The 144179-nt window shown below is 42.5% G+C and overlaps 7 protein-coding genes across 12 annotated transcripts in view; 4 read left to right on the top strand and 3 right to left on the bottom strand.

Annotated features, from left to right (window-relative positions):
• The window catches only part of LOC149280927 (solute carrier family 35 member B1), a 7716-nt gene extending 5948 nt beyond the window's left edge, over positions 1 to 1768 (bottom strand). The window contains exons 1-2 of the mRNA XM_089499958.1: positions 1608 to 1768; positions 499 to 602 (exon numbers count right to left, since the gene is read on the bottom strand). Coding sequence (XP_089356084.1) covers positions 499 to 602; positions 1608 to 1768 — 265 coding nt within the window. The remainder of the gene's footprint in view (positions 1 to 498; positions 603 to 1607) is intronic.
• Positions 1769 to 7097: 5329 nt separating this feature from the next.
• Positions 7098 to 19451, top strand: LOC149280926 (histone acetyltransferase KAT7-like). 6 transcript variants are annotated; one of them, XM_089499865.1, is made up of 15 exons: positions 7098 to 7112; positions 10313 to 10460; positions 12466 to 12642; positions 12822 to 13058; positions 13469 to 13551; positions 13680 to 13769; positions 13996 to 14094; positions 14847 to 14957; positions 16795 to 16986; positions 17320 to 17409; positions 17527 to 17667; positions 18089 to 18182; positions 18544 to 18690; positions 18983 to 19089; positions 19350 to 19451. In XM_089499865.1, the coding sequence occupies exons 1-15, from the start codon at positions 7098 to 7100 to the stop codon at positions 19449 to 19451; spliced, it is 1833 nt and encodes a 610-aa protein (XP_089355991.1). The 6 variants fall into 6 exon arrangements, with proteins under 6 accessions (XP_089355991.1, XP_089355993.1, XP_089355992.1 ...); XM_089499867.1 differs by lacking the exon at positions 12822 to 13058; XM_089499866.1 differs by lacking the exon at positions 13680 to 13769.
• A 43814-nt stretch (positions 19452 to 63265) lies between these two features.
• Positions 63266 to 70870, top strand: LOC149280925 (homeobox protein DLX-6-like). Its single transcript, XM_089499903.1, has 3 exons — positions 63266 to 63593; positions 67494 to 67687; positions 70628 to 70870. Exons 1-3 carry the CDS (start codon positions 63266 to 63268, stop codon positions 70868 to 70870), a joined length of 765 nt encoding a protein of 254 aa, XP_089356029.1.
• A 13207-nt stretch (positions 70871 to 84077) lies between these two features.
• LOC149280924 (homeobox protein DLL-2-like) lies at positions 84078 to 90954 on the bottom strand. Its single transcript, XM_089499963.1, has 3 exons — positions 90621 to 90954; positions 87138 to 87328; positions 84078 to 84377 (listed from the first exon to the last, which is right to left on the bottom strand). The coding sequence occupies exons 1-3, from the start codon at positions 90952 to 90954 to the stop codon at positions 84078 to 84080; spliced, it is 825 nt and encodes a 274-aa protein (XP_089356089.1).
• A 14131-nt stretch (positions 90955 to 105085) lies between these two features.
• On the top strand, positions 105086 to 129432 carry LOC149280923 (integrin alpha-3-like). Its single transcript, XM_089499902.1, has 24 exons — positions 105086 to 105216; positions 117476 to 117603; positions 117897 to 117976; positions 119906 to 120155; positions 120316 to 120402; positions 120853 to 121057; positions 121182 to 121375; positions 121862 to 121950; positions 122119 to 122249; positions 122376 to 122459; positions 122637 to 122704; positions 123117 to 123253; positions 125003 to 125149; positions 125511 to 125608; positions 125747 to 125912; positions 126003 to 126071; positions 126182 to 126261; positions 126554 to 126631; positions 126749 to 126868; positions 126945 to 127107; positions 128022 to 128132; positions 128242 to 128340; positions 128762 to 128887; positions 129316 to 129432. The coding sequence occupies exons 1-24, from the start codon at positions 105086 to 105088 to the stop codon at positions 129430 to 129432; spliced, it is 2958 nt and encodes a 985-aa protein (XP_089356028.1).
• A 4188-nt stretch (positions 129433 to 133620) lies between these two features.
• On the top strand, positions 133621 to 135978 carry LOC149280922 (transmembrane protein 101-like). The gene is made up of 4 exons (XM_089499901.1): positions 133621 to 133901; positions 134827 to 135007; positions 135417 to 135563; positions 135670 to 135978. Exons 1-4 carry the CDS (start codon positions 133621 to 133623, stop codon positions 135976 to 135978), a joined length of 918 nt encoding a protein of 305 aa, XP_089356027.1.
• A 1627-nt stretch (positions 135979 to 137605) lies between these two features.
• Positions 137606 to 142003, bottom strand: NAGS (N-acetylglutamate synthase). Its single transcript, XM_089499900.1, has 7 exons — positions 141680 to 142003; positions 140636 to 140898; positions 139670 to 139883; positions 139248 to 139428; positions 138972 to 139143; positions 138115 to 138297; positions 137606 to 137750 (listed from the first exon to the last, which is right to left on the bottom strand). Exons 1-7 carry the CDS (start codon positions 142001 to 142003, stop codon positions 137606 to 137608), a joined length of 1482 nt encoding a protein of 493 aa, XP_089356026.1.
• Between the last annotated feature and the right edge of the window lie 2176 nt (positions 142004 to 144179).

Here is a 144179-nt window from a genome sequence, read left to right as displayed (position 1 = left end):
TATATTTGATTTTTTTTGTCCAATTTTGGTACGTTATTAATGTTTTTTATTTATATAATTTCTTTTAAAGGTGGGGGGTCATTTTTGGTTTCGGCCAAGTGAATGCTGAATTTTCGGTTTCGGTGCATCCCTAGTTCCAATGTGTCCATCATCTAAATAACTTGACTCCATGGGCACAAGTAACAGCTTACAATGTCAGCACAGCTTAACGGCAACATGAATTGTGGCCAAACGACACAAATCCATAATTACCGAAATCCATTTAAATGCAACATCTTTACGACGCAAAAGGACAGGAAATACAGTGATGTGGCTAATACACCACAGCCACGGGGAAAAAAACAAAGTGATTTAATAAAGCTGATAACGCAGCATATTTAACAGGCGAAAGTGTTTAGTAGAACAGGTGAACAGAATCCTACATACACAGCAGACCAATAATAAATTAAAATAAAAAAAAGTTATATTTCTTGCTAAGTGGCTTTAAAACACACTTACAAAATTTGGCAAATAAAGCATTTACAACGCACTGAACAAACACAAGCGACAGAGCAAAACGGAACTTCTCCTGCTTCTCCCCCTCTCCGTACGTCCCGCGTGTTCTGAAAGATAAAGACAGCGTGTCACGTTAGCACTGGGGTAAACATGCGTATAGATGCCTTTCTGCATAGATCATGTAACAGGCTATTTGCTTCTTGGGTTTCTACACCATGGGATCTAAACGCCGAGGGCTGCAATAATGACGATGGAATAGTATACCGCCTTTGACATTATAGAGTTACTGCGCTAGTACAAGACGCCATAAGCTAAAATTAGAAGGGTATGTGGTAGAGAAGTGGGTGAGAGATATTGGCAGGGCGTTAAGGAGAGAAATAGAACCGGGACCAAGTAAGGCTGGAGAGCTTGTATGAGAAAATATGTGAGGTCTCCATGGTAACGTGCAAATAAAATCCTTGACAGTTTAGCTTCGGTTATTAGATGTGTTCAGATTATTGATTTGATGTGAATATACATTTAAACACACATTATTTTTCTTGTAATAACTTAAAGTGCATCCCCAATACTAGAAGAAACAGAACTAATAGGATTAGCAGGTTAACTGCTCCCATGGATCATCTCGAGCAGCCTACATACAGCATACTATATAACGCGTCTATAATCTATTCTCTGCACAATGGGCTTTATTTACTAAAGGGAAAGTTATCGGGAGCTCCTTCACTTCACTATACATGGTGCCCATTAAACGTCTGCCGCAGTGATCGCTTGCTTGGCCCTGTATTATGTATAGTTAAATAAACTTTCTGCTGGGAAACTTGCAATCGTTGGCCCTTCATAATGAGTAGTGAAGTGAGAGTTAAAGTTCTGCCTTAGTGAATAAACCCCAATGATTGCATGGGGAGGAAAAGCTAATTGTGCATGTGCTTCAATAAAGAAAGATTGTTATCTACGGGTGCCTCAATAAGCCAAACTCCACTGATTCGCAATCTCAATAAGAATGTGCAAAGAGCTATCCGGTGTACCGAAAAGGTGTGTGTAGGTGTCCATATGCCTGTGCGGTCTCCGTATTACTGTGTTTAGGGGTACATGCCGCGTATACGGTCACTCACATGGTCTCCTGTAAGATGCCGTAGTAGAAGTAACAGACAAACACCCCCAGGAAGCAGGCCAAGAGCCGGAGCCCCCCGGAGCTCAGCACCCTGCCTGTCTCCATCTCTCCTCCTGTCACCGGCACCTCCAGCCGCACATCTCGCTCCGCCGGGGACCTCATACACTCAAATCGCGACGACACCGCGAAAGGACCCCGGGCTGGGCTGCCCATGGCGCTGCCGGAAAGTAATAGACGTTAAACCCTTTCATCGGAGGCGATACCTTTGTGCTTATCGCTACCTGTACAGAGTTAGCCAATAGCTTGCATGGGGGATAGTATATGTTGCAATCATCGGTCCATGTCGCTCCTCTCTATGCACGCAGTGAGCCCGTGGTAGACATCTTGGTACACCCGTTTCTGATAGACAGACACACGGCTACCCGGTTAGTGGAGAGGAGCTGTTTTACTGGTTTTATAATTTATTCTATCTGATCGCTTTAACTGTATTTGGTGTTTTCTCCCATCTAATGCTGATCCGGGCTTCATAAATATGCCGCTTGTAAATCTTTAATATATACGAATTCTTAATTCATTATTTTGTTCTTTATGTTTACTGGCAGATCTATAACACTAGTGGGTTTGCAACATTTTTCTGTCACTTTCTTATTAATGTTCTGTGTTTTCCAAGATACTTTTCAACAATAATAATAAAAATGTTTATTTTTTGCATCAGGCACTCCATGGCCACCTATATCTCAGCGTTCGGGATCTGGCCGCCGGCTGTCACCCGGTGTAGTGATGTAGCCTCATGTGGAGGCTGCTGATTGGCTGGTTGCAGGACGCGCATACACGTGGAATAAATCGCAGGGAGATCTGTTACAGTCTCAGTGATTCATCCTTGTGGAAAAGGAGACTTTGTATTTAACGCCTGAGATGTGATTGTGGAACCTCATTCACCACGAGATACCTAAATGAACTATTAATTATTATTGTAATATTTCATTTATATAGCGCCAACTATTTATGCAGCGGGCTGACTATAGACTCGATTATCTTTACAGAATATCGTTCTTACAATAATATTGCCTGTATTATTATTATTATTATTATCTTTTATTTATGTAGTGCAAACAATGTACGTAGCGCTCCCGTGCGGGAGATTTTTTAACCACTGATACCCCTTTACCCCTCTGATGGCACTTATGTTTGTTTTTTAATATGCCTATTGCCTAATAGGAATGGTTAATAATGTCTTACCCGGTTAACCTGCTGATGGCCATTAAGTAGATGTTATTTATTGTATAAATTCTCTTCTTTTGATAGCTTATGCAGGGATTACGTAGACAGGATCCTCGGGCCGGGGCAGAACAGGCAGGTCTCCAGCAGCGGTTAAATGACTCAGGTTCACCTTTGGCTCCCATTATGTTCTGCCAGCCAAACTGCAAAAGCTGCTGTGCCCGAGGTCAGCTCTTTCAGTCCTGCGAATAGTCTACTCATTGCTTTTAATTCAGGTTATTTTGTTGTTGCATGAATATTATGTTAAGGGGGTGAGATGCTATCGTACCCGATGTATCAGATTCGTTCAACATCAGGTATTACTCTTCAGATATTTCTGCTCCCCATTATAAGTTTGATATTTTCAGTTGCTGGCAGGTTCATGGACCGTGCCATGCTTGGGAGGAGCGCTTAGGGGATAAGATGAAGCGTGCAGGAGGATGGAGAGATTTGCTTGGGGAGTTGACCCCAAACTTCTGAACGGTATGCAACAGAGGAAAGAATATCATAGAATGGGAGAGGAGAATGGTGGAAATGGTGCCATGGAGGAGAGGGTTTGGGTTGTCTGAGAGTGTAAATGGAGAAGGTGGTACTTGGGGCAGGAAGGACCTAGTGGGTTCTATAAGAGGAAGGATGCTGTGAGAGGAGGGAAGGAGGGTTTGGGTTGTGTAGAAGATATGGAGGATGAGATAAATTTGGAAAACAGCAAGTTGTTTTGTGTGCCAAAGTGCCTGAAACCGTTCCGAACGTCTGCATGAATATAGCGGCCCCAGTAATGCCTCTCAACATGATCAGTCACAAGAGAATTAAGGTTCTAGTAAAACTAGGAGCCTCTGCTTGCTGGACCACCCACCTTGGAGCCGTAGGGTCATTGCAAACGTTGGGGTTTGGAAACACAGGCATACCGCTCCTGTCTTTCTCCGCCGTCCCTTCCATGGCGGCTCTGCTGTCCCTGGTAGGATCTTCAAAACCGCTGCCTGCAAACAGACCGTAATTTGCGAAAACATCTTAATTACGGGGGCCTGCATTTCCGTACGAGCCGACCACGCGTCTGCCAGACCAAGAACAGAAAAGTAACCGTCTGTTAATTGTATCCAAAGAATAGCAGATCCCAATCCCTTCCGCGGGTTAAGAAGGCGTTTCAATGTCTGCGATTGGGAAACAAAGTTACAGAATACACAGCGTCCCGGGGGGTCACGGTTTTACGGACAAATTAACTGGTGGAAGTTTTGAGAGGACATTTACTCACCGCGCGCAGCCTGTCACAGGGGGTGATGTCGCTTTGCTCTAGCTGTACGGATTCGCTTCGATGTTAAGCCTTTCCGGCTCGCTGCATTCCCGAATTCCGTATCCACATAGTTCCAGGATTCAGCCGGGGGTTACCTGCGCGAGAATATTAACTGCACCTCCACCCCCCCGCAGGCAGAGGACACGATGACATGAGAGATAAGAGGTGGAACGAGCCAAGATCAATTCACTTTGAAAACATGGAACTATTGATACCCAGACATGCGCCGTTTTCAATGTTTTAGTCCCGTTTATTCGTTTACTTTATCGTCAGCTTTTAAGGAAAGCCACTAACCTCCCGGGATCCTTTTGTGACAATCAGGAAGTCCACGAGCACACGGATCGCGCATTTTCCAGTAAATCCCATTGGCAAACAGTCCAGCACCGGCCCTGGTTGCCATGGCAACGGCAGCCTGTCAGACAAAGTAGGGAGTTAACATCAGTAAGCGCGATCAGTTTGGGCTTTTTGCATTGCATACCTCCTGACGTCTACCCCGGTGAATTGAGACGCTGAGGGGGAGGAGCTTGGGAGGTGGCCTGTCACTCAAACTGGCAGCGCTACTGGGCATGTGCACAATTCTGCGCATGTGCGGTATACATTCCATGACGTCCCAGACACCGGCGAATGAAATCAGCTCCCGAATCCCGCGGAGCTCTACCTTCTGTCCCCTGAGGAGGAGATGTAGAGCTCGGTGGTGCAGCTGGATAGAGTGGCAACATCGGGACTGTCCTGTGCAAAAGAGGGACAGTTGGAAGGCATGTTGCGTTTCTCAGAATTACTATGCGGATACATACAAAAGCTACGGCGGGGTAAATAAAACAGACGCACGCCTTAGACGCTCAGGCTTTAATCAAGCGAACATAAGATGCATAACCACTAATTCATAAAGCGAGTCCCAACCTACTTCATTGTTATCTTCCCTTCAAGCTGGAGCCGGCGGCTTTTTAAAACGCGTGAATGCAGGGTAGATAACGCAGCACGCTATTGGCTGGATTCCAGCTGTCAGCCCCCAGAGTCCTCTCTATAAACCAATAGCTAATTCCGTATTCAAAACAGATTCCCCGTCCACGCAAGTCGAGGCGGCTGACGCTCTGGGGCATTCAACGCCCGTTCCAGGCTAATTAAGACAAAACCGGATATTAAAAAAAACAGCTAAAACAAAAGCTTATCTATCCCCCTCATAAATATCTCATCAGACTGCCGCTTACTCATTTTCACAAGACAAAAGTCTGCGTTGATTACGGCAAACAATGTAATTCTCTTCTGGAAGGGTGGTGTATATTAAATAAGGGACTGAAGTTCATGTGACATTACACGTTATATGGTCATCTCTGCTAACGTGATCCAAGACATATACATTTGACATGTTGCTGACATGATACTTTGGCAGTATGTATAGATAAGGAAGCGATCGGCTTGGGAGGTTATACCTCACACATATTGCAGGGGGCTCCCGCGAACATTCTGTCACAGCTTTTAGAGATAGTGAAGAATTTAATTCCCTCATTCAGATACTCATTCATTCCCTCATTCACAGATACTCATTCATTCCCTCAATCACACATACTCGTACCAGGTACTACAAAAGGATGATGCATGCTGGAGCTGAAGTGCCTAACATGCCTTCTCCGTTCTAGGAGAAGCACCGCCGGGAAACTTTGGGTCATGGGAGCGGTGTTCTAAAACGCCCAACTCCTCGCCCACTTCCCCCTTAAGCAGCGGCGAGTCTCGCAACATTAGCGGGACTGGCCGCAACGTCAGCAGGATACCTGGGAACTACTTGGCTCGCAGGACTGCCCTCTGACATCAGTAGGCGTTCCCATTGACATTGCAGGACGGGGAGGAATGGACAGGGAGGGGGGGGCGTGTCAGGACCCCGCTACGGCAAGATTTGGGTTTCGGCTTAGAGAACGGACGCCTCCCCGGGAGTCTCGGGGCAAAACCCAGAGTTCCCAGGTACGGTGAGCGGGACCCGCGTAAGGGCTCCGGAAGCTCCCAGGTATAGCTACTATGTCGACACCCCCCCCCGGGCGTATCCAAAGTTTACATGCTGATGACCATCAGATCTAGAGACTCTTGAAATATTAACCCTTTAATAGCCCATGATAAAGATTAAAGATACACTTGAGTCACCTGCATTCAAGCAGGGATAACAACCATAACATATATATATAAAACCTATTTATACTAACTCCAGTGCAGATGCGTGATGTGGCAGAAAATATTTAGTGCCTACAAGGCATTTATGATAACGGCTACTGCAGGCCAGGGATAATAAGGTATCTGAGCAGCCATGATTCTTACGGGGCATTTAGCGAAGCCATGACAATTACTGCACTACAGACTATGGTGGGAATTTTTATTATTATTATTTTAAGTAAATAAAGTTCCACAACAGGAACCCCATACAGCAGAGAAGACAGAAGGCAACCTGTTACTCGTCAACTCTGGTCGAACTACATTTCCCATGATGCTCGGGTGGCCACAGGGTCACCGGCAGGACGCCTCGCAGCGTTATAGGGAGTTGTAGTTTGATACAAGCTACAGGGCGGATGCCGCTAGACCAGTTCTGAAGAAACCGATCTAAAGTCGTTTCTGCTGCAGATGCTTATAGAAAAGAACCATTCAACGCAGTACGAGTCCGTTCCTCTGGAGCATAAGCGCATTTCGTGACCTCAACCAATGGTACGTATCACTGCGCATGCGCACCCAGTTAGTCCATTCTACAATAGCTGCCGTAAGGTAAGCGGAGGCGCGCGAAGCGGAGCACTGTGGCCCGGCGCGAAAAGGGCGTGTCCAGGCGCGAGCTAGTCAGGCAGGCAGGGTCGCGCCTGCGCGCGAGGCTCCCGTTACCCGGAGACGGTGCCGGACGGAGCCCGCGCTGCGAAAATAGCGGAACTGGGCCCCCAAGAAGGGAGCAGCGAGGGTGGGCCGGAGCACCAAGCGATGCACCGGAGGAAGGTGAGAAGCGCGGGGAAACGTGGGAAGAAGGGGTAGCGGGGGGTAACCAAGCGGGCTACGGGTGTTCGCTTCGTATCACAGCGCTGTGCGCACACGGAGATGGTGGCGGAGACCTTTGCACGCGGCAGGGTGAAGCAAAGTTTGTTTTCTGCAATAAAACTCCAAATGTCAGAAACGCAATCAAAACAAGGCCTGCTGTCGGTGAGCCCATGGTGCCTCGTAATTGGGTGAATTCTGATCAATCTGAAAGCTGATTGGCTGGTGAGCACCAAATGTCGCTACTGATAGGATGCTTGCTTTGTCGCTCAGAGCTCGCGCCTTCAGCTTGTTGTGCCCCTCATTGATACACTGTGGCGCCAATAACTTCGTGCTCCCGCCCATTGGGCGTCAGTGATTGGCTACCGGGGTTATATATCGAATTATTAGCCTATTATACTGTGGTGTTCATCGTGGTGGCCCCGCCCACGAGTTTAGCGATTGGCTGAAACGTCAGTCCGCATGCATGTTTGACTGTGTTATTCGCTATGTCTTGTGTGGGCGTGGTGAAAACAAGCGTGGAGATAACCTGTCCAGAGTGTGGTGCTGTTATGGCTTCCTATGCTTTTCCTCGTATAGTAAACTTTATTAGTGTATTCGCTTCTTTTTCTTTCTGCCTTCCATTTCCTTCTAGCTCCCCTTATCTTACGTCACCTGCGGACCAGCAGCCTCACCCAAGTCTCTCTGTTTAGTAGAGGCAGTCCCTCTTTTGGACTTAGATGCTTGGCCCTCTTTTCTACAGCCCAAAAAGTCACTAAATGTACAAAAAACACGTGGAAACAGGTTTATAAATCAACATCATGTAAACAATAATGTTCTACAAAAATAGCCAGCGGTAGGTTACACAGTGGCATGAATATCAGTAACGCATCAGCTCTCTGATGCCCCAAAACAGTTATCTGTGGTCAGGAACTTCAAATGTTGGTGGACTGGGGTAACAGCATCCATCCGTAAAATGGGTTTCAAGGGTGCATGATTTTTTTTAAAATGATTACATTGATGACACGCTGTGTTTGATTTGTATTCTCTACTCTATATTATAGCCAACAGCTTACGTGTAAATGCGGTATTTTGCGTCACGGAAAGGCGCTAAAGTTCTTTAAAGACATGTAGCTATAATGTAAAAGAGGTTTTACTTAACTGGCATGGTGGTAGAAGAGTGAGACCTCCCAGCAGAAGTGGTAGAGGGAATATAAAGGTGTGTGGGGTTGGCATATGGCTCCTGTATCTAAGACTCAAGGACTGATTAAACCCTAAAATGCTCTGATCACACCATTGACACGATCTTGGGATTGAGGGGTAGTGCTGCAGGATCGCTCTTATGGAGTGGAGGGTCAGGGCTGGTCTCTACGCTCGTGTCGGTAACCAAATAAACTGTCAACCCTCTTCCTTGAAGCTGCCTATAGGAGCCATCAAAGGCTGGGGTCTGTGTTGCTGGTTTCCCAGGACTTCCAGGCAGCTGTGCCCCCGGGATTGCCACAATTGTAGGGGCATTTTCTTTGCACATGACGTACCAGCTATGTCACTGGTCCTATCTGGTCGCAAATGGGGCTTAGGTTTGAGTCTTTGCCGCAGGAAAAACGGGCAGATTAGTTGCACCGAATGGGTCTGATCTCCGAGCGGATTCTGTGTTTCTATGACATTTGACTGAATGGCCCCATAAGCAACAATGGCTTCCGCAAGACTTGTGACGGGCCTGGGCTCTTCGTCTACCCCTGCTTCGCATATGCTTTGGCTTGTTTTTAATCGGTGCTTACGGTGTGAATTTAGAAAGAAAAAGCGGCTGGAACGGCAAAAATGCTAGTATAGAGATAACGGAAGGGGATTAAAATGTCTTTTCACCTATACAAATTCTAGCCAATAGGCTGGCGCAGTGCGCAGGTGGAAGTCATATTGGTCATTTCTGATTGACAGGTGCGCTTTAAATTGCCGAGTGCCCCCCCCCCCTTAGGGATGCAAGGGATTCTGCAAAAGCTGTTGGCTTTCTCTTTTGCGAGCAGGCAACGTGTGGCTGTCGCCCGACGCACCGATGTGAGATGTGGATGAATCTCTCGGAAAGGACACATTGTCCCTCTTTCTGTCGTTGTGCGCAGGGTACCTGCTCTGGGAATGAGGCAGCCCGGGAATGAGACTTGGTTATGAAAAAACCAAAACCGTTTCTGACATTTCATCCAGCAGTAAGATGAAAAGCGGAGCGGGGAACGCCGAGGGTCTTAGAAGCTAGAACGCGTGCGTTTGAAACCTTCGTTTTTGGGTATTAAGAAGTCTCCGAAAGGCAGGACCGTATTCTGCGGATCCAGAGGAACTGTTTGCTGTGTTAGAAATTTGGAAGCGTTAAACGTATTTGTATGAAAGACATCGGTGCCTCTGTCAACGTTATTTCCTGAATAAAAATTTCCAGGAAAAAAAATAATGCAAATAATAATAAATATATATATATATATATATATATATATATATATATATATATATATATTTGTGTTTTAAATGCTAGTTTTGGGTACTTGAGAAAGTACATTTTCATATATAATTTAAAGTGCACTAGTCTGGGTGGGGGGGTCAAGTTATACATGACCACAAAGATAATAGTTCAGGCATCTAAACGCTCCATTGGTTACCATGGTGATATGGCCACTTTTTGCATAACTTCCCCCATAGACTGAATAGTTTTACCCGTACGTTGTGCTAGCGAGTGTATAGGTGGGAGTCTAGCTAACGGGTAACTGTATGCAACAGCGCAGGATTACAATTGCATGCGCCTCCACTAGTGCACAAGGAGCGCGCTCAGAACACTGGGGTAGCTGCAGGTGCATATACTGCACTAATTAAACCGCATGTGTAAAATATATATATATATATAACGTGCTCTTTTTATGGATTTACACATTTGATTTGTGGTCCTCCTGAGCCCTCTGGGTATATATATGATCTCGGTGCTGTGTGAAGCCGTCATGCCCAGTTCCGTTCATGTACACTGACAACGGTCACCCGGCCCTGCATCGAGCAATGGAGAAGACACAATTAAAGTCCCTACGTAATATTTCACTTTGACACAACGTAGGGGGCTACAGTTCTAAATGACAGCTCCTTACAGTGTATCTATCAAAGAGTTGGGTTTTCCGAGGCGCCCGCCGCTCTATTAACGCGTGTTTGTTGCACCGCAGAGGAATGCAGGAAGCAGTTCGGATGGGACGGAAGATTCTGATTTCTCTACAGACATGGAACACACAGACAGCTCAGAGAGTGACGGTAACTCCCGCGGTCCAGCGCGCATCACCCGCTCCACGGCCAGACTCAGCCAGAGCTCGCAGGGTGAGTGCCTTTCCACATAATGCATGCCGGGGTTCACGCTCTGATCCAGATGCCCGGAACATGTGTATTTGCCTCAAAGTGAAACGTCACAATAACCAGTAATTTTAAGTGTTAACACAAAATAAACATCGCAGCTGTTTCGTGGTTTTAATGCTTGTGATAGAGAGGAAAGCGTTCTACTAGTCACGTGTACCTAATCTTGCATTTGTAATAAGTGGTCTAAACATTTAAAAAAAAAAATAGAAACCCGTAACTTCCTTTGTCTCATCTGTGAGTTTTCAGTGGTTTTTAACATTGGCTCCCTGACTTTGCTGTTTAAGGGCCATCCACAGTAAGCATCTCTGATAGTGTAGAGACCGCTCACCCCTTCATTAAGAACCATGAAATCCCGCAGACTCTAGGCTTGGTGAATAGACCTCTTAGCAGGTATCCGCAAATCCTAGGAGCGAGGCAGCCATGGCTTGTGTGCTGTATTATTGCTATTGATTTCTGCATCTCCGAAATGAATGAAGTGGATTCCGTTACGTTGGTCATCGAATATCGCCATGGCTTCCTTGACCGTTCTAGAGCCGCGTGTAGTGCAAAGCTCTGGAACCGTGTCTGCAACTTGGTGGCTCCGGAAACTACCGTGTCTCTTAAGCTTTTAGGCTGGACTCTTTCTTGGTGTCTTCTTTTGCAGGTATAAATGATTCTCTAATTTTAGAGAGCCCACAGAACACCCTGCCGGTCCCGTTGTCCCAGCTCTGCGCTGGTTGATGGGTTTTTATGCATGCGCCTGGACAGTATCAAGCCCGGCGCCGTATAGGCAATCGACACCTGTGCCTTGGAAATGAATGGTCACGAGTCGCTGAGCTTTGATCCTCCCGTAGGAGATGTTTGTGTGAATCCATCCAATAAACATCATCCGTATGTGGATATTTGTTCGAGGGACTGAGAGAAGATCTTTATAATAGATCAGCTGTTTGGGATGGCCGGGTGTGCGGCTGTCTCATGGCGGAGGTGGGATTTTTCTGATGTGAGAGGGGCTTAAATTTTAAGTTACATTTCAACTGAATCGCTGGTATCTGTCTGGCGGTCTTTGGGGTGCTGACTTGTTCTCCGGTGCGTTCGATATCACATCAACCATTCATACGCTAAAGTGATGTGAGTGCCGGGTATTTGAGGCGATTGCCGATGCTCTGTATTTATTGAGGGCTGCCTTTTTCTGGAGATAAATGTGCAGCAGTTTGTATAAAAAGCCTTTTTTTTTCCCCAGTCTAAGACATTATAGATTTTCTGGTTCTCCAGAAGGCCGGTTCTCTGCTTATCGCTATCGCAGACTGCTTGTGTTTATTGTGTAGATAACGGGTATATTCTTGAGTGGTTTGGACCGTTTGGAACAGCCTCGGTTATTCGTTTGTAGGATGTCGGGTGAAACCTCCGCACTCCGCCAATCGCCCGCAGGGTTTATTATACCTTTTTAAGAGTCATTATAATGCGCAGAACGACTTCTTTGTGTGGAATAGATGGTTATCGGTGCTATAAAGTAATGTTCCAAGCTGTCCGGCGGTATAAATCACATACATAAAATATAACCAATTACCGGATAAGATACACGGAGGAGTAAATGTTACGGCGTTCGCATGTGATGCTATCCAGATTACGGAGAGTAACGTTGGGTGTTATGTACAGCGGATATCATCGGTTTCAGAGAAGTAACGTGCGTGTAAAATAACCCAATTAACTCTCATGCACTGTTTTTTGGAACGAGCGTAGTTTAATCACAAGCGTTAACTCTGAAGTCTGAAAATGTTATCCTATTAACGCCAAGAACCCCCTTACCCTTATCACCGCTGGTAAAGGTGCCGTACGCTAACCCGTATATACGTTCTCCTGCATGGCTGTCGCTTCAGAGAATGCTAGAACGACGCTTTCGCCCTGACTTGTGGCCGCGGAGCGCTGCTACTGCTTTGACGGCAGGCCACCAATGTGTCGGCGAGTGAAACTGTGGTTTGTATTAAACCAGATTCCAGCCCGGTCGGCAATCTGCAATCGTTTGGTGCAGAGGAGCCGGCCTACTCCACTCGGAGGGTGACCCGCAGCCAGCAGCAGCCCACCCCCGTGACTCCGAAAAAATACCCACTCCGACAGACCCGCTCATCGGGATCGGAAACGGAGCAAGCCGCGGACTTTTGTGACAGAGGTACGGGGGTGCCGCCGAGCTTCCGAAAAAAGCTGCCGGACACGCTCTCTCTCTCTCGTCATAGTAGATGCACGCTGGCTGTCTGTTTAGCTGTAGAGTAGAGCTTTCTCTGTGTGCTTAGCTTTTACCCCCCCCAGCAAGTTGCAATGCTAAGTCTGCTGTCCTTTTTCTCTCCGCAGACGGTAAAAACGCAGATCACGACGAGTCGCCTCCTCGAACCCCGACCGGGAACGCGCCGTCGTCCGAATCCGACATAGACATTTCCAGCCCCAATGCGTCTCACGACGAGAGTCTAGCCAAGGACATGTCTCTAAAAGACTCCGGGAGCGACCTCTCCCACCGGCCCAAACGCAGACGATTCCACGAGAGCTACAATTTTAACATGAAGTGTCCCACGCCTGGCTGCAACTCGCTAGGTAATAAACCGGCTTAGAAAACACTTTTTTCCTTCCTAAGTAAGGCAGTCAGGAATTGAATGGCGGAGCCCTTGCTGAGCCAAGATTGAAAGTGAAGTCGTTTCGATCAATGTACGCTCCAGTAGCGTTTACTAAAGCCTAGCCTTTTAGAGATCCTTCGATACAGAAGCTCGGAGACATTCATGTTAATGAGTGATTCTTGCAGGTTTCTTCCCCTAGTCCCTTCCTAAAAACCCGTTAGCAGGTCCTTTGCCGGTGGCCAATGTTGGCACATAGGACGTCGCCAAAGGGCAAATATTCCGGGACTGGTTTACTAAACCACGGATCGCTCGGTTGATTCGGTCGCTAGAAATCTGTTTAATGGTGATAAGGCTATGTCTACAGAATTTAACCTTTTACTGTTTCACTAGGTCACCTTACAGGGAAGCATGAGAGGCACTTCTCAATTTCAGGCTGCCCCCTTTACCACAACCTCTCGGCAGACGAGTGCAAGGTAACTCAGAACCTCCCTGTGAGTACAAGTCAAAGAAGCTAACTTTTTTTTCTTACCGACCTTCCCGACCTGCAGAGGTTTTCTCCATCTAGCCGTGGTGTCTTATCTTCTGAACTATCGAATTTCAGGTAAGGGCACAGAGCCGCGACAAACAGGTAGAAGACAGGATGCTTTCGCACCGGCAGGACGAGAACAACAGGCATGCCACGAGACACCAGGTGAGTGCGATCTGCGGGAAATGTCAGGTAAACGCAACACCCCCCCCCCCCCCCTTCATCTTTGTCTCCGGAGTTGACCTCCGAGAAGAAAGGAGACCGAGGCAAATCTTTGTTCAGCAGAGACAACGATGAAAATAAGTTTCCCTCGAATCGCCGTCGTCTCTGTAACTCTAGCGGGAAGCGTATAAGCCGTGTAATGACACCGTAAGGTGCTTGTATTTTCCAGGCACCCACGGAACGACAGCTGAGATACAAAGAGAAAGTGACAGAGCTGCGAAAAAAGAGGAACTCTGGTTTGGCAAAAGAACAGAAAGAGAAGTATATGGTATGGTAACAAAAGGGACTGATTGATTGAGGCTGACCGTCCATAAAATAAATGGCTGTAATAGTGATCTGATGGTGACCAGTGGCCTGTCTGCTCTAATGGGCATGTTGTCCCAAGCTCTGGCAACTAAAACCGCCGTGTCTTTGCCGTCAGGCTATTGGACGCGTCTCACTGTTTGCATATCGGATATAAAAAATAACTAATATTAAGTGATCACCCAATAGTCCTTTAAAGCGGTATGCGGTTCTATATCTTGTAAGCCCCCAACGTGAAGTTCTTTCTCCTTATGCCTTCCCTTTGCCAGTCCTGTCTTCCCTCCCAGGTTCCTGGAGACGCGGATTGTTTTATGATGTGCAGCGATTAAAACATTTCAGGCGTTGCGGCACCTAGAATAAAATGACTTGCTAGTTACCTTAGTTATGAGACTAATGCCTCTCTTCCTTTGCAGGACCAAGACACACAGGCCCAGGGCCCCAGAAAAAGCTTACGAAAAAAGGCCATAGAAGTACTCATGCATTTTAGTATTTTCATTTTCCGTACTAAAAGCAGTAGCTCTATTCCATGTAACTCATTTGGTAGCGCGCTTCTAAACTGGATGAGACTTCTCCAGACAAACATTCTTCATTATCAAAGCATTTTTAGCTATTGGGCTAGTTTTAGGAGGGCATAAAGCATGTGCCTGCCGTGTGCCCGAGCTCCGATGCCTTTCACCCAGGTGGGCTTTCTCACCTTTCCTTCCTTTTTGTTTTCAGGAGCACAGACAGACTTACGGAAACACACGGGAACCGCTTCTCGAGAACCTCACAAGCGAGTATGACCTGGAGCTCTTCCGGAGGGCACAGGCACGAGCCTCCGAAGACCTGGTAAGAAAATGCCCGCTTATTAAGTCCTCGCTACAGGGGGGGGAACGGGAATCGGGTTACGCAGATCTGTCATCTATTTCTGTCTTTCCCAGCCTTGTATCCATAGATTACTTATGGGAAGGAACCTAAATCGCTATTCAAATTTTTCGCCCCAAATTGCTGCATCTCCCCGATGCTTGAGGTGAACCTAATCTCTAGGGCTGCAACAACTAATCGATAAAATCGATAATAATGAAATCTGTTGGCAACGATTTTTATCGATTGGTTGAATCGGTTTTTATCGATTTATAAAGTGAGGGTTTTTTCAGAGCAAATGCTCTGAAAAATACCCCTCGTTTTATAATCCGTTTAGTGTCTGACTCACAGCTGCAGCTCCTACTTCCAGTTCCTCCCTGCAGTCACTGCCGATTGGCTGCAAGGAGGGACAGTGAGAAGGGGGCGGGGCCAATCGGCAGTGACCGCTGGGAGGGACAGGGAGAAAGAAAGGGGCGGGTCAAAGTGCCGGTTGGCCCCACCCATTTCTTATACTGTCTACATGGCTCAAGAACTCATCTAACTGGTGAGTATAAAATTTATATTTGGGCTGCTGAAAGTTAGGGGCAGTTATAGTTAATGGGGTGTTTAGGGTTAATTTAGGGGCAGTTATAGTTAGTGGGGTGTTTAGGGTTAATTGTGGTTGATGGGGTCTTCGGGGTTAATTTAGGGGCAGTTGTGGTTGATGGGGTGTTTAGGGTTAATTTAGGGGCAGTTGTGGTTGATGGGGTGTTTAGGGTTAATTTAGGGGCAGTTGTGGTTGATGGGGTCTTCGGGGTTAATTTAGGGGCAGTTGTGGTTGATGGGGTGTTTAGGGTTAATTTAGGGGCAGTTGTGGTTGATGGGGTCTTCGGGGTTAATTTAGGGGCAGTTGTGGTTGATGGGGTGTTTAGGGTTAATTTAGGGGCGGTTATAGTTAATGGAGTGTTTAGGGTTAATTTAGGGGCAGTTGTGGTTAATGGGGTCTTCTCTTCAGGGTTAATTTAATGCTGAGGACCGAGGGTTAATTTAATAAAGTTAACTTAAGGTGTAGTTAGAGGTAAAGGGGGGCAAACTGAGGGGAATCTAAATCCTGGGGGCAGTGAAGATTAACCCTGTATTTATTTATAAAAGTATTGTGAACGAGTCTGCAAACCTATGAGTGCACTATGTCATATCAGGGGGGTATACGGCATACCTGGGGAGGACGGAGTGACATCTGGGGGTATATAAGGCATATGTGGGAGGCAGTGTGGCAAGCCTGGGCTGAAATGGGCATAACTGGGGGGGTTGGAAATAAAAACAAGAAATGCATTTTTATCAGTTTTTTTTTTTATTCTGCGGTTTGTTTTTTACATCCTACGTTACTTTATTAAATTTTTTTTAAATAAATTAAAAATTAAAAAAAAAATGTATCCAATGAATCATGGATTATCCTTTAAAGTCTGCCGCTTTGGTGTTATAACTTCCTGACCGTTTAAGACTTTTTTTTTTTTTTTTTTTTTGTAATAAAGCTCTGTACCCCTTGTGTTTTATTTTTTTGTATTATTTGATCGCAGGGATATACATTAATTCGGCGTCTTGCTATAAAAGGTCATTCTCTTCTCTGCGGCAGGAAATGGTTCTTACCGAACGGAAATAGAACCAAAAATACATAACTTGCGGATGTCTGCGCATGCACGATACATCAGATAGATCATAGATCAGTAAAATGTCTAAAAGCGGGCTATTTTACTTATTTTGTGAAACCTGCGTGTAACGTAGGGATGATTTTTGTCTGAAACATTGTTCCCGGGTCGTTCTAAACACGCCTGTCCTCTTCTAGGAGAAGCTTCGTCTCCAGGGTCAAATCACAGAAGGAAGCAACATGATTAAAACGATCATTTTTGGCCGCTATGAGCTGGACACTTGGTATCACTCGCCTTATCCGGAAGAGTATGCCCGCCTAGGTCGCCTCTACATGTGTGAATTCTGCCTCAAGTACATGAAGAGTCAAACGATCCTGCGCAGGCACATGGTGAGCGGCTACCATCTGCACACACCTCCAAAAGGCCACAATGGCCAGTGGGATGTAGTTAAGAGTGGTGACGCGGACCATGCGAACGTCAACATATATTACCCCCTAAAATTACATCCACATCTAGCTGTGTGATTGGGTCTGTCTATAGGGGCTTCATCTAAAGTCTCCGTTTGATGCTGGCCGGCGCCAAACTGGAACCATCTCGAAGCGCCACCTGCCGCCATTTTGTTTTTGTGGCTTCCTTCCTTGCCAGCCTCTATAGACTACCTCAGTCGCATTTAACCCTTTTAATTGTATTAACTTGACCCGTCGCCTGCCTTTCTTCTGTAGGCCAAATGCGTATGGAAGCATCCTCCGGGTGATGAGATTTATCGCAAAGGATCTATTTCCGTGTTCGAAGTGGATGGAAAGAAAAACAAGGTAATGGCGGAGAATCTCTAAATCTTCCCCCCTGCTTTCCCCGTTATCTAGAGACGCGTGTATCGCTTCATGCGCAGAACCTTTTATCTACTTTAAACCCGTGTCCGCTGCTTTCAGATTTACTGCCAAAACCTGTGCCTTCTAGCAAAGCTTTTCCTGGATCACAAAACGCTCTACTACGACGTGGAACCTTTTCTCTTCTACGTCATGACCGAGGCGGACAACACCGGCTGCCACCTCATTGGCTACTTTTCCAAGGTATTTTGATTGTTGCCAATATCCACGCACGACACCGATGCCCATAACGTACCGCGCCGCCGTAAAGCAAAATGTCGCCGGCCGGTTCTGCAGGAAGGAACACGTAACATCTCACAAGATATCGACTACGTTGCTTTTTAAAACTGCGACGTTTGGGTCTGACATTTATAGTTCTCACCTGTCCGACCGATAAGGTGTGGATGAAACATCTCGTAGCTCGGATCCTCCAGTTACCAGCCTGCCAAAAACTTGGCCCCTGTGTGTTTTTACATTGTGTGCTAATCCTCAGGGGGGGGGGGGAAGACAAATGATCATTATGCAAATTAATTCGGTGATTACATTCATTTTTTTTTTAAATTTATTTCCGCTTATTCCCTTATTTCAGCGTGAATGTCTCATGTATTCTCTTTTCCTCTTTCAGGAGAAAAACTCCTTCCTGAACTACAATGTATCGTGTATCCTGACAATGCCGCAGTACATGAGGCAGGGTTTTGGAAAGATGCTGATAGATTTCAGTAAGTCTCTTTTTTTTGGGGGTCTATCTTGTGTCTGGTGCTTTGTTAGTAACAGAGTAGTCCTTCTTCATGGTTGTTTCCTCACGTACGTCCTTGCTTCATCAGAGCTGGATTGATTTTGCAGAAGGGAAGACGCATGGCTTTGCTGTCCCTGGTTGAGCATAATTTGCATAATGCCATGTTGAAGTTGTCATAGCTTCCTCGTAGTATCTCAAGGGAAGCAATACTTCCAGATCTTGATCATGGAGGATGGTAAAAAAAAAAAAAAAAAAAAGTGTACATTAAATAACTTTAGTAAACTTTCCCAAGCCATCGAGAGAGGAGGAAACGCCTCGGTTACGTGTTCTCCTGTCTTTTGCAGGCTACTTACTCTCAAAGGTTGAGGAGAAGGTTGGTTCTCCAGAGCGTCCCCTCTCTGATCTTGGGCTCATCAGCTACCGCAGTTACTGGAAGGAGGTCCTCCTGCGCTATCTTCATACCTTCCAGGGCAAGGAGATCTCCATCAAAGGTGAATTGTAACGTCATAAACAAATCCTGAAGGCTGTCTGGCAATCGGTATTTGCACTGTGACAGTATGTAATCCATACGTGACTGTTGGTCCGTGCTGGGCGTCCGTCGGCAACGTGGGGCGAAATCTTCCGTGTCGCTGAGCCTGGCGGGTGGTAGGATTTGAATGACTCGATATGGCGCGTTCGTCTTTACTCGCACTCCAGTGGAATGACAGCTGGACGAGTTGCTCATCCGTTATTTAGGTCGGTGTATATCTGTTTAATAATAATACTGATCGTCTTGCGTTTCAGAAATAAGCCAAGAGACGGCAGTGAACCCGGTGGACATTGTCAGCACGCTCCAGGCCTTGCAAATGCTCAAATACTGGAAGGGAAAGCATCTGGTACTAAAGAGACAGGTAACTGCATACAGGGCTTCTGACAAATAATATGGCACCCAAAATATCTAAAAATGGGATTTAATATATAAAAAAAAATGTTTTTGCAAAGTCAGATGGGCACCAAGACTAATGTAGATTTATTCCCCTCCCCCCCCGCTAAATATGGTTAAAAAAAAAAAAAAAGCATCATATGAGCATTAAATAACACGCTTAAAGTGTGTGCAGGTAGATAGAGAAGAGAGTAACCATCGGAAATATACCATGTATCCCTCTCGCAGGATCTGATCGATGAATGGGCAGCTAAGGAAGCAAAGAGAGCCAACAGCAATAAGATTATGGACCCAAGCTGCCTAAAATGGACACCCCCCAAAGGAACTTAAGCCCGGCGTCTCTCCGCGGGCTCCCGTCTTCTCCGTGTACTTCCTGGCCGGGCCTGGACCGTCCAGCGCCTGCCGCGTAGCAAGTGTTTGCACGGCCCGTGTGACGATGATCGCCTTCTCTCTCTCGGGATGTTGCACCCGCGCTTTCTCCTGGTGAACCGCACCACGCCGGACGCCCGTGTCTGCTTCTTCTTCTACGGCCCCGATTCTTCCCGGTAGCTGCGTGACGTGCTGTAGTTCTAGCGATATGCAAAGTTACACGAAGGCTTCCTAACCTACATCGCTCGCTGTGCTAACGGATGCCGTTTGCTGTTATCATGGGGGGGGGGGGACCTGTATTGCTTCATGTCTGTGCGTGGGGGGGGTTCGAGGTGTCTTAAACATTTGACACCGGGGACATAACTCTTCCCGTGCCTGCAGGAGAAACGGAGATAAGAATGTACAGTTTTGTTTTTTTTCGGTTTTTTTTTTCCCCCTCCTGTATCGAGAACATCTTAGTTTTAATTCATCAAAAATAAAAAGTAGGGGTGCGGTTGCTGGATGGAGACGGTGTTGATGCTTTCTCACGTACGTCTGTCTGTCTGTCTCTAGATGTCGAGATATAAGAACTGTCTGGGCTGTATGAACTCACGCCGCCTTTCCTTAGATCTCTTCCTACTTTTGCACCATATGGTTGGCTTAGAAGCTCTGCAAGCAAAGTACGCCGAGTCCTCGAACGTCACGCCGGTGGCCGTTCGTGGCCCAAAAAGTACATTGTTAGAATGTGGGAATCCTTCATGAAAACCGTGCTTTCCTACGCTTCTTAGCCTGTTGATTGTACGACGTTGCCGTCCCGGTTCAAAGCGTGAGAATCGCTTTACTCCGCGTGCTCCCGAAAACGGCGGTGCGGTCAGACGCCTGGCTTACTGTGTTCCGAGAACACTTATTTTATTTGAAACGTTATTAGCCTGACCCTTGGATGGAGGAGATCATTAATCTGTCCGAGATATTGTATGTCTAATAAGATTATTCTGTTTTATATGGAGCGGATTTTATGGTTGACAACAAGGTTGAATGGGGCAATTTTTTGATGTCAACTGTCCAACCACCTTTTATTATGTCCGTCGTTAGAGGCAGTTGGTGCTGTTCTAGAATATATATATATATATATATATATATATTACTGTTCATGTGAAGTCATTGCCTGGAAGTGCTTTTTAATGGCAGATCTGTAATACTTGGGTCTGTTTTTTGGGTTTGTTTTTTTTTTTGTTTTTTTTTTACAGCACTCGCTGGGCTTTGATAATCGGGGAGGATGATTTATTCGGAGACTTGTGTCACGTTCATAGATGTCCGACAGGATTTTTAGTGATGATGCTCGGGGAGGATGAGGGGACGGGTGTCGGAAGATACTCCTGTACGGTTAGTGGCTTTACTCTTGGGAGTGTAGTTTGCTGTAAGGCTTTATTCCTCCTAACCAACGAGATCTACAACGTAAATGTAATGGCACGGTCCTGACGTCCGTGACGGTCCATGAGGAGGGTCCGTGCTGCCGTCTATGTTAAGGGTCTGAGCGCATCTCGTCCTATAAACCTGGGAACGAAGCCCGTCCCTTAAGTGTCGCTGCCTTATCCGAGGAAGCTGTGTGATGTTAATTATACCCGATTTCTGTTTTTCAAAGAAAAAAAAACCTGTAGCGGTTCTCACGAAATGAAAAACGAATAAGATCAGCGGGGTGTTTTTGCCGCCGGCTCCATAATAAAGTTCTGTACGTGCCGTGGGAAGCCTGTGAAGAGCCTTCCCGGTCGCTCCGCCACAAAAGCCCTTAAAAGAGGAGCTGCCACCTTCCGTGTGATACCCGGTACTGATTTATAAAGAAAAGATGCACCGTGTTTTTCTTTTTTGCTTCTGCTAAGAACAAAAATCTCCCTCTTTGATTTTCTTTAGTGATCTCGTGAGAGCCATTGCTGTATTTAGCGGAGTCTCGTTGGTGATGGGCTAGAAGTGCCAGGGTCCGGGCATCTTCTTGCCCATCCTGGTCCTTTGCCATCTCTAGCGCTGGGCAATAACCTTTATATCTCAGCCCTCGTAGCCTACAGGCGTGCAATTAATATGGTGATTATTCACTCGACCCGGTGCTTTTTGTGGAACCTCTGGCTTTTTTTGGTGGTCCTTCTGTATAGATCTGTTAAAGGGTTAAACCTGCTTACAGCTCTGTCCCCCAGCTGGAAGACCCCCCCAGTAACTTGCCCTTTCCGCTCGCGCTCTCTTCAATCTTATCGATTGTAGCAGGAAAAAAAGTCATTTCTATCGATGGGAAAGGAGCGCTTTGTGCGTTTGCTAGGAGCTCCGTAAATGTTAAACATTCGCTTCAGCCTTTCCAGAGCAGATCCCCCGGGTGGCGGAACAATGTGTAATTAACAAGATTATAGTCTTAATTAAGAAATACTTAATACGGTCCTGCGCTGTAACCGGGTACTTAACATCAATAACCCTTCAGATATACCCTTCGTTTTATTCCCATCGCTCCTCGGGTGAAGGACTTTAAGGAGAGAAGTGAAAAGCGTGTCAAGCGGGCGGCGTGCGAGGAATAACGGCGTTAAATCTCACCGCTTTAGAGTCATAAACACTAGAGATACGGCGACGTTTTCAGATTTCCGATCTTCGAGCAGATGGCAGCTTCGGTATAGTTGTACGCTAATAACCCCAAACGTTAATTAGGCGAGCTGTCAGTCGTCGGTGACGCATGGCCGGGCGTCTCCGGCTCTTTAACCCGATGCGCTGAAACACGCGGCCGTAGCATATGGAACTGTCACACAATCAGCGGCGACGATGACAGAGAAACATGGCGGAGCTACGGGTGACGGGGTTTCCTTTTTTTCTTTTTCTTTAAAAAGCTGACATGTTTTTACAACTAAACTTCTTGTTAACATCACAATAAGGACGCCTTTTTATTTGTATGATCAGCCTCGGTAAAGCATGTCGGACGGCGGGGTTGTTGACCCTCATCTCGCGTGATACCGGTTCATCCTCGTGATTTACAGAGAACGCGTGTATTGATCTGTTACTCGGTTGAGAAATTGGTAATTACGCGAGATGATTCCCAGAACGTGCACTGCTATTGGACAGCGTAAACTATAAGCATTGGGGCTTATTCGCTAAACGGTTGCGGTCAGTTGAAAAGTAATAATAATCTGATGTTGTGCTCACTTTGAGTCTGCTAAATAAATCTGTGTAATGAGGTTTGCTAATTGAGATAAGAATATACACTGCTGTTCAAAGGTTTGGGGTCACCGAGCTGTTTTCAGGGAAAATAAGGACATTTCTGGCTGTAACCTAATCGCAAAAGGGTTTTCTAACCATCAATTAGCCTTTTAAACTTAAACTTGGATCAGTGTACCCAACGTGCCGTTGGAACCCAGGAGTGATGGGAGTGATAAAGGGCCGTTGGAACCCAGGAGTGATGGGAGTGATAAAGGGCCGTTGGAACCCAGGAGTGATGGGAGTGATAAAGGGCCGTTGGAACCCAGGAGTGATGGGAGTGATAAAGGGCCGTTGGAACCCAGGAGTGATGGGAGTGATAAAGGGCCGTTGGAACCCAGGAGTGATGGGAGTGATAAAGGGCCGTTGGAACACCTATCAAGATATTCCATTAAAAATCAGCCGTTTATGCCTACAATAGTCCTTTACAACATTAACCCCGTCTGCACTGGATTTCTGATCCATTTCTTTTCTTTTAAAAACAAGGACATTTCTAAGTGACCCCAAACTTTTGAGCAGCAGTGTGTATGCGCGTTAGAAACCCACTTTGCATCCCTCGGCCGCAGCCGCCTTCGCTTTCTCTGGAGAGGAGGAGGAGGTCTCTACGTTTCTCTACACGTTTTGGGGAAGCTTATAGGTTCTTGGAAGGTTGCTAGAAGGGAGAAGACTTCTGAACCGGAAGTTTTGCCCCCAGATTTCCATTTTCCAAACAGCTAAACGGCAGCGGCTATAAATCCTTTTTGTAAGTGACTGTAGTTACGTCACAAACTGAAGGTGATCGTTCTCTTTTGACGCTTCTGCCTCTTAAATCCGACCGTGTAATTAAAACGAATATATTAAAAAGTTGGGGGGGGGAGGGCAAATACAGAGCAAATCTGGTGCGAAACAAAAAACATTCTATAGTATCTATTGACTCGCTTCTTCGTTATTTGCCCCAAAACGACTTGCTACAGTTGCCCAACAGCGTCGTAAAACCAGTGGACCTTGATAAAAGGTGGTGGGGTGGCATTAGAGGACCGCATCGCAAGGGAGCCGCTTACTTTGCAGCGAACTTCTTTTATGAATGATTTGCACTGGATGCTTAGTTTGTATTTAATATATATTTTTTTTTTGTGTCCGCCATAGACTGTTGTGAGTCGCCTTTCTGTTAAATGCCGACCGGTGTCTTGCCTACCTAATAAAGCATGCACTGTTACTTCAAATGGCCGAATGTGTGCGTTTTTATGTATGTTTTAAAAAAAAAATAAAAAATCATTTTCACGCTAGGAGGTTTATTCACTAAAGAGGAGGGTTGGCAGGGGAGTTACAGTTTCTACTCGCTGAGTTAACCATGCGTTATAAAGCACTTCTTATTAAGGAATGGCTCAGGTGGCCCTGCACAATGTATAGTTCAGTATCGGTGAGGTGGCTTATTTAGAGACACAGTTTTGGGTTTTTTTGTTATTTGCAGAATAAAATATTGACGTTTTGTGTTTTTGTGAATTGGCGAGATTTTAATAGGCGACTAGAATAACCCTTTCCAGGAAAGAGCCGTCTCCCTGTTTTTTTTTTTTGTTTTTTTTTATCTTGGCCGCTGCTCCCGTATCCAGTAAATCGCCGCCGAGGGTTGTGAGAAGCTGGATTGCGGTGGTTTATTCACGCCGGCGTCTCTCTCGGGTCAAGGTCAGGCGAAGCAGGTGCCTTCGGCGTTCAGCGGACGGCGATAACCTTCAGGAGAGGCGCAGGTTTTCTCGGGTTTCTCAGGGAATATTCCCAGGAGCTCCGTGAGGTGTTAGAGTACCCTTTAACCACCGGCGTGTCTATACTTAGAGGTGCGAACAAGCCTCTCAAATGATCTCGGCTGGTTAAAAGATATACTGTCGTAAGCCATTAGTCGTGGCTTGGGAGCCTGCGCATTGTGAGGATCGCTTAACTTAATCTATATGGGCTGATGCGGCCTCCTAGTGGTATATAAAGAAATCCAGAAACGAGCCTCTAAAATACTGTTCTACCTTCCTCTGGACATGGGGTGTGTATATGTGTGTGTGTGTGTTATAATATATATAGTGTGTGTGAATGGTTGCCGGACATTCCTAATGCCTGCAGGTTCTCAAGGCAATCATTGTTTAAAACCTCCTTATTTAGAGGACTTTGAAATGATTATTTTTTAAGTGGCTACTCGCATGCCCTCGCCATCGAATCATATGTGCCTTATGACCCCTTTCAATTATAAAACAGATTAAAGAGATATCAGGATGAACAAGAGAGGGGATGCAATGCAGGTGGTTATAGCGAGGACATTTGAAATATAGAATTCGCTGCGTTGGTCTCTACCACTTCTGCGGGGAGGCTGTTCCATTTAGCTAAGGGTGCAACTATGGACATAAGTAGAGAACTGGGAAAGACAAGGTGGTGACGTAGATCATTTACCCAAACCCCGGTAATTCGGGAAAGTCCATCGATGTATTCTGCAGTAAGGCCGGTGACCATTAGGTGGCGCCGCAGCCTTGTTGAAAGTGATAAATGTCTGAAAGCTTTTTATTGACGGAGCTGAAGTTATTTTCGTTCATGTCTTGTCTTTTAGTTGGGCTAAGTAAGTGTTCTTCTGTAAATCAACAGAGGAACGCCATGAAAAGCTCGTGTTCTAATACAGGTCAGCGCCGAACTGAGGCTAAAACAACTGGGATTGAAAGCAACACAGCCCACAAATTAAATGTTTGCATGTTCTCTGCTGTTAAAGAAAATAGGTCGGGGGCCGACAGGCGTCTGTATGCGACCCTTGGCCAGTCTGGGCCTGATACAGACACACAGAAAAATGTCAGTCCGATGTGACTGCTTTAGGCTCCGTTTCACCAAAAAGCTTTGCGGACCCCCCCAAATTCTCTAAAACAAGTTCTATACTTTGTACCAACCAATCGTAACACATAAATCTGGGGCCGTTTTCATACGTTTATCTATATTAATGGAATTCTTACACACGTGTGTACGGCATAGTCTTACCCAACAGACCGCCGTCTCTGGGACCCTTCGCTCCCCGTTGGGACCGGCCATCCTTTTCCAGCTTCTGTAATCAATTACGCGGCTCCCGTGCCGCCGGAACAGATAATTCCTGTGGATTTAGTGACTGCTCAGAAATCCTCCATAAAATGTAAGTGCTTGTTTGCCCTTCACTATATTTTATGATCGTGTTCACTCTCCATAGGGGCCACATCTTGAAATGATTCAGTTTATAAAACATGTTACTTTTTACGGCCTGAGTTGACCATTGCATCACAACCCTTTATTTTTGGCGTCCTTTTTGTCCCCCCATCCTGGTCTCCAGTGGAAGGACTGGCGCTGAGATATAGACATATCTTGTGGTATCGTCCATTCCTACTCTTTCTTACTCTGTTCTGACGTTGACTTGGTATTAGTTTAGCTATTTATCCAAAATATTGGACAAGGATCTGTGTTTTTACCGTATGCATCGAGATCGTGTAAAAACAGCAATTTATTATTTGTAGCGGCCAAATGTCTGAAATAAAATAAACCCAAATGTAGGCAAAGAGCCTTTAAGAAAAAGGAGAACATGGAAACCAGCCTGGAGGAGCAGCTGAGGATGGAATATTTAGCTTAACGGGGAATTGCTTATCTCGCAGCTTTCGACTACATTCATTTATTAAAACAAACTACGGTCTATTAAGAAAATAGAGGTCTGTTTCACTTTTAGATAGCTGAGATTTGTTAAAAAAAAAAAAAAGAAGATAAGTCACCATATTTGATCCATTTCCAGTCCTGATGTTCTCTCCCTTCTCCTCACCCAACCCTTGCAAAGGCACTGAGCGGGAGGGATCGATGGCCATGAGATGGGAGATATTTTCCTTCTGTAGGAGAGGTTGTATGGCAACATTTATGTATAATAGAACATTGCCAACCAGGCTAACGCTGTTCATCAAGTCCTTGATTTCATTCAAGAGATTCAGGAAGACCCTCAAGACTGTACAGGACTACACCAGGGGATAGACACGTCCCACCAGGGAGAGAAGAGATATCAGGAGAACTTTGTGGATCTTGGCCACCACTCTTCTTCTCCGAGGACTGAGCCGGCTGCTCATAACTGTTGATAACACTAAACGGGACTGGAATTTGGCTACGTGGGCTCCTGCCCACCTCTTAAAAACATCTCAGTACTCGTGTCCCACCACATAATGTGTTTGCTATAAGGACACAGTATGGCTGTAGACTGCCGCACCGCGGGTCATGCTGTTACGGGTGTTGTGACCGTATAATGTTACTTCTGTTTCAAGCGTTTCATTCCAAGGAGAGACGGCAGAATGTCACAGTCGGCCCACGCTGTCCACAAGTTCCTGCTTTCACGATTCACGTACTGTATCAACGAGAGGCTCCTATACATTTTTCCTGGAAATCGGTTATATGAAAGTACGTGAGAGCTTCACCAGAATCGTTAACGAACATCGTCGGGGGGGGGGAATAAATCTGTCTTTGATAGAATTCTCTGAACATCGAGGACTTGGTAGGGTTAAGCGAATAAAACCGATTTAGCCCTTGCTTCTTCTTTACCTCTCCAGAGAAAACCAACCCTTTAATTATTGGTATTTTTAGCCTCTCCAAACCATCCCTGAATCTTGGCCACGGTTTGGGGCTTTGGGTAAGCGTGAGTGGGTGACAGGAAGCTGGAGATGAGAGCGCTCCGACCAAAAGGCGCGTGTCCATATGTAGGGATGAGAGGAGGAGGAGAAAGGAAGAAAAAAAGAAATGAGAGAGTACGTGGGCCGGGAGAAAAAAAACAGCCGAGATGGAAATAACTATGGGGGATATTTTTACATCGGCAAAAGGAACTACAACCCTACATTTTTTAACGCTATTTCTCCAAGTTCTCCAGAAATGACCCCATTAGACCCACCTGGTGAAGAATAACTTTCTGTGCGATCGTCGTGATATCATCTCATAAATGATAAATCATCTGTTCATGAATGTACGGTTTGATCTTACTCGGGACGATGTCAGTGCGGCCAACAGCTGGTGAGAATGAGGTGACGTTGGCCAGCGGGTTGAAATCCCTGCTTGAATACAGGTGAATTCAGTCAAAATGACATTACCTTCTGACAAGTCATGGCCTCCACGAGGACCATTAATTAACCAGTCCTTTGCCACTAAGACCACCAATAAAATATTCTGATGACAGCCGTGCCCCCTTTATCTTAACATTTTTCCCAGTTGCAAATCCATGGAGGAATTCAGCAGAACTACCCCCTATATATATTCGCCCCTTCAGCCAAACACGTCTCCATGTTACCCGTGTACATGTGTGGTATACTCACTCGTGTGACAGTCCCAGGGTGTCTAACGAGACCTCCCAACACACATGGCAACAAAGCCCATGATGAAATCGCACAATTCTGGAGCTGCTGCTTCTCCTAAAGGTAAGTGGCCCTTTTATGTTATGTGCTAAAGAACGCAACATTGAAGTGCTAACGGAGCATTTTAATACGCATTTGTCTCTTTAAACAGTTAAGAATTGAAGAGTCTCAGGGTTGGATCATTTAAAAGCTGTCCAGCATAAAAAAGGATCAGTGATGGGCACCCCAGGCTCAATAACGCCCGATATATATGAATGTACGGTATATATATATATATATATTCATATATAGTTATATAGACTACAAATATCGGGTTGTCCATTGCCCTGGCTGGAAGGAGGCAGCTCAAGGGCGTCTGTCTGTCTGTCTGTCTGCTCCACAGATAGGGCATTTTAATGTGAATAGTAAAAAGTCAGATAGTGAAACACAGATGGTTTTAGTTAGATGGGGTGGAAGAAAAAAATATCTGTAAGAGAGGAAGCCGAGTCCTGATCTATCATCAAAGCCAGAAACGAGCCTTAACATAACTATAAGATTGGAACAATAATAATAAGTAATAATAATAATAATAAAAATACTGTGATTATAGAGTTGTTGTACAGCGAGGTCCTATAGGACATAATATTAATAATATTATATGATATGGAGTAATAGGAGGAGTTATAGGGAGGGGTTATAAGGAGTAATAGGAGGAGTTATAGGGAGGGGTTATAAGGAGTAATAGGAGGAGTTAAAGGGAGGTTTTTTTATATAGAGTAATAGGGGAGATTTGGAGAAGTGAAGATTTTCTTCCCCTGAAGAATAATTATTTCTGTTTGTTTAGCCACAAAAGCCGGTGATTTTGTGAACGCAGGCGACTTCTCGCATGATTAAAGAATAAAAGCACCGTGTACAGGCGGCAGGCCGTGGCTTTCCCAGAGCTCAAGCCATTCATTTCAACTTTTCTTTTATTTCTGTGGGGTCCTATGCTGCAGACCACCCATACATTTTTGAACATTTCCCTTATGGAAACTTTTATCAGTGGAGACAAACATAACATTTAATTTATTGTGATCAATAATAAGCTTGCGAGCAGGGCTCTCTCCACCAAATGTATCGGTTTGTCTTAGTCTGTCAATTCTTGTCTTGTCATATCCCTTGAATTTATGTATTGTATTAAGCGCTGCGTAAACTGTTGGTGCTATATAAATAAAGGATAATAATAATAATAATAATAATAATATCATAATACATGTACAGGAAAAATAACCCTATAACTCCTCCCATTACTCCATATAACCCCTCCCTATAACCCCTCCTATTACTCCATATAACCGCTCCCTATAACTCCTCCCATTACTCCATATAACCCCTCCCTATAACTCCTCCTATTACTCCATATAACCGCTCCCTATAACCCCTCCTATTACTCCCTATAACCCCTCCTTTTACTCTATAAACGCCCTTCTCTGTAAATCATCTATCACTCCATATAATGTCTTCTTATAATTAGCCCACATTTGCCCTCCTAATAAATAACTGTATCATTCGTTATCTCGCTTTTCATTCCTCTACAAAACTTCCTCTGTGTGAATCCCATTCAGAAGTAACGTATTATAATAACAGCGTTAAAATAACAGCACATTTCTCTTCCCTCGTTAACATCGCTGGTCCCACATTACAGAGACATCTTTTCATCAGCGGTGGCTGGAATTCCACGATGGTGTCTGAAACCGTCACAGCGTCTGTAGGGTTGTCTGAGTATGCATGGATTACCCCCCTAAAGGCAGTATTGTCTTGTTTGGGGTGGGCTCTGGAGCCAGGTGAGGAGTGGAGGGGGCGGCATTATCCCAAAATCACCAGTCTAACCACAGCTTCCCTTACAGGGGCAAGTCTAGACGGAATATCTGTAGTCGCTGAAGCAATAGGGACTAACTTGAAATTAACCCTATATCGCCAAGGATAATCCAGAGGCAATGCTTTGTATCTCAAGTGCTTTGAAGTTCCTTCATTTAAGGGGATGATCCCATGCATGGCCATGAGGGTTGAGGACATGCTTCCATGCCATTGATTCCGGCAACTGTTACTTGACGTGCATGTCTATTTTCTATAATTTTGATTTGTGGTTATTCATACAAAGCCTGGGAAAAGCCAGGAGGCATTGGCCAAATGACCAAACGACCCCCATAGCAGTATACTAATGCCCAGTGCTTTATACCCTGCACACCCATCGGTACAGAATCCAACGATACCAGAACACCAGGCGTACGTTTGCTTGGCCAGAAACTGGTGATGAGACCAAGATAGTCCACGTCTAACTTTCAGCCTCATAAGGAAGTTGGGTTACATCTCAGCAAAATGTTATTTTTCCTATAGTAACAGTAATTTAGGTTAAAATAGAGAAAAGTTAATCAAGCCGCCCCCCCTCCCCCGCCATATTGAACCCAGGTATTAACGGGTTGGCTAACCACTATGGGAGATATTGTTTCAAGAAAGACCAGTGTTTCCCGTAGTTTTTTTTTTTTAATCCAAATCTAGACTAGGAGGACACATTCCAGAAATAGCATTTGTTCATCTTATTAATTGATGTAACATATTAGGTGTCTTTAATACAGTCATATGTTATATCGGCCATTAAACATGAATGTCTACAAAATGTCAGGAAAAAGTAGTATGCACAAAGTAGGAGGCTACTGGCCAAACAACAGGAGCACGTTTAATGAGTTAAAGGGTCGGTACAATGTAGTGACTTATTGACAATGATTTTATATTTTTTTTTGAGTAAGGCTCCTCATTTTTCTTTGTCTTTACATCTTTGTTATTTCCTCTTCGTATCTGTCTGTCGCTTGTCTTCTTCCTTCTACACATCATCTCCTCCCGTCGTTGTCTCATTCGCCCGGGTCTTTGATGTCCTTTCCTTTAGGGACACATCAAACAGTCTGCTTGCTTCACATAAAGGGTAATTGCAGTGCTTGTTTTGAAGGTCTCATTAAACCTGCAATGATTCTAGTCCCCTAACCAGACTCATAACATATAACTTCCAGGCCTAAGCTTAACTTCTCTGCCCTAGGGCCACCAAAGATCACGTGTGGAACAACACTACCCATGCATTCCTAACTACTTGCTAATATGGTATATTTATAGTTCCAGGAACATGATAGGTTATTTTGATGGACCAACAAGTTATGGCATATGACCGCATCATAAAAAGAATATTGGAGAAGAAAAGGCTACGGGCTAAATTTGTCTACAACCATCCAATCTGAAGTCTGGTAGAGGCACATCCAACCATGGTCCAAGCCAACCTCAAAGAACTGCAAATACCTGCAAATTTTATGTTCTTTCAAGGTTCTTCACCGAAACTGTCACTTCCTATGATACAAATAATCATTTAGCGGGGAAAGGGAAGGTCAACATGCCATAACTTGCTTTTGTCTTCTTTTGGATCAAAAAGCAGATAGGATACGTCGAAGGGTTGAACTTGATGGACCTAGATCTTTTTTTTTTTTTTAAACCTAAATAAATTACTATGCATTGTGTTAAACTGTTATTCACACATCTTTAATTGTTTAAGTAACAAAACTAAATTGAAATTTGTTAACAACCCGTTTTGTGAGGTTCTTTAAGACTTCAGAGCTTTGAAGGCACCTGTCACCTACACAAAACCCTTTATAGCAATCAATGGAGAATAAGTAGCTGCTTATATAGAGCGCTAGCAGTAATTTGGAAGATACTTTTATTAATGTATATATTAATGTTCGGTTGTTACATTAAAAAGTAATCTCTAAACTTTTATCTTAACAAACAGAATATTCCTGAATAGGTACTTTCATCAACAATGACAAAGCCAAGGTTTAATTAACTGTAAAACTGTTAATATGTTTTGTTTTATTTTATTTAAATGTAAAAATGTTTCTAAATCTTTTCCAATATTCCCAAAATACTTATTCTTATATATTCCACATTATAATTCAGAATAAAACGCTCTAAACCCATTTTTTTCTTGATTTCAGAAGATATATGGTTAGTCTTGGTTAAGTTGATGATGTGTGCTGGTTTAACATAAAATCCTTAAAATGTTTTTCCTATAAAAATTCACTTTTACCATTTAAAATAAGATTAAACACTATTATATATGTTTGAATGTATACATGCCTGATGTTAATTTACTAAAATGTTATAAAAAAATATATATAAGTGATTATTTTAGCCAAGAAGTATATATGACCTTATTTCTTGATATGTTTGATGATTATGTCCTCCATCTGATCTTCATGAAGCAGTTGCGTCAGACAATATTCTATTTACTAAACATACATGACGTACAGGGTCCCATATGAGCTATAAAAAAGGCGTTATAAACACTTTATAATACCGTGATTTAATTTGGTCTGAATCCTATTCCGTGCTGAACTCAGGATAATCCATGGTTTTATTGATGTAAACTCATTTTAGGAATAAATTCTCATCTCTGGAAGATACATCAATATTGGACTCCAGAATGTTTAATATCACTCATATTACATCTGTTACCTGGGGAGGAAGATATATCATATCATATATCAATTCTATACACACAGGCTTTTTTTTTAGGATTTAACAATATGTTCTAATAATAAATTCCGGTGCACTGAGAATACCTTTTGGGTCGTGAAATTATATTATGAAAATATTAAAAAAAATAATAAAAATATTATTTTAAATGTACAGAATATAATTGGTTTTTTTTTTGCTGAATTTTTTATCCCAACAATTTTATATACAGTTCCATGACAGATAATGATTCTGTGTTGCTGTTAGATGTAACGTAAGGAAGTTTTACATTGCTGGGCAGCCTCTCTACAGAATGGTAAAGGTTAATACGGTGGGGGGGGGGGATTTAAACCTTAATGGGGGGGGGGCATATGGCTCCTGAACCCAACGACTGATTAAGGTTACGGTGTAGACTAGATGGAACGAATGGGTCTGATCTGCCACCAAATTCTATGTTTCTTTAATATAATGCACTTATAAGATGTTATGCTTTAAGCCCAGAGTGTCGTTGGCTAGGGAAGGGTTAATATCTGTACCCAGACTCCCTCGTGTCTGTTTAGCAGTCACCAACATGCCAGGTCTCGTTGTGGCCTGGCAAGGACATTGCTGTACGCCTGAAGGATGGGGAGGAGTGTACCGGGGTGGGAGAGGGAGAGGGAGGAAAGGAGGTGTGGGGGGTACACCGCACTGTTTGTTCACTACCGTATTGCGGTTACGGGAAGAGAGACTGCGGGTCTGGGAGAGCTCTTTGCATTACGTTTTTTTTTGTCTGCTGTCAGACAGGAGTTTCCCAGATACGTTAGACCTGGACCTGTCTTTAAAAGACCGTGAAGACACGAGTACTTCCATCTTACGCATTCCGAGCACATCAACGGAACGGTTCCAGTACTGGTGTACAACCCCTTAAATGTGAACCTTCTAATGCCCCATCTTAAAAAAAATCCAATGGTGGATGGTGGAAACCAGATGATTAATAACAAATGGTCCTTGTGAAAACCACGACTGGTCTGGAGGTAAAGGTATTCTGAACGAACACACCTGTATTTAAGCAGGAAATTCAGCGGGATGATGTAGCTATGGGAAAAGCACCAATCTGTATGCTCAAGTATCATTAGATCCAGAGTTGAATATAATGAAGTCAGCTTTAGACTGTGTTACCCCGAGAATCTGCCCATTCACCCCGAGATAAGAACCCAGAGACTTGGGGGCAAACACTCATGCAGGAAAAGCTGCTTCTTGGTAATGCCCTTAATTCTCAGCTCACAGTTTAGCGAATACACCCCAGAGATCAGGCCAAGTGGATGAAGCAGACCAGACAGTGGACACGCTTTACATGTAATGTTTTAAACGAATATTTTCAATTAATATTTTAAATGTATTTATTTAGTTCCTGTTTTCAAACCATGAGCCGGTTTCTCTCTAGATCCTAAGGTACTGCGACTCTCAAATCCCCAGCCATCGCGTCGCCCTGCCAGATGCCCGGAGAGACCGACAGAGGCCGGCGAGCTTCCAGATGGCTCCGCTGGATCGTTCCATGTGAGATGTGTGCAGGTGAGGAGTTCTGTCAGGGGCTGGCGTGCTAAAGCACGAAGAAACAAAGATGCTTTGTTTATACCCACAGTGGGATGATGCAAGATGGAGCCTGGGGAGCAACCAAGAACACACTGGCACATTCACCTACCACGTCCACGCTCTAAACCCCAACACGCTTTCCTTCTAACCCTCCACGAACCAGCTGATAAACAAAACCAGCAACCTGATTATTGTAACATAAGCATTAGCTTATATAAACGATGTCATAAATATTAATATTTTACAGTTTTTTGATCCAAGGAGAAATCCAATTGCCTTTTGGAGTCAAGAAGGAATCCCCGCCCCCCCCACCAAGTGGCAAAAACTAAAAATGGCTCAATTGAGATTTTTTTTCCTTCCTTTGGATCAAAAACAGGAAGGATCCGTAGAAGGGTTGAACTTGATGGACTTTTTTTTCAACATAAATAATTATGTTACATGACTTGCTTCACAGATACAAGGAAAAAAGAAATAAAAGACAAGCGTCTTACATTGAGATGCTCGCTTTGGGAAACGTGCCAATGAGCAGAGACGCTTGCCAACAGCGTATATGCCGGTATTGTTCATATGAACTTTAGGATTCCCGCTGTCGGAATCGGACAAATACATCCCTCATGGGGGTTTTGAAACTTGTTTCTTTTTGTCCTGAAACATACAAAAAGTCACACTGGCACATGCAACGTTCCAGGCGGCATGCGTCATCCAAATACTCATTTAAGGGAATCAATTAATCAAGATGGCTCTTATGGAATTCTCACAATGACTAATTAAATAATTCCATTCCATCGACAGGGACGGAACAGGCTCCTGAGCAACACAGCAAATGAAATATACAGTATTTGGAGGAGAAGAGACTCATGTAAACCCCCAGCATTCTCCCGCTGTACCCCTAAAAAGTCAGATTATAATAAACCACCATATCCATTACTGGCTCGTAATCCAGACCCACTAAAATGATAAAAGGCTTTATCGGCAGCGTAGGAGCAAAACTGAGTTAAGGACAGAGCAAGAGTATACTTTGGGTTTATAGAATATAAAAAAGTAATTTTGGTGCAACATTAAACTAGTGGTGTTATTACCATGGCAACCAATGGAAAGATCCAATAAACCAGAACAGTTCACTTATTTATGGTGATGTAAAGACCACTTTAAGACCTCATAGGACAACTTTGCATCAGGGTCAAAAAATGAAGTTATCAAAGGGCACTCAATGAAATTGGGGAAACCACATATTATTAACTCTTTCTCAATGTGCTTTCCATGGTTTTGGTACCTAAAATATGGGATTATATCAGAGAAGAGATCCACTTAAAAAGTATCCATGATGATATTTACTCAAGGGCAGACCTCTATTGTCTCCAACTTTGGGTTAGGTGGACCTAGGTCTACCAACCCCTGGGAATTGTTACTCTGAAAGTAAGGAGCCCCGGCACTTACCGTGGATAATTTTAAGTAATTGGAGGGATTTGAAGGGAGAGGATTTAAAGCCTAATAGTACGAGTTGTCGGGAGGGATATTATGTAGCAGCGAGAGATGTCATGGTTTGCATGTTGCAACACCAGCTTGTCATGTTTGGCACGGGATGGAAACGCTGGGATGAGAGCAGATCTGGCCTGTAGCATCCAGCCCCAGGCCCTGACACATCTCAAAGATTTTTTTCCTGATCAAAGCCAGACCTACACTTTAGCTTCCACGGTAAATTCAAGCCTCTCCCCTTGTCAGTGGTTTAATGGGACGTGGTAACCGAATCTTCCCAGCCCAGCAGGCAGCAGGACGATTGACAAGTGACAGTTAGGGAGTGGTTCGGTGGTCGGGGTCGGTCGGCCGGTCGGAAAACTTCTGTCACTAAAAACAAAACAAGCCACGGAATTCTCGGTGTGGAAACAGGTTTAGAGAATGGCCAAGGAGGGGGAGGCGCAAGGAGTATGATGGCGGATGAAACTCAAGCTTGAATATTTAATAGACTGCAGCAGACACAACAACTGTCCTTGTCAGGAGATCAGGAGATGTTTTTTTGAGGACCGTTATCGTGGGACAAGCAACGTACATTCACCATGAGAAGTGTCTACTTATAGCCTTATCTAGGAACGTTGTTGAGACACCTACTAATGATGTATTTAAGTATTGGACGGGGTAGGAGGTCATGCATGTGCGTTTTGACCTGGCATCCCCAGTGTCCCTGTTTAGGAGGGCCGGAACCTTTCTGGGACCCAAATCCCTCTTTCCTCCCATGATGCCCCTCTTTTCTAGGAGCTCGGAATGTTTGTTGGGTATGAGGGTGTCACAGGGTCCTACAGCCTTAAAAACCAAAATAATGTGCATAGAAATGGCAGAAAAAGGGTTAATATATTGTACTGTGAAAGTTATATACATTATCCTTTACCTCCATCCCCACCAACAAATATGTCACTGTCCGGTCGTTACAAATGCCGCAAGGTATTGGAATATAAGCTCACCTGTCCCAAATGGCTCCCCAAATTGGTTAACCTGGCCCTCTGGCACGGTATGGGGGATGGAAAGGGACCTTTGGCCATCTCACTCATTGGCCAATACTTTTTTCAAGGAGAAGCAAAAACAGCCAAAGTTTGTTTCCAACACAACACCCCGCGCTATAAAGTTATTTTTGGGCAATATTAGAGCGATATATGTAGGAAAGGGTGAATGAAAAACAAGTATTTGGGATTAATCCTATAATTTCTGACTTCATATGTAACATTATTTTTATTGGCTAAGGTTAAGAATGCAGAGCGGAATGGACGGCGTGTGGTGAAATTAATTAAATTTCTAGCCGTGTTTGTTGATTTTGGCAGAAAACGGGGATGGGTGGGATATGTGTCCGATAAAAGCAGATCAGGACTATGACGCAATCAGCACCCGAAGCCATGTATGAAACAAATTCCTTATAACGGGGGGGGGGGGGGGCGATAACATGTATGTTTAAATATATGAGAATTTTCTATGTTTAGAAATTATTGAGGAATTAAAAGTTAAATCAAAACGCATCATGAATGAAGCAGCAAATAATGTTTCATTAACCAAGAACTGAAATCCACCCCTTTTGTTCTGGGCATCACCGGAGGTGCATTTTTTGAGACAAGTCCATTTAAATATATACATACCCAATGAGACCCACTGATTTTGATTATTTGGTTCTTCTCCACCGAAACGTACCTTCCACGTTATTGGCCAAATGATTAATTAAACATCTACATATTCTTTAAAATGTCTTATGTTTTGTGAATTTTTTTTTCAAATAAAACATTAAATATATATATGTATCTAAAATAATAATTATATATATATATAAATATATATATATAAAACAATAATAATAATTATATATATATATATAACAAGAAATAATAATAATATATATAAATATATAAAATTATATATATATATATAACAAGAAATAATAATAATAATTATATATATATATATATATATATAAAACAAGAATAAAATAATATATATATATATAAAATATATATAAAATAATAATAATATATATATATATTAGCATATTCTTCATTGTGTTCAGCAGGTGGAGCTGTAATTCAGATTTAGATGATTATGATTTCAGGTCGTTTCATCCTTTCATCTCTGCCAAAGGTGGGATTCTGCTCTAGATAATGATGGTGGGAAGATCTTGATCCTTCCAGACATGAAACACGGTGACGCTCTATCCATGGAACGGCAAGGTTTCCCATCCCAAGAAAATGTATAACGTTTAATGAACCAGGTTAAAGCGTATACCCCGTGTTCCCAAGCTCAGGATACTTATTAAACCTATACAATGTATAAATGCTATAAATTTACCATAATCCCGTTTTATGTCTAAACCAGTTGGGGGCAAAAACACAACATAAAGGAGAGATCTGTATAGGCAAGGTTGAAACTATTTCCACCAATGCTGTCGAAATCTTTGCACATGTGAAATAGTCCTTCACTTCAGAATCCGACTACAAGGCATCAAGGTCTTTAGGCAGCACGCGGACCTTGACTGGATCCTTTATGTGCTCCCCTGTGGATCATTGTCTAGGTCTGCTCACTGAACTACAAGTTGTCAGTGCCCCCCCCCCCCTTTAGAGATATACCCCCAGGCTGCTATTCTGTATGGGGCAATATTTTTTAAGGCAATCCTTGGCAAGCTCTGCAGGTGTAATACCGGCCACTAGGCGGCCAACGTTCAATCCCAAACAGCCCGGGCCAATCAAAATCCACCTTGACGTGTCCTAAAATGTTAATAGTAGGGGCCACTCTCTCTTAAGCAATTATTTTTCTACCAATACCGCATTTCTGAATACAGTGGAAATTTAATTATTAGTTAATTAGCCGTTGCACTATTTTTAACCAATGAAAATATTGGAATATTTTCTAAAACGTAACAAAACAGAGTAAAAATCTCCAATTCAACCTCAACTAACCCAAGATGCCCTGTATCGCCACAACTGTGTAAATGCCTGCTGAGGGTTATGAGAGTTGTAGTTCAGAAACACCCATAAAGCTACTTTTTGGTGGATGTTTTAGTCCTAAATAAACAAGGGGTACCAAAGCAAATATCCACTTTAAAGAAACATTTTTCATTGTTTCGAAACCTTCACTTGGCTCAGTTCCCAGGCTGTTACTATGGAAACCACAACCTGTATTTGATCTGCAGTTTATAAACACGGGTTGAATACCAAACACACAGACATAGAGCTGATAGACCTAGAATCCCCGTAGCGCCTCTGCTTGAATTGCGCCCGCTCAGTACCCTGCGTATCACGCTAACACCTCCGGGATGCGCCGCCCGATGAAACGCCTCCCCAGACCAGCGGTTTCCACATGGGAAAGTCACCGTACCTGTCAGAACTACTCCCAGCCCTTATGAATTTAAGGATAAATATGGATTATTACGTTTAATTGTTTAATTAAGGATAATTTTTTTGCTTCTATCCGAGTGATGCTCCAGATTTAACCCATCCTAATGCTTGATCGAGGTACCGCTTTAATGTGTAATATACTTACTCACCCCTTTATGTATCCATAGCTATATGGCGGCTGCTGACTCATATATATATATATATATATATATATATATATATATTGGTATTTCAATATATATATATGTATGTATTTTAATATATATAAATATATATACAGTATATCGAGAGAGAGGGCCGGTCGCTGACAGTGCTGCACAATAACTCGATCTCCTGCTCCAGTGGGTGCTGCAGTGTGCGGCTGCTGGCTGGATATATGGGTGCGCTCTATGTGAGTATAAATGAATGGCTTACGTCATCATCAGATGACATTCATACTTGTTACAGGCCATGGTCCGTGATTTATGTTTGTCTGGCTGGTATGGTGGCTCGTGGTGCGCAAGTATAAGGGTTTAAGGACAAGACGCCTGCTGGGTTTATGCCTTTGGGGATTCCAGTGGTTTCATCGGACCGCCGGTGGTCACATCGACTGAGGAGCCGCTACACCTGTGCCAGCCAGTTGTTTTGCACGTTTGGAGTGGTTGATGCATGGTTTATGTTGTGTTAAAACGGTGGCTCCTGGTTGCCGATGACAAAACTACCTTACAGGAGGTATGGGTAGGTACGCGGTGGCCTTGGTGTCTTCCTTCACGTTGGCGTCTTTCATTATTAGAGGTGCTAGTGTTCCTTACCTTCAGAAATTGTGAAATCTCCCTATGTGTTCTCCTTATACCAGCACCCAGCACCCATTTCTTCTATCCCCCCCCCCCCCCCCGTTCCCTTCGCATAAGTTGTGTGAGGTTGAAGGGAATTTAAAACACCCCCGGGGGAGATTTGTTCACAAGCTGGCAGCGCTGACATTTCTTTTCAAATGCCAAAGATGTACCTGTTCTTCCAGCCTCCCGTGCCCCAAGGATTTTTTTAGGAGAGGTAGGTCTCACGCCCATTTCATGCTGGTCCAGGCTCCAGCGGAATGCGATCTGTCTGGCTTCTAAACCGTTCGAGTCACAGGAAAGAATGTTCTTTAGCAAGCCTACAAACTTCAGGTCAACAACAACTACTGGAACATACTTCATGCAGGACGTTCTCCTACCGGTGGCTTCCAAAACCCAAAGCCTTCTCCATGAAAACCTAACATAACATTCGTAAACGTATATGTCATTATACTTTAAATTGGCCGAAAAATCAAAATGGGGTGGGGGGGGGATATAATTTAATGCTTTATTGATATGATTCCAAAATGTTACAAGCAGAATGAAATAAAAACTATATTTATAATAAATAAAGCGTCATCTAAAACATATAAAATAAATAATCTGATATTATTTTTAATATCATAAATAAAATCAAAATATTCCTGAAATTCACGGATTGGGGATGAAGGCTGGCGGCCGACAGGTAACGGCTAGCGGCCACACATTGCAGCCCCAGATCTGTCGCTGGAGCAGCAGATCGGACGAGTATTTGCAAATTATACCACTAATGGCATTTAAAGAAAAAATAATAACGATTTTTAATATACATTAAGACTTAAGGTTTTAAGGAAAAAATAGGGGGGAAAAAAGTCTCAATGAGGACTAATCACCATAAAAAAATTAATTGATCATTTTAAAATAATTGTAAATTTTTTTTATTTCAACATATATCTAAAGGTCCTTGTGTTGGAGCACGTTAATGGAATGGGTATACTTATTGGTAAAAACTTAAATAAATACATGCATTAATAAATAAAAATAACCAAAAAATTATTTTTCAATACAATTTCATTCCTCATAGAATCACCATAAATAATTTGTTTTAAATTTGGATGAATTGTTCATAGAATCCGCTAGGCGAATGGACTGATCTTTTTTAGATTTTTTTCTTTATTTTATTATTTTTTTGTGACGGATGGAAGACGATAAAAAATCTGTTTTTCCGCCTTTTCCAATATTAAATAAAAATTCTAAATCATTTAAAAAAAATGTAAATTGTTTTTAAAAACATTTAAAAAGGTTCCAGGACCTTTTGTATGTATTGGGGAGGATTTTTTTTTTTTAATTTAAGAGTAAAGACAAATGGGTCGACCATGTTAAATGAACTTAATGGAGAACAGGCTTCGAGCCGAACGCAGTACCAATAACTCCGCCACCTGTGAATTATTTGCTAATCATCTATAATTGGTTCAATTTGTGAGCGGTATCCCCAGGACCATTACGACAACGGAACGAAGTAATTTCCAACATGTGTGACTTTCCATTTTTCTCACCTCCTGTAACAAAAATAAACTTTTTTCCCCCCAATCGTTTTGCTCTGCTTTTAGTGCTGTCCCACTCATTCTGCTGAATTTAACATTTTATACCAAAATATGATATTGGAAACAACACTTCTGGTACTTCTTTAATCGTGGAAAGAATTGCCTTGTTTATCATTTTTCTGGGAATACTTAATTGTCATGTGACAAACAAAGCAAGCGCTGATAGGCTGCTGCTACAAAAACTCAAAAAGCATCAACTTTTTCAGTGCTATTAGTATTTTGTGTAATTAAACCTTAAGAAGAAGGAATAAAATTACAAATGGTTCTTAAGTTTATTTACCAGCATTAATGGAACGGCACTAATATCTTCTCAATGGCTTTCAATTTGATCTTAAGTCTCCTTTTTATTGTCCTTCACATACAACCTCTATGAGTATTGTATATTTTTTTTATTATTATTATTTATTTTATTATTATTTATTTTATTATTTATTTATTGTTTTATGCCAATGACCCAATCCTTCCATCAATCACATAAATATATGTCTTGATATTTAATATTAGATATTTAATATTATTTTTTACTATTTGTTTTCCTTTAAGTTAACAATAGAAGGTATAGAATTGGAAAGTTCTGCTCATATGACAGTAATTCCACCTGCCGAGGACCCTGAAGGCTTTGACAATTGACCTTAGGTCACCACATTCCTTAAATAGCCACAATTTTCTTTGACACCAGAAGATGGCAGGTTAAAATGGCCCAAATATAGCTCAAACACTTTGACCCTCTAAACAATTTTATGGCGAGCCCCAACAGTGTGTACAACAAACTTGCCTCCAGTGAAGGACACGTCCAACAGGAGTTTGTTGATGTTTGAGGTAAGAGTAAAGGGATATTGAGTAGGAAGAGATAGGAGAAGGAGACTCTTATGGTTGTGGGGAAAGCTAAAAGCGAATGTATGTAAGATGTAAATATTTTTATTGGCGCACTGAATATAGCTTTGTACAGAATTTTTACCAAAAAAAAGCATAAATCTGCTGGTTCTAAATGGAAAGGGCCGGGTCCGGACTGGGGATAACTAGGTGACCATAGCAGCCACCAAATGACATAGTACTAGACATGATACTAGACCATATAGCACACTACCCAGATCTGGTGACCATGGAAGAGTATCGAGTGGAGGCTGGGGTTGTGAGTGTCGAGCGGAGGCTAAGGTTGTGAGTGTTCCAATGAACTGGCCAAGTTAACCCTTTAAATTAAATGAACCTGTTCTTCTTCCAGCTATTGTCGTGCCAACCTGTCTCTTTGTGAATACCTCCTATAGAATGGTATAGTTCCCTTCCAATAATCTTCTCCATCCTTGGTTTTCGTCCCTACCCTGCGCCCTATTAGTTGTATTTGCCATCTTTAAGACATGTTTTCGCAAAGCACATCCTCCGTTTAGCACCATTCAGGTGGGAAACACATGTTCTGTTAAAGGTTAAAAAACATTTTTTGAAGGAAAATATATATTTTTTTCTTTGCTCATGCGGGGGACGGAATCTGTGCTGCATTCGGATTGCGTCCCTTAATTATTGATGATATCACTTCTAATCCACATCAAGTGGCCAATTTTTGCTCAAGTGGAGCACCACCTAATCCTTTGAAACTAAAACCCTAAAGATTAAAAGGATCAACTGAGACGTTCCAGACATGACAGTCATCTTAATGTTTGAAAATTGGGGGGGGGTTAAGGGATGGACTTGCAAAAATAAGTCGTCGTTCGGCGTTCAAGCATTTTCAAAGGCTGAGTTAGTTAATCTTGGGAATCGGTCTCGGGGAGAGATTATAAAGAGACACAAGAAATGATGCTGCAGGTAGATAAGAGTAGTGGGGAGAGCTATAGGGAGGGGTTATATGGGGCAATAGAAGGAGTTATATGGATGCAATATATAGGGCAATAGGTGGCGTTATAGGGAGTGGTTGAATGGGGCAACAGGAGGCATTATAGGGATGCAATATATATGGGGCAATAGGAGGTGTTATAAGGACTAGCTATATAGAGTAATAGGGGGTGTTAAAGGGAGATGCTATATGGGGCAATAGTTGAAGGGAGACATTATTTAGAATATTAGGAGGGCTTTTATGGATGGTTTTTTATTACTTCCCTTTAAAAGCAAATATTTTGTTGCCATGTGCACAGAGCATTCTATGGTATTCAAGTCAACGCACAGTAAAGGCTTTAATTAGCCTAAATGCACCTAGAATAGAATGGGTTAATTGAGAATTTCTTTCCTGTGTCGAAAAACCGGTCATACCCGATGAGTGGGTTCTGTGCCGAATGACCAAGGAATTCCAAAGGTTACTCAGTGCTCACCTTGGGCTGGATGTGTAGGATGAGTGGACATATTCCATACATGGTCTCTCTACGACCATCAAATCCACCCACAGAAACTCCTCAACGGGGTCATTAACAAAAATAATCAAAAGACATTAAAAAAACATGTTTTCCAACACTCAGGGATACTGAACACACCACATAACTGAATATTTAGGATGGTTTTGAGGTTGAAGCATCACATTTATCCTATACAATCGCTGGTTGACCACGGCTTCCAAAGTTCCTCTGTAAGAGAAATGGATATAGTCATATTGACTCACAAGATGATGCAAAATTTATTGAGCCAACATAGCAAAATATGTAGTCTGTGGACCTCAAAGGTCTTTTCTTTTACAGAAGAAAAGACCTCTGAAGCTCTGAAATTTTAAGCAACCCTCCTTTTTTCATGTTGGCCCAATAAAGGATATCAACTTCAACTAAAGACTACAATTTCCTATATGCATACACACATACACATAGTTATAGGGTCAGCACAACCTACACATTCTCCTCTCATCTGGCTACATTGTGGGTGGAGAGACCAGACCACTTAAAACATGTGGGATCTGTGGTCAGAACATGTAAGCCCTTCTTGGTGGTCCCCCAAGAGCGCTAACCCAAGGTTCTATTAACCGGATCCTAAATTACACAGCTGCCTGAAGATAAAAAAACACAAATTCTTTGTGCTGCAAGAATGAAAACATTCTTTATGTACTTTAAAACCTATATTCTTAGAACACATGTTTAGCGTGTAGTAAATTCCTATGCAGCCGGCAGCTAGGATGGTCATCCTAGAGTACTGAGTACGGTATTGAGCAATTAATGTAAACAACGTTGAATGTCTGATAGAAGACCAGGTACTGCCTGTCCCTGTCAGGGCAATGCGTGCAGGAACCCTTAAAATCAGGGTCAAAGGATGAAGACCTCATCGATGGTGTCCCCATTGACGGATTGTCCCCATTGGGTATGTTCTAAGTATGTCCTAAGGAGCTGGCCATGAGAGCTGCTCCAGAGGAAGATTAGGTGCTGCCCATTTCCCCCTTAAACAACGGCATGTCCCACAACGCCAGCAGGAGTTCCTGCCCGCACCCGCACCCCACAAGGTCGGCTCCAGGTAGCCGGGGCCATGGAGTTAACAGGTATGGTCATTGCCAGTTCCTCCCTGGACGTTGGTATACCTGGGAGTGTCAGGCTTTTTACCCCAGTCTCACAGGTTCAATTCCTGCTTGAATACAGGTGACTTACTTCAGAATATCTCGTACACGGCAAGAGCAAGGCATTTACCTCCAACCAGCTTCAGTGATGGCTCGCTTAAGATTTCCAAGGGGTGTAAGAACCTGCCATTGGCACTAAACTAAAGCTCTCTCTATATATATATATAACATGTTGGGTGTTCTGCCCCAGTGTTTGTAAATGAGTGCAGAATCCCTATAATTTGGGTTTAAGATTTCTTGGTCCATTATGCGGTTAGTTTGGTGAATTCTTTTACATATTACAGGTGTACCTGGCGAAAGTGCCGGCTCATACCAGATAAGGAATGGGTAGGGTACTAATCTCAGCGTGATTATCAGCTTTAGTGCTCATTAAGCTTTAAAGGCTTTGCATACAAAAACATTGGCCGCGCATGTCATCGGAGACACATAGCCGAAGGAATGTTTTTTTTCAGACTATTAGACTTTTTCTTTTCCACTTTTTCCTGGATTTTTTTAAAATCTTTTATGGAATCTCCCAACATATGTAAACATGATATGTCACAGCCTATACCCCTTTTGGACACGCTTTAACGAGGACATATATGCCGAACATTTTTGACCTTATTAGAAGTATTTAAGGCAGAAAACTGTGTTTTTTCTGATGGATATCAAACCCTGTTGACGAAGCCAGCATAGGCACATGGGGTGTTTGTGTGGTGGGCCGCTGGCCGACAACTCTCTATGCTCCCTCCATATTCACCCACCCAGATCGGGTGCTGCGTGGCACCTTCTCCCCTCTTAGTAGCAGAAATATCATTTTTAACAAGTGTGTTGAAGGTCAGGCCAATATGTATTCACTGTTCCCCAAGAACTTTGGGGTTTCCTACATCACTGAGACAGACTGTGGAAACATTGTTATCGTCATACTAAACATATATGTTCCTTCGCACGTGGCCAGTCACATGGGGCTTTGGCAGTTCCATTGTTTCTCATTGTTATATGTCCCTCAAGGAGCTTCCATCTCTGTGTCCATTTGGACGGAAAAAAAATGACCGGGCGTTTTTGGATCTAAACATGGAAATAACAATGGAGGTAAGCCAGTGTATTGCTGGAGAGAGGGAGATAGGAACAGCCAAAGTCCCACGAGTAGCATATGGTTGTGCGTCTACCACAGCTGCTGAGGGTACGGTCAGGGAATTGCGAGATAAGTGTTTATTTATAAACAGGTAATGACGGCGTATCTGGTGAACATGCACTCATGTTGCTTATTTACTAAAATGATGACGAGGTCGAGAGGTTACTCTGAAGCTTAACAAAGAATTCTGCTTCCCTACCGTAACTGTATCTCTATTGGATCTTAACGTATGAGCCTTGAAGCATTGCGACCGACATCACAGGTACATTTATTGACGGTATCAGTCCATTAGTAATTAATTAATTCTCAGTTTTTGGAGACGTTTGGGTCTTCATGAGGTTACCGAAAATAAAAATGAAAAGGTTCCACATATTTGACGTGTTGATTTAATCTTGAAGCCTCCTGTCCTAGACAAGGAATTTGGGGCCACCCTTGTAGTGCATCCGACAATTGGAATGTCCCTTGGTCTCCAGCCAGCTCTTGCTTAACGTTGTACACACAGGTCTGGCTCCACCATAGAAACAATGCGCATGTGTATGTATCTTCCCTCGGGCTCTACCAACCTTCTACTGTATGAAATATGCATCTTTAATTCACTTGCCAAATATGTAACCTGTTTTAAGTGCCGCCTAGCAAATGGGTAGTGAATAAGTTACAGTGGAACTACGTTCGTGTATGTAAAATCGATACAACGAGAAGCAGTAATGGCTTGTTGGGTTCTAGAGTCCCTCAAAATGTGTGAAGGGAACCCATAACGTACATGTGCACAACAGCTGCCTGTTAGAGCTTCACATGTGTAATGGGCATCCATAAAGGAGGTGGAGAGGAGATGTTCTGGCACTTGAGGGCCCCTGTGATGTACGAATGATACACAGGTTTTCCAGGTAGACTTGTGTCATGCACCTCTAGTTGCCATTGGTAAGGGACATCTGAGGGTTCATGAGCTTGTAGTCAACATATTTAGGAATGTCCCAGGGTGGGCCATGCAGAGTGGGGAGTTGGCTTTGTGAAGGGACAGGACTAGCCGTTTCTTGCCCCATACTCTTTATGAGCATGGCCAAAAGGTGCTATCCTGCCCGGAGAAGGATGAAACCAACGCAGAGACCCAGGGAAGCAGGGCTTTAAACGGAGACCTTGGGTCAAACCTGGAGATTTCTTAGGTATGTTTCACCATTATTGTGGTAAAGTTTTATTTACGCAATTGAAGTTATAAACCCATTTTCTTAGTTTCCTGTAGAACCCTCTGATACCCTCATACTCAGCAAACATTCTGAGCTCCCAGAAAAGAGGGGCATCAGGGGAGGAAAGAGGGGCAATAGGGGAGGAAAGGGGGGAGCGGGCTCTCCAAAGAGAAGATATGCCCCGAAGCTGTTTGCAGTAGTAGTCATTTTAGACAGCATTTCATCAAAGATAATTGTTTCACATCATGTCATGGATATTTGTACAAAAAGCCTGGGTAACCTTCAGATCTCATTTTATCCTTTGCCATCATTTTGTTTGCTTAGTTGAGATCTTCCCATTATTAGTAAAATAATTAAGTGAGGTTTTACCTGCTTGTCTGGTAGACCTCGGCTTTATTGTTAGCGCTTCATATGGCAAACAAATCATTTGAAGTGTCTTTTGTGATAACATTGCTTCCAAAGTGTTGGGTAAACAGGGGAACAACCATCACATAATGCGGTGTTTATACATCGCATAACAAGGTGTGTTGTCACAAAGCGACACTTGACATAAAAGATGTCATAGATGACACGGTCTGAAGATTGTAGGCAGTTCTCTACGATGCATTGCTAGGTAGCAGGTCAAGTAGTCTGCGTTATATTACATTTTCTTTGTAGAGCTTTAGCTGATTGCGTAGCGCTACAACAATGGGGGGATGAAAATGAACAATATCATTAAAGCTGAAACTCTATAAAATTGGTAATAAGACATAAAATCTATTAAAAGATGAATATAGCATATGAGAGGAACATACCACCCAAGTGTCTCTTTTTAGAAGAACATTCTCTCTTGGGGCCTATGTTCCCCCTGCCCCTTTTTTTCCTCCGCTGATGCCTCTCTTATCTAGGAGGCCAGAACACTTGCTGGGTATGAGGGTATCAGAGGGTTCTGCAGCCCTAAAAGCGCCAATCATTTGTCAAGAAACAACAAAAAATGTGTGTATAATCTAAATATTTATATAAAATAAAATGTTCTTCAGAATACATTAACTACATAAACAAGTATCATCAATAGGTCACAGAGTCACATACAATGTCACAGTAAACCCCTGTCCGCTAGTCGTGTCTTTCGACACTGGGCTTTAGCTATCCAGACAATATACATGGATGGTACCATATGTGTGTAGCCAAATATTTCGAGATAGGTTGGCCTTCAAGACTTTGGTGGTTCCCCTCTCTGGACAGGACCAAGAATACTGAGCAAGGAAGGGATTGCATTTGCCTTTGGGACCCTGTTATCTATTGTCGCTCTTTGAGAAAGAGTTCGGCACTATGGATTCCACCAAACATTTTTTCACTAGAAGCACTTCAAAAATAATACGAAAGAAATTGGCTTTCATGAGTCGGAGCTGGGGCTGAGCTGGACCCACCACACCACCATCTTTATGGATGCTCATGAGGTCCAAATTAATAAACAGGAGGAAAGATTTGTACCAGCTGTACCGCTCTTCACTGCAATAGCAAATCCTCCTAAACTTGGAGAGTACAGAACTCTAGATGCAGAAGTCGGCTATGGTGACCAGGACTGGAGAGATAACGTCATTTAAGATGGAGAAACAATATCGTATTTCTTTAAGGACAAAAATGTAGAACAAGCCATCAAACTAAACGTATTTTATCTCAGTGTACAATGTGACATATATTCTCCCCGAGGGATCTTCCCAAACCCTGCTTTCTCTGAGGTCCCCTTCTGTCCCTCCCTGTCCCCACCGGCTCCCCGGAGTCCCTCCATTTCTGACTCCGTGGAGAGAAGTCTCTGTATTTGTTATGACAGATGCTGAAACACAAAGCCTTGACTCTGTGTGTATTGTGAAGGTGAGAAAAGGGGTAACTTAATCTCAGCCCAGCTGCGTTCTCACCCAGAGAATTCCCCTAGAACCTTCATTTTAAGGGCTCTCAACGCTACCGTACAGAGTCACGCAACATGTTGTTGTGCAAAGGAGAGAAAAGCGATGAGTATTAAGTCAATAAACATGAGATATTTCAGTATTTCCTCCCCCACTTGTAATAATATTAACTTAGGGGGATATCATTCACATCTCCCTCTAACATTGCCCTGCAATTTAACTCCTCCCATTACTTCATATAGCCCTCCCTCTACCTCCTCCTAATACTCCATATAACTCCTCCTATTACTCCATGTAAGCTTACAACTCTTTCTTTTACTCCTCCATATGACCCCTATCACCGCACCTGGGAACTGCCCAGGCCAGGCTACTTGGAGCCCTCCTGCTTTGGATGGAGTGGCTTAGCAAGAGGTCCGGGTTAGCTACATAACTGGGCAGGATTAGTAGTGTGAGGGGTGTGGCTATCCCTAGATAGGCTAAAACCGTATAGGAGTGGGCGTGTCTAAACGGCACTGCCGCGACTCGAAGACAAAGTGCCTTAACCTGGAAAACCAGCAAAGCAGTGTCTCACCCAGAGTGTTCCCGGGTATGCCTGGGTATAACTCCCACTATTACCCTAAATAACCCCTCCTATTACTCCACATAACCCCTCCCAGAACTTCTCCTACTAATTCATATAACCTCCTGTTACTCCATATAACCTGTCCCATTACTCCCTATAACCCGTCCCATTACTCCATATAACCCGTCCCATTACTCCATATAACCCGTCCTATAACTCCATATAACCCGTCCCATTACTCCATATAACCCGTCCCATTACTCCATATAACCCGTCCTATAACTCCATATAACCTGTCCCATTACTCCCTATAACCCGTCCTATAACTCCATATAACCCGTCCCATTACTCCATATAACCCTTCCCATTACTTCCTATAACCCGTCCCATAACTCCATATAACCCGTCCTATAACTCCATATAACCTGTCCCATTACTCCATATAACGCGTCCCATTACTCCCTATAACCCGTCCCATTACTCCCTATAACCCGTCCCAGTACTCCATATAACCCCTCCCATTACTCCATATAACCCCTCCCATTACTCCATTCCTCTGCAACTTAAAAAAAAGATATTATGGTGAGATCTTATTTGTAATATTTTGGTGTTTTTTTATAGGTTGTACATTTTTGCGCTTGTGCTAAGATTTTGTGATTTTTTTTTTACAGGTTCCCGCTTCATACTCCTAAATATGTTGTGAAAAAAATAAGATGATAAGTAAAAATCAGCATTACAAGTATTAACAAAAAATGCCGGATCTCATTTATTTAATTTAAGTAAATTTAATAACCAAACATTAAGCGGGCAAAATAAGATATTAATGTGTTTGCATCTGAAATACATATTTTTTCCATGGAGATATATATATATATATAAAAGCTATATATATATATATATATATATATATATATAGCTTTCTGTACATTAACTAAGCAGTCCAGAGAGGCACAAACTCAATCTATATTTAACTATTGGCAGGAACCGGTAAAAATTGCTCAACCGGCATCAGTGACACCCACAGAGAACAGGCTGAGCCCTTGAGTTTCCATCAGGATCATGTTGGGTGGGACCCGATGACTTCTCTCCAAAGCCATCACAGTTTGTCATGCCGTGACCTCTGCCAACGAGCAGCTCCACCTGGGGTGTGTTGCGTCCACTACCGAAATCTTCACTATGATTAAACCTGCCGTGTCATCAGCTCGGTGACGCGTTCTGCGGGTGAAAAGGACCTCATCGTGTAGAATCAAAGTGACGGTCACGCGTTTAATGGATCCCGTGTAGGAGGAAAGTGAACTAACGACAGTGACATGTTAAATGGGTCAGAGAAACAATCCCGTGTCGGATGACGACATCTTTAATTTAGCTGTTTCTGTGCATTGAATTGTTATATTATGTACTACTTGTTACGTCCTGTTTCCCCTTTGTACAGCGCAGTGGAGTATAATGGCGCTATATAAACCATTCAATAATAATAGTATTGGGACACCTGACCATTACATCAACAGGGACCTTGATGACATCACATGTATGTAAACATGCTGGGTCGGTGTGCAGATGTTTTTCCCCCCGTATGACGACAACCTGTTGTTGCCTAAGGGTCTAAATGTCGGCAGATCTTGTCCTTTTTGATACACGCTGCCACTCTCTGCCAAAGTGTAAGATGATGTATAAGGTCGCATGCCCATCATTTTTCAGCTGCCGGCCTTAAAGCGCCAGGGCTGATTTTAACCCCTAGTCCTTCCTAATTTGCTGATTTAAACTCTTAACCATCATAGCTGACACGTCATAACCTCAGACGTTTGGCTAGCACAGTGCGTAGATGAAAGACTGTTCCTTAACGGCCACCCATACGAGGTGTCGAGGGGCAACATCTACCCTGTTACTCTGCCCTTTTATTCTGCCCAGGATTAGCATCTGGGTGGAAAATTGCCAGATATACCCAAATTTTTTAACTTTCCTGCGTATCGAAACATTCTTTGTCATGACTCCTACAATCACACCCCAAAGCACGCCATGATTTAAGCCAACCACTGACCGTTTAGTGCGTATGACAAAGCTGCGGAAGGAGAAGATTAGTCCTTTAATCAACTAAAATGCCAACATCCAGCTGATTCAAAACCGAAAACACAGAAAGACTTGGGCTGATTCTGTTGCAAACACTTTTTTTTATTCTCTACAGGCGTCTGGCGTGTCTCATTACCCATGAGGATGAAAGAGAGCGGAGGGACGGACGATCCGCGTTCACCTGTGCCTGTCATCGCCGTCTCAGTGACACACAAGAAAAACAATTACAATCCTCGCGGATTCCACGCTCTCAAATGTACTCACTCCTAGATCAAAGCACCTAGAAAAAATATGATTATGAGAACCCCTCAGAGAATATATATTCTTCTCTTAACCCCTTATCTGCTTCTATGTCACCGGCCCAAAACAAATGTTATCGCGATAAATTCAAGAACAATTCTTCTATAGATTCTAATGGAATACAATGAGATAAAAGCACTGATGATTAGTAAATATGTGCCAAAATCTCTCTCTTTTTTTATCTCCAATCCTATATATATATATATATATATATATATATATATAAATATATATATAATATATGATATATATAATATATGATATATATAATATATATATAATATATATATATATATATATAATATATATAATATACATATATATAACATATTATATATATAATATATATATATATTACAGTATATATATATATATCTTATATATATATATATATAATATATATATTGTGTGTATATATATATATATATATATATATATATGTTTATATAAGAATATGTATTCAGTTATAGCTCTGATCTAAAATTAAGATGAAGATATATCCATATAACATTTTAAAAGGGATGCTATAACGGAAAATATATAGATGTTGCCCTATTACATCTTGCATGGTTATTAAAACCAATTGACGTACGCTTCTTCCCCATCCATAGCCAGACTGGCGATGACGAAGCAGCTCTGCCACTTTAAGGCCAGCTGCCGTCTGATGATGCAAGTGCGGCACATGTCTGTATACACCCAGCCACGCGCATGTTTTTATTGTCGTGTCGACTGCGGCCAGACTTTTCCAGCTGGTGGCCACACACGCTGGTGGGGCAGCTCAGGTGAGTGTGCGGTGCTAATGGCATTTGCTCGATGTGCCCGATGGCCAATGCAGGCCTGTTCCCGTCTGCTAAAAAAAAAGCCAAAGTTTGGTTTCAAGAACTTACTGTGCACAGAAAACATGCCAGGTAACAGATGTTACAACACACGGTGTATTTTACAGGCAAAGTGTGAACGGCAGGCGCTGTATACAATGACTAATTGTTTGAGTGCGATTTATGAATTCTTTCTCATTCTTCAACATTCTCGGTTTAGGCAAAGTTTCAAAAAGAACCAAAAAAACACTCTCATACTCTAAAAACCTTATTCAATTCAAATAACAATTGGAAAAACATGTTGGTCTCAGTTCATTCCTAATTATTCTGTGCGAGAGAAGTGGTAGTGTGAGTTTTAGAGAACAAAACGGGGTTCCAATTTTCAATTTCATTACAATTTGGATTTCGTAATTCTTTTGAGATGAAAAAAGAAAGTTCGATCTGTTACTTAAACAAATTGAAGTGAAAGAAAGTGTATTAAACATTGTTGACATACATTGGTGGGTAAAACTGATTTAAGGCCTTCTACGTTTCCACCATGAGAAGGACCAAGATGACCCTTAAGTATTATTAGTGACTAGCTAGACATAAATAGTGCTTTGTTTGGTTCGGAATTCTTGTTTCATTGTTAGTACTTCTTTTTCTTCTATATGGGCCAAACGATGACATTAAAAGTTGCGATTGGCCTGATTACATTAGGTTCCTAATCATGGAAGGTCTTCTTTGGATGTTAGAAGATGGGTCTCTGGGACCTTGAATCTCATGGAACCCCACATTTCGTCCTATGAGTAAAAGGTGAAGTATCACAAACAACAAAAGGCACCATCTCTTCTGGGACCTATAACACCATATCATCTAACTTATTGTGGGACAAGCAGAATGTTCAAATAGAACATATTCTGTGCTTATATGTATGATTCCGTAGCCAACGAGAGTAACCCATTAAGTATTTATGTTCCTAAGGAACGTTCAAATGCAGCAAAGGATTCTGGGGATGCACGTGAGGCTGCAACGCTCTAATACCCTTTATACGAAGATATATATATAAGAATAAGCACATGACTTGATTGAACAGCGTCGATTAGGCTCGTCAATTGTTAGGGGCCTAAGGAAAAGTCCTATCAGCTGCCATATCATGTCTGCCTCCGGCAGCGTCTGGAAGCGCTGGAGATGTTCCTTTACGGCTGTCACGGGCAGAAGCAAAGCTTGCAGGTCGTGATGCGTCATGCTCCACTTGCTGGGGGCAGCTGTCAATCACTGATCTGGGATGAGACATCTAAAGCTTTGATCTGTCTCCTGTCGCCCTGTTCTGTCTCCTATGAGATTATGTGCGGCATAACGGAGGATAAGGGTTAATGTACAGGAGTACGACTTCAAGCACTCCAATTAACTCCTTCCTGCAAAAGTAGGGTTGGAAATCTTGAGCCAAAAGCTCATCCTAAATAATACATCTTAGTCCAATAAAAAGGCATTACAACAAACCGTAATGTTCACAAAAATAAATAATAATAAAAAATATATATCGCCTACTGTACTGTATATATGTATATGAAATAATTTGAACATTCTTTGGCTTTATTAAAGATGTAAATATTCTTCAGCCACATTCCAAGTTCTCTCACGTCTTCCATGGTGACCATACAGTAAACTCGGTGACAGACATCTACAGAGTCTACCTCATTGACATCTCCCGATGCGGTAGAGAGGGAAGTGTCACCAGCTGGGGCGGGGGTGGGGGGGACTTTGTCATCCAGGTGTGACCTTCAAACAATGATGAGGGACATCGCCAAACGTTGTGTCTCTGCGTTCCTTTGAAGAGCAGCAATGCGGAAACTAGTCAGTGTACCTATTAACAGGTGGGACACTGTGTGGGGATCAGAGGTGACCCGTTTCCTGGGTGACAGGAACTAACATTTTATGAAACAATAGTACAAAGGACCCGGCTACCAGAATAAACAGTCTACACAAAGTCGTTTTTGGACCGTCTTCTTTCTTCCAATCTTTTCCCCTCTGCTTCACCCTTTTTATTTTACAAAAAATGTCTAATTTTTTTTTTGCATTTTCTCCCATTATTTATTTTTATTTTGTGTTCGGCTCCTCACACACAGTGAAGCTCAGTTTCCGAGGCGTTCCTTAAGGTCTTTCAGAAATAGCAAATTCGGGTAACATGGAATAAAGAAAAACATTTCATAGCTTCCTTCTCACTTTCCATACAGAGAAGTATCATGCTCTAATCAGTTGAAGTATCAGTGGTCTTTGGAGACTTTGAGGCCTTCTCTATTTTCCTTTTATCCTCTTACACTGTCCTCCTCTTTTTAATTCTTATTTCTGTCTGTATTTTGCCACTTTTAAGCTTACACTTAGTAGAAGAAAAACCCATATAAGCATTAAAGAGAATCGTGGAACATAACTGGGTAATTTATAGATGAGTGGGAGTCTCATTCAGTAAGCCGATGGTGGCACTGATGAGTCGTGCGGCGAAATGGTCAATGTAGGGATTGTTCCGGTAGGACCTTCACAATCTATCTATCTATCTACCCATCTACTGAGTGTATGGCACTGTGCTATAGTGTTACGTGCAAGATGACACACAACAGACATGAATGAAAAAGGGGCTACGTTTCCAGATCACAAGGGTTAATGGTCTAGTGGACAGAGGAGGCCTTACTCACTGGAGTGTAACTTCTCTGAAGTGGAAAGCAGTTGAGATCCTCAAATCTAATGGAATACATTGCCGCTGTCTCAGACATTGCAAGGAACGGTCTTGCAATCAAGAGGTGTTGACTGGAAGGTGGTGGCACTCCATGGGCTCTCAGCTTAGCCCACTAGGCCGCAGTGTCATTCACCGGAGCCCACAGAAACACCATTCTCTTTGTGGATCTGACCTGCTGAGAGTTTCTACATTTAAAGTGGTTTGTGAATTAGGCATACTGAAGAAAAGTCTCGTGTTACCTACATTGTCTCGCTAAAGGTCCATGGCTGGGTTAATTTAGGATTAACGTCATGCAACAATAATCTCAGTGACCCCTACACTAACGGGTCAGCAATATCCCTTCTGGGAGAAGTGGAAGGAGAGTCCCAAAAGTAGTAATTAACAAATTAAACATTTTAAAGTAAAATATTAGCTTTTTCTGGTAAAATCCCATATTTCAGACTCATCGTGAACCAGCTGGAACTCCACATACCGGCAGGTTTAATCTAGTAGTAGCAAGTAGTCTAGAACCCTCTGACACATTTAATTAGAGTGAGATCGTTAGTGATAATGTCCCTTAAAGCTGATTATATCATTATAAGAGGTATCATTAACCAAATGATAAGTGATTATTCCACTCATTCAGTGAAACTATTATTGTAGGCGACCAGCGTCCTAGAGATTTTCTGGATGACGATATTCCTGTGATCCAGAAAATGTAGCAGCTGAGGCTTCAGACGCCACTTCTGTGCGCTAGTAATAATCTGATTGTACTCTGCAGATAGAAATACTATCATGTAGTAGTATTGGGCAGGTAGTAATACTCTGCATGTTGTAGTATTAGGCAGGTAGTAATAGATACTTTGCTAGTTTGCAATATTCCTGCCCGAGCCTGACTGGCCATCTGGCAGATTGTAGGCCGCTGGCCGATAGCGCCCCATACTTACCCAATCTATATGAAGTATTTTATTGATACACAGAATAACATACATTCAAGTACAGAGCTAAACTATAACATAAGCAAATTTGTCACTGCCCACCTTGAGACATTACATAAATGTATAGGGTAATAGGCATTCCTGGGAACTCTCTGGGTTTGAGGGAGCGGGGTCTGGACATGCCCCACTCCTCGCCCATTCACCTTTTAAATGGGGGTGTTTCCCGGGATGTCAACGGGAACACCCACTGACACCAGTGGGAACGCCCACTGACATCAGCAGGAACACCCCCGTCAGTGGGCAGTTCTGGCTGCGTCCAGCAAGGGTAGGCCCCGGGTAGCGGGAAATCAAAAGGTTTGATAATAGGAAGAGTTATAGGGAAGGGTTATATGGAGTAATAGGAGGATTTATAGGGAGGAGTTATATGGAGTAATAGGAGGAGTTATAGGGAGGGGTTATATGCAGTAATAGGAGGAGTTATAGGAGGGGTTATATGGAGTAATAGGAGGAGTTATAGGGAGAGGTTATATGGAGTAATAGGAGGAGTTAGAGGAAGGGGATATATGGCGTAATAGAAGGTGTTATATGGAGGGGTTATATGGAGTATTAGATGGCATTATATGGAGGGGATATATGGAGTAATAGATGGCGGTATATGGAGGGGTTATATGGGTAATAGGGATAGTTACACAGAGGAAGAGGTTTGTTAGCTGCTGGGAGACATTATAAGGAGCTGTAATAGCAGTTAGCGGGGGTGCAGTCTTTAGCTGTCACTCATAAATTAGTTAATAGGATTAACGAGCGGTGCAGAGGCATGAGTGACAACACCTCAAACTCGTCTATTACAGAAGAAAACCTTGTTTCCTACATTATTTATAATGCTTTGTAGGTGGCGGGCTGTCTCTTTATCCTGGAAAGTGTGGGAGTTACTGGAGACAATCTGTCTGCTCCAAACTGTCACACACAGGTGGGACACCTGTCTCCACATTAACCCATTAAACGCCGTGTGCCGGGAGATGAAAGGTCAGTCCCACCTGGAGGAGAGTGATCTAATGACTATAATTGTTCTCCAGGGGTCTATTAGTCAGTGCAGGCAGTGCTTACGGCCCCCATTATTTCTTCTGGCACCGTGGGAACGGGAGTCCCCTTCTATCGACCACATGCCCGTTATTTTTGGCAAGTCCATACGTTTTCAAGAACCGAGGCTCTCCTTTTATGTTGTTTTTTGATGTGTTATAAGCAAATAGGTAGTAGTTGTACCATAATTTCTTGAGAAAGACCTTTGTTTACCATGGAAGATACAGAAATGGATGATGTGAATCATACACATCAACCAATCCTTTGTTGGGAGTGTAATTATTTTGTTAAAGAAAAGTCTGATAATTATCAGTTAAAATGTTATCCAGTACAGTATTTGTGAGGTCAGGCACTGATGCTGGTCAAGAAGGCCTAGCTTCCAATCTCTTCCAGTTCATCACAAAGGTGTTCGATGGGGTTGAGGTCAGGGCACTGTGCTGCCGGTCAAGTTCTTCCACCCCAAACTTATCCATCCATGTCTTTATGGACCTTGCTTTGTGCGCTGGGGTGCAATCATGTTGGAATAGAAAATGGTCGTCCCCAAACTGGTGCCACAAAGTAGGAAGCAATGCATTGTCCAAAATGTCTCGGTACGCAAAAGCATTAACATTGCTCTTCACTGGAACTAAGAGGCCTAAACGCTGAAAAACAGCCCCAGACTATGATCCCTCCACCACCAAGCTTTAAATAAGATCACCAATGTCAGAATCCTTCGCATTTAACCGAACTGCTCGTTGGAGATAAGGGCCGATGACTCCAGTGGGACGTTAGGAGAGGTAGGATTGGTGCCCGCACTGGTGGAGCTATCCATAGTTGAGAAGCACCTAAATATGAACTGTTGTGAAGTATAACCTCTGGTCCCTTCCCCAGTATTAATTAGGATTAAGCGGGCCAGGGCAGACATCTTTAGAAACCCTCTTTAGAAAACCGATCAGACGGGGCAAAACGGGGCAAAACGTTAAATGGTAAGAATCCCACCATAGTTAAAGTATGGACACGCGTGATTTAAAACATGTAGAACACTCTATGGCAGTCGGGCTACCTGGACAGGGGATGTGGGACCCATCGATGATGTGGCTAGTGTTTGCCTTTGCGTCAGCCTAAACGTTTCAACACGCTGACCCACCCAGCAAATACAATATATTTCTATTACAAATATTTAGCTGTGGAGATTTGGAAATCAATGTAGGAAACGCGAACCTCAAAAGCCTTTAATATATGCCAAATAAAATACCGTACAGAACGGCCAACGACATGGAGGTGCGTGGGAGAGACGGCACAAAAATAAATACACGTAAACACTGCCATCAGTGACGTTATAGGGAGAGATTATATAAAGTAATAGGAGGAGTTATAGGGAGGGGTTATATAAAGTAATAGGAGGAGTTATAGGGAGGGTTATGTGGAGTAATAGGAGGCGTTGTAGGGAGGAGTTATAAGGAGCAATAGGAGGGGTTATAGGGAGGGGTTATATAAAGTAATAGAAGGTGTTATAGGGAGGGGTTATATAAAGTAATAGAAGGTGTTATAGGGAGGGGTTATAAGGAGCAATAAGAGGAGTTAAAGGGAGGGGTTATATAAAGTAATAGGAGGGGTTATAGGGAGGGTTATTTGGAGTAATATGAGGAGTTATAAGGAGCAATAGGAGGGGTTATAGGGAGGGGTTATATAAAGTAATAGGAGGAGTTATAGGGAGGGTTATATGGAGTAATAGGAGGAGTTATAGGGAGGGGTTATATGGAGTAATAGGAGGGGTTATAGGAAGGGGTTATATAAAGTAATAGGAGGAGTTATAGGGAGGCGTTATGTGGAGTAATAGGAGGAGTTATAGGAAGTGGTTATATAAAGTAATAGGAGGAGTTATAGGAAGGGGTTATATAAAGTAATAGGAGGAGTTATAGGGAGTGTTATATGGAGTAATAGGAGGACTGAAAAGTTATTTCCTCGGGGTGAATAAAGCTTATATTGTATATATAAATTGTATATATACGGACATGAGAACAATATATTACTTTTTTGAATACTACTTGGAAGTTAAAATTGAGGCGACAATATTGAAATTGCTGTACGTCACCGGACCCCATATTTAAGGTGCTGTTCCACTTCAATGTACTAGTATGTTAAGCAAATTCATTTTCTGATCAGTCATTCCCCCTGAAGGTTCAAGCACCCAAGATGAATAATGCAGCATTTAGGAAACACTTTCCGTTTCTACGGCAACTGTCTATCAGTGCCAATTCTTGTGTCACATGATAATTAAGTGCTCCTGGCAAAAATAAGAAAAAGCTACATTTTAGAAACATTATTTCTAGGAAGGGTGCGGGCGTCCAGCAGTACTAGGAACGGAGTAGCGTTACGTACAAAAGTGTTAAATTCTGCAGACTAGGTGGAACAGCACCATTAAACCAGTTTCTCACTCCTCGCTCGCCCAGCTCCTAGAATCTTGTGAGCTGAATATCGAAGGAAGATTTCGTTGGCAAAGTGCGAGTGGAAATATGTACCGTAATTACAGAGTGGGTGTTATGACTGAAAGGTGTTCTGTTTATTTTGGAAAAGGAAGCGTTCATCAGAAGGACAGCATGCAGCAAGCACTCCGCGACATACACGAAGAACATGTATGACACGGACTGACCCTTTAAACCATTCAATTGCAAGCTCTATGGGCAATTTCTGTATTTCTATTGCACTTGACCAGTTATAAGCAGCGACGAGCTCAGGGGCAGTCTCTAGAGCAGTCTCAGGAGCAGTCTCAGGAGCGGTCTCATGGGTGGTCTTAACAGCTCTCAAAGGCAGTATCAGGGGCATTCTTAGCCAGCATATTTATATTTGGCGCTACCTTTGGCCTATTACAGGGCACCCCTGCCCCTCTATTCTGCAGATCTCTCTTGGGGTGATCAAGCCCTCCCGATGCCCCGCTGCACAATGGCCCGTTTCAAGGGAGATCCTTAATCTGACCAACTGGCTCCAAGGACTGCATAAAAGGGGCGATGTATGCCTTTAAGACACACCCACCATGATACGACATCATATCATCTTAATATCATGTATTAAGGAAGCTGACCGCAGAAAACAATATGGGGGGGCAACAATATTAATAATACCGCACACCACTAACCAGTGAATATACAAAAATAATGTATAGGAGAAATCTTTGATCTTCCAGTGATTGTCAGCAGTTAACATACAGAAAACATAATGAAAAAAAAGAAACAACGCAATCTGTATAACCGATATTATTGAAGAATACTCCCAAAGAAGCTCACCCATATTTAATTGAGCAATATATTCTCATTTGTTTCACATGGAGGGTTAAAAAAGAACCCAAAGGATAAACCACACTGTACTGTTGAAGAACCCGAGGAACAGTATTGAAATCATCGTTTTTAATGACAGATATAAAATATATCTTTCTTATATATGGATCCGGCGAACACTCATCTCGGGACTCACTGGAACAGTATGGTCTCTGGTAACAGTCTATCCAAATGTAGCTATTCGGCTCCACGCCAGAAGCAAAGTGCAGTCTGTTGATCTCGGTATACACGGACGTGTATAAACACACACTAATTGTGTAATAACACAATGCTATATAAAAAAACAAAACTGGTGAAGAGCATCAAAGAATGTTCCTGCCTGGGGTGCCATCTGGTCTAGGACCAGCCTTGGACTTTCTTAGTCCACCTAATGGCATTCTGTAAATGAAAGCGCACATGCAGATGTGTTACCGTCCATTTAACTCTTTTAACAGTCCAATGCCATTAAGGTGTCTTTGCTCCTGTATGCAACCGACCCCTTAACACATAAAACTATATTTTGACCACTTATTTTTCCCTTTAAACAGATTGTGGACATAGGTCACCCTGCTCTGACCCCTAATGTGTCAATAATTTAACTTAGAAGGTTTAAAGTTCTATTAATAACCCATTTGAGCTGTCAGCGTGAAATATAAAGTGCGATAAAACTCACTCTGATATTTTAAATGTTATTTTTAAGCCTAATTTGATGACGGCTTAGTCAACTTTTTTCCATCTGAGGGAGGACTGGGATGGTGTTTAACTGTGGGGTGTATCAAGCCGTATTTCGTAGCCAAAACAGCTGCAGAGTTTCTTGATGTATTTTAATCCAAACTGATATATAAAGTGTCCGTCCCAGCAGGGAGGAAAGTGACCTAATAGGTTAAAGGGTCAAGCCATGTAGCATCAACGAGAACTAGTTCCAGCAAAGTTTTTAATGGGTTGGTGCCATGTGTCAAGCGACCTAATGATGGGGACGTGTTCATTTTAAACATATGGTTAACTCCACCATGGACCAACGTGGCCTCAGCCAGTCTTGACTTCTTCAAACACAACGTCCCCAAAGATTCTTCAAGCAGAAGGTCCAGAAAGCTTATAAAACTTGCCCCATTTTTTTCGTTTTGGACCAACAAAAGGTTTTAACTTCAACTAAAGATCCTAAATGCTTATAGGCACTAATACTGCTTTGTTTGGCCCACTTCTAGATCTGGGTTCAGATTCTTTCAGGCCAAATGTGGAACATTGCATTGTACATTAGCAGATGAGCTGAGGTGCACCCCAAGCAACACCTTCCACCACCACAACTGGAATACCACTAAGAAGGATGGGTAGAATTATTGCTAACCCAGGTGTCTAGCGGAGGTACAATCTGAGCACTTGGGGCAGAGACCTCTTTGTTTCTGTGTAGCCCATGCATGTTCTTACGGATATCACGGTGGGATAACGTCACATACCCTGTGTTCTCTGTAGAAATACAAGTGTCCGCCAAAGGAACAGCTAAGATATCGGTGCCATGCATGTGCGATACCCTCTGAAAAACAAGAATGAGATTTTCAGGTGGTACGAAGCAGCTGAGTCACTCTATGTAACCACTGTAGGTCCACCATTCATATGGTGGCCTGTGTCGTATTTACACATAATTCGGAGCTTGCAGTGGTACACTGGCCTTTTAACATAGACCAGATATCCTGCCACTATACATTGTTTAGGTCCAAACTATCATTTTAGACGCTTGGCTAGTTTGGTAGATTGCTTGATCTTCAGACACACATGAAAAGACAATCGGCATTGGGTAACTATGTCCCATACAACTGGTCCTTTGTAAACACCAACACAGGAGGACACCGGCACATAACCACATATATATGTTTTTAATTTAACACACATGTATTTATTTAGACACACATGTACATCATAAACATATGTTTGTATATTGATACATTTTCACATTTTATTTTATACTCGCTTCAGTCTTGTAACAAACAAGTATCTCTTAGTAGTACAACTGGTTGTAAACTGACACATAACTAAGCAGCCCTGCGAGTGTCTTGCCTTCTCTTTTGTTTGCATGGTTCATGTCCCTCCTCCCTATCTATGTCTGTCCTCTCTTGTTGATCAGCCTGCACTGGAGCAAGTTCCAACCTGCAGAGTAACCAGGTTGTGAGCAGCCCTCATTGAAACATCTGCCTTCACCAAGAGGCTTGGAGGTAATTATATTAATGAGGGCTTCCCTGGGGAAGAATCTGTGACATCAGGAGAGGAGCTTACCAATAAGACAAGTGGAGGAGGTTCTATGGGGTGTGTGGGAGATCTGTAGAGCAAAGACAAAGTAACAGGAGGCAAGAGTTTAAACTGAGTGACTAGGGGTTGGAGAGAGCTGGAGATGGAAAATGGTCATGGGTTACCTTCAAGGGTGGCGTAATCTTCTCCAGGCTGTCCTCTACTCTCCGAAATGACCTCCTTAACAGATACTTTTCTGGACCCATCTAAGTCTGCTTTCTTTGACTTCAACCATGTATCTACACCTTCTCCACAGTCCCAGCACTCTCCAGTCTTAGGACATGGACATTACCCACTACCTGGTGTCCACTCTATTGGACATGAGGGGTTCTTCTCTCCAGGGGTATCAAGCTATGGACCCAGGTCACTGGGATACCCCTACTCAACATCTGCTTCCCACCACCCTCTCCATCAACACCATCATAGTGGGAGTTCGTACCTGAATTACCAGCAGTTCACCAGTAGCATGGGGCAGGGTGACAGAATCCAAGAGAACCCAGGTGAGTAGAACATTTTCCAGAATCCCAGTCCTCCCAGTGTGTGTTTAAATGTATCTAGTGGACTGCATCCACTAACAGCCCCTAACCAGCGCCTGGCTGTGCATGATGAGAGTTGCAGCACAGTAACAGATGGAGACTCAGAAATAATGCATTTTACTAATTCGTTGTATTGAAATGTTCAGCAATTTGCAAGAAATACACTTGTATTTGTCAATATGTGAATTATTATTACTATTATTATGATTATTAACTACATCTTGCAGTAAAAGCCATAATTAGTCTAATGGTAGTTGTATTCTCTGCATAGATCACTGCATTCATTATCTTGTTCTTACATCATAACCATTTTAAGCAAAGTGAAAAGTAATTTTTAACTCTTTAACCCCTTGAAAGCCAAATGTTTGATAAAAAAAATGTAAACATAACAAATAGTCTAAGGTTATTTACTTTTATTGATTCATTTTACCATAATATTTGGGTATCAGAGAAAGCTAAATAATTCATAAACTATTTGTTCCATCCCTGGCTTTTATCTGCCCTGTCCTGATTGTTAGCTCTGGGGGACAGAGGCCTCCTATGTATACATAGATCTTGCAGTCACCTATTTTACTTACTGTAACCATCTTTGTGCTGCCATTGTAAAGCACCGTGTACACCTGCAGTGACTAGGTAAATGAAATATACTCGCACATTATATTACAATCCTAATTATAAATACAGCTATGAGGAAGTAGGTTTAACTGATTTCAATTGGAATACAATAGCTACCTAAGTAATAATATCCAGCTCATTTAACCCATTCATTCCATGCAGCCTGCTGAAAATAAATGACGGTGGCGCTGGATACAGGATAGCTGCTTATTGTCATAGAAAAATGCACTTTTTTTGCACTAACGGCAAAATAGATACCGGTGATAATGAGATTTGGTGTTTTAATCTGTTGTAATCAGTTTTGACTATATATATCTATATATATATATATATATATATCATCATCATGTTTAAAAGGTGTATATATATATATATATATATTAAACATTATTTACCTTATTTAAGGTAAGGCTGAAATATTGGCATGGCGTTGATCACAGTTCATGGTTAATATCTCTCCTTTGATTTATTTTAAATAATGTTTCTGAATATTAGCGAACTAAACAAATAATAGTAATAATAAGGAAAAAGAAGAACAGCTTGTTTTATATTTTTTTGATTAACAAATATTTTATTTATAGTAAAACTTTATCTGGTAGCAAAGAGCTAAGTGAGGCGGATGTGATATTGTGGTCTGGCTCGACACAGACAAAATTACTAATGAAATGCTAGGGCAACTCTCACACAGTTTTCTTATCTGGAATAGATTTTGATAAATATGTATTTTTTATATATATTTTATGGAATAATCAAAACCACAATATACAAAAAAAATGGATTACTGAAAAATTCAATGTGACCTCTTTTTATTTCTGAGACTTTCTCACCCCTCCTATATTCTTATATATATATATATATATATATATATATATATATAATCATTGTAAATAGACATAGGAATGTGTACATTGTGTGTATTATTTACACAATATCCTTAATATGTTATCGTTTTAAAATCACATTTTTTTAATAAATATAAATATCAAATAAATTTATTTACTCAAAAAAATATTAAGATAAAGGTTTTTTTTCCTTTTTTTTAATTGGTAAACATGAAAAAGTGGTCAATATTCAGATATACTCTAGATTATCAAAAGTAGATAATTCCTATTAAATCTTTAAATTAAAATTTTTTGCTCTGAAAAGAAAAAAAAATACATTTGTAAATATACTATTTTTTTATTTCACGTATGTGAAAATTAAAATTGAACATATTATACAGAAATGTGCCTTTTGAACATTCCGTTTATCTGAAAAACATGTTTCTGCTTCAGATTTAAAATAAATAAGTGCACATTATTTTTAATAATATGCTTCATTGAAGAAAACATTTGAGTTACATAATAAATCAAAACAGGGCAGGAAATTATTGCCTTCCTGGTATTTGAAGCGTTTGCAAAATTTAAAATTTCTGATCTTTTTTTTTTTTTTTTTTTTTTTTTTTCCCTAAATCCACATTTTGCTGACTTTATGTATTACCGTGTATTGTTCTGTTACCCCAAAAAGAGAAAAAGAAAGACAGGGATCAAGGGCTACCCCCCCTCCCTCCTTAGTTTTGCCCTAAGGACAAGGGTAGTTTAAAGACATGGGGAAGCAATCAGGTGCAATTATAAAGAGGGAATTTTCTGAAATTAGGTAGTTTAAAATAAAAGAAAATTAGGAAAGAGACAAAATTGCTTTAAATAAAAAAAGGCACACAAGGGGGGCTTGTAAATTTGATCTTAGATTTGCCCCTCTTCTTGGAAAAAAGTTCTGTGCTCGTGGGGCAGACACATATAAAAAGAATTATTATAATAATATGAAAATGCAATATTTTTTTTCACATATATTGCTTTTAAATGCGGAAAAAGATTTCTGATCCTTTATTAGAAAATTAGACACAATAAAACCGAAAAATCGGATATTTTAGTTTCAGCAAACTTCATATAAGTTGACCAAACACCATAAATCAGGTGATCTTTTTATTTAAAAAAAAAAAAAAAAAAATCAGGAAGTTCACCCATTCCGACTACGGATCCGATTATTAGGAGAAAAAGAAAAAAACACCATATAAGGTCTGCAAAGATGGCGTCTTCCTATTGTTTTTTTTTTGCATTATGTTAATAAGAAATAATAAATAATAGGTAATTAATCAGGTAATTTAACATCACGAGCTCCGGCTTCCAATTCACTTTAAAGGCTTTGTATACCTTAACAATCCTTCTTATCTCATCCTTCCATCTTATCTCTATTGTCTCTTCAAAAGGGAGCTGATGGGTTGAAGTAGATGAAGCAACCTGTAATTATATGACAAAGACCAAACAGAAACCAAGTCCTTGCCTTTAAGGGGGTTTATTGTTTTGCTTTAAGGTTACTATTTGTAGAATTTGTCAGTAAGGTTCTTCAACCTCTCTCCGCTTGTCCAAGTCCCCTTTCTCCTTAAAGTCCTGTCCTGCACAGTACCATCAAGTGGTCTTCTTCGTCTTCCAGGCCTCGCCAGCTTTCTAAGCATTCATAAAATTCCTACAAAATGTGGAATTTCTGCATTCCAAATATTTTATTTCATGACCCTCCATGACTCTTTCAACATGGCGTCAAAATGTCCCATGTCCTTCTTCTCAGTTTCCAGGTCCCACATCTAGAAGGTTATCTCTAAGGGTTTGTAGAACCAAATAAACCATGTGGGCCACCTATATTAGTTTGAGTTCTATATGTCCTCTAGATCGTAAGCCTGCGAGCCGGACCCTCTTTACCTAATGGGTCGGGTCGTCTTAGTATGTCGGTTCTGGTCTTCTCAGACCCTTTGAATGTATGGACTGTAAGAAGAGCTGCGGAAATTGCCGGCGCTTTATAAATACAGGCTAAGAAGCGTAATTTAATTTTTATATGGTTATATGACTTATATATGCATTATTAGGGCCTTTAGGGTTGTAGAACCCTGCGATACCCTCATACCCAGCAAACATTCGGAGCTCTTAGAAGAGAGGAGCATCAGGGGAGGAACATGGGCACAGGGGCCCAAAGAGGAGCTGCTTTTTGTTGAAAGGGACACTTAGATTGTATGTTATCATCTTGTTGAAAATATATATATATGTTTTAAGCGTTATCACTTTGATTTAACTCTCGCTTCCACCAGCAGCTTTCTCCATAAAATTTATACCTCCAGGCAAATCAAATTTTTTCTTTCCGCAGTATAAATCTCGCGTTTCTGCCAAACGTTATGTATTTGACATATTATGTTTTGACGGTTGTCTTGTGTGTCTTTTTCAGACATGGAGAAATCTACCGTCATAGAAAACGGGGAGATCAGGATTAACGGGAAAGGGAAAAAAGTGAGAAAGCCCCGGACGATATACTCCAGCATACAGCTGCAGGCGTTGAATCAGCGCTTCCAGCAGACGCAGTATTTGGCTCTTCCGGAACGGGCAGAACTGGCAGCCCAGCTCGGCTTAACACAGACTCAGGTGAGAAGCAAAGGATTCTGGTTATACCGCGCCGGCTCCAAAGTAAATAGGATGCTTAGTGTTTTTAAGGTCAGCGTTGTGCAGCTGGCTGCATCACCGCATGTATATATACGGTGTATGTGTATATATATGTATTTATATATAATTTATATATATATATATGTAGTTTCAGGGCCCGACTGGGGATAACGAGGCTGCTCTGGCACTTTAAGGCCAGAGGCCATCAAGTGACGTAAGTAGGGCCAAGGGCTGTTATGAGAGGCCGGGCGTTGCGCTTTTACGCTCATGTAGCGCGTCGGTCATTTCCAGCTGTGGGCACACACTGCAGCACCCTGATTAGATGAGTACGGGGCACTGTTGGCATTTGATGGCTAGCCCTGGCATGAATTATTATACATCATAGTTACTATTGTTTAAGGCAAGTGCCTGCAGCGGGTCTGTAACTTGGCTAGTGTTTTAATTGATCGAAAAAGGAAGCATTTGATAGCTTTTTGTGTAACTGACCAAACCGTTGAATGCATAATTGTGATCTTTAGGGGTTGTAGAACCCTCTGATACCCTCATACCCAACAAACATTCTGAGGTCCTAGAAAAGAGGGGCACCAGGGAAGGATGGAGGGAGTCCAAAAGAGGGACTGTCCCTCCTAAACAGGGCTACTTGGTAGGTATGTGTTTAGTAAACAATGTGGTAGCACCTTTGGGGTCAGCGATCCCCCCTAACTGCCCCAGATACGCTACTCTGCGCCTTTAAATCACAGCATGCCAGGATATGACATCATATCCCAGTGCTCTGCAGCGAGGATGGCGGCCATGGAGGGGGTAATTTGGGGCACTGGGTCAGATTTAAGGCAGCACCCAAGCTGGACTCCTGTGGCTGTCGGCTCGCTGACCCTCACTTCTTTTGCCCCCCCTTCCGCCAAGAGTAGTGAATAGATTGTAAGCTCTTAAGAGCAGTGCCCTCTTCTACGTCTGTACCTGCGTGTGTTAATGTTATTGTCAATTCTGCGCATTGTCAACTTTAATGTTTTTGTTAAGTTTTACTTTTCTTGTGTCCGTCTTAAATGCAAGACGGACACAGGACAGCGAGGACATGTACGGCACGTATGTTTATGAAGCATGTGCTATGTAGAATTAGCGTGTGTGATTGGTTTTTCCGTCTTCATGCTAAATTCAGATATGAATGACGCAACGGATGCAGCAACAGGGGGCGCCGCGACAATACCTTGATGGCTGCTTAAAAATATGACAATAGTTCCTATAATAAGAAAGAACCCCACCATAGTGAATTGGATCGTCAAATCATATAGTTTCCAGCCAATTATAAGCAGATTTTTAGTGTTGGTATGTCATGCCCTGTCCCATCGTTGGTGATGCCACCATGATAGAACCTTAAGACTGTGTCAATGTCAAGGAGGTAGTCAATACAGGCAACGAACGGTTGCTTTCTGAGCCATGTCGGCGATGTCTCGTTTGAAGAAAGCGTGTTGGGCAGGAGAGGATAAACCGTATATCGCGCGCAATGAGAATTAGGTGTGGAAAAGAGACTCTAGTGTAAGTATGAAATATGGTCTGATCACCATAGCTACCAGTGGGATCATGCAAACCACAGGAAGATTCTGTTGGTTGCTATGGTGATAAGGTCCCTTTTCAAACCTTGCAGTAGAGTCACTTATTGTATATATATTGCCTGCAAAATGTGTTTTGGGCCGCCATCTTGCCGAGCCATTTGGCAGCGGGCCGCCAGCACTCACAGGAGCTCGAGGTTGACTCGGCAAGCTGATGCCATCTTTGTGGCGCTTCATTCCAGATGCTTTGGTTAATGGTTATGTTCATTTTATTATAGTGTTTATTATTAAAAATCTATTTATTTATGATACTGTTACACCATAATAAATTCCAATATGGCTGGATAAACATCATTTTTTTTTTTTTAAAAGGCATCCCCTTTGCATAGTTTCACAGAGGCCCCCAAAACAAATACCTTCTCTGTAGTACAGTGACAATAGTTACGGTTAAACGGGGGTGGGATCGTTGTCTGTTCGCGTTTCACCTTAGGCGGCTGACGGATACCGGGTTACATATCAAATATACAATTATAATTTAATGCTTTCATACCGTATGGACTTGCTCAGTGTAAATTTAAAGAGATGTCAAGGGGGGGGGGAATGAGGTTACAAAGTCTACGTCTACAGGAGTCTGAACGGCGTTTGGCGAGCCAGAGTATATCATGCCAAACACACCTCAGGGGCAAATGCATATGGGGGATTCTACAGAATTGCCCCCATGCCCTTAAAACAAAATCCACGTCATTTTACGTGTCCTCTTAAAGACAGCCCTACGTTCTCACTTGTGTTAAACAAATTACAAACCAAAAATAAAAAAACATAAATATATATATATATACATATTTTTATAATATATAAAATGTATTATATAGATAGATAGATAGATAGATAGATAGATAGATAGATAGATAGATAGATATAGATAATAAAAAATGACCATGAAGCTATTTCTATCATTTAAAAAAAAAATAAAAAATTAAAAAACCTTATTGGTGTTGTAAGGGTATTCTTATATTTATTGTATATTTTATTTTTATTTTTTTAGATTTTATTATCATTGTATAAGGTCACACTTTATTTTACAGCCTTCTGGATTACAAAGAGTTAATCCTTAATAAAAATGTGTACGTTTCAAGTTCGTTCTGGAGTCGCGGCTCTACATTTTTGGTCGGTATTTTCTTGATATCAGTTTATGTAAGCGGCATTGCGCGAGGGGAAAATAAAATAACACAAATGATTAATTGCATTCTTGTTTTAACAAGAGGGCAAAAGAACGCTGTACTTGTTCGTAATAAGTTTTTTTTTTGCTTTCCTTTTTGGAAGAATTTGTTAATGTCGAGGAAATTTATTGTTTGTTTTGGTTTTTTTTTACCAGGTGAAAATATGGTTTCAGAATAAGAGGTCAAAATATAAGAAGGTCATGAAGCAAGGTCCATCTGTACAGGATTCAGATCCCATACACACGTCATTATCGCTCTCCCCGTGTTCTCCTAACATGACCCCCATGTGGGAAATCCCCCCAAGTGGAAAAACAGCACAACTACCTTCTAGTTACTTGAACAATTTTAACCCTTGGTTCCAACCTCATGACACTTTATCAAGACCGCCACTTATGTAGGAGACCGTTGGATATTTTTTTTTTTTTTTTTTTAGTCCAGATTTTGATATTTTTGAAAAGCTTTCCAAGTGCCTGAAGACACAAAAAGTGGGAAAACACTGAAAATTTAACAATTTGATTCTCGAGAAGGAGTAACAAAAACCAAAACATGTGTTCTTCATTTTGTTATTTCATAGGGGACAGATAGAAGTTTTATTAAATGATCAAGACTACTTGAATTTCCACTAAATTGCAGAAGAACTAAAAATAATAAATGTTCTCGTCACGTCGTCAACAACATGACCATTACGTACCTTTATACACATTCTTCTAAGAGTTACTTGAGGTTCCACTAAAAAGCATGAGGTTTGATAGATCTCAAGGAACCGAATGATGGGCAAATTAAAAGAAACTTATAAGGTGTTCTTGGTTTCCACCATAGAAATGGAGATGGGAAATGGTTGGTGACTTAAGAAGGACAAGTGTCACATTTTGATTGTTATGAACATATGGTGGTGTTTGATCTGGAAAAAGAGTCTTTAGAGACATCCCTTGGTACAGAATAAGGTTGAGGTCAATTGTGGTCACTTCCATAACCCAAAATCTGTCCGACAGCGTTGTAGGCCTTGTTTAATTGTGGTTTTATCAGTGCCCTGTACCAGAACGGATCTTAAGGACACGTGGTTCCCTCCATGATAATTCTTGACAATTCCCGAAAGCTACATCTTGTCTCTTGAAAATAAAAATGAAAATGTAATAAAATGAAATTAAAAAAATTAAATTTAGAAAAGTCTCATTCACAAAAAAAGTCGAGACAATTCCCCAAAGCTAATGTGAATTTTAAAGAATATTTAGGATTAAACTAAAGCGTGATTAAGGAGGGGTGCTCCCTTTTTTTCTGAATTGCTTCATTTAACTGGTAAAAAAAAAAGAAAAATTATTGATTTTACACCCAATTTGAAATCACATGAAAACCCCAAATTAAAACCTAAATATCCACATTTTTTATTTGACGTTAACTTTTTAGGAGAATTTTTGTTTACCTATATAAATGTATGTATATATATCTATATTTAAAAGTGTGTGTGTGTGTATATATATATAAATATATATATACACAAATACCTTTCCGTATATACTTATATTAATTTTTTTTCTCATTATAAAATGTTTACAAAACTCTGCAGGGATATTAGTCTTTTAGAACCGACCCGTTGACGCCGAACATTGCAAATCATGGAAATTTTTTACAGAATGCAAATTTCTATCATTAATTTAACAATTTATAGCAATGTTACCACTGTTTCGGAAACCTTTAATTTATAAAGGACATTTTATTATTGTATTTACAATTCCAGCGGAATTTGCTGCCCTCATCATTAACCGTTTACTGGGAATTTTTTTGTTGTTGTAAAAATGTATATGCCGTTCAGTTTAATGTATTTACAACTGCTTTGTATGGAATAAGAAGTACATAGGTAATTAAAATTTGTAAAAAACAAACAAAAAAAAATATTCGAAAATTAAAACCATTCTGTTTCAAAATGTGTATTTTAATATTATGAACAATGGAAATAAAATGGTTTCTTTTTTAATATTATTTCACTAGGGTCTCCTGTTTAGTCTTTGGTTCTTCGACCCCTGTAACATCTCTTATTACTCCACAATATGCCCTGATCCCCCAGGACCTACCACCATGCCTGATGTCCTTCCTACTGAGTGCCAGCACAACACATAATAAGGCAGCCTCCTTTTACCCCGTCCATTGACCAGCGGCTCACGGGGAGCTGATCACTCTTTACATAGTTCATAAGGCTGAAAAAAGACCTAAGCCCATCAAGTTCAACCCTTCTACCTAACCTTTATATTCTTGATCCAAAAGAAGACTCTTCTCCTGTTTTTGTGGCATAGGGACTGCTGCCCCCCCAGACCTGCCTCCCTAGGCCAGTATACAATGCTGGCTAAGATGGTAATATTGGCTTTTAAACCTAAAAGCAATGTTAATAAAAAAATACTTTATACATTTTCAGCCATATATCAGGATTGGATGGGTAATATTTGCCTAGATCTTTACATTTTGAAACACTAACCTCTCATTGTACCTTTTTCACCGAAACCACCTCCTTGTTTGTGACTGCGTGTATGGAGGACCCTTAGAAGGGTCGACAAAGCTGTTTTGTGCTATGTAGACAGTGTCAATAGACAGCGCACAACACGTGAGATCTGAAGGCTCCTTGGTCTACCTAACTCTTAGATGTCAGAACTTCAAACGCCTCCCATCAGCAGGACCTGCCAGGTGATGAGTATCGTCTTGTCTCACATCTGGGGGAATGTTTAGCAGAAAACCTATTTCCTTTTAAACCAACTGAGCAATGTGTGGTTTTTGGCTATCGTTTCATCTGTCTCGGGGAGGACTATATACGGAGCACTTGAGCTTTCGGGTCATCTCGTCTGCATATTTGTGGGGGATTTTAGTCAATTCTTTTCTCATTCAATTTCCTTTTCTATTCTCTTGTAAACTGTATACAGATAAAACTCTTCCTATTACCCCATGTAACCCCTCTCTATAACTCCTAATTTTACTCCATCTAACCCCTCTTTATAATGCCCGCTTTTACTCCATATTGCTCACTATAACCTCTCCATATATCTCTTCCTATTATTCCACATAGCCCAACTCCTATAACGCCCTATTGCTCCATATTACCCCTATAACTCCATATAGCATCATCCCTATACATTTCCTGCCCGTCCCCCGTATAATCTCTCATTGGTAATCTGCTGCTATGTATTACGAAGCGACTGGTTTATTTTCTGTGTCACATCATTGCTTCGTATTGAACAGCAGCCAATAGAGCTGTTGGAAGATTTATAGGGGATTTCTCTATGGGGGAGTTATTTGGGGTTTTTTCCCAGCTGGGCAAACAAAGAGGTGTGTGTGTTAAAGGAGCAGACAGTTCTTTTTCCTCGGTGCCAATACACCCAGCCGTTTATCAGTTCATACGCCTCATTTTGGAACGCATGCTTTTTTTTTTATGTGTGTAGGCTTCGGATGAAAACACCAATTATGGTAAATGTGTCAAAAACCTATAAATTTAATTTAACTTTTGCGTGTACTGATCAGGTTTGGCCGTATCTTATTACCTGTTTTCGGTGACAAGTCTTGTATTTAAAAGCATGTTATAAATAGCATTAATCTACGTACAGAAAGCTATAGACAGGGATCTGTTCTGCATGGCTTGAGTATGGCCGCCATTACTGAGGTCATATAGGTAAGATTTGGGTGAAATACTGACAGAAATATTCATCTGTGTGAATCTGGAAAAAGCCAGTTTTCAATCTAGAGGGAGTCTAACGCTAATTGATTTTTAGCTAATTGATTTTTTTAGCTAAGATCAAGATCAAGATCGAGGATGCTTGAGGTCTCATTATGGAGCCACCTTTTGAAGCCACCAGGTTAGATCCAATTGACCACTCATCATTAGTGACATTTTGGGTGAGGGGTACACCCATTGTGAGACCATAACCCTTCCCATGCACATTTTTTTCCACACCAGCCTGGTTTATAGTTAGGTGGTGATATTTTCATTTTTATAATATCAGCATTTTTATAAAATGCGCCCCTATGGCACATTTTTTTTGGCGTTAGACATGTGATCCTCTTTTTTGCTTGATTGCATTTTTTCCAATTGCAAGCACTGAAATGTCCATGAAGACTGGGCTTTTTGGTGGTAGATGTTGGTTGACCTTTTGCCCCCCATATCCCCTTAAAGATTTTAGTGGACCTTGAATAAGTAAATTGGGGGCCTGATGTTCCTTTTTTGGCCATCTCAGAGGATGCCACCACTTCTGACCTATCTCCACCAACAAGCCACTGCCTGATGCCCCCTTGATTTTGTCACCCCATATTTTGCTCTTTTTGTAAGTTTAGAGAGAGTATGAATCCATGAATCTATAGATAGACATAATAGGGGTAAACTGGAGATACTACAGAGGGCTAGTGGTTAACCCTCAAGCTCTATTATTCTTCTTACTATTCATTATTTTTAAAATAGGGTATTTTATTATACATCTATATAATATATGTGTGTGACAATAACTTACTCATTTACCTAATGTGGCTACCCTACAAAATGTTATTCTACTTTTATTATTATTTATTGATGGTCCAAAACAGGGTTTCTGCATACCTTGGATACATATTAGATAGCTATGGTCCATATAGTTTATTACGGGTAGGTAAACAAAGTTTAGAAGTTAAGAGGTTTTTTTTCACTTTTTCACATTTTATAGTTTAAACCCCCAAATAAATTAGTTTATTTTTTTTTTAACAAGGTTCTGCAAAGCTTTAAAACATGTTGTTGAGAGAGACCTCACCATGTAACATGCCCTACGTTCTATATGTAGTTTTGTTTGTATAAAACCCTTCTGCTCTCTTCTCAGCTGATCGTGAGACGCATCTTCTCACCCCCTACCACCGTTAGAAACATCAAAAACATACCTTCAAACATTTGAAATGATCAAAGAAAACCCCAGGATTTTCAGATCTGACAGAGAGAAACTGTGAAAGTCTCTATTTCGTGGATTAGTCTCTGACAAGCGAGGACTGGGAGTGGGCAAAGTTTTCATACAAGGACACTGGTGTCCTTGGGTCGTTTGGTGAAATGCCCAACGCAAAGTCTACTGTTCGTAGCTGAACTAGGGTTGGAGGCTTCTTGTGTCACAGAAGGTTACTGAGCCTCGGGGGCAACATTTGATCTCTGGGTGGGGCAAAATTTGGCAGCATTTCTGCCCACTCATGTTCACTTATATAGCCCATAAGGAGCAGGAGATGGGGAACTCCAGAGGATCTTGAGTAAGGCCTAGCAGCATGCGGTATTCATACACTGAATTGATTTAATGATCTATTGTATAAATTATACACACAGCCCTCTGTCAAAAATTTTGAGGGACCTGGATATTAGCCTGGTGATGTTTTTAATGTATACTCACAATTGTAATTGCATACAACACAACAATGCCACCCCTAAAGAGGCTCAACCCTGTGACCCTGCACAGGGTAGTACATTTTGTTTTATTATGAAAATGCCCCCCGTGCACTGCTTTCCGCCCCAGCTGTAGCGCTTGTGGGTGGATGGCCTGGTAGCTGCCCAACGCATTTCTTGCTAACACCGGCCCGGTGGAATTCTCTGTGTGTTATTCCTTGAAGTGGGTGCTGGAGCTCTTAAAGCAGCGCCTGGTGATTTATACTTTAGAAGCTGCGCGTATAGTACATAGTGTTGAAACTGGTCTGTCCTGGGGGTGTTCCTGTCATTCTGCGAGAGATATTACAAGGTGTGCAAGATTCCAGCCTCCAGCCCTACCAGAACATGATACTTTAACCTAGGGAGAGGTTACAGGGGCAACAGTGTCTCCAACTCAAGACATATTGAAGTGTGCGTGCTCGTGAGTAGAATGTACACATATAGTTTACACTCGTAGGTACTTTATTTTAAATCATTTTTATAAAAGGACTTGAACGGAGTTCCCATGATACAATTTTTTTACCTGTACTATGATTTTTTGTAAAATAAGTCACTGCATAGTGTTTATTTTTGGTTATTTAGCTTTTTTATATTTTATATATTTTATATTTGCTCTATATAAGTATTTAAACATTCATAACTGATGCAAATCAGCTACACAAACATACCGAGTCCTATCTTTTTTTGTTACAGGAGAACCATCTCACTATTAAAGGTCTAAGCGGAAAGGACTTAATAAGGACTTCATAGTATCTGCCGTAAAGCAGTCAACACAGTGTGGTGCATGAGTCTGGTGTTACAGGGAATCATCTCATCAACATCTTAACCATCTACTGGGAATTGACTTAAGAAGGACTTCATAGTTTTTGCCATAAGGCAGTCGACACAGTCGTTATGTTACAGCAGAACCATCTCATTATTACAAGTCTATGGGGAAATAACTAAATAAGGACTTTGTAGCATCAGCCATAAAGCAGTCAGCACGGTGTGGTGTTACAGGAGAACCATCTCATTATTAAAGGTCTATGGGGACTTCATGGTATCATCATCATCATCATCTCTAACTACAGCCGCGACCCTCAGGTCTGCAGATACTTGTAAAAATAGCAAACATAACACACCTTTCTTTGGTGTATTCTATGGTATGCAATATAATTTTTTTCTCATAGGATGTTTTTTGAATATAAAAATAGTAACACATTCAACTTCATATATTTACAAAAAATTTAGAAAATTGGAACTGCTTCAGAAATTCATGCTGGGTAAACTACAGGGTTAAAATATTGCGTGTCTTACTGAAGGGAGTTTCCTTTACACACCTAAAGCCGGTTCTATTTATACCTTAGTGCAGGAAGAATTCCAAAAAAATATTCCAAGCTGTGCTCTAGAATGTACGGTATAGCGATGGACGTATAACACAGTCTCTGGAAGTGCTGGGTTCAAATGCGGTTACCTGCTGATTTCAGACTTTGTCAGATTGTATCAAATAAAAATCATATAGGATAGTGTTTGGATATTATATTGATCAACAGGTGCCGTTACAAATTGGAAGATGCAGGGATATTGTATTCTTTGGATGATTTCAGGACCTATAAGCCAATTTTAGAGTGACCAAAAATGTGCCCTCTCTTAGCTAGGTCCAGATCAATTCTGATTTATGTTCCTATGACCTTTAAGCATGAAGAATATTGGTTCTCGGGCCTCAAAGAACACAAATAATACATGTTACATGCTTCATATGGGTTCTAACTGGGGGAGGCATTACAAAATGTGTGTGGAGCAAAAACACGGTTTGGGTTGATTTCGACTCAATTTTTGCCTTTTTTTTTTTATGACCTAAGTGGTGCTCTAGGCAGCTATGTATTGAGGCCAAGCAGGACTAGGGTGGTGATAGCTCCTTTCCCACCGTATCAGGGGCAGATTGGGTTTGGGTTCTCCTTTGGTCAGGTCTAGGGCAGTACCCCTGAAAAATAGGTCATTGGGTTTTAGAACAATAATAATAATATATAAATAATAAAAAAAAATTAACAGAAGCCTACAGTTCCAGTACAGAACCTGTTCCTTCCTACTTTTCTGTTTTCTCTAGGCATGCAAATTTCTTCAAGACACATATCCTTGCCTTGATTCTTTTTGTGTTATCCAAGGACCAGCGTGGCGATAACAGTTGGAACATATCTAGCCTTGCTTTTCGGACTCCATCGACATGTATTTCATAAGGGTGCCATCATGTCACCGTTTCTGAGACATGAATTATAGAATATGGTATGGAACAAGCTGTCCCTGTGGTGCAGATTGACCCTTGTCCTATCCCCATCACTCAAGTGGAAAGTTAGGCAACCCGTGGCGTCAGACTGTCCCTACAGAAAACTAGGTTATGTCTCAAGCAACACCCATCAGCGGGCTAGTGGTCACAGGTCACCTACCTGTGTAACATGTTTGTCCAGTTCAGCAACCGAACTACAGATCTCATTAGAAGCCAATATAACTCACCAAACAGGAATCCTGCCTTATTAACAGTCGCACTCATCAGGACAGCCATTTACATTCATTAGAACGCAGTCTCAACGCCAGGCGGTCTCTTCAAATGGGAAGTCATTTCCCTGGAATGGAACATCCACCAAACTTGTAAAAGAAAAAGTTACCTAAAAATAAATAAATCGCCATCTGTTGTTTTCTGATAAAAGGTGAAAGCATTTGTTAACATGATAACCAGATGTCCCCATTGCCAGGGACACATCTCATCTTGATATTTTAGAAGTCTCCCCTGAAACACTATTGTACAGCTCTGTGACATATGATGGCACTACATAAAACAATAATTGTCTTTTAAATCTCATAAATGTTGAATACCCATGGTCAATGGCTTGATTGGTTGTCCTGCCACTGATTGGTTGCTTCTAGCAGCCAATGAATGGAAAGAATAGTCTAACTGTGGAGGATGCTGCAGCTTCTACTTCAGCTTAGTGTTCATTTTTTTCCGTTTTTTAAAGCATGTATATTAAAGTACTCGTAAATTTTATTCCTGATTCCATTTTTTGTACGTACTTGCTGCTCCTTTTGTACATACTTGCTGCTCCTTTGCCTTACTTATCTATTGTATTTATATTATATTTCTATATTATATTTCTGCTCCCAAAAACCCAGGAGACATTGAACCTGGAATCAGCGACCCTGGTGGAGCTTTGAGATCCAGCATGCTTCCATTCACTGACACAGAGGGCAGGTGAGACCCAACATGATCTTGTGGAATCCACCAGGAGGACATCTTTCTCATTAGCAGGCGGTTAAAGCGTGCGCTCTTTTAAATGTTGCGTTACTCACTCACTATAATACATTCCTCAGGATGTATTAAAACTCTCCTTACTTACTCCTCTTCCCTCCTCCTCCCCATTACTGTCTCCTGTCTGTCTGCTCCTCCTGTCTGTGTCTCCAAAGCCCTGGGAGAAACTAGAGGGCGTTACTGGGTTAACCCCATCGTGCCTACTCATGTGACCAATTTGAGGCGGCAAACGCTATTTACCCCGTTCAAAGGAACATAGTTAAGCAGACTTTTTTTTTTAGTACATATATATTCTATTCTTTAGGGGGATAATATCACTAAACAAAATCCTAAAATGTCTAGAGTCAAACGTTGAGGCCGAGATGAATGATGGAGCCAAATGACAGGGCGAGCCTCGGCATGGCTACTGTTGATTTAGGTAAAGGAGCTATATGGAGCTTTACTGGACCCCCAAAGCCAAACCAAAGTGATACGCCAAAGCTCATTGGTTTTTTTTTTAATAGATATCTCGTCTGTTTTGATTGTCTTGTTACAATTACGAAATATGAGCCTATGTGGTAAGGTGTTTGGTGTGTCATTGAGTCATGTCATTTGTGTTCCTTGTTTCTTTCCACCCAGCACAACCAGATTTGGGAACAGGCAAATTAGGTGGTTGCGCAGTGAAGAAATATGCGAGTTCTGTTTTGGCAATTCAGGGAATTGACCTTGGTTAACACCAGGGGAGGGCTGCTTATCTTCAGTCTTGGGGAACAGGTGGACCAGTAGTAGAAACAGCCCCAAGAACATACCCAGCGTATACTATTTTGACCAGTCCCTAAGAGTCTAACAAAAAGAGAATACATAAAAAAAACACACAAAAAATTCTTACTAGAGCCCATTGTTATCTTAGCCCTGGTGGCCTTACATAGAATTGCATGTAGGCCAGAATGATTAAATCAATGCACCCCGTGGGCAATTACCCTCCTGTCTACCTTATCTGCACTTTCCAGGGTAACAATGAGTCAAGTGCCAAGTATAACGACATGGTTAGAGCTATCGTTGACAGTTGACATTGCGGTGCTAGAAGACCAGAGACCACCGTTCTTGAATATCCATAAGAACTTTGGGAAGAGGAGACCCTTGTCAGTGGTTTGACGACTCTGCTCTAAATAGGAGTTTTTGGCAACCGCCGATATGTAAAATTTATATACTTTTTCATTAAATTAAGGTTAAGTATTCTACATTCTGCTGGGTCATACTTGACGAAATGCCCTAAAGCAGGTATTGCCCGTGGGCAGGTATTGCCTGCTTTTAAGACATGTCTACCTAGTTTTCAACTCTGGTCTTGCTGGTTCTCCTTGGGCAGCCGCTGATTTTGTCTTTTTGGCAGTTACAGCTAATGAGAACACAGGGACAATGTCTGTTCTCTATTTTCGTTCTGGTATTGTTAGATATCTGATGCTCATCATATGACACAGCAGAAGGACGGAGGAGGCCCGGCCATCACATCTGGAGAAGAGAGAGTGGGCAGATATCATACCCCAGGGTATAATGGTCTGCCAGCTCATACAATGTTATCACACAGATTTAGCTGTGATGCCTGCTTCCTTATTATGGCATGTTTTAATAAATATTATTCATTATTATTATCATTATTGGCGGCTGAGTGTGGGAACCCCGTTTACAACACTGTTATTACTAGTCCTATCACACATATTTTTCATTATTTTAAAGCTGATACAGTCTCACTGTATTATAATTAGTATAATATAATTAGAGCTATATACAGTAATAACCCCCACCGCTGTAAACTGTAATAACCCCCCCCAACTGTTGGAGACAAAAACCTGGTTTTATCTAATTTTGTTCCAATAAACTCCCTTTATCTGCAGACCTGGAGGCCGCCATTGTTGTTGTCATGTGATATTTTGGGTGACTTTCCCCGTCCAAACACCACACTGAGCTGATGCTTTATGGCAATGCTAATGAAGTCCTTTCCTCCATAGACTTTAATTAGTCAGAGAGTCTGACTCAAGGTATTTCTCTGGTAGATTAGTCAGATGACAGAGATACTGTAAACATAAAATACTTACTTAGCTACTCCCTGAAAACATTCTATTATGCAAAAACTGGGTGTTTTTTTTACCAAAAATAAACATGGTTGGTCCAGACCGGTTGGTCTGAAAAAATTGGGATAAAAAAACCTTTTTCCTATTTTCCCTTTGACATGACAAAAGGACGTTCATCCTATCCGTGTCCTTCACTGGTGTCACATGACCACAGCCTAGGACTGATGTCTCCGGGGAAAAAAAAAAATCTGAATCTGGAAAATTGCGGCATGATAAATGAATTTGGACATTCTGATGCAATATTTCATTATAAAAGTGCTATACTCAGCAAATGATGTATAAGACGTTCATTTAAACCTCAATGGTTGATTATGACGTTGCCTTTGTAGAGCTATAACTCCTTATATAAATGTCAGATTAATGCTGAATCATCAGTTTAATTTTTGAAATGAAAAAGAGCATTTATTTTAGAATTTTGGGCTCTTAAAACACAGAATATACAGAATATATATAAAACGCAGAATATATACATACCACGGGATATATGGTGTGTAGTGTGTACATGCGCTCAAAGTCAAACTGTCCAATCAGCAAGTGTGTAGACTTGATTGGAATATGCAGTATAAAGTCCATTGTGCGGAACAAGTATTCAAATTCTTAATCTAACAGAAAAATCTAAAACACGTTGTTTTACACAATTTAAAAATGTTGTTTTGACACATTAGGGAAAGGGATGCGAGTAAAAGGTTTCTAGACTGAGCCCGAGGGAGGAGGGGAGGCTTAAAAAGTATCTTATTATCCAGGTAGGTTGTAAATACACACAGCACAGTCCTACACGCCTAACATTATGATACTATGTGTCATTAGCTATTCCTCCCCTGCCAGCATGTCATAGGTACGTACTCACCGCTAGAGTCTATGTATAATTCTCTTTCAGTTCTTTGGAGATGTCTCTGCATGTAGTGACGGATGACCAGCCCCCCCCCCCACCGACCACTTACTTCTCCAGCCGCTGTCCTCCATGTTGGACATTGGGCTATGATGTCATTTTAAGGACGCAATCCACCAAGTACGTTCAGAAAGGAGTCAGTGGATCAGACCTCCACAACCAGTCCATAGAGCGGTGGAGCACCATTGGGTCTGATCTGCCCTGGTTATACTACTAATATTGGCAGGATACACTAGGGTGACCACATCGGCCATGTTATCCAGGACACGTATAGCTGACCAGCCCAGATAACACGCTGCCCAGCAGTATATGGAATGTATAGACTTATGGAAGGCAACCAACTAGTCAGTTATACATCCTCCATACTGCAGGGCAGCATGTTATCTGGGCTGGTCAGCAATATGTAAAAATTATATGTGTCCTGGAAAACATGGTCAACCTAGGATATACTACTGTGTTAAAAGCACACGAATTTGGGACTTTTGGACATCTGTTCTGAGATTTATACAACTGACATTTATTCTTGTATGATATGACCAGTGACCGGTGTCTTAAGTACTTTTTGCAGATTTTCAGGACATTTTGGCGTGTTGCCATGACAGTGAAAACATAGAAGGCTTACAATTAATAAGAAAAAAGTCCAATCACTTGTATGTTGTGTCTCAATACTGGTCTTGCCCAAATATTCTAATGCCCTTAATAATTCCTTCAACGCACTGGTGCTATAGAATTTGGGTGGCTCAACCCAACAGGATGAACATTTTAAACAAATTCCGACTCGGTTTTTTACCAACAAAATACGTTTATTTAACATTCACACCAACATCCATAATACCCCTGGCCCTTCAAAGGTTAACTCATTCCATAGCTCCATCAAAAATATTACCCAAAAATATTACAAAAATAAGTTAAAACTTTCACACAAGCCTTATATATTTTAAATATTTGAGTGACCACAGATGTATCTCAAAGGTGACCAATAATAGCCATTTTTATTTTACCAAAAAAGTTTGTTTTCCATGTCTGTAGGTAAACCTTAAATGTTTGAACAAACGGATATTTTGTGAGTCTACAATCTAATCTAATTTGCGTGATAACTTTCTAGTCCTCAAAACCTACTCTCTTCCACTCACCCACCGCTCATGTATATGTTGCTAAAAGTCAAAGATTCTGTTAATTATAAAAAAACTAATTCTTCAAAGGGCAACAAAAAGTGGCAATTCAGTAGAAGAATACGCATCTCGTCTGTGCATGGAAAATATAGATATACAAATATAATTAGGTAAGAAGGCACAAAGTATTCAACCTGCTACACACAATCAGGGTTAATTATTAGGTTAGAACTTCAGAAGTTCCGCGGCAGAGTGATTCGGCATATATCAGAGAAAAAAAAAATCCACAGAATTCTTTTCCATTAATAATTATGGATTAGTTATTTCGTTGCCTCAATAAATACCCCTCAAAGTCATTGGGAAAAGGGCAGTTGGGAAAACATCCAAGCTTCTAGGTCGATGTATCTTTCATCTTCACCAGGAGTAGATCAGATCTGGCTTTTTGTCAACCGACCATTTAACATACAAGTTAATCAAAGCACGTAGAATCTTCCCTTTTAGTTATCAAGATTTAAGAATCATCTTGTTTTGATTCTCTAAATAAAAAAAAAAGCAGGAAGATTTAAGGAACGAACAATGATGCCCAAAAAATGTTCTTCCCATCATGTTGTTCATTCAAGCCACTTTAGCTAAGGAACCATTGCTCTAGACTGGGCATTGGTCTTTTAGAATCTTCTAAATAACACCGAAGGTTCCATGAGCGAACCTTGAATTGTCTTTGATGTCCAGTCAATGTAAATCTGTTTAGTCTGTAACTCAATTGCCTTCCATGCAATTCCTTCCATTTGAGTTACTGCTGATTTTTCTTTCATCCCTTAATATACTGTATTGGGTGGCGGTTGGTGTAAGGGTTCAGAAGGGGGTAGGTGAGGTCCAGGTTGGTTCTGTTGAGTAAACCATGGATTATAGTTCTCCAAATAGCTGGGGGATGAACAGTGAGGAAGACTCTGCTGTTGTGGGGTTCTGCTTCGGCTATTTTCCCACATAGGTGGTGATGAAGGTGAGTTGCAAGCCATTGAGTCGCTGTTATTTGGACTGTGTTCCAAGCCAGGTCCCTCTCCATTCTTGTAAAGTTTCTTGAACTTTGATCTGCGGTTCTGGAACCATATCTTCACCTGAAAGTCAACACAAAAATAAGCTATTAAACTGTGCCTCAAAGCCTACTAAGACAGTAGACACAAAGTAGAGATACTGAGCAAAAAAATGGGGTTACAATATCAAGTCATTGCATATAAAGTTAAGTTCCGGAACTAAGCCACTAGATATGTAGTGGAGTTATTTAACTTTACTATTGGATATAAAGGGGAGTTATGATCTGAAGACATATAAAAAGTTACAAATCTAGGCAATCGGTGATATATACAGTCACTGAACAGGGTCACCAGAGATAACATGAAGTCGCTTCCCAACATAAAACGTTGAGCTGAGCCCCCTTCATGATGCCGAGTTATTAAACTGGCCCACCAAGTAGGAAGAGGAGCTTGTGAACATGGCTTGCAGACATGACCATGACTTAGACCACCAGTCGTAAAGTGATTGTATTGATAAACTTTACAAAAGGTGAGATTACAGAATAAGATTTGATGGTGAATGGAAGCCTTTGAGATGGCATTGCTCCAAAGAATAATAGTCCTGGACTTAACAGAGACCACATAATGACGGCCCGATAAACATATCACTGATAAAAATGTGCTTGACATTGGAAAATTTGACTCCTTACATATGTCAGCATCCATGAAATCATAAGACTCATTCCGTGATATCACTTAGATTTGGTTCCAGCAGGGAATAAGTAAACAAACTGTTCCCATTACTGCAATCAACTCCAAACAGTAATGACCAGTTTAATGACCCTGTCATCAGCCCACTTTGAGGTTTATTGGTAATGACCCTTCAACATGTCACTGCCTTTCGATTACCCCACTTGGTTTCTATGTTGTGTTCAAGGGAAGCGCATTGCTTTCTCTGTAAACTCTTCCTCCCCCCACACTCGCTCTACACCTCTCTCCCAAATTTCTCCGCCCTGTGAGTCATCCCAAGCTCTTCTCCAAATGAACCAAACCCAGTTTCACAGCAACATCATGTTTTGTAAATCGGTAACAGGAAGCTTTAGGATACCCCCCTCCCTAACCATAAATACTTCTGGCTGGCATCTTCCACCCTTGTCGCCCGACTTTTACAGGAATATGCATGTTTGAGATACTAGTTAATAGGGAAACATTCACTTGAAGACCTACAATCCCTTCCAAAACAGGAACGGCACATTTATAACACATCCCACTATGTGACCACCATGATTTTGTGAACCTGTTTTATGATTAAACAGTGAACAGTTGGTGGTGCCATGGTGCAAGTAATCAAGTAGTGGCTTCTTACCCAATTGACCCATCAGAGGGTAGAGGGGAGCTATGTATGAACTGCACTTACTGTAACATTGCTAGACATGGAGTGCTTTCACTTGGCTCTGTCTCACAACAATCTTCAATTAAGAAGGTCCCTGGAGGTAGACGGTGGGCTTTTTCAACATGGAGGACACCATTGGGCATCAACACGATAAGCCATCAAAATGTTTGGGACTGAGTTTTATGTTAGGAAACCCCTTGTGAAGCTAATCCTCCTCAACGTGCAACACAATCAATATTGTAAACCTCCAACCCAATTAGATCTTTGGCCAAGTTCAAACTTGTTATATCATTCTGTCTGCTCCTACATAACGAATCCCTTCTTATTATGCCTAACACAGATACACAGATTTTACTCTATTTACAATAAATTTGGACCCCGATGTCAGTAGGAGGAGTAAAGACTATTGCAAGGAATAATTATAGACGTGATCAGAGTGGTTCATGTGAGGAGATAGCCGGTTATGTGAGCTGCCGGCCGAGCTCTAGGGAGGGGTTATATAGAGGAACAAGAGGAGGCGCATATTTTGATGCAATACAAAAGACTATTTGTTGTAGAACGTTTCATTAAAAGTCAGCAGAAGACATGCCAGATATTGCACCAGGTGTGTAATAAATCAACTGATGGTACATATGTAGGTGTATACCTCTCTTATCACTGTTTGCTTATCTTATCGTGCCCCTTTCTCTGTTAGTACATCTCTACATGTTGATTACTATATTTCTCCCCATTCTATCATACCCTACGCCATGTTATTACACTTCTCTCCATGGTATCATATAACTCTCCGTTCTAAAATACCCTATGTCATGTTATTACACTTCTCTCCATGGTGTTATATACCTCTCAGATCTAAAATACCCTACGTAATGTTATTACACTTCTCTCTATGGTATCATATAACTCTCCGTTCTAAAATACCCTATGTCATGTTATTACACTTCTGTCCATGGTATTATATACCTCTCCATTCTAAAATACATTACTTCATGTTATTAGACCTGTATTCATTATATTATACAAGGCTCAATTCTATCGTGCCCTCCTCTTATTGTTCGGAGATTTATTTGTCTTTTATATTATAGCCCTCTCTATGCTTTTACCTCCTTATGATCTGTTTTTTTGTAGGCAATTTACTAAAAAAAGGGACTGGCTTAAAAGCAGGCACAACCGCCATATATTTTGATCTCCTAATTTCCTGTCCTTGTCCCTAGTTATGCCCATAACCTTCTACAAGGATTTTTGGTTTTAAATGTGGGGCTTTAAATTGTTAAAGGGGCTTCTAGAGAGTGAGTTGAGATGAAATCCACACCTTACCCTTGAGGTTGAGACACATTAGTTCAATTGAGCTATTCAAAGTTCAATTGAACTTCTGCTGAGTCTTTTGTAACACTGCACATGTTTTGACCTCACAAGCATGTTGTCCCGGCTGCACCTCTACTACAATAAAGGCTGTACAGAGTTATATATACCTGTGTCTGAGTGAGGCCTAGCTGCGCGGCAAGTTCTGCTCTCTCAGGCAGTGCCAAGTATTGGGCCTTCTGGAACCTTCTCTGCAGAGCTGCCAACTGGCAACTGGAATAGATGGTTCTGGGTTTACGGATCTTTTTGGGTTTTCCATTGACCATTCGTACCTCCGTTTCTGGCTCTTCCTTTACCGAAACTACAAGAGAAGGGGGAAAAAAAACATTTATCAACACACAGACCTACCAAGTCATATGAAAGAGCTAGATAGATGTCTTGTGCCAGACCCTACTGGGTGGCTGTGCTATGTACATACAATATTTGAGACAATAGTTGGCAGGACTGTACTTCTTACGGCTGAACCTTGAAAATCTCCCTCAACACTGAAATTAAATTTTTCTTTCTGCTTTTGTTTCCCCGCCAATATCTCCTGTTTCATTTCTAATCTATGGATACACACAATACTATATATTATTCCCTCTAAGACAAACAATACAGCAAAGAAAGTTAGAAAAAAGAGAAAAAAATTATTGCATCCCTATTTAAACAGCTACGGGGGCCACATATTAATTTCGGGTGCTTCTGGCTAACATATATAATATGTGGGATGTATACATTCACAGAAGGGACCCAGTTAGCCGGTTTCGCATCCCACATACTGCAGGGCCCATCATTTTACACGTGCTGGTCAGCAACATAAGAGATGTATATGTGCCCAGCCGTGAATTCGCTGACATGGCAGCCGTAAGGGCAGCCATTTTGTTTTTATAGTCCAACATTTTGTTGTTATCGCGCAACCGACTAACTTCTTGTGATAGCGTTGTTTGTTTGGACTCTGCCCCTGCATTCTGTGATATACATGTGATATATAACCTCGGCACGGCAATATGGCTGTCCTCTATTGATTTACTAGGACCATTTACGCCGGAGAAGTATGGTGACATCCGTTGGCAGGGAATTTTCAAGCGCAATTCGAGAACACGGTTTCTTTACAATACTTTATTTGTATTTAGTACATTACTGTCAGATTCTCACACTTCTTCCTTCTTTCATCTTCCCTTTCTATAAAGTTCCTTCCCCTATTTTTCATTTTTATTTTTTTTGCAAAATTCCCTCTTCCTGCATCATTTGCCAAATCCCTCTCTTCTTCCTTCTGTTCCAGTTTTGGCGTTCTCCTCCCTTACTCTTCCACACCTTCTCCTTCAGGCTCTGTACTCATAGTCTTTTAAGTTTCTCAAGTGCCATTGAGGCGGGGGGTGGAGGTCTTGAGTTTATTGGATTGCCTGAAGCTTTAGTCCCCCCCCCCCATACACGAAACTCTGCATGTGGTCTAGTTAGATATCTACTACAAACACTACTTTGTTTACCGCTGACAACTTTCTACAACGATAGCATTAAAGAATTTTCCCAATCCAGCTTGGATACCTGGAACTCATTATGTCGCCATAAGCCTCCCTAAAAGAATATATGGGGTCTTTGGTATGGCACTGCCGAACTTATAAGACTTCTTACCAAAATATACCTTAGGTATTGTGGATCTAGAGAACAAAAAAGATACTTTTGACGTCAAGAGGGATTTTGTTTATCCCTTTAGGCCATATTGGATAAAAGTCCTATTGGTGGTTTCTTGCCCTTTTGGTAGAACTTTGTGTCTCTTTTCAGCCTAAGAAAATAACTATGTAAAGAGGATCACGAATCAAAGTTGCCCCTCGGGATAGGTAAGAAATCAGCCCATGGGCTGCCCATTACATATCAGAACTGAATCTCTCGGTCATTGGTCGGTGCTTGGCTTTGGTTGACCACCTTTAGACCATAGAGACCAACAACCCGGGTGTAATATTGAGCCAGAAGATATTGGCAACAAAAAAGGGAATGGCGACCATGCAGGACAGAGTCAAACAGCAAGCCTGAGAACATCCCAAAGACAGACAGGTTACCTCTATAACAAAATGGCGCTGGGGAGATGCGATGGGTTTAGGGTCAAATCAGAACTCGCAGAAAGCTTGTCTTCTGATGTGGGGTGCGTATAGTGAAAGGTCTAGATATAAGAAGGGCCAAGTGAGGACTGGGGACAGTGAAATAACGAAGATAAATATATAATATAATATATGAGGCATCAATAGTGGCCTTTAACATGGGAAGAGACAGACGGGTGACGTAGAGACAGTCGGGCAACTCTACGCAGACAGAGATGATCCCGACAATCAGGATTTACGCCGAGCGCGACACCCTGGTTTAGGCAGAGACAGACAGTCTGGATATGGGCAGAAAGAGGCAGACAGTCAGGATTTGGGCAGAGACAGACAAAGGCTGAATATAGGCAGACAGGTAAACATAGAATTTGGGATTAAAGAAGAGACAGGAAGGGAGGCACTGATCAGAGAAAAGCCAAGGTACAAACTCCCAGTCTGCATCACTCACAAAAAAGTGATGAGTCGGATTTAACCCCTTAACCCCTGGAAAAAGCTTGCTTTAATTTAGTGAGGGAGAACGCATCTTGATGTAATAACCATGTCGCTGTAATGGGGTAAACTTGTTAATTAAAATTATATATATATATCTATCAATGTTCTTCAATATGTTGAATTAAATGCTTTAAATTAACTAAAAACAATATTTTTATTCTTGAAAAATGTCTCTCAAAACGTAACCATGTCCCTTTACAATACTTGAATTACAGGTCAACTTTATGCCAAGATATATCTTTAGCTAAATAGTTGTGCTACTTTGTTAACTTGTGAGGTTTATTTGAATTATTTTAAAATATGTACTATACATATTACTATAGCCATACATATACAACAATATCATATATATATATATATATATATATATATATATATATATACATACATACATATTTCTTCCTTAGTTATTGACACCTGTTTTTTTACTTTTTGTATAAGTGAATAAGAACTAAAGAGCTTACAATCTAACAGCACTCAGCGTGAACTCACTGTCGTAAACCCTCAGCACATCAAACTGGAAAGCCCTAATTGATCTCACAGCTAACGCTGACATTGTTCATTCTCTAATCCACATCTGTCCCATTCTACAGGCTGCAGTTCCACTGTTTAAATTTTTCAGCTGTCATCCCAAGACACGCATCCGCCATCTCTCCTGGACGCTCTGTTACGTCTCTCTCTTAAACCTGAGGATTTTTGTTTACCGGCTCATTGTTGTTCCCTTCGCCAACCTCACCTGAGTCCGCTATGCGTCCCAAATTAATCTTTTCATCATTTGACCATACAGTTCTCTCTGACTCGTTCTACCAATCACACTGCTGTTTTCTTCTGTTCCTATTCCCCAGTTTTCTTTAGATTTTTACTTTATCTACTTGACTCTCCCAAACTTCGTTGTACTCTTGCCCACCAATAAATTCTTGGTCTTCCGCCCCTCAATCTTGCACTATAAGGTGTCCATTTATTTAAGTGTCTCCCCTTATTCCGCACTTGGACCCCAAACCTGTACTTGTGTATCAAGGCTCCTACCTGTCTCCTGTGCCGGAGGTTCTCTGTAATGCCCGTACGTTCTGTATCCTCCTCCATATGGATATTCCTCCTTGGGAAGGAAGCCTTCGGCCCCCACTAGCCCGCTCAGGTTGAACTGGTGATGGTGATGATACCCATAGGGGTTCAGAGACTGGGAATAGGCTTGGCTTTGAAAGTAGTCATGTTGACCACCATGCACGTGACTGCTGTAGTAGCCCATATCAGTTGCTGTTGACTCGGGCAGTGTGGGCGAGTCTTTGGAGACCGGGTGGCAACTCATTGGGGTTGACAGGTCAGTCAAAACTGCCATTTTCTTTTCAAAAGTCCCACTCATGGTCTGCAAAGCAGAAGATTCTCTGCAAACACTCAGATACACATCACTGTCGAGCCCTTAACCACTTCTCCTGGTACAATGAAGCCAAACCAAAGCTCCACAGACCAGTTCTACACCATAATTATAGGGTAGAGAAGGGAGGGTCCGACATTCCTATTGGCTCCAGGAAGAAAGCCTTCCAGGCAAAACAGATTTCTTCACCCGTTCTGTATTTATGGCTCGGCTTCTTGTCAGTACAAAGAAAAAAAACACAAACACTAAAGTACTTGCATTGTACACACAAACACTATATATATATATATTTATAAAGATAGGCATATATATTTATATATTGTATTTTACATTATATTACATATATATATATATATATATATATTTAGAAACACTTTTTTTATACTTTTATACTTTTATTTAAAATAAAATAATGTTTATTAAGATACCAGGTGTGTTGTACATGGGTGCATAATATATACATGAGTTATTGCAGTATTATTTAAATCCCATGGGTTTGTATACGTGTATATAGGTCTATACAGGGTGCCCATTCCACCCGTTAAATAATTAAACTGGACACATATATCTGGTCTCCTACGCCTTTTGCTGCAGTCCGTGTTGTATTAGGACCAATGTTACCAATGGAAATTCATAATATTATTAGCAAATTACTAGATGTGACTCATTTATTCTAAGTTTATTTAGTGTGTTATATTTCTACATTGAGCTAGCTATAAAGAAAAAAATGTACATACATATAGTGTTACTCTGTTACGTATATATATTCATGTGCCCATCTACTAAGTCTAAAATCAAAAATGTTTTGTACTTTACAGTAAAATCAAAAATGTTTTGTACTTTACAGTATAATATATTTTGTGTTTTTATGTATATATATATATATAATATATATTGTATATATATATGTATATATATATATATATATATATATTGTTTGTGCATATATATATATATATATATATTTATATTTTTGCTACACTGTAGGATACAGTATCTATAGGTGTCCGTGGTAATACAGGCCCATCTAAGCCCTGCATATTACATGATAGTAGACAGCGCCCCCTGTCAGGTAAAGCTGTGGATTACACTCAGCGTTTTGGAAGCTGCTAATACGAATATGGAACATGATGTATAAATTAAAAAGAAAGAAAATAAGGTTGCATATGGCACTCGGAGCGCCTAGGGATATGACTCTCCCGTACTTTAAAAAAAGGTTTTTATGTTTTCTTTTCAGACGATGTCCCTAGACGTCCGTTGCTAGGAAAGGCCAATCTGCCATGTGGCTCCTAGCCTTCCCACGGGGCATCGCTAACAAATACATGTCACTGCCGAAAGATTTGTGTAGAACCTTTCAGGAGCTACCTCAGCAGAGGTAACTGCTTTGATAACATGGCTGCCCCCTGTACCGTTCTGCCCACACAAAATAATGTAATTGAATATGAGAGCACTTCACGCGTTTCACATTTTAAAATGTAATTAAAAGAACTTTAATGAGTTTTTTTGTGTTATATAAATAGATGAACCTATTAGGTTTCATTTAAGATATAATTACTTTTATGCACACTTAAAGTGATCTGGAATTTTCACGTTAGGCGGCATGGAAACTCCTGCCTTAAACAATGATTCTGGCAGCATTTAATGTTTGTATATTATGTTTTAATGGTTATTATATGGAAATGTGATTTTCCGATAAAAGATATTTTAACATGTGTTTTCTTGGTTGTTTTTTTTATAAATGATTCCCCATAGTGTATCCCTTCCTCTTACTCCATATTACCAAAGATGTCTCCCCTGCCCAGAGAAAGAAAAAAAATGACCTGGAGACTCTCGTCTATTGGTTTATCTGATGAATTCCTATAACTCCTCCCATTGCTCCATTTAACCCCCTATAACGCCTCCTATTAGTTCATATAACTCCTCCTATTACTCCACATAACCCTCCCTATAACTCCTCCTATTACTCATATAACCCCTCCCTATAATGCGGCCTATATTCAGGGTCTAGCGCAGTCCCGGGCGCCGGGCAGGGTTAGGATACAGATCCCCCGCAGCGGTGCAGGGGACCTGCATCCTACTCCCCGATACGCTTAGACAGGCTTCCCATGCCAGCACTTTCCACGGGGGGGGTGCCGGCACGGGAGGTTGTCTAAGCGCATCGTGCGGCTGGTCACCGGCTGCGGAGGTTGTTTACCCGCATCGCTGCAGCCGGTGACCGTCCGCACGATGCGTTTTACCTCTGCCCCCAAGACTTACCAGAGGAGACTCCCGGGTGTCTCGCGGGGCCGGCGGGGGACAACTACGCAATACGCGTATACAACTTCCGGTGCCGGCACATCAGCTGAGTGCCGGCACCGGAAGTTGTGTACGTGTATTGCGTAGATGTCCCCCGCCGGCCCCGCAAGACACCCGGGAGTCTCCTCTGGTAAGTCGGGGGGGGCAGAGTGGCAGCATATCTCGAGGGGGGAGGAGGAGGACAGTGGCAGCATATCTCGAGGGGGGAGGAGGACAGTGGCAGCATATCTCGGGGGGGGGGACAGTGGCAGCATATCTCGGGGGGGAGACAGAGTGGCAGCATATCTCGGGGGGGGAGACAGAGTGGCAGCATATCTCGGGGGGAGAGTGGCAGCATATCTCGGGGGGGGGGGGACAGAGTGGCAGCATGTTTTATCCGAGCCAATGCGGTATATATACGCTCCTGTCTCCCCATGCTGATTCAAAATAGTTTAGAAAGGGCCCTTCCGACCTGGACCGCTCCGATCCAGAAGGGCCCTTTCTAAACAATTTTGAACCGGTACGAGGAGACAGGAAGAAGGGGTCGCACTGGGACCCCTAGAGGCATGGGCCTGGATGTAGCTGCGACCGCTGCGACCCCTGTAGTAATGCCAGTGCATCCTTATATCTCCTCCGATTACTCCATATATCCGACCCCTGTAACCCTTCCTATTACTCTATATATACCCCCTTTAACTCACCCTATTGCTTCATATAACCCCACCTTATGGTTTCTGTTCTGTTATATCGTCTCCCCTGCAGCAGATACTAGATGTGGTTGGACATTTTTTGAACCTCATGATGCCTACTCTCACGGTCATGCCCATATCTGCAGGCAGTAAAAGAACACATTACAGTGCCACACTTGTTACCCCCGGTATAAATAAATGCCCTGCTGTTGCCCCCAGTCAGGGGTGATGCCAGGTGGCACATGCGGCATGCCTGGTGGTGGGGTTATCTTCATAGACATTCCCTATATGTCTTCATTTTTGGCATTAAACACAATAAAATTCAGTGGATATTCATTTCCAGGGATATGCTGCCCCCTTCAGGTGGCTTTTCTAAGAACATTCACTGATAAACTCATTTGAAGCACAGGATTGAGTGGTAAGTGGAACCTGTCAAGACCCACCGGAAATATTGTGATATGTTAGCCATTTAACTGTCAAAGAGTCATGGACTCGCCATTCCGCTGAAGAAGAGGGACCTGCTCTTACAATCTATGAGGAGGTTGAGGCGGAATGAGACAGAAGGTCAGGGACTCCTTGGACGAGGATGATTTGATTGTAGCGAGGGTGTGCGAGGGTGTGATGTGCAGATTTGGAAGGTGGGGGGACAGATGGTTTCTTTAGGAGGCACATTGAGGATATGAGTAAGGACTATTAGGAGAGTATTTGGAGATAAGGGCAGAGATATAGGGTTTCCAGTAGACTTGGGCACCAGGGGGCTCTTCGTGTTCGTCTTCGTGCTCGTCTTCGGGGAAAAAAAAATCTTCGTATTCCGCGAATATTCGCCCGTTCCTGTCTTCTCTTCGGGCGAATATTCGTTTTTTCTTCGTTTTTTCCGGTTAAGGGGTTAATACGGGGTTAACGCAGCTCTGGCGCCAGTACTTTAAATGTGTGTATCAGCAACTCCATTGGTCGCCAGCAGGGGGCCTCCTGCTGTCGACCAATGATCACAGTACCATATATAGCTAATATATTCTGGGGCAGAATATTCTGCTACTCAGTGTAAAACCAACAGAGGGCAGCATTCTGTCCGATGATATATTAGCCATATGTGGCAGTGTGTTAATTTTCATTTATTAATTATTTAAATAAAATATATTTCCATGATCCGCTGGTCTCCCCACTGCAACAGTTAAATGTCCGCACTCACGGACATTAATTTTGTCGAATTTACAAACTCTTTTTTTCTATTTATTTTGGGTTTTTTTGTATTAAACTGTTAGACGAAAGGATCATGGGAATAAATGCAAATGAGCTCACGGCCCCATATGGCTTATATATCTTTGGACAGAATGCTGCCCTCTGTTGGTTTTACATTAAGTAGCATATGTTTGAAATCCAAAGTTATTCTGCTACTCAACGTAAAACCAACAGAGGGCAGCATTCTGTCCGAAGATATATTAGCCATATGTGGCAATGTGTTCATTTTCATTTATTAATTATTTAAATAAAATATATTTCCATGATCCGCTGGTCTCCCCGCTGCAACAGTTAAATGTCCGCACTCGCGGACATTAATTTTGTCGAACTTCCAAACTCTTTTTTTCTATTTATTTAGGGTTTTTTTTGTATTAAACTGTTAGACTATGGCTAATATATCTTTGGACAGAATGCTGCCCTCTGTTGGTTTTACGTCGAGTAGCAGAATAACTTTGGATTTCAAACATATGCTACTTAATGTAAAACCAACAGAGGGCAGCATTCTGTCCAAAGATATATAAGCCATATGGGGCCGTGAGCTCATTTGCATTTATTCCCATGATCCTTTCGTCTAACAGTTTAATACAAAAAAACCCCAAAATAAATAGAAAAAAAGAGTTTGGAAGTTCGACAAAATTAATGTCCGCGAGTGCGGACATTTAACTGTTGCAGCGGGGAGACCAGCGGATCATGGGGATATATTTTATTTAAATAATTAATAAATGAAAATGAACACACTGCCACATATGGCTAATATATCTTCGGACAGAATGCTGCCCTCTGTTGGTTTTACACTGAGTAGCAGAATAACTTTGGATTTCAAGCATATGCTACTTAATTTAAAACCAACAGAGGGCAGCATTGTGTCCGAAGTTATAGTAAGTTATTTATGCTAAGTTAAATGTCTGTACCGGCGACTTTGTTGGTCGCTGGCACTGACATTTAACTGACACAGCGGGGAGACCACTGGTGTCTCTGCTGTGTCAGTTAAATGTCCGTACCGGCGACTTTGTTGGTCGCTGGCACGGACTTTTAACTGTTGCAGCAGGGTCCCAGGTTATTTTTTTTTTCTGCCTAGCAACTAGTGGTAAGGGGCCGTGCGAGTGAGCCTATTGGTCGCTTGCACAGCCCTTTACCCTACGGATTTCTGCTCCCGTTATCCAACGCAGCATCGCAGGGGTTAACGGGAGCGGAAATCCCGCGATGCTGTGAAGATAAGGTAAGTTAGATGGGGAAGGGACCGGGGAGAATAGTAGACGAAGGCGAAGATTCTTCGTGTGTGAGTCTTCGTCTTCGCCTACGTTTTACCGGCACTGTCTTCTCTTCTTCATGTCTTCGGAACGAACACGAAAACGCACTCTTCGTGTTCGTTTTCATGTTCGCCCGAAGACGAATGCACAAGTCTAGTTTCCAGTACATTTATTCTGGCGGGTATGGGGAGCAGGTGGAGAGACTGGCACACTGGGGCAGTAGATGAAGGCTATAGAAGACGATAGGGTAAGAAAAGCAATCAAGCAGAGGAGTACAGAATGGACTCGAGCCTTGAAAACCAGGAGGAGGCCAAATAGTGAGGAGCAGCAATAATCCAGACGGGATATCCCAAGGCGTAATAAGAGACGTATGCAACCAGACCCTTCTTCAACCCATCGGAACTTCGCATGCATATCCAGTGTCTACATGAGACGTCTGAAGGTATCTAAATTAAGAGGGCACTGAAATGTCGTGTTTTCCCACAATAAAAGCAACTAAAAATGCGGGGATGTGACATCATAAAGGCATATGAGTCCGTCAATAAAAGCAAGACCTATCTCTCTCTCTCTCTCTCTCTCTCTCTCTCTCTACAAAGGAATAAGCACATTTACAACGAAAACTCTGAGCTTTTGCTTTTTTTTTTTTGTTTCATTCAGCTTTCAGACTGATTTTCCGAACCTTCGGATGCACAAATTTGCCAAAATCTGTTAAAATTATAATTCGTACAAATCCGAATACACAAGTCTGCGTTGCTGGAAGCATTGATCTCATATTAAACCCACAATTTATTTGACACACGAGTCCCACCTCTAATGGGACCCCCAGAAATATGTCATAAATGCACCCCCGTGCAAACCTCTTTGTGAGAACTTTGCGTTGCCTCTCACCTTACTAAACGTTGTTAACCACATTTCTGTACAAGACGTTGTCACGGCAACGCTTCTGATGCATTGACTTGAAAATATTCTGGCAGGAGAATTTTGGAGCTTTCTGCAGATTCCGAGATGCTCTAATCAATTAAGAAATTGGTTCCTTTGAGGTCATATTTATTTATTGTTTTATATAGTGCCATCAAATTCCGTAGCGTTGTACAATGGGTAGACATACCAAGTAGTATGTAACATAACAATATGACTTACAGAGACAACAGGTGAGGAGGACCCTGCTCAAAGGAGCTTACAATTTGTCATTTGTAATAAAGGTTCAGACGTTTACAGCTTTTTCTTTCTATAGTATTCCATAGGGGGTATAGGGCTAATATTTGGAACATTTCTTTCCATAATTAAGTACATAGCTACTAAGGGGCATCCCCTAGGAGTATCACTGATTCTCTATACAGAGTTGCCTGTAGTAGGATAAGCCCCCCCAACTTCCACAGCTGGTCTGTGCCATCATTGCCCCCTCCCAACTGGTCTGGCCTTCATTGCCCCTTGACCCCCCCTTCCAACATGCAACATGTATGAACACACAAGTTCCATAAATGTACCCATACTTACTCAATCTCACCCTACTTACACATCCATGCTTACGCACACAATTACACATCCATGCTCTCACACACACACAATTACACATCCATGCTCACACACACACACAAAAGTACACGTCCATGCTCACACACACAAGTGCACACATCCATGCTCACACACAAAAACATATCCATGCTCTCACACAAACAAAAGTACACATTCATGCTCACACACACACAAAAGTACACATTCATGCTTACATACATATATATATTTAAGTACAAACACATATACATACAGCCCACCTTCCTCCAGCCCCGCTCACCACCCCTGCAGATTCCTCTATGCTGCTCACACAAAACTCTGGGTTTTGATGTGCAATTGATAGCTGAATAGGGACCTCTAGTGGCAAAGAAGAGTAAAGCAGGATTAATAATAGCGATCTCAGGTATACTTCCTTAAAATAGCAAATATGACTTCATATACAGAGGGCTATAAATGATAGAATATTTTACAGCTACTTGATCCAAGGAGAAATCTGATTGCCTTTTGTAGTCAAGAAGAAAAATCTGAAAACTAGCTAAATTGTTTTTTTTTTGTTAGCTTTTCTTTGGATCAAAAGCAGGAAGTATAGATAGAAGCGATGGACTTGATGAACTTGGAAATCGGAGCAGTTCATGGGGTGATCCTAACCATTTTACTGGACCGAACCTCCGTGCTTGGTGATTTAGAAGCATTGCCCTCTGAAGAGTTAACATGGAGGATATCTTGTCGTCTTCAAGTCTTCAAAACTCCCTCTGATTGGCTCAATCAACTCCTCAATAATCCTCAATACTCATATGATTTTTCCTTCATATACAAGTATATGGCAGACCACCCCGCAAATATGGCAGACAATAGGGGCGTCTGCCATATTTGCGGGGTGGTCGAGGTGACGTTTGAGCCCAGTTAACCCGTCAAATTGCTTTATACAAACCTTCAGAGTTATGCGGACGCTGACTGATAGGAAGCTGAGGTTGCTAAGGGAACTTCGGTCGATATGTCATTGAAGATATCGGCTTTTCCAATGCAGAGTGACATCTGACATTTCCAAAAAGCCAACTCAATTGCTAAAGCTTATTGCTCAGCGCTATATTAACTGCTCATCTTAGTCTATTTCTCCTTCACCAGAACAATAGTATTAGACTGAATTATTGAGTAACTACCTTTAAAGGGACGGTAAAGCCAGAGTCTTTCTTATTCTATCTCCGTGCTGTGCTGGAAATTTAAATTTCTTTATTTAATTAGAATTTCCATCTAATCCCCAGCTTTAGTGGTACTTTGTAGTAGTGAATTGCAATACAATATCAAATAGATTTTAAAATGTCATTGGAACGTCCAAAAGAAAAACCTTAAAGGATTTACACCTCTCCGATGTGTTCAGCAATTTGTTACGGCCACCTAGGTATGAAATTCTGGAAAAACACATTTCTGTTCGATCAACTTTTCATATGAAAAAATATTGTTCTTTGACTACTCATAAACTATAGTTCATAATAAATTCCTGACAATATCTCCTGAAAGCAAAGATCTTTTAAGGGAAATCACTTGATGGAGCAGGGGTGAGATTTGTCCCACCAGTGATATGAAGTTTTCAGGCCAGCTATCCCATTGCCTGTGACATCATAAGAGAAGACCCCCAAAGGCACCATTTTTTAGCTGTGACCAAATGCAAACAAAGGGTCTCTATTATTGGGCAAGCTTACAATCTTTTATCCAAAGAAGGAGAAGCCATCTTACTGGGATGTTCTTCAGGTCTACTTTACCCTTGGTTTGGGTCTGACCAGTATCTCGTTATTTTCATTGAGGAGATGTATCCAGTTCTAAAGGACAAAGTTAGTTCAATTGAGCAACCTATTGGTTCTAGATGCCTCAGTCTTGCCTCACCTCATACAGATATGGGCCATGATGGAGCAGCAAGAAATTAAAAAAAAAGGACTAAATGTTACACAAATATATTTTACTACTAAATATTATTTTAAAATCCCAAGATTGATCTCCATCAAGGTCTCTCGAGGACATGGATTCTAATTTTGTTTGTACATAAGAATCCTCCTTGACGTACATTTTTTTTTTGTTTTCTTATTTTTCTTCCTCTGTCTTGCAACCTCTTCTGGGAAACCAAGGAGGCTCAGATTCTCTTAGGATTCTGTGGTTTTTCAATTGAAAGTACCAACTGACTAGGGCTAATAATATCAGCATTTCCAATAATTGTTTTGGTTTTTTTTTTAACTCTCTTAAATGAATGTTTATTATCATCAAATGTTGGCTGAATGGGTCTTACCTTACTCCTTGTTTTAAAGCAAAAAAAGGGCATAAATGCCCATAAAATCAATTGTAAGCACTTGTTTTACATAACAAAAGAGACACAATACACAACTATGTTATTCTGGTAGCAGTAACAATAAAAATGTAATTATCACGTCTAAAAAAGCAGATATCTTTTATATCAATTAAATAATTTATGCAGTTTAATTAAAAATATTATTAATTTCCTGATTATAAATAATTATGGCATTTTTTAATAAACATATCTAATTCATCCTATTATTGTTAGAAATTAATTATCCCCACCAATGCAGCAATGGCATCCTGCGACTCAAAGGTTATAAATAATCTAGGAGTCCCCAAATGCGTAGTATAACTGTATATCAGGTTGAAATGAACATGAAGTAGTATAAATCAATCAAGAAGGGAAGGCTCTCACTTCTCTCACTCATGCCCCACTCTTGTGAGTGTCTCCTTTCCATCTCTGGCCTCCACAGTGTGAAAAAAGGAATGTGTCCGCTCCCACACAACCATCACTCCTACACAACCATCACTCCTGCATGTATGAAATAACTATGGAGGAGTACCTGTTCCACCCATAGATTTCTGTAGTGTCAGCGCATATAACTTATTAACTCATTCCTGCCCCCTCTGTGTATGATCATCACCCCTTTAAAACTGCCTGTATTGGGTTGGCCAAATTGCCCCTTTAATACACGGGACTCGAAAACACACCACATTAAAATTGTTAAAAACAAGAAAAGGTTACCAGCTTGCTGAGATTGATTTCTTTACTGAAGTGTTAATATAATCAAGAGTAACTAAGCTAACTGGTAGTATGGATCCCCTTTCATGGTGGGCTTTAGGCTAATGCCCCTTTAGTTCTTTGGATAATGCAGCAATTGTGAAAGAAGAATTTTGTAGGCCCCTTAATACCTAATTCAACACCCAATGTAAAAAGTGTATAAGCTCCTGTCAGCTGAGTTTGTAATAAATAAAAGGCACGAGCATGATGTTAATCCTGAAGAAGCCAAAAGGTAAAGTGCATTAGGAAATGTTTAGGTACTAAATGGTTACAACAATGAAAAAAAAAATATGTTCTATGCATGTGATGTAGGTAGTTCTGGGATGACTAGGAACAACTTTACAATATTCGGATGGGCTACATTGTAGACAACTTCTGGTGCCTGAACCCTGTGCAGTACTCAACTCCCACCAGCAGGTGTCACTACCCACAAGGGCTGCGCATCATTGCAGTTGCTTCTCTATGGTACATTACATTTCTTTGCTTTACCAGTGCAGGTGGTGTGCAGAGAATATTTTATCAATGTATAGTTATTCGGCTCCACAGTATGGCACATTTACGTTTTTACTAACATAGAATTTGATGGCAGATAAGAACCATTTGGCCCATCTAGTCTGCCCATTTGAAAGGGGGCCGAGAGTGGGCCGGACGTGGCAAAGAGTGGACAGAGAGAGCGCTCTTATTAGGGGGCTCAGTCATCGGCTTTGATACCTGGAGCCTCTAAAGTTGGCCCTTAGATTTCCTAAAAATTGGGATGCAACCATTGGCAGATACATTGTTCATTTTTGGAATCTTAGTAGGCTTATCTTTCCCTTTGGTGCAATGAAGCCCCGCGGCCCCGATTGGATGATAACCCAATAGTATTATTCCACATGCTAACACCATACTGCAGCTTCTCCTAAAGGGAAGCATGTTTCCCCATAAAGAATGTACATTAAATGTTATGGGGTTTGCGTATTAATTTTATTGCTCTATTTTGTAGCAGACAAGAAGAAAGAAAATAAAGCACAAAACAATTTACAAGGGGTTAAAGGTCCCATGATAATGTTAGTTAACCCGTGACCTTTCCCTGCCATGTAACACACACGCACACACATGTTTATTGCTTCATATTTTATTGTGTTGTACACGAGATTGGTTCTTTGTTTTGGAAACCATGTCCTTGTATATCCAAGACTCATATCTACAAATCTATCCGCCTGTCTACACACAGCCCAGAGTATTGATTCAGACTGGGTGCTAAAACAATCCCAGGGGTAACATAATAGGTTAACCAGTCTGAATACTAATACATTCCATGCCTCGCTTGCTTCACGATGATTTGCACACCCCTTTGAAAACAGCTTTTAAAGGGACATGGTCCACACATTTTAGTTTCTCCTGAACCCCTGAGCCATCACATTATTATTTTCCTATCCCGCTGCTTCATATCTTCTCTAGATGTTTGGTGCATGGTGGACAGTAAAGACCCAACGGGTCTTACTGGAGACACGAGCCAAGGTGAAATGGAAGATGTCGTAGGTAAAACCCTATAGCACTTGACAGTTTGACCATATGGCCCAGGGCTGGACTGGTGCTAATGAGATGGCTCTGGCACTTTAAGGCCAGCGGCCGCCTGATGACCTACGTGTGGTCTATGGCTGGATATGCTCATGTAGAATGTGGCCAGGCATACTCAACAGCAGATCAGGTGAGTGTGTGGAGCTGTTGGCCCACTTGGCATTGGCCCAGCGTGCCAGAAGGCCTAGGTCTAATAAGATCCATCTAGAGGCATCCATTGTAGAGGTCAAAATAGAAGTGCTGTAAACAAGTGTATGAATTACTGACCTAAGCAGGCAACATTTTGAAGACTTTGGGCTAATGGGGTAAGTAAAAAAAAAAGTGGTATGGTCCAGTCCTACCTAACCAACCCAACTGGGGCTGGGAAAAACTAGTAATGGATGCCTGCAGTAGACCCTCCAGACAAGACATGCTACAGGCATGTAGTGAAAGGCTATTCTAGGGTGTGTGGGCCAGGCAGAAGCTATACTGATGAGGAAGCAAGATGAAAAACGAGCTTGGAATTTCCAGATGTGGGAGGGACAGATCGGCTAAGTGATTATATTTACTGTGCGAGTCTATATGTGTATGAAAAGTCATTGATCACGGATAATTCCGCCATTAGATGAATTGTGTGATTGATTTGTAATGACCTTGGATTTGGGCCAGCGCTAAATGCTGATCTCTGAATAGCCCAGCGCTCTGTTACATCATACATCTTACTTAAAGTGATGACAACACCAATATGCTTAAAGCGACCAAAGAAATATGTATAGTACTGCCTGCCAGACACTGGAAAGCATCTTTGAAGCTGAAGATATCAATTTCTGTGAATAGAATTTGTTATATTGTTACCGGTATCAATGCATACATGATCCTTCAATGTAAAATGCCGCAAACGGAGGGCAAACGGTCACGCATGGTTCCATGGCCAGTTCTATGGAGATCACATGTAAGCGTGTAGAGAAAGACTACAATGGTCAGGGTTAAGAAGCCCAGGGACCACCACGATGGGGAAGGGGAGTTTCAAAGGCTTGGGCTTAAGCAGCTGACGTGAGAGAGAGGGACCTTGGGGGGGCCGAGTGGGCCGATCACTTTTACCCAGGGCCCCACTAATATTAATGATGGCCCTGGGGTTATTTCAGGGTATTAAGCCTTGCAGCAAGTGTAATTATTTAAAATGAAAAAAAAAATAAAATTTAAATTCACTTTTTTTTTACAGAAATTAAATTACATTTTTACTATATTTTAGGCAAATATCGTTATTCTGGAAATTATCTTTTTTTATGGGGTGACATTACGTGATCACAGAGGGGCGCATTTATTTTAGGGGGTGCTGCTAGAGGCATGAAAAGGGGACACGACTTTATTAAACACATAAGCCTTACTGAGGGGTATCAGGGGAGGAAAGACGCATAAAATATTAACCCTTTCATAGCCTGAAGATTTTATGTAGTGATTCGCCAAATGTATTAAACAGACAGCTCCTTCTCATGGAAACCTTGACTTGCATCTAAAGAGACAGACGAGTCACCTGCATTCAAGCAGGGATATCAGGCATGACATACTGGTAGCAAAAACACCAATTGGGAGTCTTTAGATATGGTCACAGCGGAGTAGAATAGGAACGAGTCAGCTCCAGACGGCGTGACCCCGGGAATCTGCCCTTTCACCCCGAGACTCAGGATCAAACTGGGATAGGTCTGGGAAAAGGATGTCAGGGGAGGAAATATTGATAGAGGAGGAAAGCGGGTCAGTGGGATTTCGGTCCCACAGTAGAAATCTTAGATTCAGGAGCCGTATGCCTATCCAATGCATGTTTAACCCCTTCATTTTCGCGTGACGTGCCCGGGCCGTCAATTGTCATTAAGGGGTTAAACTCCCGCACTGTATAACCTCTACCACTTCTGCTGGGTGGCTGTTCTTTTTTTTTAGTAAATCTAGCAGCCTCTCAGTTGCATGACACAGCGTAACAGTTTTTTGTAATGTTTGTGTATTTTTATTATGTAGGTAAACATCTGTAAAATAAAAAACAAACAAACGGATTGTGTTGCTGTTGTGTTGTATGCGTACAGCATAGAAGGTTTCCGTGCAGTGATATTTTTCCTCCCCTTGTTCATCGGACGGGCAGGTGCAGCGGGCTGCGGTCCCTTTAAGAACCTGCCAGGGATCTGTACCGGGTGTAAAGGGAGAAGTTCACCGGAAGAAAGGAGAGAGAGAGGGAGAGAGGGATGGAGAGGGAGGGAAGGTGAACTTGTTAGAGACAAGCAGAGAATAGAAGGGGAGGCAGCGTAGGGGAGAGGGGGCTGCAGAGGGTGGGACAGGCAGGATCACAGACACACTGCATGGAGGGAGTGACAGGGGAGGAGGGAGAGTGCTGGGGAGGAATCACACAGGTCTTACTCCGGGAGGTGACTCAGTGGGGAGAGGAGGCAGGGGCAGGAGCGCGATCAGCACCAGGGACAGAACCAGCACCGGGCGTGATCAGGACCCACGCGGGGGCACGGAGCGCCATGGCCACGGTCACTGTCCTCTTACTTCTCGGGATGTGTCTGTCTGGAGCCGCCTTTAACGTGGACACCCGGTTCCCGGTGATTAAGGAAGCGGGGATCCCCGGGGGCATGTTCGGCTTCTCGGTGTCACTGCACCGGCAGAATGAAGGGGAGCAGCGGTACCTGTAAGTAGCTGGGTATGGGGCAATAAGTGTGTGGGGGGTAACAAGTGAACTTGTGGATAGGGTGGGGGCAAGAGCACCCTGGAGATGGGGTAAGTGAGGGTAAAGTGTGGGCAGAAGTGGCACATGGGGGTAGCTGGGTGGCACAGGTGGGCAAAAGGGGAGTGTTTGGGGGTTTTATGGACAGAGGTGGAAGAATAACTGATGTGGGCCGAGGGTTCTTGGAAGTGATGCGGACATCGAGGAACCTGGCGGTTATTGGGGTATTTCCTGGGTTATGGGTGCCTATGGGTGATGTTTTACCGGTACCTGGGGTGGGCTGGGTAGTTGATGTGGTACCGGTTCCTGGAGTAGGCTGGGTAGTTGATGTGGTACCGGTTCCTGGGGTGGGCTGGGTAGTTGATGTGGTACCGGTTCCTGGAGTAGGCTGGGTAGTTGATGTGGTACCGGTTCCTGGAGTAGGCTGGGTAGTTGATGTGGTACCGGTTCTTGGAGTAGGCTGGGTAGTTGATGTGGTACCGGTTCCTGGGGTGGGCTGGGTAGTTGATGTGGTACCGGTTCCTGGGGTGGGCTGGGTAGTTTATGTGGTACCGGTTCCTGGAGTAGGCTGGGTAGTTGATGTGGTACCGGTTCCTGGAGTAGGCTGGGTAGTTGATGTGGTACCGGTTCCTGGGGTGGGCTGGGTAGTTGATGTGGTACCGGTTCCTGGAGTAGGCTGGGTAGTTGATGTGGTACCGGTTCCTGGAGTAGGCTGGGTAGTTGATGTAGTACCGGTTCCTGGGGTGGGCTGGGTAGTTGATGTGGTACCGGTTCCTGGGGTGGGCTGGGTAGTTGATGTGGTACCGGTTCCTGGAGTAGGCTGGGTAGTTGATGTAGTACCGGTTCCTGGGGTGGGCTGGGTAGTTGATGTGGTACCGGTTCCTGGGGTGGGCTGGGTAGTTGATGTGGTACCGGTTCCTGGAGTAGGCTGGGTAGTTGATGTGGTACCGGTTCCTGGAGTAGGCTGGGTAGTTGATGTAGTACCGGTTCCTGGGGTGGGCTGGGTAGTTGATGTGGTACCGGTTCCTGGGGTGGGCTGGGTAGTTGATGTGGTACCGGTTCCTGGAGTAGGCTGGGTAGTTGATGTAGTACCGGTTCCTGGGGTGGGCTGGGTAGTTGATGTGGTACCGGTTCCTGGGGTGGGCTGGGTAGTTGATGTGGTACCGGTTCCTGGAGTAGGCTGGGTAGTTGATGTGGTACCGGTTCCTGGAGTAGGCTGGGTAGTTGATGTGGTACCGGTTCCTGGGGTGGGCTGGGTAGTTGATGTGGTACCGGTTCCTGGAGTAGGCTGGGTAGTTGATGTGGTACCGGTTCCTGGAGTAGGCTGGGTAGTTGATGTAGTACCGGTTCCTGGGGTGGGCTGGGTAGTTGATGTGGTACCGGTTCCTGGAGTAGGCTGGGTAGTTGATGTGGTACCGGTTCCTGGAGTAGGCTGGGTAGTTGATGTGGTACCGGTTCCTGGAGTAGGCTGGGTAGTTGATGTAGTACCGGTTCCTGGGGTGGGCTGGGTAGTTGATGTGGTACCGGTTCCTGGAGTAGGCTGGGTAGTTGATGTGGTACCGGTTCCTGGAGTAGGCTGGGTAGTTGATGTGGTACCGGTTCCTGGAGTAGGCTGGGTAGTTGATGTGGTACCGGTTCCTGGAGTAGGCTGGGTAGTTGATGTGGTACCGGTTCCTGGAGTAGGCTGGGTAGTTGATGTGGTACCGGTACCTGGGGGAATAGTTGTGGATTATGAGAGGATGGGGGGGTATGTCGGATTAATGCGGCCAAAATTGGTATATGAGTTATGTGAGCGAAAGGTGGTACCGGGCAGTAATGTGGGTACACAGGTAGCTAAAGTTAATATAGGGGACAGTACCGGGTCTGGCGCCCAACACAAGGAGTATGGTGGAAGTACCCACTGGGGGCACCGAGGTGAATTTAATGCCCCCCCCCGGATAATATTTAATATTTGGGGTAAAAGAAGGGTTAATGGGTACATGCTGCGAAAGGGCAGGGCGAAGGCTAAGGTTCTGTACCCAGCCGTAGAGAGGCTTAACTTGGTCCCGTCTAGATGGCCGGCGCATACAACGTCCATAGAGTGCTCTGGTGAACGTGGGGTTAATGAGCGCTGTTCTCTTGGTGTTTGGCCAGGGAGCGGCTGAAGGCACAACGTTCTGCAGGAGAATAGAAGCCTCTGGCCTCCCTCCCCCCCCTCTACATCACACCTGCAGATAAGAAAGTTTTATATCCCTGCAGGGCGGGGTGTGCAAACACGTATGTACAGCGGCCCGTTCACACAAATCCGCGCATGTCACTGGGTACAGCACCGAGTACATGCCTGCAGCCAAGGGACACCTTGTTTAAAGAACTGAGATTGGAGGCCGCCCCCCCCCCAAAAAAAAATACCCCTACTACTCCACGGAAGAGCATATTATTATTATTATTATTATATATTGCACCATCAGATTCCGTAGCGCTGTACAACGGGTAGACAGGACATAAGTAGTATATAACATAATTTGACCATCCAGCCCATTAAGCCAAGTCCCTATCCTCATGCATGTTTAAATTCCCCCACTGTATTAGCCTCTACCACTTCTGCTGGGAGTCTGTTCCACTCATGTACTAATCTCTCAGTGCATGTAAATCCAAGACTTTTGGTAAAAGCCACACTATAGAAATTAGCAAATGGGTCACCATCAAAGCTTTTAAGCTAATAAATTACTGTAAAGTATCGGTAAGCGACGGAAGTATTCATTATTATCGATTGGCTGGTATTTCCAGGTTTACCCCCATTAATTGCAGTTTATGCGCTAATGCTCGTTGCCGTATGAAACATGGCGGCCAGTCATATCTATCGTATGAAACATGGCGGCCGGTCGTATCTATCGTATGAAACATGGCGGCCGGTCGTATCTATCGTATGAAACATGGCGGCCGGTCGTATCTATCGTATGAAACATGGGGGCCTGTCATATCTATCGTATGAAACATGGCGGCCGGTCATATCTATCGTGTGAAACATGGCGGCCAGTTATATCTATCGTGTGAAACATGGCGGCCAGTTATATCTATCGTATGAAACATGGCGGCCGGTTATATCTATCGTATGAAACATGGCGGCCAGTCTTGTGTCTCGCAATTTTGATTTAGAATTTAAAATTAAAAAAAATTGACTTTAACCAAAACCTCCAAGTCTTACAATCCCTTTTTAGCCTCGTATGGAGTGACGCTATAGGCATAAGCTATAGGTAAAGGGATACCTGTCTGTGTAGGTGCCCTCGGAGTGCGTTTAATACCCAGTTCCTGTAAGGCATTCCACGAATTCCTGTGCGTATACGCACATCTCCTCCCTGATGATACATACCTCTCCTCTCTGTATATTCATACCCCGGGGGGGGGGGGGGGGGGGCGGGGGCTGTGAGAATTCCTCCCCTCCGGCTATACATTATGCCCACGGTATATACGCTCCACATAGGGACTTCTTCCAAGACATTCTGCTTTGTTTGTAAGTTGAAGTTGGGTTTCAGACACTTCTCCCCAGTTTAGGCTCCTACTGTATTCTATAGGATCCATACATCAGCTGGAGAAAGACTGCCTATAGAATAACCTAAAGATATTTACTGCCATGTTTGGGGGGGCAAATTCACAATAAGTCGTCCAGACCTGACAGTTTGAGAAGGGTCTCAGCTCGACAGCAGAACAGACTAAATCCCCTGCTTAGGTTTAGGGCAGACCCCCTTTTTGGAATATCATTTAATTTTAAAGGAAACCCCCCCCCCTTATATATAAAAAAAACAAAAAAAACAACAACATGCAGCTTTAGAGTTGTTTTTAATAAATAAAAAAATAAAAATATATCTAAAAAAAATGATAGTAAATAAATAAAAAATATAAATAAATAAAACAAATATATCTAAATAAATAAATAAAAATATATATATATATAATAAAAAATATATATATACAAAATCGGAAACAATCGGAACGTCCAGCCTTCTTGGACATCATGGAGAATACAAATTAACAACAAGAAAAAAATTTGAATTACTAAAAAAGTCTGTATGGTAACGGGTCCGAAATTCCAGCAGACAAGCGCTAACCTGTACGCCTCTGACTACATAGTGCTGAGTAAAGTGGGAACAAGTTACAACCCCCCCGCCGCCCTTCCTCTGGTTAGCCTAAGTGAGAAAGTAATGACTAAATCAAGTGTTTCTTGCCAAAAATAATGTAACAACCATGTGATAGAAAATATGGCAACGTTAGACCCGGTTTGGGGAAGGATTGGTGAAGGGGCGGGGCGGTGCTGGGGGTATAAGGGGCAAAAGTTACCCCGGGTAATGTCAGCAGGGTATTCGCCAGCTTAAGCCCCCCCGTTTCCCACGGGATCCGGACCACCTCCTGTTTTTTGGAAGTTTGGTGTGTTAGGTGGGGTGGGAACATCAAACGGCTTCCACCTTGTTTGTGTTGACGGAGAGGCTTCTGTCAGTGTGCTCAGCACTCACAGCTGGTTTAGCACAGTCAGAAGAGGTACTAATACCCCAAACTCAGGATTTACCTCTTTAACCAAAATGACAAAAAAATTTCTAAAACTGTTAACCAGTAGTTGCCTGAGTTGTTCATAAATGAGATATGTGATAAGCGCCGTAATCATCGCCCAGGGGTTACCCCCGGGACCTCAGGGGTGTCGCCATCTGAACTTGGTGGGATTCCTGCTTCAGGAGTGGATTCTTTTTAGTTAGATTAACCCTTCTCTGTCGCTGCTCTGTGCCAATCGCTCCATGGGCTCCCCCCCCCAGAATCAAACTCAGACTCCTGACCCTAACCTACAGAGCCCCTAACATCTCCGCACCCCCTTATTATACTCCTTAAATCTCTACCCTCCTGTCCAAACGCACCCCTAACCGCCCTCCTCGTTCCTCTCATGGCGTCCGTCTCTCTTCTGCCGCCATTACCTCTTCCAGCTCCCGGATTCACGATTTTTACCCCTTCTCTGGAATTCCCTTCCTCGCTCCGTCAGACTTTCACAGATCTCTCTGAAACGTACAACCTTTCCCCCTAACACACTCAGCCGTCATCCTAATCGAGCCAACTGAACGACCAACAACCTCTACGCGACATCCGGACCCCATCAGCTCATCCGCATCCAAGCCGTTCCCTCCTACTGTCTCGCCTCCCCCTCAGCCACCGACTAGATTGTCAGCTCCTAAGAGCGGGGCTGTCTTCTCCTTCTGGACCAGTTTGTAACTGTTTGTGATCTGATTGTAACCGGGGTGTCTAAGGCACAAGGGGCTTTAGGCTGTATTACCATCCTGCCTGGAACCTTTCTTTGCTCCATTTGGGGCTTTTGTCTGTTTTTTTTTTTTTGTTTTTTTTTGGAGAGGACGTAGTAGCGCGCATTTTTCGGATGCCATCAGGGGGGGTTTTGCCCCCCCCCTCCCCTGCTCCATAGGCCAATCTTCCCTCTAGCCTGCAGAGCCTCAGATTAATGTAATAGAAGCGAGCGAGACCAAAAAACAAATTCTACTGACCAGACAAACCTCGCTCGGCCTAGAGAGGATCGCACTTCAAGTAATTAACTGCGGCTGAGCCATCTTTCCCATTTACTTAATAGAATCTAGTTATTATTATTATTGTTTATTATTTATGGTTTTAGATAGCGCCCGCATATTCCGTAGCGCTGTACAAGGCGTAGCTAATATCTTTAAGACGGCAGAACCCCAGACACGGCAGCGAGGGTGGGGGAAGGATGGTCTGCATGGTTCAGCGCCAAGACCCAATTTAGGGATATGAGCAAATGCCCCGAACATCTGCCTTCCTGTGATAAGAAATAAAATAAAATAAAAAAAAATAAAAAAAAAACTTCATTTTTTTTACGTAGAAAATAAATGATATTATTTATGGCTGGAAAGACGGACTTGGAGGACAGCAGCTAATAATATGCGATTGGCGAGTACTGATGCACGGAGCGGCCTTCCAGGAGAGTTGGCATGGCTTGCCAGGCGAAAATAAAATGTAGAATAAATTAAAAAAAATGTAAAAGTCCCCCCCCCCAAAAAAAAAATAAGCATGCACCTAATTCATTCGATAGATTTATAAAAAAACAAAACAATTTTAACCATTTCTGTGCCACTGTGGTCATCTACCTATTGCAAAGCAATTTTTTTCCCCAGCATACATCTGATGCCTTTTCCATTATTATTATTATTATTATTACTATTATTTATTGTTTTATATAGCGCCATCAAACATCATAAACGTGGTATACAGCCGGTGCATGGAGCGAGGAGGAGGGCTACCATGTGCCCTGGATGCCCCCGGCGTAGCGAGTCACATGGCAGAGATATGTTAAAGTCCGATGACCCGTTAGGAGAAGGTTAAGGTATCTGGGCAGTCGTCGTGCGCTCTCTCTTTGAATTATATTAAACTATATATTCAGGTAGTGAAACCCGCGTGCGGTCAGCGAAGCCGTTCACCTTCTTGATTTCAGATGTTTTTCACCTCCCTCCCGCCTTCATCCGTCTGGCGTTTCTGTAGCCCTGGGCTCGTCAGCTGATATCGTGCTCGGACATGCATGCAGAGGGGTGACAGAGCTCAACACATTGCTGCACAGCACTGAGCGCTTGGCTCTACAATTTCTGTGTGCACAGCGCTCAGTGCAGAGTATGTGGCTGCCACTGTCAGATGTTCCCTTTGCCATATACACAGCGCTCAGTGCAGAGTATGTGGCTGTCGCTGTCAGATCTCCCTATGCCATATACACAGTGCTCAGTGCAGAGTATGTGGCTGTCGCTGTCAGATCTCCCTATGCCATATACACAGTGCTCAGTGCAGAGTATGTGGCTGTCGCTGTCAGATCTCCCTATGCCATATACACAGTGCTCAGTGCAGAGTATGTGGCTGTCGCTGTCAGATCTCCCTATGCCATATACACAGTGCTCAGTGCAGTGTAGGAGGCTGTCAGTGTGCCATATACGCAGAGCGCAGTGCAGAGTAGGTTGGCTGATTAGGACGGGCCGTGTTATCCTGCCGAAGCTGGGTCGAGGTGAATGTTGGCAGAACGGCGGGAGGTGAGGCTTCACGCTCTGTACATTGTACCGGTGCTGTGTAAACACGTTTAGGTCGCGCATGTGCTGCACACACACGTCAGGGACTGTTAGCGAGAGACAGGCGGTTGGCAGCGTCTCATCCTGTCCCGAGCTGTGATTTATTTAGCAGTCATATCCTGGTGACGTGAAGACGGCTTTTTCCTGCCCTAACTGGCCGGTGGAAGTCGTGGCCCGTGCAGCTCGACGTGTGTGCATGGCATGGTGTGGCAGTATACCACATGCTGCGTAGCGTGCCGTCACAGCGTGAGCAGAAACGTGGGACAAAGGCTTCAGAGAATGTTCCATCCGCGCCGTTAATGCGTTGACTCCATCGGTCCAGACTTGGCTCTCCAGCCCTGGTTGGGTCATCCACTTATTGCCCTCAGCAGAAGGCTTGTCTGGAACCCACCAGTACTTCGCACCCCTACTTTGATCCGGGTGGCCCCGTGTCTTCTAGGGTCCTGGATAAACCGTGTCTCCCCTCCCCTGCCTGCACTGGCTTACATACTTAGGAAGGGACTGGGTGGGGGCGCCCCCTACACGCAGCTACCAAGGTCACCAACCCACCTACTTGACTCCTAATTCCTGGAACGTCTTCCTGGTCGCCACATTCTTGAGAAGTTAGTCAGTTCCTCTCGCGGTTCATGAATGGAGGCTCCCGACACACCTGCCCCCTCTGCATATAACTGGTGCGGAAGCTGGCATTGCCCCTGCCTGCCCGGGCGCGGTGGGATGAGTATTACCCCCGGCTTCCTCTGAGTCACCCCGCCATTCCAGACACAACGCTTGTGTGTTCATGGTGTCACCCCCTGCAGATCCTTTCCCAAGTAGACCCCTAAACCTTGAACCATTAACCCCTCACACAAACAACACTTTTATGGACTGATATTTAACTCTTTGAAAGCAAACGGCACGTGACCCTGCGCCCAGAGACACCATAAGCTGGAAAGTAAAGCTCAGCTGGTGTCCACGGCTCGCTTCGGTCCTCAGGAGACAGTGACCCTGGTTACTGCAGGGCCGACTGATACGTTTGGACCTCGCAGATCGTCCTGGAAATGAATCCTGCGCGTGGATCACAGCCGGGGAAGAGAATGCCAGCGCGGGGCAGGAAGGGGTTAAATGGGGTACGGTTCTGCAGGTAGATGGGGAAGTTTCCCAGCCTGTGCCGGATCTACTGATTTAAAGCAGGAGACCTCTGTATAAACAGCGTGAGGATGGTGCAGACAGAGACGGGTGGGTGAGGGGGAGGGAAAGCGAGCCTGGGAATGAGAGAGAGGACGGAGGATGTAAGGGAAGGGGGGCTCATAGGGGGTTGAGTCGCTTAATAGTGAAACGCGCTCGTCTCTCCGCATTAAATATAAAGGACGCAGGACTTGCTGCTAGTCATCTTTATCTTATGGATTTGTGAGAGTAAGGGAGAGATGTCCATCCTCCCAGCGGACTACAATTCCCACCATCTCTGGGGGGGGGGGGTCAGACTCGTCACCGCCCGATGCTTCTGTATAAATGTAACAAGTTGTTTGTTATCAGATGTTGCTTTTTTTATGTGTTGTTTTTTGTGTGGTTTTGTTTTGATACATTTTATTCTTTTGATAAATAAAGGTTTCAGACAAAGAATTATCACACCTCTTACTGAAGGTTTTAGACTCTCTATATTAATATTATACCCCTTTCTGTGTCATCATACCCCTCTATGTATTATTATACCCCTCTCTGTGTCATCATGCTCCTCTCTGTATTATTATACCCCTCTCTATGTCATTATACCCCTCTATGTATTATTATACCCCTCTCTATGCCATCATACCACTCTATGTATTATTATACCCCTCTCCGTGTCATCATACCACCCTCTGTATTATTTTACCCCTCTCTGTATTATTATACCCCTCTCTATGCCATAACGCTACTCTCTGTAATATGATGTCTTATCATATAGCATGCATATCCTGTAATAAGTCAAATGGCAGCTCCCCTCCGGGTTATAACATGCCAGGAATAGTTTCTTGGTCATATAAAACGTGCCCGCGTCAGACGCACCCCAAGGTGAGGCATCGGGTGGAGTTAAAAAAAAAAAAAAGTATCGCTTCCAGCTTTCATTATATAACCCGATTCCCTACTTAATATTTATTCATTAATTAATGATTTTTAATGGAAATGATTTGTCTTGGAGCCGCCTCTGATCCAAATCCTCTATACTATAACTCTATAGAGTAGTATTTTTAGGGCAAATGAACCTTTGCTGGCAGATCGGCCCCATCCGGCCCCTGTCTAATCTGCCCGGTTCTCCTGCTGTAAAGATTCAAACTTTAATCAGTCGTTGGTCTCGTCTTAGATTCAGGAGCCGTATTCCTATCCCATGCGTGTTTAATACCCTCTACCACTTCTGCTGAGAGGCTGTTCCACTTATCTACCCCCCCAGTAAAGTAAAACATCTAAACATTTTTTTTTACAAAAGAAGCCTAGAATAGACCATTCTTTATTCTTTATTATAGTGTTACAAAATGGGAAACTATATTCAGAGAAAACTGTTTTTTTTTATATTCTGGTGCTTTTTCATGGTCTGTAGCAGCATGCCTGCCCCGAGGAGTCGCTTTTCCCTTCCTCCATGCCATGTAGGCAGAAATCCATAAAGAAAATAAAGCTTCTGTTTTGTTTTCATTATTTGAAAAGGCATGCAAGGTATTTCTAACGCTTAAGTAATTTTTTAGTGATACCCCCCCCTTCACTTAACCCTTTACACACTACCCCCAAGGTTTGGCCAATTCCATGCATCAAATTTATACTACTGGTTTAACCCACCCGGTTATTTATAATACTGGCAGGTCAGTAACCTCTACTGGGGTCAAATGGGGTCAGACAGAGAATTTAATAAAGAATATTATTCATTATTCTCTATTATGTGCAATATGTGATTCTGGTGTAAAGTTTTAAAAGTGGTCTTATCACCTTAGCAACCAAGTCCCTGCTGATTTTTTTTATTACTAAAAGCAGCGTTAGAAATATCATTCCTAGTGCCGATGTTTGGAATAATTCCATTCATGTTTTTTTTTATTCCAGGGAATGCTTAATTGTCATGTGACACAAAAGCAGGCACTGCTTGCCATAGACCATTAGACCGTAGACTATTTTATATGGTTTTCTATGATTAAACCTTTCGAAAAAAAACCATAATAAAATAACAGGGACATATTAGCTTAGCATGGTACACAGAGCAGTTTGTGGTTTGTCTAAGTGGAACAGCATCTTTAAGATATTTTTATTTTTGGTATTTTTAGGCTTTCTATTGAGTTTTTTTTAAATAACATAAACATCCTGTTTATCAATCAGTCTTTATTTTTTAATGGCTAAATAATTATTTGAATTAACAAACATACATTCTCTTAGAAATGTGCATTTTATTCAACAAATTTAATTCATTTCGAAGAAATTAGATGCTATATATATATATATATATTATTTTTTTTTATTTTTTTTTATTTATTTATTTTTTTCTATCTGCATTGTACTTTTGTCAGGATATTTAATTAAGAAATTAACCATTTTTTATTTTATTTTTTTTGCTAAAAAAACGTTTTTAAAAAGTTTTCACATTTTATGTTTTTTTTTTTTGTGATCTAACTTGCTATACAGGAAATCTAATAGAATTTTTCTTGCAATAAAATTTGCATAGAATTTGTTTTCCTAAAAGATTCACTTTTTTGATCTGTTGTGTTTCTTTGGGCGGCCAATGGGAAGCGAGCAGGGCAGTAATTCTTCAGGCAAACATGACATTTCGGATAGTTTGTATAGCCAAACTCACACGGCCTCGCTATCTTCACAGCAATGTCTGTATTTACTGGAATCAACCCTGGTTACCCGCCGGCTACACACAAACACCAGGGAATCTGTGTAAAGTATACAATGTAATGAAGCATCGTTTTTTGTATGCCGTTTGTCTTCAATATATTGTATTTTGATGAAAACGTAGTGTTTTTTGTGAATTAACATCCAGAGGATCCGTGACACTGCCCAGCAGCATTTTAACATCAGGGCTGTCCAAGGTGGCCCTAAATGACAAATGTGCTGCCGGCCATCTGCGTCCAGCCACAGGACTATTTAACTTGGGCGCTGACCCCACGACACCCACCCCCCGCACCCCCTTCATGGCCGCCATCTTTATTGCAGAGCGGCAGGATATGACTTCATATACTGGCGCTCCATGTGTCTCGGGACATAGAGGTGGAGCCTAAAGTAGGCAGAGTTCTGTGGTGCTGCGTGGCTCCACCTACTTTAGGCTCCACCCCTTCTTTCCTGGCTCGTCGGAAGCTTATTTACCAGCGTTTAGCGGTGCGTGCCTCTCTGACATGCACAGCTTACCTGCAATGCTGGCTGTGCATAGTGTAATGTATTGTGCATAGACAGTGTTTGGGACGGTCCCATCGAATTTGGGACTGTTGGCAGGTATGTAAAGGCGTACATTGCCTTTTAAAGCAGTCTTTGGAGGCTATGCTGACTCGGCATAGAGTAAACGGGTCGGTTGGGGAGATCAGAGATCTTTATAATAACTGGCCCATTGATCAGCGACACATCGAGGGGCCTTATTGCCCAATATGATGATCTGCCCTGTGGTTTTGCGGCAGACGGACTGCTGTCCCTGGACCTGCCCCCTGCCCGACCCTGCCGAGAAACAGGTACCCATGGGGGGGCTTCAGGCAGACTCAGAAGGGCTGCTAAATTTAACACTTTTACATGAAATACAATATTTATATTCTGCATGAAACCATTGTTACCATAGAAACTGGAAAAGCTTTCTCTGGTGTCTCCGTGTTGTTTTTACCCAAATGAAACCTTCAGGAGAAACAATAAAGAGACGGATCTGTGACGGCTTATTTTTCTACGCTAGAGATTAATATTTAGGAGAACGTCACGTTTAGGGGGACACATCTGGTCCAACAGAGTCAGAGGGTATCGGTGAGAACCAAGCCCAGTTGATTTTAGGACTGAACCAGGACTCGACGCTCCCCTTTACGTTTTCAATGATCTGTAATTGTTCGTCTGCGCAGAGCTCCGGCGTTAGTTTATACATGGATGGCCCTGGTCTGCTTCATGTCACGTTAGTAAGCGCCGGCTTAATGACATCTGACGCCGCATCTTATCTGTTCTCTGTACAGGCTGCTCTCGGGAGCCCCGCAGGACGCCGCTCCGCCAAACATAAATGCTAACAGGACGGGGGCGCTGTACGCCTGTCCCATTACCACTTCAACCTCGGACTGCTTCAGGGTCTCCATCGACCAGGAAAGTAAGTCCAGGATCAAAACTACTTAATACTAAACGTTTATCCTTTAAATTAACATTTTCTTTGTGTTCACTGACTCCCCCTCTGTAGTAACCTCTACCACTTCTGGTGGGAGGCTGTTCCACTTAGCTACCATCCTCATATTAAAGTAAAACTTCTCTAATGTTGATTGGCCGAAAAGGACCTGTAGAGAAGGGCACTGAATACTTGAGTTTTGACACTAGAGGTTATATAGTGGATTTTAGGACAGTTATCTTCTGTTCATTAAGGTGGGTTTGTCTTTAATTCCCCAACAGGTGATCCTCAAAAAAACATCATCGAGAACATGTGGCTGGGAGTGACGGTGGAGTCACAGCGAGACGGGGGCCGCGTGCTGGTAAGCAGATGATGCCTGGATTATATATTATAATAAATCACCTTAATCGAGTGCCAGATTCTTACCGACTTCCTACCCCCTCAGTAGCCACCTACCCTGAACACATCGCCCCTCCAGTCCCACCTCCCCTATTTAGATAGATCTATCTCTACCTAAGTGGCCACAAATTCAAAAACTCCACCCACTTCTGTCCATTATCCAATCACGTCATGTTGTACCCAATGCCTATACACCCAGTCCCCGCTACAAACCCTTTTTTGGTGGAACATATCCCCACCCATGCCATTGCCTTGTTACTGGATTACCAGCCCTGGACGGGAATGGGGGATATTAAGAGGGTAACTCTTAGTTCAGGGGTGTCCAACCTGTGGCCCTCCAGCTGCTGCAGGACTACATCTCCCATACTCCTCTGCCAGGTCCTTAGCTGAAAGAGCAGTATGGGAGATGTAGTCCTGCAGCAGCCGGAGGGCCGCAGGTTGGACACCCCTGTCTTAGTTGATCGCAGTACAGCCCTGCGGCGGAGCTTTTCCCGGAAGCCTAGTAATCACATTTACACACGCGGCGCATACTAATACATTGTGTTTTTATTAATATCCTGGAATGGTTCCAGAGAATCCATTTTCTTCCTCCGTCCCATCAGCGTTCTAATCAAATGTTTGCATCTTAATTATGCCAGTTACATTGTGTCATGTTGCTAATTGCCGTGCCAATCATTACATCATAAACTCTCCCGCATCATCTTACTGAAAACAGCCTGACATCTGCGGCGCATCATAATCAACATAAAGTCTGGGATAAGACTGCAGGATGGACGGCTACGGAATATAAATATACGGAATGTATATGTAACCAGAAGACGTGTGTATATATATATATATATATATATATATATATATATATTATAAATATAAATATTATTTATGTATTTATATAACGCCAACAATTTACACACCGCTTAAATATATATATATATATATATATATTATATATTTATATTATGCGTTTAAATTTATTTTAAGCCTCTGATTAAGAATATGTTGCATTCTATAAATGGCTGGTAAACGTCAAGCGAACAAATAAATGTATAAAGCTTCCGAGTTAGGAGAATCGGCAGTGTCTGGTTTTTTCCCCCCATTGTGTTGTTGGCATAAATATATATATTTGTGGCATTAAACCTGTTCTTCCACTCTCTGCCAGGGCCGGTGCAGTATGCGTAAGCAGTTGAACAATGTCTCTGCGAGTGCAGAGGGGATCATGGGACGTTGGCATGGCCCCCAGGGCAGATAATTCTGGGACATTGCCATTTCCGGTTAGGATATAAACGTAGGATATTAACCCTGCGCAGGACAGGACCTTGATAAAGTGTCAGAGACTAGAATGATGCGCAAAGTTTCAAAAGTTTGGGGTCACTTAGAAACTTTCTGGTTATTGAAAGAAAAGCACATTTTGTCCATTAAAATAACATGAAATGAATCAGAAATGTTGTAAATGACTACTGTAGCTGGAAACGGCTGATTTTTTATGGAATATCTTCATAGGTGTACAGAGGCGCTTTATCACTCCCATCACTCCTGTATTGCAAAGGCCCTTTATCACTCCCATCACTCCTGTATTGCAGAGGCACTTTATCACTCCCATCACTCCTGTGTTCCAATGGCGCGTTGTGTTCACTGATCCAAGTATAAGTTTAAAAGGATAACTGATGGTTAAAAAATCCTTTTGCAATTATGTTACAGCCAGAAATGTCCTTATTTTCCATGAAAACAGCCAAGTGACCCCAAACTTTTGAACGGCAGCGTGTTTCTGGGGAAATGACACGGCGTAGCTAAGCACAGGGCATTGTATTACGTTGGCATTCAGTGTGAGGCAGAGTGTGGTGATAACGGCACGTTGTACGTTGAAATAATCCTCCATTGATTCCCTTGCCAGGTATGCGCCCATCGGTACACAGCCGTGCAGTGGTCCGGCAACGAGGACCAGCGTAGGATGATCGGGAAATGCTACGTACGAGGAAACAACTTAGAATTCAACGACGAGGATGACTGGCAGACGTATCACAACGAGCTGTGTAATTCCAACACCGACCACGAGCGCACGGGCATGTGCCAGCTGGGCATCAGCGGGGGCTTCACCAAGAACATGCTGTACTTTGGAGCCCCGGGGGCATATACCTGGCAGGGTGAGGCAGATCGACTCTCGAGTAGCTGATCTCACCCCGCGAAATGCGATTATTTCCTGTATCCAAACCAAACTACCTTTCCATTAAGTCCATGGATGTTTGGAGCTTCTGGACCTGCCCGGCTCTACTGTCCATTTATAATACTTTTGGCTCTTTTCAGGCACCGATTACATCCTACAAAGAGACACAAACTGGGACATGAAGGAAATCTCGTACCCCAGCAATAAGCAGCACAATATTTATTTGGGTAACAGCTTTATCCTATTTCTCCCCGTTTCCTGGCTCTCCTTTTCCATGGTCTCGATTTTTGAGCCCACCCTCGCCTATCCGTCTGTTTTCGTAGTTGTGCCCCTATGTAGCAGCTGGATATGTTGCTAAATATTTTAGGGTCCTCAGGTACGATAACCCCCCCTCGATCCGTCTTGATGAGCAGCTGGGGGGTGGTGTGTATGGTCCCCAGGAACATAGCGGGGGATTTAGGACATCTGTCACGCTCCACACATGATCTCCGCAAGCCACCCATTTGTCACCAAAGTCTCCTTACGATCAAATGTGTTTTCCTCGCTCCGGTTACTCTCTTTCTTCCTTACTTCCTTTCATCTCACAGAAAGGAGCAGATTAATAGAAAACTGACGCCATTCTCTGTAATTAGCGATTATTTTCCTTTGCCACTCCTCATCTCTGTCCCTCCTTACAGGATACACATCGCAGGTCGGCACCGGGGTGCTGCACAAGGACCAGGTCACGGTGGTATCCGGGGCTCCTCGCTGGGAACACAAGGGGGCAGTGTTCCTGCTGGACGTGCAGGGGGACACTATGGAGGTCAGGACTGTCCTGACTGGGCAGCAAGTGGGGTCCTACTTTGGCGGTGCCATCGCTCTTGTCGACATTAACAATGATGGGTAAGTAACAGACAAATTTACATTACTGTCTGCAGTAGAATCTTAGGATCGCTTTATCTCTGTTTTGTACCATTGTCGGATTCTCACTTTATTAAGTCCTTTCCCTCTCACTTCTTGCCCACAGTTTGCAGGACGTCGTCGTAGGAGCCCCCTATTACTTTGACCGCAAGGAGGAGGTGGGGGGAGCAGTCTACATTTATGCCAACGAGGCAGGGTATTTCAAAGACGAGCCATCGCTGGTACTTCGAGGTCCTAGCGCTTCAGGTTTTGGATTCGCTTTGGCAAACATCGGTGACATCAATCAGGATGGATTCACAGGTAAGAACCATCTCTAAGAGCAATGAAAGCAGTTAAAGGGAGGGGTTATATGGAGTAATAGGAGGAGTTATGGGGAGGCGTTATATGGAGTAAGGATGAGTTATAGGTAGAGGTTATATGAAGTAATAGGAGGAGTTATGGGGAGGGGTTATGTGAGTAATAGGAGGGGTTATATGAAGTAATAGGAGGAGTTATGGGGGGGTTACATTGGGTGATAGGAGGGGATATGTGAGTTATGGGGGGGTTATAGGGAGGGGTTATATGAAGTAATAGGAGGAGTTATGGGGAGGGGTTACTTTGGGTGATAGGAGGGGATATGTGAGTAATAGGAGGGGTTATATGAAGTAATAGGAGGAGTTATGGGGGGGTTACATTGGGTGATAGGATTGGTCACATGGAATAATAAGGTATAGGAAGACGGATGTAGTTAACTTAATTCCTTTTTTTCGAATCTGTGCTTTTAATCAAAACCTGACCCATTTACAGACATGGCGGTCGGTGCCCCATTTGAAGATATGGGCAAAGTGTATATCTACCTCAGCAAAGCTAATGGCTTACAAGTTAAACCCTACCAGGTAAGATGACAAACTCCTGCACAACTCCTCCACGAATTTATTATTACTTATTGATTTTACTTATTGATTTAATTGTGTTGAGCTGTGCGTGTGAAGTATACAGAGATATTACTGAATTACAGATGCCGGCCATAATCCTTGACCCCCCTCCTATGTTGCACCTTACAGGTGATTGATGGTTCCACGGTAGGAGGCATCTCTACATTTGGATACTCTCTGAGCGGAGGGCTTGATGTGGATGAAAACTCCTACCCCGACCTGCTTGTGGGCAGCTTGACAGACCGTATTGCCCTTCTGAGGTAGGAAAGCTGGAGAGGAGTGGGACTTCATTGATGTATTTTAGGGTTGGCTGAGAGAAGGTGGCCACTTGGATTGCGCCGGAGTATATTGGAGTGACATTTTGTTGTCTCACTTCTTGCTTGCAGATCGCGTCCGGTTATTAATATTTCAAAGAATTTCACAGTGACGCCATCTATAGTGGACCCCAATGATTGTTCATCGACATCTTGGTGAGATATCTCAATAATCCAACTTCAATCCACGGTTCCTCAAACCTTTCCAATGTAACCGTCTTCATCCATTCTTTGTTTCTTCTCAATTCGTGGCTTGTGTTTTGGTTGCTGATGTCTTTCCGTTCTACCACTTCTGATACCATTATCTTCCCCTTGGGTGTTTTTTTCATGCAGCATGGAAGTCCACCTGTGCTTTTCATACATGCTGAGCACCGGAAACCCCAACTACAAAAGGAACATCAGTAAGTACCCCAAATATTAGACCTCAGTATTTGGTAGAAGTGTCTAAGCGGAAGCCGCAGAAGTATGGGGTCAGAAGCAATGCCAGTGGGTCCTGCAGCTCTGAACCTCTGGATCTCTTATCCTGGTAGCTTAATACTGGATCAGGAAGCCCATAATCTGGTAACCTTGCAAGAAATTGGGAGACGAGAGACCACGACAGCAACAGGCGCTCATCTCCCTTCTGCTACTACTTAGAGTATTCAGCAGTGATAGGGATTTGGTGTAAGGGTTAGTTGTTAGACTTGAGTATGGGACTATGAAGTGGTCTTTGGGTGGAATGTGATGTCATTGTTGTAGTATAGTGTAACATGTTGTCAAACTCTAGCATATCATGTAGTTGAACTGCAAAATGAACTCCCTCTCCCCTCGCAGCTCTAGAATACACCCTGGAGGCAGATTACGACAGGCGCCCATTCCGCGTGCGGTTCCCGAGCTCTTCCAGTAACGTATACAGAGGTTTCTTCTCCATGCCGGAGATGAAGTGTGAAACTGTCAAGCTCCTCTTACTGGTGAGGGAACACAGAAACACAGGTCCTGCTGAGAGACCTTAAATCCAAAAAAGGCTGGCTTTTCAGAACAGGCACTAAAACTTTGTATATATACTAGACGGCGTCTTATTTAGTCCCGTTAAGGATACTTATATCATCGTTACTCTGACGTCCTATGTATTTATTGGCCATGCCAATACTAAGTACAGTTAGATGATGGAATATGGTCTTCTAAGACTCTTCTAACCATCATTAGTCCATGGTCCTTGGGTCTGATTAAAGAACCTTTAAGCTTGATATATATATACATTGCACTAGATATTTTTGGTGTGCTTTGATATATTTCCCTGCTTGCATAGAGCACCCCCGCCAGCTTAGTTTCTAATTATTATTATTTATATGTGGAATTTCTATTACCAAGTAGCGATTACTTAGAAAATTACTGGTGTTTTTATGAACTATACGATAGGTAAGTAAATTCTAGCCAACGCAGAAACTAATTAGCAGTATATAACACGTATGGCTCCGGGGATCTATAGAAAATGACATAAAATGTATCAAAAACTCGCTGGGTATAAATATATATACATATATATCGCTGGATATTATGTGTAGAAATGACTTAATATAACAGGAATACATTCTAAATCATTTTTATTACTAGTATTAGACTAAAAATACGTTTTTGAAAAATATTACGCTGTTTTCTTTTGTAAAACAGTTTTACATAATATGTTTTGTTTTAAGATACATACATATATAAAATGCGACATATAGTATCGACCCAAAAGGATTTCTATGGTCGGATTGACAATTGAACGTTGATTTGGACCATTGTAAGTCATATCATTGTACTAAGCCATTCTACACAGGGCAGAATATATACCGTCCGTAAAAAATACAAAAAACAAATGTGTTGTACAACAACATGAGAAAATATCACCTTTTGGGCCCAAGAATAATATAATGTTTTCAGGCAGCTGCATATCAGCCATTTGTTATCTCAGCCCAATCTACTTATCATACTGCCTGTGGGAAACAATAGAATGACTCTGTCTTAATCGCCCAGTTGGACTCTGACTAATGTCATAATGAACGTTATTAACATTGCCATAAAGCATCCGCTCAGTGTGGTGTTTCAGCAGGAAAAGTCACCCAAAATATCACATGCCTGACAACTTTGGTGACCTCCAGAATGAGATACAATCTAAAATAGAAATAAGCATATTTCTCGCAAAACCTTGTTTTCACCCAATTTGTTAATTTCAGTTTCAAATTTTGTAACGCCTGCTATTCCTGAGATAATATAAAAGTTTATAGACGACGGGGGTAGAGTTGCAGTTCTTATCTCTCCTGACATCAGTCCGTTTCCTTAGAGCCTTCCTTTTAGTTGAAAGAACAATAGTGGCCGGTGATATCATTGATCGGTTTAGTTTGTGACTCACGGTACTCCTGAGTCAGTTTTTAGTTTCCTTGGCTTTCGTCATGCGGCATGGAGCGTTTCCAGGAGGAAGGCCAAGAAATATCTCAATGAGTGCCAGCGGTATACGTTAAATTTGGGCTACTGATGTCAGGGAACTTGAGCTTCTGGGGTTAACTATGACCCAGAGCCCCTTCCTCTCTGCTTCCCCATTCAATAACCAACCCTGGTGGTCTCTTCTACTGGACATGGATGGTGTTGCATACCAAGTATAATATATTATTGATGGATTTTACTTCAAATCCCCAAATCTGCTCTAATCCAATTGATCTTCCTCACTCCCACCCCAGGATAATATTCGGGACAAGCTGCACCCCATCCACCTCGCTCTCAATTATTCCATTCTGGAGCGTGAGCAAAGGTCTCGTTCAGCTGTCCGCTCGCTCGATAACTATCCTGTTCTCAACTCAGACCAGAGTACAAATCAAGTGTTGGAGGTGAGTATAAGCAAAGTTTGCCACCATGAACCTTAAAAGCTACCCCAAGTGGATGATGTTTAGGAGAGCGAGCCAGGAAGTCATACGAGGCGAGTTTCCACCAAGTCAAGATGGCCATAGTCAAAGATAAACATATTTCGTAAAATTCAAGAACGATGAAAGCTGCTTGGCAAATATTTTGTATTCCTGATACTAAGTATGTTCGTGTTTTAGCAGTAAATTGTATAATAAGATAAGAAGGATTTGTGATTAGAGCATCACAATAAAGAAGCAGCTTAAATGTTGTGTCCCCCCCAAAAAACTCAAACGTTAAGGTTTTTAATTTACAATGGAACCCCTTAATGCAAGCTTTGTGCTTCAGATACACATTCAGAAGGAGTGCGGCGTGGACAATGTGTGTAGAAGCAACTTACAAATGCAGTATGAATACTTGGGAGAAAACCAGGAGGCGCTTCCAAGGTCAGAGCTCTTTTATTACTGTGGGCCTATTCTTCTTTTTGGCTTCTGTTCTATAGAACTCCATACAACATCTCCCTGTTAAACCCGGTGTGGTATGTAACCTCTCTAATATATCGTCTTTCTCTTTGGGCCCTCCAGGATGAACGGGTCTCAGGTTCTTTATTATGACCCTAATGTGAAGAGGCTACTCCTGAAAGTGACAGTAACGAACCTACCAAGCTCCGCTTTGGCAGCAGACGATGCCCATGAAGCATATCTGAATATTACCGTTCCTCCGGAACTCACCTTCTCTTCTGTTCAAGCGGTGAGCGGTCTTCCCTGTACAAACCGCTTCCCCCCTCCTTTACACAATATCTCAGTATACCATCACTGACACGTTTCTTCTTTCTTACAGAGTAGAACCTGTGATTTTAAGGACACCATCCTCTGCGAGCTTGGGAACCCTTTTAAGAGGGGTCAGACGGTAGGTCTGATATTACTGTTTGGTCTGGTCATTTTTTCATCCTCTTTGCAACAGAGTACATTGACTGGACCCACAATACAGTAGTTGAGTGATCTACCTGTGTCTTGCAGGCAGAAATCGTCGTCACATTTGAAGCATCTAGAATAACTCTGCAGACGAGAGAAGTCATGGCGGGTCTACAGCTGTCCACGTGAGCAAAGGGCTAACCAAGGAATGGGTGGGCAGGGAGAAAAAGAAGGATAGAAACATGTGTCGGCAGATAAGAACCATTTGGCCCATCTTGTGTTCCCATTTTCTGAATACTTTCATTAGCCCCTGGCTTTTTCTTATATAAAGGATAGCCTTATGCCTATCCCATCCAGGTTCAGGGGACAGACGTTGAGAATGGTTGAAGATGAAGAGGGGGTCCCCTGCTTTTGAAGGAGGGAGAATTATCTCACGTTCCTTTGCCAGTACATCTATTATCTCTTCTTTTTTCCTAGGTTAAGTAAGCAGACAGACCTTGATCCACAATATGCAGACCTCCTAATAGATTACACTCTTCAGACCTCCTTCTCTGTGTAAGTACCCTACATTTTATTTGTCCCCATGACCTTGTCCATCACTGTCTTTAAGTCATTTTTTGTTAAATACTTATATTCCCTGGCCTTACTGTTTGTCCTTGCTATGCATTGCAGAAAGCCTCCCCAGTTGCAGACCTACTTTAGTGGTCAGGTCATGGGAGAGTCTGCCATGAAGACGGTCAAAGATGTCGGAAGCCCCGTTGAGTTCACTTTTATGGTAAATGACAATATAGGGTTTTCTCCTTTATAAATATTGGTGGATGGAATGGGGTGAAATCATTTACAATGTCTTCTAGGTGAGGAATTACAGAGAACCCCTGGAATCACTGGGAACGCTAATTTTAGACGTGACATGGCCATATGAAGTTAGCAACGGCAAGTGGCTGCTTTACCCGACTGAGGTGCTGGTGAAAACGGGGGAAGTAAAACCATGTCACCCTCCTGGCGATGTTATCAACCCTTTAAACCTCACAGTAAGTGTGTTTACATTTTATATAAAAAATCGCATTCACGCATCCACACATCATTTCAACTACCCTCTGCCATCCTAGTGAAATCAAGTAGAAAAAAACCTCATGGTCAACATTTCTTGAGTCTGCGATGATCATTGACTTTCTACCTGGGACATTAGTCCCCATGCATTAAATAATATGGCTAACGCAACAAGGAACATTTTCTGTTGCTTAATGTGATAGTGTTTCTTTACACTTTACGGCCCTTGTAGATACTGTTTAACAGACAGCTATTTGTATTGTCCTTATACTGGTATCCAAAATTCGATAACTGGTCTGAAGCACCTGTTTTTTTTTTTTATTGACCCGAGGCCATAAACATCATGATGAGAGAACATAATCTTCTCCAGGTGTTTTGGCAACCAGAACGACCAAACGTGCCTCTTGAACAGTTACATATTAACCAGGTTAAACAAAGAAACCTTAAAGAATGCAAACTGTGTGAATCTCCCCACTGTCATTAACCTATTATTATCTGTTTCTCAGCTATCTGATACCCCGAAATCTGATGGAAAGAGAAGAAGAAGAAGAGATATTGGAGAGTTTCCGGAAGTTAAGAGTCTGGCATCTACCAAGAGAGAAAGAGCCATGATAACACTTGTAAGAGCTTTCCCCAAGATTTCAATCTTTCTGCTAACCCATGATCCTTTTTGCTTATGTGTGCTGACATCATTACATATACTATACTCACCAGTTGGGTGCCTGGATCACCTAATGGTAGGAGGAACCTTCTTCCCTGTTTAGCTGCCACCAGACAACACCCAAGTACTACCATCTACTGGGAAGCACGTTGTCACTTTTTAGTAGGACTAACTGGCGAAGTTAATGTTCACGTTCCTCTCTCATTTTCAATGCCAATTTTTTCTCATCCCCAGAAATGTTCAGGAGGTGCAAACTGTGTTCGGTTTTCCTGTCCTCTGACCGACATGCAGTCATCTGCCAACATCACGGTGCGAGCGAGGGTTTGGAATAGCACATTTTTGGAGGTAAGGCAAATGTATGGCACATGTGACCTGCTGTCTTCTCTCCTACTAATGATTCCGTTCCTTCTGCCGGCGTCTGACTTGTGTCGGTATTTGTCTCTCCCTCTCTCAGGACTACAGACACGTGGACCGTGTTTGGGTGGAAGGAGCAGCTGAACTTCGTCTGCAAACAGACATTCCTTCTATAAAGATGCAGAGCCAATATGTCTCAGTACGTATCACACCTCCATAGTAAAACAGATAGTGATGGATTAATTGGAGTTTCCAATAGCGTGATGAACACAGTGGCTCTTGCCAAAACCAGAATTCGTACAGGTTACACTGATAAAAAAAAATACATTCACAAAATGTTTTTTAATTATTATTGGTCTTTAGCCATTAAACCCTACTTTTCATTCCCCCCCCCCCATGCATTTCTGTATAATACTTTCCTCCTTACCGAGTTTATTCTGGTCTGTATTCCTTATCATTTTTTAACATACCCCATCTTCTGTGTCACCCTATTTCCTTTTTTACATCTATATCCTTCCTGTTTTTCTACCCTTGTCTCCTTCGCACAAACCCCCATTTACATTCATATCATCACCCTTTTCCCAATACGCTAATGTCATCTAATCTCTATCATCGATCAGTTCTCAGTGTCCATAGACTCGGAACTTGTGGAGCTTCCACCCGCAGAGCTCCCACTTTGGTTGATAATCGTCTCGGTGGTATCGGGAATTGTTCTCCTGGGAATCATTATCCTGCTTCTTTGGAAGGTGAGAACTCAGCGTCTCATCACCGCCGTACTTTTAAGTCTTGTTGGTCAAGATTGGCCGCAATCAAACAGGGATTTTTTTCTTGATCTTGTATCATCCAATGGACAAGATTTCTAATATATTTTACTTTTCACGGTGAAACTTGCAGGCACTATTCAACCTTTCAACTAAAAATGTATGATAACGTCATGTTTTTAGCTTTATGTTTCAATGTGATGGAGTAACGTTCTTGGCCACTGGATATCAGCTGCCTATGTGTGTGTTTATCCCCTTCCACTCTCATATTGGAATAATTCTGTATGTAATACTCTGTTAAAAATTTTTATTGTCACCTCTAGCACTTTGATATGTAAGTATTTGACTAGTTTAGCACTAAATCCCAGTCTTTCCTCCACTGCCCGGCCCCTGATCAATCTCCTGCCTTGTAGTGTGGATTCTTCCGGAGGGCCAACACCCGCACCATGTACGAGGTCAGAGGTCAGAAGGCCGAAATGAAGGTTCAACCATCGGAGACAGAGACCGAGCGCTTATACAAGGAGCAATGAGCATGACCTCTGACCCCTAACCCCAGCCCCCTTCCCTCGGGTAACCAGAAGACCTCTTCTGCCAACCTTTTGGCCCAAAGCCTCCTGTCCTTCCCTCTTCTTATATATATATGTTGGCCTGGGTATTCACAGTACTTCTCTACTAATATTTTCAATCTACAGAGTAAATCACTCATCTGTTATTTTCTTTTATTACCACTATAGATATCTATGTTCTCTCTGGTGATTTATTTGACCTGTCTTGTTTCTACTGTTGTTTCTTTTTTCTTTCCACTTTTCTTTGAAAAAAAATCCTGTCAATTTGTAAGAAATTATCTTCTAATGTATGATTTGTTTTTTGTTTTTTCTTGTCTATCATGTCAACCTCTTCCCCATCCTCTACAACCTGCACCTATGTCTTCCCTCCCCATGGACCATCTTACTCCCCGCCCCCCAGGTTGGATTCTTTTACCGTGTTGGATATTACCACCTGACGCCGACTCACTACGCTGTATGTGTTCGTCTGGAAGAGAGGCAGAATCTCTGTAGCACGCTTCCTCACAACCAGAGGCATTGGGTCACCACCTGGAGCGAGACAGCAAGATACTACTGAGGGAACCACCACTTTATATGATCAACCCACCATTGGCTGCATCACTCCCACGAGACTCGACTTTAGGGTGGGGTAGAACTTATTGGGATAGCCGGCTGTTGGGATCGTAATAATCCACAATAGAAGGGGCAGAATGTCTTCTAACAATGGAACTGTGAGGAACTGAAATTATTTTGGTACTGGAATTTTCGGTACAAATTACTTTTGATACTGGACAGGGAGGGGTATAAGTATTGTTTATTCTGTAACAGGGGGGCTTATCCGTCAGACACTGGATGTACAATGTCTGGACACATTGAAATGGGAATAATTGCCTTATAACACTGGAAGAGACATTATCCTGACACACTGGAAAGGGAACAATAATCACTGGAGGGAAAGTATAATCTGGAACACTGGAAGGTATTATTTTGTTAATCTGGAACTGATACATTGTATTTGGCCACTGGAGAAGAACTTCGTTTTCATGCGAAAACAAGATATGCATTACCCGGGACGCATCAAGTGTATTTTGTTACACTGGAGTAGACACATAACCCAGGGACACATCATGTGACATCACGTGCCACTGGAAAGAAAAACATGATGTCACTGGAACTAAATCATGGTCTAACACTGGAGGGTGCAGTTTACTCCGTAGCACTGGAAGAGACAAATTATGCTGTAATGCTGAATTGTCCTGTTGCCAAAGGAAAGAACATGAAATCCAAAATGTATTTTTGTGAGGCAGAGCTCAGAAGATCATTTATACGTTTTTCTCTTACTGTATGTCTTAACGCTTCAAAGTATATTTAATGATGATGACACTCCTAGCCCAAGCTTGTGTAAATAAAATTGGATCCTGTAATAAAAAAAAGTGTGTTAACGTGAAATGTCACTATGGAGATGTGTTAAAAATTAGATTGTGTCAAAATTGTCATTAATCCCACAGTCACAGCAAAGAAAAATGTGATTTATTGGGTTTCTTTAGTGTCCCCCTCCACCAAAAAAAAAATGAACACCAATTCTGTTTATTCCATATAAAAGTTATATCACATAATGCCACAAGAGTGATTTTAGGCCATGTGCGTGTCATTTGGTTGCACTAGTGAGTTGTTAGGAAAAGGCATAGGCACATCATGGGGATGAAGATGTAAAAGGACAGAATAGGGGCACTAACGATGGTCAATCATTTCCCGGAGCAGTAAGATATAAGAGGTCCTCTCTCTCTCTCTCTGAGCGTTTCTGGCTTCCCCTGCTCCTTCTTTGATGCCCACCTAGCTGGGGTCTGGGGAGCATTCACTGATGGCCAAGTGGAAGGGAAACTTTTGGCTTTCACCTCCATGGCCAAGACCCTCAGGATGTCCATCGATCAGATCTGGGCCAGCAGGTGGAGTGAAGCAAGGAGTACAGATCTGCTCTTTTTCCCTGTTGCTTGTGCTGAAAATAGACATTCTCTGTCGCTCTTCGTATAAGAGGCTAAGAGAATAAGAAATAGGAGATGGAGGTCGGTAAATGGCCAGAAATGTTCATTTCACCACAAATAATGCATATTCATTTATTTTAACATGTTTAAGAAAAAGGTTTCTTTTTATCGTCTCCTTCTGGTGACAGAAGATACTTAGGAACCCTGTGAGATGTTCTTCTTGGGACTTCCATTCTTGTTAATGGACAGTATGGAGAACACTACATGGGAGACCCCGACAAAAAATTTAGAATGAAAAATGCATTTAAGAGAATACTGTAAGGTATCCTGAAATAATGCAGTGTCTGAACCCTCAAGGAAAAATGTTGATACCAAGCCATTTGGGTTCTTTCTACAAACTCATTCATTGCCCATATGTATTACTTTTCGGGTGCAAAGTTTTAAAAACTGTGCAATCACCATAGCAACCATGTTACCCTAATTCCCTTGATTAGAAAGATAAGCATAAATGTATGTTTTTTGGTATGAAGGCCTATCTACAGCCAACTGGTTAAAAGTAATATATTCAAACAACCAGGGGAAGGCCGGTGTAAGAGGCAGGAGAGCAGTAGCCCTCTGGGCTTCAATTACTTTATGAGGTTTTTTAGGGTTTTACTTGCAATTCCACATATAGCCACCAGGGGGTAAGAAGGATTTTAGGAAGAATTTGCTCACAAATTTCCTGTTTTTTTGTGGTTTAAGCTTTCTCTTTCTGTTAATGCATATCGGTTAATACTGCATGGTACGCATTGTGTGTGTTGTCTCCCGATTGTGCCCTGCTCTACTCTTTCCCTCGGCTTTATGACAGGGTATTGCCCCCCCTGGCTGAATGTTACCAGCCCTCCCCTGCAAACAACTTGTTTTCTTCCATTTACAATAAGGTCTATTGTCTTGTCGGCCCCACGCTGTTGATCCCCATGAAGATTTACATCTAGCTGAAATGAGACAAGCGTCGACAACAGAAAAGCCTTCATGATTTATGAAATTGTGCCGGAAATGACTTTTCGTGAAGAAATAAAACAATAATTAGCTTGAGTGACTACCCCTGATCAGTAATATTGGCAGAAAATCCCAAACGCTGTTGCTGAGAACGATAGCCAAGGCTGGGGGTGTCAGTTGTTTCAACGTGAGTCATTTCGTATTTTAAAATAAAGAAAATATACACATGAGGAACTGGGATTTAAATATGTAACGTTATTAGCTACATATATAAGACTTCTTAAAAGAGCTACATAAACCCATTCCCTGCTGTTTCTATACACATTATTGGGGCTTTTTAGGGCTGTAGAACCCTGCGATACCCTCATACCCAGCAAACATTCTGACCTTCTAGAAAAGAGGGGCAACGGGGAGGAATGCGGGACCGAGGGATTTGGGTGCCAAAGAGGTAGTGGCTCCCTGACGAAGAACCCTTGGCATTCTAAACCTCGCTAAGCAGATCAAGTTCATACGGCCACCCTATAAGATTAAATAACAATGCAGCGTGCAGGGCTAAGCCCGTACGCTACGTTAGTGTGTCTAGCTTTGGTGAGTCAGCGAGCCGGAACGTTTCATTTCCTCCTGAAATTGTTTAATGTTCAGGGATCGCGGTTTTACTAGCGAGCGCTTCCAAGAATGCAAACCGTGGGGATAATGAAAGCCACCGGACAGAAACCTCTGCCTTGCCGCAGTGCGCCATTCTGGATTAAAGCAGCATTTCGTAAAAAATAAGTTATTACTTCCAAGAACGCATACTTTCTAGCTCCCTCCTGGCATTACAAAAATGCTGAAAAAGCCCACGATCGTACATTTTTCCGCTAACCCTCTTAAATCTGGACAGAGTCTCATAAAACGACTTCTCCAGGGTCTGGCGGCCATTGGCCGCACTTTGAAGGAAACAACCTGCCACGTGAGGGGCAGTAAAGGTACTCTGGAGGCGCCTTCTGACCTTTGCTGGTTGGCCTGATGACCAAAGTGGCATCACGTGAAGTATTTTAGTAACTAGACTTTATATAAAAATAATCTACACTAACATCTCATTTTTTTGGTACTGCCCCTTAGCGCTGACTGTATTCAGATTTCACATTATTTTAGGGAGTATTTGGAAAGAATTCTTTAAGAAAAATACCCCACCGCAGTATGAAACAGAGAGACAAAAAGAGATAAGGCCTATATGTCACTGCAGGAGCCTAGCTTGGTTGGCAAACGCAGCGCCGGATGTGGATGGCGGAAGTCGCGCGTCAAATTGCCCGCCGGATATGAGGAGTTGGTTGGCGGAAGTGAGGCAGGCGCTTGGCTGTCAGCATCCAGGTTGGGCTGTACGATGGCGGTCAGTGGACGTAAGAAGATTTTACAGCTGGTGACCCGTTTTGGGGTTTTGCTGCTTACTCGGTGCCCGTTCTGGTTCTGTTTCAGTCAGCTCATGCTGTATGCCGAGCGGGCCGAGGCCAGGAGGTATGTGTATCACCGCAATGGCTGAATATGAGGGCAAAACCAGCTCGCATTGTGTGCTCATCACATCTTCTGTATGTAAAGACCCCAAACCCAGGACCCCTTCCACGTAATCAATGACTCTTATTGGAAATGAGGTCTTTGCTGCTGACTAACTGGGTCCTTACATCCTAACCCTATATTGTGACTATATATCATGGGGGGTACATTGCCAGTTTGTGAAGTTACTGTAATAATATAGGTATCGTTACATTTGTATAATATCACAATATACCTATGGTATAAGGGTGATGATCATAACAACTCAGCTTGACATATAATGACAAATGCTTATATTTTGTTCAATTTTCAAATTGCTTGGTTCTGACAATTCTGATGTGTAACTTTAAAAAAAAAAAAATGGACGTATCACCATAGCAACCAAAAGGAATGCTCCGACAGATTGGGCCACTAGCCCACCAGTTATCCCAGTTAGGGTTAAGAACGAATCCCCTCTGCACATAGGTTTTTCCTCCCACCGTGTTCTTGTTGGCCTTCGCTATACTTTGTCAACCACAATCCCACTACCTAGGTCATGTAGTTATAAACCACCGAAAGTCCCCGGGTGCATGTAAATATTGTCCCCTATTGTAGTGTACACTTGTGTACCCTGTCATTATAATTACTTTCAGTGACCTTTAACCTGCATTGTTCCAGTTGATTAATTTGTAGTCCTAAAAGTCTGCATCCCCACTGCATCTCCTTACCATCCCTGCGTTGGCCACCATCCCTGCGTTGGCCACCATCCCTGCGTTGGCCACCATCCCTGCGTTGGCCACCATCCCTGCATTGGCCACCATCCCTGCGTTGGCCACATTTCCAATTCAATCATCTCTACTTTTGGGATCATTTTTTCTCTCTTAACTAGCCTTTTTTGCCAACTTCTCAGGAAGCCGGACATCCCTGTCCCATACCTATACGTTGACCTAGCGGTGGCTGTGCTTTGTGCCAGCTTTATGTCTTTTGGTGTAAAAAGGCGCTGGTTTGCACTCGGATCGGCTTTGGAACTGGCAGTCGGCACGTATGCAGCCCATGTTGGTGGCCATGTCCACTATGGAGACTGGCTTAAGGTAACACCTGCATTTCACAAATAAACAAAAATATTTTCCTTTTGCACGTAGATGTGAGTTACTACATTTTTTATATATCATTTTCTTTCTAACCTTTTTTAGCATCGTGATTTTACGTTTTATCATAAGTTGTATCTAGTCTGTTATGTCTGTATGTATCGTTAATCAAAAGCCTTTCTCTTAACCTCTGTATGCTTTTGTAATTTTTAGTATTTTATAGTATTTTATGCTAAAAAAACCCACATATAAGCATCTAGCTGCTATGCACATGGATTTTTTGTTTTATTATATTGTTTTGTGTAGATGTGCTTATTTTTGTTTTAAATATTTATGTATCGTTATTGTGTAATTAGACACAATTATGTTTGATCCGTGTTTTGAGTCATTTCTGTTGATTATCTTTCTGCAGGTCAGGATGTATTCTCGAATCATTGCTGTCATCGGTGGCTTCCTGGTTTTGGCCAGCGGTGCTGGAGAGATTTACAGACAGAAGCCACGCAGCCGCTCCTTGCAATCCACTGGACAGGTGTTCCTGGGAATTTACCTCGTCTGTATGGTGTGTATGATGGATATGGGCTCTGGGCTTCTTGCGAATTGTAAAGTGGAATGATGGTAGTGGGTAGATGTCTACTAAATATGAACTCTTCTCTCCACCCCGCCAGGCATACACCCTGCAGCACAGTAAGGAGGACCGCGTGGCCTATCTGGATTTTCTTCCAGGGGGGGAGCCAGTCCTGCAGATGGTTTTTATCCTATATGGGATATTGGCTTTGTCATTCCTGTCTGGATATTATGTAAGGGCCGCGGCTCAGGTTCTGGCAGTTCTGCTTCCCCTCACCCTGCTGCTCATAGATGGTAACTTGGGTTATTGGCACAAGAACCGGCGGGTGGAGTTTTGGAACCAAATGAGACTGATTGGGCAGAACATTGGCATCTTCGGTGCAGCTGTCATACTGGCCACAGACGGCTGATCTGTACACAAAGCATGTCATCAGTTGGTATGAAATTTATATCGCCTGAAAGGAAGAGACGTGGTTCGTGGTTGCATCTTCTTTTACTTTCTCAGTCATCGGCAAGAGCGTTTGCTGTCCTTTGACATTTCCAGTTCATCACCTACAAAATGTATCTCCTTCAGATGCCCATCTGATGAAACATTGATGCAGGAGCTGCATGTGCACCAAATTATGAACTTTTATAGATAGATTTTAATACCAGAGGCAGAGAAGACCTAGGCTTCAAGAACTCTGCAGAGTAACTATTATGGCTTTATTCACAAACTGAAGAATACTTCCCTTGTCTGTTTCACTCCACGTATTTCTGGTTCATAACAAATACGATATTATCCTCGCACACATTTTTGTCATGCTGCAGAATACACATGCTGCTAAAAGAAAACATTCTGTGTGGTTTAATGGAACATGGTTTTTTGTTTTTATATTTTATTTATAATAAAAAAGCATGACGTGGTGCACACCTGCACCATTTTTAAATACTGTCTATTTTCTTCTTTTTGCTCTTTTTTTTAATGTTTTTATTATCTTCATCGGTACAAAACAATTCCGTTTCAGGATACATATTATCGATCGGCATCTGCCTTCACTTCAGATTGCCCTGAACTATATATTTTATGAAAAATTTACCTAGAACTAAGCATGCATGTGGTTTCTTATGACATCACATGGTAAACTGCATTAACAAATTAGTCCCATTGCCAACCATGATGGAATGATATTAACTGTTATTAGGTCTTACTAGCACTTCCTGTTGTGAATGTTCTTCCCAACAATGGATGAACACCTGTAAGTACTGTAGCTTTTTTGCCCAGTGCGCACGTGCATATCTGATTTATATTTAAGACATCTGTTTTTGGAAGCAAAACAAATTAGTAGTAAGAGAATAAATAACTCCGATAATAAAACTTTTACTTATGAGTAGCATCTGATTCACCAATGCGTCATGTACTTTGACGTAGCACCGTCCCTGGTAAAACATTTTACGCTGATGGGTATAATGTAAATGTCTGCTTATAGTGCTGTTCTTATAATATATCCTGATGTCATGATAATGCATTAATGTAATAATTAACCCCTTAAGGACAATGGGCGGTCCCTAAACCCATTGAAAACAATGCATTTTGAGCCCGTACATGTACGGGCTTTGTCATTAAGAGGTTAAACTAGCTTCCTCCCCATCATGCCTCTTCCAGCACTATAACCTACTTGTTAAGGCCATTTATTTTCTTCTGAGCTTTATATGCTAAAACACTCTGACAAGAATAGTTTCTTAACAATTCTTCTTGGAAGATATTCCATTACAGAGTCCTCAGGCCAAGTTGCGGCTATTCTTGGTATTTGGCTTAAGCGGTCCTTCCTACTCCATCAGTTCTGGCAAATCATTAGGACCTCTTGCACCACCGTAGGAAAGTGACACGGTGTATATTTACATGTATTCGTAGAGGAATAGACGGAAGCCGGAATTAGTTTGGGACCCACTTCAAAGCTGATCCTTTCATCGCTCGTCAGGACACGTCTTTAATGTCACGATTGGCTGCCTTGGAAAAGGAGAGCGAGTCCGGTCTCAGTGTCGGCCTTTGGGTACTCATGAGTTGGTGGGTTTACAAAAGGAATCAGGCAAGCTCTTGGCATGGTTCACCAGTTCGTATGAATCCCTTATGTCTGCAAGGCCGAGCCAAAAGAAGATCCACTGCTTGTTTGAAAAGCTGCCGTCGCTGTTCTTAAAATACCTGCAGGAGACGGGAAGCTCTGTGAGTCTGATAGGAAATTTTAAAAAAAAGCTGACGTATTAGAGGAAAACTATAACGATCGACATTTTCTGTACGCTTGCGTAGTTTTTCCTTTTCTTTTGTTCTTTCTGTCTCACGTTTTTTTTTAACCTGCCTGGTTGAAGAACACTTAATTACGGGACTGATGCAAGAGCCTGGGTGCCCAGTAACGCTGGCAAGATCACACGGCTCGTAATAATAGCTGTCCGCTTCAGAACCTGCGAATAATAACGGCTGCCGGCTACTTTTATTGAAGAAAAATAAAACTTACCGCTGCTTTCAGTATGCGTTTGACCCTTTACCCGTCGTAATCGTCACCACTTACCATGAATTTATAGGGTTGGTGGCCCTGGATCTCCAGAAGAGTGTCTGTATGTCCTGTCTGAGGCATTCCCACAGCATCTGCCCAGAACCCTGGCCTTGCTTTCCAGAACTGACCACGAACTTGTCCAGGTACGGCATCCCCCCGAGCACTGGTTCGGTGGTAATGATGGCAGCTGCGTTGTACCTACACAAATATGTATTCGCGTGAGCCGTATTAATGGAAAATGTGGCAACCTCTCAGAAATATGGAATTCGATATAAGCGGCATATTGTCAGGCCGCTGCTTGCCTAATTCCGAACAAAACACATAAAGCAGAGCATAATATGATTATTTTCACGTCTTTGTTTGAGAAACAGAGCTCTAATGTCACTAATAAGACAGCTGGAAGTCCTATTTGTACAGAACATCACCCGGGAGGGTATAATAAGACTAAAGCCTTTATTCGGTTTTGGTTGGAATGATCAGAAATAAGGATTTAACTTACAAAAATGTAATGAATCTCAGGTTTTAGAAAAGCTGTATCCATAGTGCTTATCATCAGCTCAGTTCAGCTGGTGGGTATCCACAGTTACTGCAGAAAGGCGTAGATGATTAAGATTAAGAAAGTAAAAAGATTAGTCCGGTTGTGTTGTATCCATAGAGAATCGGACTACTTTTTGTACCACAGATCCAATGCTAAAAAATGATAAATATGGGGCTGAAATATTCCATTGTTCCCATTTAGAAGTTGGCTTTTCTACATATTCTATGTTCATTCATCTCAGTAGAAAGCCTGGTGATCTCCCGTTTCCCGAGGTTTTAACCCAAGTTCTTCACCCCCAATATAACAGAATCTCCATAGGCCATAAAGCACTCACCCTTCAGACAAGTACACAGAATTCAGCCGTGACTCCACACTACTGATATAATCTTCCCTCAACTTCTTCTGGAAGGAATGGTTCACCAGAGAGACCAGGCGCTCGGTGTCTACATCCTGAAGGGAGTGAAATCTCAGCATTCTCTCTGCATTCTTAAACAGCGTGCCGGACCCTATATGTGGAATAAATGTTGCAAACACTTTTATTCTCCATCTGAGCTCTAAACTGTGAAAAACCTACACTAAACAGCTGTCTCCAGTCTCCTTGGCGCCTCACCTTTGTTGCTGAAAAGTTCGCTTAGTAGCGAGCGAGAAGATGTGATGACCGCAGAGGAGGAGGATGGTAAGCGGTTCAGCAAGTCCACAATGACCGTCACCTGCTGCCGCTGGCGCTCACTCATCCAGGTGACATTCCGCACCATTTCCAGATCCGCGGGTAAGTTCACGTGTCCTACAACCTGCAAGAAGCAATGAGGCGACAGGAGTCAGGGCACATGTGACATATTCGCTGGATGGACTTCCACTTAACTTTGTAGGGTCTTGGAACTCCATCTCGCCTTTGTGAATGCTCATGTTGATAATTCTTTAGATATTATTCATGGTTTGGGTGTATTATGGCTAACTTGAAAATTAGTGACCATATCAGTCGACGTAATGGATGTAACAATGTATTGAGAGGAGACGAGGACGTTTTCTTACCTTTTCGCTCAGGTCCTTCAAGCCACCCACTGTGTTAAGGAAGATGATCTTCAGAGGTTGCAGAACGCGTGAGATGTTGGCAGTCACGTCTAAAGAGTCCAGAAGGACAGAGCGTCCTGAAGGAGTCTCGCCTATAGGGCAGATGATGGGGATATTACCTGAGTTGAGGCACCATGTGAGCAGCTCGGTGTCCACTGCTGACACAGACCCATAACTAGGAAGAAAACGGGGATTTAGGAGATGAAATCAGTCGTGAAAAAACGAGAAAGCAGAGTCTGAAGAATTTAATATAACAGGAAAGGCTTAACAATATTCTAAACTCAAAGTAAAGATTAATAGAAGTATAAATGCTGCAGTATAAAAAAAAGGGATTAAGAAATGGTGGGACTTAAAGAGCCTGAGAAGAGATCAGGGCCACCTTTAGGGGACAATATCTATAGGGTTTACCAAACCCTTTGTAGATATTGATTTAGTGGCCATTATTTCTCTGTCCTGCTCTCTTGGTCGCCTTTGTTCTGGATATTTCAAGCTGCTAGAACCTTCCTGTAAAAAGGTTACCCCACGAATAACCAGTTGAGACTTGGCTGGAGTGGGGTAGGAATGGGTTGGAGTGGGGTGGGAACAACAGTTATTGGAAAAAATGCAGACTTATTGTGAATATAAGAGTTTCATCAAGCGTACAGGATAGGAAATAGAGTTCCCAAATGTGTATGGGAAGGAGTGACCAGTTGCGGGACTCATTGGAGGAGGAGCTGTGGGGCGAGTGGATCGGGCTAAGGTGGTGAGTGTCCCAGAAGTTACCAGCCAGAATAAAATTACGTTTTCTATCGCACAGGCAAGTCATTTAAAATCTGGACTCTAATCTCGCCCACTTCTAGAACAATATCAAAAAAAGGGAATAGCAGATTGAGCTAGAGGACAGGAAGGGGCAGTTGGACAGGAAATAACCCGAACCCCAGACAGTACCTGCCATCCTGTTCATGGGAAGTGAGTATGGATCCCCCATTGAAGAAGGGCAAGGCGGTGCCAGAGTTTTTATGCATGGCGTCCACCAGAATTTGGCTGTGGTGTACAAGCAAGGACTTCGTGTCTTGTACAGAAGGACGGGAACAGTATGTGCTTGGCAGACCCATCACCACCAGTGGTCTCATGTCCATGCGCTGGAGGAAAGACAATGCAAACGCCACACCACCCAAAGACCTCTTGCAGCTAAACACATTCTCATCGACCTGCCGGAGAGAAAGGGTCAGGGATCAGTGCATAAATTCCGATGTACCGGGACACGCATGTATATTAAACAACGTGACAACTAGTTTACTGCGATTATGTAAAACAAGGACATTTCTCGGTTTCCTGACGGTCAATTAGCCTGGAGCACAGGAGTGATGGGAGTGATAAAGGGCCATTGGAACACAGGAGTGATGGGAGTGATAAAGGGCCATTGGAACACAGGAGTGATGGGAGTGATAAAGGGCCTCTGTACGCCTATGAAGAGATTCCATAAAAAATCAGCCGTTTCCAGCTACAATAGTCATTTATAACATTAACCCCGTCTGTGCTGGATTTCTGATGCATTTCATGTTATTTTAATGGAGAAAATGTGCTTTTCTTTTAAAAACAAGGACATTTCTAAGTGACCCCAAACTTTTGAAACTTAGTGTATATATTTTACATATACTGTTTATCATTTTTATGTAACACATTTTTTTCTCACAGAGAAAAAAAAACTGCTTTTCAGAGTAGGATATTAAATTATAAGCTATTCTACCGTAGCAAATAAATAGAATGGTATTTTCTTTGGCAAAGATTATATTTTTTGGGTGAACTGAATTACAATAAATTTCAAGCTTTTAAAATCAGTTAGGTCTCTTCTTCTTCTAGCGTATTTGCCTTGGAAGCTTGCAATCTAATGCAATTAAGTTAACCAATAAAGGTATCATCTTTACAAAACGTTCTCTTTCGATACCTCTATAAACATAGATTTGTATTGCAATTGTAGCCGAAACTCACCTCTATAACTGCAAAAGCCTTCTGATAAGAGGAGTGCATCTCCTGGAACTGGGACAGCCAGTAGCGCGCCTCCGCCGGAGTCCCGCCACACTCCCTCAAAAATGCTCGGATATCCCTTCGCACCAAGGAGCGATCAACAGCCGGTGGATTGCCAGTAGGATCCTTGGAGGTTTCCGGATGGCTGGCAGCATTGTTTGGTTCCTCGGGGGTGGGGCTGTCTCCAATTCTAGCCCGCTGATGTAGGACAGAGCTTGATCCAGCAAGCCCGCTTACACAACGAGAAAAGCGCAGAGAAAATGAGGAAATACCCTGCGCTGTTGCCATGGGGTCACTACCTGATGACTATCCTCTCGTTCCTCTGTGCTCTATCCTTTTTCTAGGACACTCTCTAGCTACTCCCACCTACTATTATTTCGACCCACCTGCCTTGACCCCATCTACTCTCTTATCTATATTTTTTCCTTTTCTCGTTCAATTCCAACTTCCCTTTTTCACGTCTATTCCGTTTGGTTTATATGCCCAAGGCTATGTATGATGTCATAGGACTCGGGGTGTGGTTTGGCTATGGCACCTAGTACCTAGGAGAGCGGGGTCCACACTGCCTGGTAGCAGAATGAAAATGACAAAGGTGGAGCTCGAGAGCGGGATCAGGGTACAGGGAAAGGATTCACTTTTCGGCAGCTCGAGGAGACAGTAAATAGTTCAAAGCCGGGTAAATTTCCACTCATTCAGTTTCCCCTTTTTGCAGGGACAGACTTGGTTTAGTCGCATTATATAAGAGCAGAGATAAGCGAGAATTGCATCATGTGAAGATGAGCGATTGCTAGGTTGCGTTCGCATGTACACGTGGGCATTTTAACCCAAAATCTAATTAAATGGCACTCGTAAGACTGCAAGAATTCGGACGGGGTAAGCTTTGCAGCAGGGACAAGGATACAGACCCTTAGTTTTATCTCCGCAAGCTGCACAAGGAAAATCACTGGATGAAACAAGCATTTTTTTTGAGGTTTTTGTTGAAATTTACCTTTTTTCCCCCCTTATCAGTGTTAAACAAATAACGGTTTACTGTCAACAGAGATAAATCAGAAGAGGGTTTTGGTCAGGGTGGGGGAAAGGTTACATGGAAGGTGTATGACGTTTTTTTTTTTTTTGAGTTCAATGCCTCATGGATTTAACATCATTTTGAGCATTTCACGTTAAATCGAAGCCACAGCATATACACCAGTGACGGCTACTGTATAAGCAGACTATAGAGCCCACCAGCTGATCTATGGGGGCTTTTTAGAGCACCAAAAGAAGGGAACTATAGGGGTTTGACCCAGGTTTACTGTAATAGTCACAAAGATAGCATCCCATCACTTTTGGTAGACAAGGGAACCTTTGGCCACTTTATTAGGTACACCTGTTCAATTGCTTGTTAACACAAGTAGCTAATCAGCCAATCACATGGCAGCAACTCAATGCATTTAGGCATGTAGACGTGGTCAAGACAACTTGCTGAAGTTCAAACCGAGCATCAGAATGGGGAAGAAAGGGTATGCAGAATCCCATCTCTGAACGCACAACACGTTGATCCTTGAAGCAGATGGGCCACAACAGCAGAAGACCCCACCGGGTGCCGCTCCTGTCAGCTAAGAACAGGAAACTGTGGCTACAATTCGCACAAAATCACCAGAATTGGACAATGGAGGACTGGAAGAACGTTGCCTGCTCTGATGAGTCTCGATTCCAGACTTTGGTGTAAACAACATGAAAACATGGATCCATTCTACCTTGTATTCTCTGGTCCTCATTGGGAATTCATGTACCCTCTCCTTTCAACATTTCATCTCTCATTTCTCTCATCTATGATCCATCCTGTTGGATGCTTCCTGCTGAGTCCACAGGAGTCTTTTGTACGCATTAAGCCAAGCCCCCATTTTTCTGCGTGATTATTCCTTCTTGTTAACTTATCTCTCCCTTGTTGTTGAGTTGCTGATTGTTGTTGGTCAACTCGGACAGCCTTTTGGAAGGTAGTAGACTTGAAGGACTGATTATTAAGACTGTTTAGACGTGCTAGTCTGGCCACCTTATCTCGCAGACCATCTGGTGGCCAACGACTGCCTCCATTGTAGTCCAGTCCTCTGAACCAAGACCCTATATAGACCACCGCGTGTGGAGGTATTACCATAAGCTATAGCCACATAAAATGTCATGGTGTGTAATCAGGTTAAACTAAATATTTTCAAAATACGTTGAAAATAGCAGCTTTAACACATGGCCCTCGTTATACAAATTGATAAAAAGGGGAACATTTTGTTCTTTGACTGGTTTTCTGACGGCGAAGATAATGTATGCATTCTGCGAAAATATATGAGAGCTGAACACGTTGGATACAAATAATATAATGGAAAATGAACAAGAATGTGATGTTCTTTTTCACTTAAAATTGCATCCCTCCGAATGTCCTGTTATGTTCTCTCCGTTCCAAATGACCTGATACCCGTCCAAAAACTGTTTG

The sequence above is a fragment of the Sceloporus occidentalis genome, unplaced genomic scaffold, assembly GCF_023333645.1.
Source record: "Sceloporus occidentalis isolate IW3139 unplaced genomic scaffold, rSceOcc1.0.p SCAF_143, whole genome shotgun sequence".
In the NCBI taxonomy this organism is placed as follows: domain Eukaryota; kingdom Metazoa; phylum Chordata; class Lepidosauria; order Squamata; family Phrynosomatidae; genus Sceloporus; species Sceloporus occidentalis.
Note: the sequence above shows the minus strand (reverse complement) of the source record. Positions and strands in the feature narration are given on the sequence as shown.

What these genes read in the sequence shown, in the direction of transcription:
- LOC149280926 (XM_089499865.1), top strand. An exon ending in GGCATGCCACGAGACACCAG is followed by an intron (nt 13,770 to 13,995) that starts GTGAGTGCGATC and finishes TGTATTTTCCAG; the next exon opens with GCACCCACGGAACGACAGCT. An exon ending in TCATTGGCTACTTTTCCAAG is followed by an intron (nt 17,668 to 18,088) that starts GTATTTTGATTG and finishes TTCCTCTTTCAG; the next exon opens with GAGAAAAACTCCTTCCTGAA.
- NAGS (XM_089499900.1), bottom strand. Translation starts at nt 142,003, where the DNA reads ATGGCAACAGCGCAGGGTATTTCCTCATTTTCTCTGCGCTTTTCTCGT. An exon ending in TCCCATGAACAGGATGGCAG is followed by an intron (nt 139,884 to 140,635) that starts GTACTGTCTGGG and finishes TTTTCTTCCTAG; the next exon opens with TTATGGGTCTGTGTCAGCAG. An exon ending in TGAAGGACCTGAGCGAAAAG is followed by an intron (nt 139,429 to 139,669) that starts GTAAGAAAACGT and finishes TGCTTCTTGCAG; the next exon opens with GTTGTAGGACACGTGAACTT.
- LOC149280923 (XM_089499902.1), top strand. Translation starts at nt 105,086, where the DNA reads ATGTGTCTGTCTGGAGCCGCCTTTAACGTGGACACCCGGTTCCCGGTG. An exon ending in GACCGTATTGCCCTTCTGAG is followed by an intron (nt 122,250 to 122,375) that starts GTAGGAAAGCTG and finishes TCTTGCTTGCAG; the next exon opens with ATCGCGTCCGGTTATTAATA. An exon ending in CTTCAGACCTCCTTCTCTGT is followed by an intron (nt 126,632 to 126,748) that starts GTAAGTACCCTA and finishes TATGCATTGCAG; the next exon opens with AAAGCCTCCCCAGTTGCAGA.
- LOC149280922 (XM_089499901.1), top strand. Translation starts at nt 133,621, where the DNA reads ATGTCACTGCAGGAGCCTAGCTTGGTTGGCAAACGCAGCGCCGGATGT. An exon ending in GAGCGGGCCGAGGCCAGGAG is followed by an intron (nt 133,902 to 134,826) that starts GTATGTGTATCA and finishes CCAACTTCTCAG; the next exon opens with GAAGCCGGACATCCCTGTCC. An exon ending in GAATTTACCTCGTCTGTATG is followed by an intron (nt 135,564 to 135,669) that starts GTGTGTATGATG and finishes CCACCCCGCCAG; the next exon opens with GCATACACCCTGCAGCACAG.
- LOC149280925 (XM_089499903.1), top strand. Translation starts at nt 63,266, where the DNA reads ATGACCTCCTTAACAGATACTTTTCTGGACCCATCTAAGTCTGCTTTC. An exon ending in CAGAATCCAAGAGAACCCAG is followed by an intron (nt 63,594 to 67,493) that starts GTGAGTAGAACA and finishes TGTCTTTTTCAG; the next exon opens with ACATGGAGAAATCTACCGTC. An exon ending in TCGGCTTAACACAGACTCAG is followed by an intron (nt 67,688 to 70,627) that starts GTGAGAAGCAAA and finishes TTTTTTTACCAG; the next exon opens with GTGAAAATATGGTTTCAGAA.
- LOC149280924 (XM_089499963.1), bottom strand. Translation starts at nt 90,954, where the DNA reads ATGAGTGGGACTTTTGAAAAGAAAATGGCAGTTTTGACTGACCTGTCA. An exon ending in ACCTCCGGCACAGGAGACAG is followed by an intron (nt 87,329 to 90,620) that starts GTAGGAGCCTTG and finishes CTTCTCTTGTAG; the next exon opens with TTTCGGTAAAGGAAGAGCCA. An exon ending in TAGGCCTCACTCAGACACAG is followed by an intron (nt 84,378 to 87,137) that starts GTATATATAACT and finishes GTTGACTTTCAG; the next exon opens with GTGAAGATATGGTTCCAGAA.